This window comes from Emys orbicularis, chromosome 1, assembly GCF_028017835.1.
Source record: "Emys orbicularis isolate rEmyOrb1 chromosome 1, rEmyOrb1.hap1, whole genome shotgun sequence".
Classification (NCBI taxonomy): Eukaryota; Metazoa; Chordata; order Testudines; family Emydidae; genus Emys; species Emys orbicularis.
In genome coordinates this window covers 329,030,491-329,152,386 of record NC_088683.1, presented here as the reverse complement: position 1 = coordinate 329,152,386, position 121,896 = coordinate 329,030,491, and the positions used below count along the sequence as shown (strand labels likewise).

Sequence of the window (121,896 nt, the reverse complement as noted above, 5' to 3'; positions counted from 1 at the left end):
TCTACAGTACAATATAGAGACTATACCAGCACAGCTAGGTCATTGTAGCGATGCTGGCATAACCCCATAGTGTAGACATAGCCAACAGCGACAGAAGCGGGTTTTCCATTGGTGTAGGAACATCACCTCCCTGACTGATGGTAGATACATCAATGGAAGCATTAGTCCATCGACATAGTTGTGTCTACACTGGGGGTTATGTCGGCAGAGCTATGTCAGTCGGGATGGGCTTTTTTTCATACCTCTGACCAACATAGCTATGTCGACCTAACTTTTAAGTGTAGACCAAGCCTTAGTCCAGGTCCTGTCTCTTACATCCATGATTTTCTCCTACAGGACAATAGTTGCCTAATTCCAGTGTAAAGTGGTTGTGGGAAGTTCTGATCATGAGAAGAAAACTGCTCTCTCAGGTAGCTAGGGCTAAGCCCATGATGAACTTTGCACATCAGGACAGAGGCCTTGAATTAGACTCTGTTTGATGGAGAGCCAGTGCAGAAAGTGGCGCACTGGAGCTACGTGCTCACTGCAACCTGCATTATTTAGCTGACTGGCTGCTGCAGACTGCACCAGTTGGAGCGATTCCAGGCTCTCTGGTTTCATTCCTAGATGTTATGAGTTGCAGTAATTAAGGCTTGAGGTCATGAGTGCGTGAGTCACAAGTGTCAGGTTCAAGCCTGAAAAGCCAGGGCATAGTTTTCTGTCTGTCTATATGTGGAAGTGGGTGTTTTTGGCTGCTGTGGCTACTTGGCATCCAGTTGCAATGGAGAGTCCAATAGGACCCAACACTGTGAACAGACAGCAATCTGTGGGGTGTTATGAAGGGGGTGAGTTCCTCAAAGTATTTCATTTCCTACCAGCATCACTAGCCTTGCTTGGGTTCAGCTTCAGCCAGTTAGCTTTAATGAATCTGCTGATCTCAGCTAGGCATTGTATTGTTTGCCTGTGGTATTCGGGAGATGTAGAGCTGAGTTACATCCTTGTGTTGCTGGCACTTCAGCCCCACCAGCTCCCCTAATGGTAATATGGCAAAAGAGAAAAGTCTTGAATCCAACTTTCAGCGTTAGGTGATGATGCTGGTTGTAGCTTGCGAAAGTTCACCCAAGCTGCGGAATAAGGGGGTGGGGATTGTGGGTCAAGTACCTCTAGGTTTTGTAAGGTCTGAAAGGCTCTGTCTTCCCCACCTGCACCTTTGCATGTAGTTAGTTCAGGGCCTAGTTCCCTCCCTGAAATCTCTTCCTGCTTTTCCCAGGTGGAGGCCTTACTCCCTTGCATTACGCTCACTGTTTCCCCCCTGCACCCTGCCCCCGGCCTTAAAACTTACCAAGCATACAATATATTTACATCACTATTTCCTGTAATCTAGCCTGCTGTCTTGTATTGTCAAACCCTGTCACTCAGTTTTGGGCTACTGTCTCCATGGAAAACAAGGAAGAAAATAAAATGTTATTCTGTTACTTCATACATACCATTTGTGTAGCCACCATCAACCAGGCATAGTCATAAGAGAAAATGTAGTCATGTAAATCAGCAACCCGCACAATTTCAGTAAACTAAAGCAGATTGGGCACACAGCAGTGTTAAAAATTCCACAACTAAGTATCATATGAAATCAGAATTGCCAAGACATGGAGAGCAGATGAGGTGACTAAAGAGACCATCAGGTGATTGTTATCAATGGAATTACACTGGGGATGAATGTGATCTATTAGATTCAGTTACATTTCAGATATTATTCACGTCAGTTTGCTGTCTGCTGCTTCCATCATCATTAGAGCTGGTCAAAGCTCAGAATTTGTGTTTTGTGGGAAATTCTGACATTCAAAATTTCCTTTAGTCATCGATTGGAATGAAAAGTTGAAAAAAATCATTTTAGAAATATCAAAATGACCTTATCGAAGTGGTTCACTTCAACTATGATTTTGTTAAGAAATAAAATATATAAAATCGTATATAATTATATAATATAAAAGTTGAGATGACTGTCAAAGTGAAGAACTTTGCCCTTATCAAAACTAAAACATTTTGATATTTTTTTCAAGGAAAATTTTGACACAAATCAATGCATTCCCATGAAATGTTTCACTTTTGGCAAATCAACACTTTCTGATGGAAAACTATTCCATCAGGAAATTTCTGACCAGCTCCAACTATCATCTCTTCCTCAGTCCCACGACTCCCAACTGATGAAACCATGTCCCTCAGACCACTGGATTCAAGGTGCAGTCCAGCAGGAAAGGCCAAGCAAATCCCCTTACTCCCAGGGCAGCAGCATTCGGTTAAGGTGGGATGCAATTCAGATCAAAACAAACTGGATGCATCAGGGTTTTTTTCATTTGGGACATACACACACAACCTTCCCAATGGAAAATTAGTTTTTCAGCCAGGGGCCCGAAGGAGTGCATTTTGCTGGGAGATATTTGCTTTTATTCAATACATTATTTTAATAATAAGCACTTTAGGCAAAGCAATAAATCACATGAATGTAAGAGACTTGTTTAGCAGCCATGACAAGCCACACAGCAAGAAGTTGAATCTAGCAAAAAGCATTACTTGAACAGTAAAACACTATGAATAGGGTGCAAACACTGAAGCAGATTTTTCAGAGCTATTAGCATGCCATCAATTCAGTATTTTCCATCCATTTCATGCATTTAAAAGAATCTGTTCTTTGGCAATCACCCCAATTAAACAGATAGACCATTTATCTGGGATGATGTGAATTAAACTGCTGTTCTAAAAATAATCCTTTTTCCGCCTTTAGTTAATTTAAGAATCTGGGTTTTACATGGAGGACATCATGAATTACCAACACAATCCTCAATCTGTCCAACAAAAATGCTATGTTGGAAAATTGCCACACTATTAGAAGCATCAGAGATGGATCTCTGGGCTGATACCGCAGCAACTTCACATCTATCATGCAACAAAATATTCAGTATTTCTTTTTTCACAGCCCTCGGGGTAGGGGCTGTGTGTCTTCTTATGTATTTGTACAGTTCCTAGAACAATTCCTGATCTTGATTGAGACATTTGGGTGAGATCCCAATACAAATAAATAATAGCAGCACTGTCCACATAGCTAAACCTCTCATTCAGGCCCTCATAATGTCATGTCTTGATGATTGTCACTCCTTACTCTTCAGCTGACCCAACACACACGTCACTCCCTTCTGAAACAAAGGAAATGCAACAATCACCTTCCTGTCCATTGCTCTATCATGTCGTCAACTGCGCTCTTTGAACCTCCTCCATTGCCTCCCTGCTTTCTACTCCACTAACCTCAAACTTTACAAAAAATGTAGCTTTTTATTGCAGTCTTATCAATACATCAGATTAAAACCTTACTTTGTAAAGTTTTAGAATTATCATAATCAACAGACTTAAGAAAAATTTGACAGCCTAACATTTGTTCCTTAACCATACAATAGAGCTAAAACAAAAACATGTATATGAAACATTGAACCAAAAAGCAAATAATTGAAATAGTTGGCACACCAATACACCTAAAACTCATTATCTGCACACAAGTACCTTTTCACCTTTATTGAACTGATTTAAAAGCACCCTAAAAGATTAAGCATTTACAAGGCAGAGTATTAGTCCAGTTTCAAGTTAAATTGTCCATTTGTCCACTTTCTCTTTTGTTCTGCAGGGTTTGAGGCTATTGCTGCATAATTTAAGAAAGGAGACCAGACATTTTTTAAGTTCTTTGGTTTACCTTGATATGAACAAGTTCAGCTTTCCATTTTCACCACATGCCATACGCTGCTTAAAAGCCACTAGAGGAAGGCACTGCTTCCATGTTCTTACAATAGCACATTTCTTTTCCAGGAAAAACATTTTTACAAGTTTTTGTGTGTTAGCAGTTGCTATTCCTGCATTATCTATTCCTGAGATTATTTCCTGCAGGAAGAATTCAATACTTCTAATTCCAACAATATTTTTGGTAGCTGTTACTATTTTCTGCCAATATTTCTGTAGTTGGGACAGAACCAAATTATATGTTCTAAGCTCCCTTCTCCACTCGAGTTTCTCCAGCACTATATGAAGCAACTGTAGCATAGCCCAATCTGTAGGGAGTAAAACAGAATCTATGTAAAGTTATTACAGAGAGTTTCCATCAAATTACAGGCAATAGCACTACTTCTTGTGCAGTTAATTCTATTCTTCCTCAGTCATTTGAGAGTCAAATGCTTTTCTTCCTCATTTACCTTTAATGTTGTTCAAATTATATACACTTTTATAAATTCTACCTGTAATTCTTTTCCACTGAGAAACCAGGAATAAAATTGCCTCTAATAAATTATTGCTACTTCTTATTGCAAAACTCCACATCAGGCAATATAGGTACAAAGGGAGGTTATGAAGACCCCTTTTGTTCCTACAATACTGTTACCAGGGCCGGCTCTAGGTTTTTTGCCGCCCCAAGCAAAAAAAATGTTGGCTGCCCCCCGTCCCAGCCCTGGGCTCCTCGCCACACCCCCCGCCGCCTCAGCCCTGGGCTGTCCCCCACCACCCGCACCTCCCTGCTGCCCCAGCCCTGGGCTCTCCCCGCGCCCCCACCTGCACCCTCCTTCCGCCGCAGCCCTGGGTCACTGCTAACTCGCTCCCAGGGCAGGTCATTCAGCAGGAATTTTTGATGTGCACAGAACACAGACAGGATTGGTTCCCATATGGTTACAGAACTGCAGTAAAGTGGAACAATTTTCAGCTTGTGTGATTGGAGGATATCTGGACGCATATTATAAGACTGTCCTCCATAAATTAGGAAAAGTTGAGGTGCCTTTATTATTCTTTTGTTCCACTCTTTCTTTCTATGGGGAATTTGCCAATGCAATATCACTGTCTTCCTTTTAAACAAACAAACAAACAAACAAACAAACAAACAAACAAACAAACAAACAAACAAACAAAAAGCAACGGCTGTTGAAAATAGCAATTCCAGTCCTAATAACCACTGGGAAGCATTTCTTGCTCAATTTTATCCTACTTTTTCTATAGCAAGTTACAGTGGATCAGTATATTTGATTTGGGAGAAATGAAGTAACAGCCGCCCAAACTGAGCTTGAGCACTCCTGAATTTTGAGGTGTTCAAATCTGGAAGGCAGGTGCTGGGAGGGGTTGGGGGGACCTGTGGCTCCGCAGGGGAGCACGGCAGCATGTATGCAGCAGCGTGTCTGGCGCTGAGCGAAGCCAGACACGCCGGTCTGAGTGGCACGGTAAGGGGGCTGGGGGGTTGGAGAAGGGGTAAGGGGTTCCGGGGGGGCAGTCAAGGGACAGGGAGCAAGGGGGGTTGGATGGGGCGGAGGTTTGGGGGGGCGGTCGGGAGCAGGGAGAAGGGGGGGTTAGATGGGTCAGGGGTTTGGGGGGGCAGTCGGGGGACAGGCAGCAGTTGGATAGGCATGGGAGTCCCAGGGGTTTGTCAGGGGACAGATAGGGGGTGGGATCCTAGGGGGGAAGTTGGGGGGGGTCTCAGGAGGGGGCAGTTGGGGACAAGGAAAAGGGAGGCTTGGAGGGGGGTGGGATCTCAGGAGGGGGCAATCAGGGGACAAGGACCAGTGGGGCTTAGATAGGGGGTGGGGTCCTGGGGGGCAGTTGGGGCAGGGGTCCCAGGAGGGGGTGATCAGGGGACAGGGAGCAGGGGGTTGGATGGGTTGGGGTTTCTGTGGGGGGCAGTCGGAGGGAGTGGATGGTGGCAGGGTGGGGCTACCCTCCCTCCCCATGGAGTGTCCTATTTTTTGAATGTTAAAATATGGTATCCCTGCCCTTCCCTGTGCAGCTCTCCATTCACAGCAGGCTGCAACATGAGGTCTCAGCTTCCTCCCTCCCTCCCCCTCTTTCCTGTTGGTAGTGGCCAAGGGAATTCTGGGAAATGTAGTTCTTTCCCTGCTCCAGGGCTGGCTCTATAGGCAGGGAGCTAACCAAGGAACTACAGCTCCCAGGGCCCCCTGTTGGTTCTCAGCTCCCAGGCTGGATCCCTGCCGCCCCTGCAAATGGGCTGCCCCAAGCACGTGCTTGCTTTGCTGGTGCCTAGAGCCGCCCCTGACTGTTACTGCTGTGTTATAGATTTGCCACTCTGTAGTAACACACTATCACATACACTGTTCAGTGCTAGACTACCTTCCAAATTATTTAGGTCTTCCAGGACAAAGACTGGAAACTTAGTGACTATTTTACCTGATGTCAACCTGGTGTACTTTTTAAAAATTGAAATCCAAGGGTGACTTCTTGCCTGTGAGAGCAGGTCCAAGCGGAGTGGTAACAGCCATGGCAGAGCTACCGCCAGGCTCATGAGGGTCCCGTACCAGTACTGCCTGGGCCATGCCGGGGTGATCAGGAGGACCCGGGCCTTGTCCAACTTTATCTTTTCCAAGACCCTGCTGATTAGAGGGAATGGGGGAAAGGCATAGAGAAGCCTGCTTGACCAGGACAGGAGAAAGGCATCAGAGATAGCGCCCCCTCCCCAGGCACCCCCTGGAGCAGAACCGGGGGCATCGCCGGTTCTGTCAAGTCACTAACAGGTCCACCTGGGGAGTTCCCCACCTTCGGAAGAGCCGGTGGGCCACTTCCTGGTGGAGGGACCACTCGTATTGCGAGGAGAAGTCCCTGCTTAGGCGACCCACCTTCTCATTCCGGACGCCTGGTAAGTGGAAGGCCTTCAGGTGGATATTGTGGGCTACACAGAAGTCCCACAGCCCGAGGGCTTCTTGGCAGAGGATCGGGCCCTGCCTTGCCTGTTGATATAGAACATGGAGGCCGTGTTGTCCGTGAGGACCTTGACTACCTTGCCCGCCAGGAGGGAGCGGAGGGCCATACATGCCAGCTGCACCGCCCTGAGTTCTTTGACATTTATGTGTAGGGTCAGGTCTTGAGCCGACCACAGGCCTTGGGTCTGAATGCTCCCCACATGGGCACCCCAACCCAGGTCTGACGCATTGGACACCAGCTCCAATGATGGGGCCTCATCCCTGAATGGGACCCCTTGGAACATGCTGCTTGGGGTGGATCACCACCTCAGGGAGGTGATCACCGAGTGTGGCACTGTGAGGACCTTGTCCATCCATCCATGGCCTGGGAAAAATTTGAGGCCAGCCAGAGCTGGAGGGGTCTCATCCTGAGTCTGGCATGATGTACGTGCATGCCGACATATGACCCAAGAGCTGCAGGCAAACCCTGTTGTAACCGGGAACCTTGTGACCGAGTCGATGAGACACTTCAGGGTATCAAACCTGTCTGGCAGGAGTGAGGCCTTGGCCGACACTGCGTCCAGGAGCGCCCTGATAAACTCTATGCATTGGACCAGGACTAACGTGGACTTGGTGTTGTTTACCAGCATGCCCAAGGCGATGCACATGGACAGGAGGAGCGCCACGTGATTTCTCACCTGCAACCGGGAGGTGCCCTTGACTAGCCAATCGTCCAGACAGGGAAAGATCTGGACCCCTCGCCGTCTGAGGTAGGCCGCTACCACTGACATGCATTTTGTAAACACTCTGGGGGCAGTGAACAGTCCAAATGGGAGGACCGTAAATTGGTAATGATTGTGTCCCACCACAGAAGCACCTGTGCCCCTCGAATATGTGGATGTGGAAGTACGCATCCTGTAGATCGAAGGCAGCGTACCACTCCCCAGGATCCAGGGAGGGAATGATGGAGGCCTGGCCAGGGAGACCATGTGGAATTTGAACTTCACCATATGCTGGTTTAGGCCCCGTAGGTCCAGTATGGGTCTGAGCTCCCCTTTGGCCTTTGGGATAAGGAAGTAACGGGAGTAGTACCCCTTGCCCATGAACTCCTCAGGCACTGCCTCTATCGCTCCTAATTCTAGGAGCCGTCCCATCTCCTGCTCGAGCAGGGCTTCGTACAAGGGGTGCCTCAGGAGGGATGGGGGCGGGGGGTGGCTGGGTGGGGAGGAGGTAAACTGGAGGGAGTAACCCCGGGAGATGGTGCTGAGGACCCATTAGTCCGAGGATCCGCGACCGTTCTGGGAGGAAAGCACACAACCGGTTGGAGAAGGGAAGCTTTATTGGCGTTGGATTTTTGATGAGGACTGGTGGGATGCCCCTGAGCATCCCGTCAAAAACACCTTTTCCCTGCCTGTTTGTCCTTAGAGGGTCCAGGCTGGGGGGCAGGTCGAGACTGCCTATGAGGGCGTCTCTTATAGTCCCACTGCTTCTTATGGGTGGCCTCGTATTTCAGGAGGGCGGCCGGGGTAGAAGTCTGCTGCGGCTTAAATTTAGGTTTTGCCGGAGCCAGGACATATAGACCCAGCGTCTGGAGGGTCGTGCGGGAGTCCTTCATGCCATGCAGCCTTGTATCTGTTTCCTCTGCAAACAGGGCTTTCCGATCAAACGGGAGGTCCTGCAAGGAAGACTGGGCCTCGCTGGACAGCCCAGAGAGCAATAGCTTTGTCGTCCGTCTTATGGACACTGCTGAGGCCATCGATCGCACGGCCGTGTCCACAGCATCTGAGGCAGCCTGCAGGGAAGCTCGAGCTGCCGATGTCCCTTCCTCCATGAGCACCCTGAACTCCTTCTTATCACACTCCTGAAGGGAGTCCTCAAACTTGGGCAGGAAGCCCCACAGATTGAATTCGTACCGGCCCATGAGAGCCTGATGGTTCGCCACCCATAACTGGAAGCTCGAAGACAAATACATTTTCCTACCGAAAGAGTCCAGTCTCCAAGAGTCTTTGTTCTTTGGGGTCGGGGCTGGCTGACCTTGTCGTTCCCTGTGGTTGACCGACTCGACCACCAGGGAGTTGGGCGCTGGGTGGGTATATAGGTACTCATGCCCCTTAGCGGGTACGAAGTACTTTCGCTCCGCCTTCTTTGATATAGGGGCCAATGAGGCCGGTGTTTGCCACAGGGCATTCGAAATCTTAGTCACCCCTTCATGGAGTGGCAAGGCCACCCTACCCAGTGCCGATGGGGACAGCACGTTGAACAGGGAGTCCGCAGGCTCTTCCATCTCCTCTGCCTGGAGGTGGAGGTTTGCTGCCACCCTCTTTAAGAGGACTTGGTGGGCCCTGAAGTCCTCCTGCGGGATGGAGGGGGGGCGGGGCTGCAATCGCCTCAGCCAGGCGGGGCGAAGAGGCCGGCGCAGTGCTCAGGATGTCGGACGGCACCGGAGGATCCACCACCTGGTTGGACTCCGGGCACGGTGCCGAGGACGTGTGTCCCACCGACTCCTTCATCAGGGGCCTGGAGATGGAGACCGACGGAGCCTCCGAAGCTCCGGCCACCGAGCGAGCTCCCACCGGGGGCTGCGCTGGAAGCCACAGTGCCCACTGGTACCACTGGGCCGGCCACAATGCTCGGTGCCACTGCACTTGCTGTGGCACTGGTGGGGCCGCTGTCTGTGTTGGCCGGTCTGGCTCATTGAAGGGTGGCCACAAACGGAGACCTGGCTGGCATAGGATCCATTGCTGTCTCTCGACCGAGAGGAGTGGTGGTGCCGGGATCTGCGACAATCATGAGACCGCGATCTTGACGTAAAGGACCGGTACCAATGGTAATAGCTGCTCCGCGAACGGCCTCGACAGGCGGACCCGCGACAGCGAGATGCAGGTGATCGATGCCTGAGGCTGCGATGTCTTGGCAGAGACTCGGAGCGGGAGTCCGAGCGGGAATGGCGTCGATGACCGTGCCGTGACCGACTGCGGTACCCCCTCCGGGACGAGGACCAACAACGACGTCCGCCGCGGTCCCGTCGATATCCGCTCTCTGAGGAGGACCGGTGCCGCGAGTCCCAGCCGGATGGAACCCAGCCCGACAGTCTAGTTGGCGTCTGGGGCGATCCATGTGGACTCTGCCCTGAGCAGACGCTGAGCGGTGATTGGCGTCCGGAATGTTCCCTTGACCGAGACCGGTACCGAGCCGGAGGCAACTGCAGAGATCCCAACGGTGGCTTACCTCTGGAGTGAGGGGCCGACATCGGCGGAGCTCCGGGCACCGGCATGGACATGATGTCCTGGGCCTCCTAGAGGGCTTTGGGTTTGGAAGGCATCCGGACATCCAGAGAGGCCTGTTCCGAAGGGGCCGGGCTACTCCGCTCTACGTGAGTTGGAGGCCTAGGGCCTGATGGGGATTGAGGACTGCCCGACATGGGCCTAGCCTCTTTCCCAGACATCCCTCGGTGCTGTTGCGAGGGGAAGTCTTGGTCCTCTTGGCGTGTCCCATGGACGGGGAGCGGTGCCAACTGGTTGATGGCACCGGCTGATCGCCACGTACCGACACCGCGGTGCCCGGTACCGGCTCGGAGTGGCATGCCGGGTTCGGGGTCAGCGCTGACTCCATCAGAATGGCCTGGAGCCTAATGTCTCTTTCCCTTTTAGTCTGGGGCTTAAACGATTTGCAAATTTTGCACCTTTCGCTGATGTGGGTTTCTCCCAAACAGCACAAACAGTCTGTGTGCGGGTCACTTCTCGGCATAGAACGCTGACAAGAACCGCACAACTTAAATCCCAGGGCTCGAGGCATGCCCCAGCCTGGGCTCACTGACTAACTAAAACCAACTATTTAGCTAACTAACTACAGGTACTAAATGAACGAACAGTTCTGGGGACAAGCTACAGCGAAGCTGGAGCAGAGCAGTTCCGACGCACCTTCACTGGCAGCAAGAAGGAACTGAGGGTGGGGGGAGCACCCGGCTCCCCTTATACCACGCCAGGCAGGCGCCACTCCAGGAGTCGAGGGGGCGCTCCCCCGCATGGGTACTGCTAGGGGAAAAACTTCCAGCACCGGTGCACGTGGTGAGCACACACACCTACTGTGGAATAGACATGAGCAATCACTCGAAGAAGAATATAAAATTTGGCTGATAAAAGGTAATAGTGTTGATGTTTCTGCTAGATATTTGGCTTGGTTACCACACAACATATTAAGAAACTAGAATGATATAAAATTAACATAGCACATGTTAAATGGATTAAAAACTGGCTGACAAGCCTCAGTATAACTAAAACCAGGGTATCATTACTGAGCGAGTGTATTTCTAGTGGGGTCCCACAATGTTTGGTTCTTGGGCCTATACTATTTAACGTTTTTATCAAGAACCTGAAAAAAACAAAATCACCAATAAAATTCACAGATGACACAAGGATTGGTGGAATGTTAAATAATGAAGAGGACAGGCCACTGCCAGCGATCTGGAGCACTTGGTAAGCTGGGCAGAAGCAAACAGTATGCATGAATCAACCAAATGTAAAGCTCTACATATAGGAGCGAAGAATTTAGGCCACACTGTCAAGCTGGGGGGAGTCTATCCTGGAAACCAATGCCTTGAAAAAGACTTGGAAATTATGGTGGATAATCAGTGGAACATGAGCTCCCAGCACAAAGCTGTGGTCACAAGGGTTAATGCAGTCTTTAGATGTGTAAACGGAGATATCAACTAGGAATAAGGAGGTTATATTACCCCTGTATTTGGCACTGGTGCAACCGCTTCTGGAATACTGTATCCAGTTCTGATGTCCACAATTCAAGAAGGATGTGGATAAATTGGAGAGCGTTCAGAGAAGAGCCACAAGACTCATTAGAGGATTGTAAAACATGCCTTACAGTGATAGACTCAAGGAGTTCTATCTATTTAGCTTAACCAAAGGTGTTAAGGGGTAACTTGATCACAGTCGAGACGTGCCTCTGTGAGGAACAGAAATTTGATAATGGAGGGCACTTCAATCTAGCAGACAAAGGTAAAACAAAAATCAATGGCTGGAAGTTAAAGCTAGAAATTCAGACAGGAAATAAGGTGCAAATTTTTAACAGTGAGGGTAATTAACCATTGGAACATCTTACCAAGGGCTGTGGTGGATTCTCCATCCCTGGCAATTTTAAAACTCAAGATTGGATGTTTTTCTAAAAGATATGCTCTAGTTCAGTGTTTTTCAAAGTTTGGGTAGCGACCCAGTACTGGGTCGCGACATGTAAGTCACTGGGTCGCCTTGCTCAGCACCCAGGGACTCTAGTGGCTCTGGTCAGCACTGCTGACCTGGACGTTAAAAGTCCCGTCAGCGGTGCTGCCCAGCTAAGGCAGGCTAGTGCCTACCTGTTCCAACATCATGCTGCAGCCAGCAGTGGGTCCAGCTTCTAGGCGGGGGGCCACAGGGCTCTACGTGCTGCCTCCACCCTGAGCACCAGCTCCACACTCTCATTGGGTGGAAACCGGCCAATGGGAGCTGGGGGGTGCTGCCTGTGGGCGAGAGCCACGCAGAGCTGCTTGCATGCCTCCGCCTAGGAGCCGGACCTGCTACTGGCCACTTCCGGGGCACAGCGCAGTCTGCGGTGCCAGGACAGGTGGGAAGCCTGCCTCTGCACCCTGGCTGTGCTGCTAACTGGGAGCCACCGGAGGTAAGTCTGCGCCCCAACCCCGCACCCCAATCCTCTACCTCAGCCCTGAGCCCCCCAAAACTGGAACCCCTTCCTGCACCCCAAACCCCTCATCCTCAGCCCAGAGCCTGCACCCCCAGCCCAGAGCCCTGACCCCCTCCTGCACCCCAACTCCCTGCTCCAGCCCAGAGCCACCTCCCACACCCTGAACCCCTCATTCCTGGCGCCACCCCACAGCCCTCAACCCCAAACCCCAACCCTCTGCCCCAGCCATGAGCCCTTCCCACACCCCAAACCCCTCATCCCCAGCTGTGTTGGGTAACGGACAACAATTTTCTTCAACTGGGTCCCCAGAAAAAAAGTTTGAAAACCACTGCCCTATTTCAAACAGGAATTAATTCAGGGAACTCCTATGACCTGTGTTATACAGAAGATCAGATGAGATGATCACATAGATTATAAGGCCAAAAGGAACCAATGTAAGCTGCATTAATTTGAAGTAGCAGTACACAATAGTAGGAATAACAGGGATAGGTTTTAAGTACCTTGCGTTATTGCCATGAGGTGAGAAAGAAAAATTGTAAACAGTTCCAAAACAGAGGTATTCAATGGTGCTCATGAAAAATAGTCCTTTATTTGAAGGATTACCTGAGGTACATTTGCTACACATTGCGATGGCAAAGGTTTGAGAAGAGTCTGACCACAGTTCCTATAATCTTCTCTTTTCTATTCAATGCATTTTGAAGAGTTCATATTCCAAAGCAGTGTGCAAGAATGAATGTAATGTAGCAGCACAACAAGGAAGAGAATTTTAAGAGTGGAGCATCAGTATTTTAGAATGCGTCTATTGTAATAGCCTGGAGCGGTCACAATAGGATGGGGCTTTCAGGGATTCTGGTGATAATGAAGATCAAAGATCCAAAATATGTTACTACTAAAATTTTCCCTCAGTCATGTCCCTTCATTTCTATTTTTGATTCTTTCATTCCTACAGTTTCTGCAGACATCCTGCAGACAAACCAGGACATCCTACTTACCCTAGAGAGGCCAGATCAACAGCACACTCTGAAAGAAGGTAAGTGTTCATCCTGGGAGCCAAGGTAGTGACATCAGCTGCCTTCCCTCCTCCTCCTCCTCCCGAATAAAGGACTTTGGACCAAATTATCTCAACTGTGTCCAGCATCCACTGTGTGCAGCTAAAATGGTGACTGCAAAGAACAACTTGTGGCTTCCAATCCAGGGGCCAGTTTTCCATTGGCCTCCTCATCAGTGTCCTTCCTGGAGCTGCTCTACACAATGCCAACTGGCTACAACCTCAAGGGACCACCATGCCAGTGGGGTTCACCCTAGTGTAGTGGCACCATGCTCAAACTTTTGCCCCCTACACTGAGGATAGAGAAAGATGAAAGACGTGGTCATGGTGGTTTTATGCTAGCTAGTGACTCTCCCATGCCAGGGGACTCATCAGCTAGCAGCTGAAAGTCTACAGAATAAACTAGATGTGAGTGTAGAAAATAAACTGGCCAATGTATATAGAAGGATCTAAACCAAATGTTGGATCCAGGTTTGAAGAAAGCTGAGATTTGGATCTAAATTTTATGCCTCTACTCCACCACTAACACTACAAACCAGCCCTCACAGCACAAACACACATAAATGATCATTTCAAGAACACACAATGCAGTTTAGATTTTGATTCAATTTTTTTAATAATAAATTGTGCCAGTAGAAGCTTTCAAAGGCAATGATATATCAATAAATAACAGTTAAATTGAGTTCCTGAGAAAGAACCTACCACATGAAAGAATGTCAGATAGATGTAAATAACAAACAAACAAAAAAGCAGTAATACTGAATCTTACATGGACTGTCACAACACAAGCACTGCATACCTCATAGCACTCCTTTCATACAAATGTAAACAAATACACAATCATTTTTGTTTCGTCCAAACTGATTAATTTATATGTGTTGTTGCTTAGATATCTAAACAATGGATAGGATAGGATAGGATAGGATATGCTAAAAACATTAAGGAATAATATGTGGAGTAATATATGGAAAAATTCTGAAGCTCCAGATTTAAAATAAAATAATAATAATAATAAAGCAAAGACACACTGAAGGAGTGTTTTCCTCAATGTTATTATGTCAATCACTTAAATAGGACTATTACACTAATCTGAATTAAGATTTTTTTTATCTATTTAGTTATATATAATAAAAGTAAATATGTATGGCTTAATTATCTTTAGTATTCCAATATCACTTTGAATAATTCTCACATTATATATAGAAGAAAAATACATATTTTAACAAAGTTAAGATTTCATATTTCAAAGTGCCTATCATTTGATAGGAATGAGGGACTGTTGTGTTCCATCACAGCAATATTTCCATTGAAGAGACAACAGGACAGAATAACTTTCTAACAATGTTAACTTTTTCAAACCTTAGTGCCTAAAGTTAGATTCCCAAATCCTTAGTCAGACAACAAAATGTAAGTGGCCTGATTTTTTAGAAGTGCTGAGCACTGCCAAATCCCACTGATGTCAATGTGAGTTGTAGGTGCCCAGCACCTTTTATAAAAGTGAGTCCATTTTTATTTAGGACCCTAAATATGGATTTAGGCACCTAGCTTTAGGCATTAAGGTTTGAAAATGTGGACTGGATACTATGTGTTACGGATAGTGAGTGTTAAATGGTGAAGTTTTACCTACTGATCACTGTACTTTGTGTGCTACATGAATGAGCTAGATTTAGACTGTTGCCACAAGGAAACTGTAAATAATGGTTTGCAATTTACTCTTCTTAGGGAGCTGTGAGTGAAGATGATACATGTTTACTAAAATTGACCTCTTACATCAAGACCACAAAAATCACTAATCAGTTATAACTTTGCAATTTGTCCAAAATTAATATTGGATACAATCATAAAAGAGAAAAATCATCCACACAATACATTATCAACACAGGTTTAAAATGGTCTAATTTTAGACCCTCAGTAAAAATGGATTCACAGGACCTGCCTGTGAATGGCAAGAAACGGCCATTTCATATAGAAAAACACTGCTCATGCAACATTCTTCACACACCAGACACTGAAATCACACCCAAATTGTCACTTACTCACACTTTCTATTACACCCCAACAAGCGGAAAAAAATAAAGCAGCTTTAAGGTTATGTCACAACTTTGAAATGTGGAAAATACAAATTAAACAAAAATCACGGTGTGAATAAAATGGCATCTGTAAATTTAGAAAATTAGAGAGCAGTTTTTCTTTTAGTTTTTTAACATTATTGCACAGAGACCTTTCATCACATGTTCTTCAGCTTTATGCATTTTTCCTAAATGTGAAATAATAAGTGCCATGGATAAAATAAAAAACATAGAAAAGAAGAACAGCAGCATGATTTGTCAAAGTTAATCCCTATAATTTAGTAGGAAAAAAAACCTGCTATAAACAAAGTAAGTGCTCTTTACTCATTTAAAAAATAACATTGTGTAAGTCTGTAAATGCTGATCGGAGTAGGGGATGTTGACTTCAAACAAAAATAGGCCTGGCAAGGCTAGGCTGCTGGCCTTGCAGATTTTGGTAAAGACCGGGAATTCAAGTGTAATTATCAACATAGCTATTTACAATGAAACTAACCTGAACTTAGAATGCTCATTTAGGACCTGGTCCTGCAATCTTTTGACTCCCCAACTCACAATGGCCTCAACTGGAGCTACGCCTGAATAAGAACTGCAAGATCAGGTCCTAAATGGTCAGCTAAAGGCCCTCTTCTACTTGTAAATAAGATTATCTGGAGTACTCAGTACAATAATTTACACATATACAGGTTGACAGGCTCCAGTCTGATCCACCACATCTTTGTTTTCTGCATCAGACTTCTCAGACTGGCTAGATTCAATTCCAGAAGGCTTTGGGTAGCTAAATGGATATCCATTGTCATCAAAAAACCTTCGGAAAGTAAACTCATAAAAGGCATGCTCTGTGTGTTTACTGTTTGAAGAGGCTAGTGGGTCCCATGTCCTCGTACTGTCCCCACTAGTGTCATTCCAAGGACTTTCTTCTTCAACTGGGTCAAAATTTGAGGTGTCCATTGGATGGCTGATCTTTGGAATATAGGGAGCTGTCTGTCTGCGGATATCAGTGGAGAAGTCTATTGAGTTAAAGAAAGGATGGGCCTTAATATCATCTGCTCCACTTCTTCCAAGTCTCTCCTCAGCAGCACAGCAGAGTTTTGTGATAAGATCACTTGCCTCAGGGCTTAGCTTGATCTGCAAGGGAATGTGCAGTGTGCTCTCCCAGTTTATCACCTGAAGAGGAGAAAGATATTCAACATCATCTTTTAATCTTTTGAACAAAAGCTCTTCATTTGTCAATGCTGATTGAGCTAAAGGTCAGCTCACACCCACAATTTTTACTTTTGAAAGGCAAGAATCCAGTGGTCTGATGACTTTGCAAACATGCTGCTCAGTGTGAGCAGTACAGGAAAAATTGTGAGGAATGGACATGAAAACAACAATAAAGATTTGATCCCGTTTCCTATACAAATATTAGAGAACAGCTGCAAAGCTAAAAGGAAAACAGATTTTAGCTCTGAAATGTATATGCTGAATACTTCTCACAGGCCAGATTGTAGAGGGCATTCTAAGCAGAAAAAGAAGAGAAAGTGTAAATTTAACTTGTTTTTAAAAATGGTTATTCCTGTTCTGCCCCTCTTCCCACTCTGTGAGATTGTATTCTGGGAATATTTTAGTGAGCCAGAAACAACACGTGCAATCTATGGTATCACTGCAGTCATAGAACTGTGTCTTCTGGGATGTATTTAGTGAACAAGGAAATACCACTGCATTACAGACAGGAGAAAAAAGAAATTTAAACAGTGTCAGTTCAAATTTATTCCTAGCTAAATGCCCCCACAGCCAAGTTTGAATGGATACGCAGCACAGACATTTCTAGGCTAAATTCAATATTCATTTAGTTTTGCAATTTGCCTTTAAAGAGATGGAGGAAGAGATACCTCCTTCTAATAAAAAGAATTGCAACCACTGCTCAACTTTGGAATATTGAAATTGCAAACTGTGACGTTATAATTAACATATGATTTTCAATAGCAAAATCCATGGTGAACAATTTAAGAGAAGGTGCTTCTCTTTAGGTGTAGTACTTGAAAACAATGTTCCCATACAGATTACCAGGTTGCTGAATAAAAATCCAGACAGCATTCACCCAAGAGTTGTGCAGTCACAATGTCAAGGAAAGTAAATATTTGAATTAGGACCTGTCCCATCGAGAGAGAGGAATCCTCCTCCTTCCCCCACCCCATTTTAAAGCAGGGAAAATTTAAGCATTTTAGAAAGGAGTTGCTAAAATGGGATATTCAGCCCCTGGGAGGCTGGAAGGATGAACTTGTGGTTAAGGCACTGGAGTGGTATACAGGGGTTTCATTCCCAGCTCCACAAGTCAGTTACGGTTGATTTTTTTTTTTAAGCTGCCATTGACTTGGAGGAGATTTGTGATTGCTCAACATCTTTGAAAGTCAGGCCTTTAATCTCTCTTTGCCCTCTCTGTACAATGGGGATAACACTTCCCTATCCCACAGCAATAGGACGAGGATAAATGAACATCTGTGATGTGCTCAGATACAGGTGAGCAGATAAATAAAAATAAGGTCTATTTGGAATTCTGCTTTAACCTACCTTTAGTTGGGTTTCTGTGGGAGTGGGGGCCAGAAAGGGAGGCTGCCCCACTAACATCTCAAAGAGAATCACCCCAACGCTCCACCAGTCACAGAGCTGAGTGTATCCTGAAAAGCAGGCAAAAGACAGTGTCCCACGACCAATAAGAATTTGAGTACAGACATTGTTTCCTCTTCCAATTTAAATAATATTGAAAAACACAGCCTACGTTTTCATCTTCTCTCACACCTTTTCATTCTCAGTAGTGTGATTTGTGACCTAATAAGTTACTCAAAATCCATATTGCTGTGTGCCTTCTGCTGGCTGACCCAAATTCTACTCCTGAAAGCGGAGAAATCCTAATCCTGGCAGCTAGAGATCATGCTCCATATTTTTAAGCATGACACTGGTGACTGAGGAGCACGTAGCTGGACAGAGCAAGGATTTTGTCATGCATCGTTCTGGCCCTATCCTGCCATGGAGCACATACTGTTCCTCAGAGGAAAATAAAACACTTGATGACTGATCTACTACCAAGATTATATAGAAGTGATGCTGAATTTTAAAATACAGCTCAGGGACACACACAGCAGGGCTCAGGGGATAGGTGAAAGGACACAATCTTTTACTGGATTCCATGCAAACCGGAGCAATTTAAACCAGTCATTTCCTGAGACTACACAGTAAGGTACAAGTTTGAGATTTTAAAGCCAACTAGAGGAGTTAGTCATTGATTTCAATGGAAGTTTGTGTGGCTAAATCCTCTAGTGCGTGATGTAAAGTCTATTGAAGCTAATGGAAAGGCGCCCATGGACTCCAATGGACATACGATCAGGCCTCCAGTGAACTTGAAAATCTCAGTTCATAACTATACAATTTAGAGCTCACGTCAGCACTGTATGGGCATCCACAAAGCATTAGCTAAAGTCCCCAAGCCCTGACCTGATGTTCAGTGTAAAACATGAAAGGTTTTTCTTCTTTGGCTGCCCAAAATCCTGGCCAGGAAGAGATATCCCTAGGACATTATAATTTCCATGCCGCAGTCTGAATTAGTCAGTAGATATCCTCCATTGGCTGCTCATTGCCCTACGTGAATTAGCTAGTGCTTTCAGTCCCATTCCTAGTGCCCAGCTTGGTTATCTTAGCTGCCTCAGCAGAAAAGCCAAGGACTGAATGGCCATGGAGGCAGAAGTGCCATCTCAACCCTCAAGGTGAATAGTACTGAGGCACATCGGTATGGCGCATGAAGAAATTTGCACTGGTCAAACAGTTGACAATGTCCAGAGCTGTCAAACTGACACCCGTCCCCAAAATTATATTTACTAAAAAAAAAAAAAAAAAAAAAAAAAAAAAAAAAAAAAAATCAGCATTCATTTAACAGAAAGAAAACGAAATAGAGCTCATCTACCTTTGCGAAGCAGTACTTCAGGAGCTATGTAATTGGGGGTCCCAACTAATGAGTGGGCTAAACATCTCTGATGCTGCTTTTTGGCTCTTTGCTCCAAGGTTTTCAACCTATCGCCACATCTACAGTTGGACACATCATCCCAAAGATCACTGGGCTCCATGCTGTCTTGTCTGCTATGGCTCCCTTTCAAACGGAAAAAGGAGGAAATAAAAAAAATGTTTATTTTAATAGAATTATTTATAAAACAATTGTCAACTAGAGAGAAAAACAGATGACTAAATGGCTCGTTGTGCCATCTAGTATTTTCCCCTCTCTCTCGAGTAAAGAAGAATAGGTTTAATCTGAAAAATTCTCCATTTTTGGCTAATTTTCCATAATGAGCCCCACTTCTCAGTCCCTTACTAAACCTTTCAGAGACACATCTTCAAGAAAAGAGCAGAGGGGTGTAGTAAGTTTGGGATATCTGTACAGATTGCCCTATGACTACTGGTCAGGAATGAACAGTGCCTGAACAATGGCATGAATATGATCACTGGGGCCAGGAATACATCAAATGAGTTTATTTTATGATTAGTTCCTTTTGCCACCAGTAGGGATCCCCCCCCCCCCCCCCGAAGCCAGCGAGAACTGGATGTTTATTGCTATCGCAGCAGTTTAAGCTACTGATGGGGACTTAAACTAGCAGTAGTTGAAAGCAAAGGACTGAAACACCAAGGGTATGTCTTCTCACGGCAAAACAAAATAACTGTGGCAGCAAGTCTCAGAATCCTGGTCTACAGATTTGAGCTTGCAGGGCTTGCACTGCGGCACTAAAAATAGTAGTTTAGACACGCAGGCTTGGGCTGGAGCTTCGACCGTGAAGCCCACCCACTCCCCAGGCTCCAGAGCCTGAGCCTGAAGGACTACATGGCTACTTTTAGCACCGTAGTGTGAGCCCGAGCCTGAACATCAGGGTTCTGAAACTTGCTGCCATGGGATTGGTTGGTTGTTTTTTTGCTGTGTAGACATATCCTTAAATATAGCAAATTTAGCATGAGAATCACCAAGCCACTGGCTTAGGCCTCTTCACCTTGATCATGTATAAAATGTTCAGTATACTCTAAGCTAGCACATTTGCAGAGTGACCACTATTTATTTCAAGGTGAAAGAATACAACACGCATCACAAATAGTACATATAAGAACACTACCTTTCTGATAGTACTTTGAATTGTGAGTCCATCTGAATCCAGTACAGAGCCCAAAATCAGTCAGTTTGATATGCCCATCAAGGTCTATCAAAATGTTGTCAGGCTTGATATCTCTGTGGATAAATCCCATTTTGTGTACGCTCTCTATGGCCAAAGTGAGCTCTGCAATATAAAAACGAGCTAGATGTTCTGGAAAGACCTCCATCCGTATCAGCAGACTCATCATGTCCCCACCAGGGATGTAGTCCATCACAAAGTACAAATTTTCTTTATCTTGAAAAGAGTAATAGAGTTTCACCACCCATTCATTGTCTGCCTCAGCAAGTATATCCCTTTCTGCTTTGACGTGAGCCACCTGGTTACGATTCAGTACATCCTTCTTTCTCAGGGTTTTCATGGCATAGAGGGCATGGGTATCCACTTTGCAGGCAAGGCACACTTCCCCAAAAGCACCAATACCTAGGGTCTTGATTTTTACAAACATAGATTTATCCATTTTGGCCCTCTTCAGTCTGTTGTAGTTGGACTCCTTTTGGTAGAGAATTTTCCTCATTTGCTCCTGCTCTGCTTCACAAAGGCCAGCCTTTATAAGAAAAAACAAATCAGAACAGCCAGTATAATTACATTCACAGCCAGAGACTCATCACACTAGCATTCTGAAAGCATGTGGTTAGGAGCAATTAACCATGAGCTCCAAGAGACACACATGAATTTGTTTGCGCTCTGTCTGTAGATATATTTTTGAAACTCTTGCAATTTCACTGCATCCTGGCCTATCACCTCAATTTTCTGTAAATCTTTGACCACTGCACTGAATCCAGTGTCTCCAGAGCGATTGACAGGAGGAGTTTATTTTAACAAGACAAGTCTGACCAGGAAATTGTGATGGTTCCTTTCAGACGTGGACCTTGCTACTGTGATCCAGGCCTTTGTCATCTTGAGACTGTATTACTATTGTACACGCCACATGGAATTACACCTTAAATCTATCCAGAAACTTAAGCTGGTGCAAGATGCAGCAGTCTATTTATTAAGTGGTGCTTCTCGGTGGTAGCATATGTTATCAGTGCTCTGTTATCTGCAATGGATTTCTGTTAGTTTCTGGGTGGAGTTTAAGGTGTTGACTTCGACCTAGGACTCTAAATGGGCTGGGACCTGCCTGCTGAAGAGACTACCTTTCTCCCTATGCCATGTTGCCACAGATGAATCAAGCTCAAGGGCCTCTGCTGATCACCTTTATTATATAAGGGAGAGAGCTGCTGGCACAGCATTCTCTATAAAGGTCCCTTTCTTTTGGAATGCTCTGCCCCCAAGGTCCTGAATTCATTGGCTTTCTGGGCACTCTGCAAAACCCATCTGTTTAATCAGGCATTGGCTGAAGGCTGAGCCAACTGAGAGTGGGATTTCTGTCTGATGGGAAAGTGCAATGTGGGGGTGCTAAGCTGTAGTGTTCAGAGGACTGGAGGTCAAGTGTGCCATAGAGTGGGAGGAAAGGGTGTTGCTGCCGCTTTGGTTGATATTTATTTTTATTTTGCATCTTGCGTGCCCTGGTGCTTTTAAAACATATGTCAAAGGCTCACAAAGCTTTGATGTGGAGTCTGTATAAAAGTGAAATCTACAAATAAAAAGAAGAGAAGGGGAGATTAAGGGAAACCTGCAGGACAGGTAGGATGAATTGCCAGATTCAAGCCAAAAAAACCCCTAGTAATAACATTTTTAAAAGTGAGCAGAGGTACATACGTATGTGAAATAGAAAGGCAGCATCTACTATTTTCATGTGAAATGATTCTTGCAGTTTTAGAGATTCCTGGGAGTCTGCGCACTGCTGGTGGTTCAATCTAGGGGGAAAACTTTTGATATTCAGGATGGAGAATGTCACAATACATCACTGTATTAATGGGCAGTTGGTGAAGTTGGGTTGGCTGGTGGTGTGTTTGGTTTTTGTTTTGGTGCAAACTCCTTTTCAATAACAAAGTGAGGGGAGACAGGAGAGACTGAAAAAAAGAGAAACTAATGCAACCTGCTTCCTTAGGGGCCATTTTCTGAACAGATCCGTGGCAGGACACTGTACACTAAAACCCAAACAATGCAACATAAATTGCAGTTTGCAATGAGAATCCTACACCATTAATGTAGCCACTAAAATTCTAATCTTTCACAGAGATTTTAGAGGTACTGTTTGTTTAACTCCTGGCTGCAATGTTGAGATTTCCCAGTGCAATATTAGCACCTGATGCAATTGACTTCAATGGAAGCTGAGTACTTTACAAGACTGGGGCATTATTAATTATCTATTTAAAAAGGCCACACTTAGAATTTTTAAAACTAAATATAAAAAGATACTAGACATATCAGACCATAGCTTGGGGTGTGTATCAGTTTCTAGTCTCATCTCCTTTTCAGTTGCTGAAATTTTCAAAAGTTTCACTTGGCAGAAATATTTCATGCTTGATTTCTTCCTGAAAGTGATTTATTTTTTAAAAGTTTAAGTGAGCAGTTCATCTGTTCCTTAATGCAAGGAGAGTTTGTGTATGCATGTGTGTGTAGGGAGGGGAGGAACACTTCCACAGTTTTTTAATATATATATTACACACACACACCCCCCCCCCCCCCATGGGTTCCTAAAATAGGCTCCTAAATAAAAGTGGCCTGGACTTAAGAGGTGCTGGGGACCTGTAGCTCCCATGGGATCCTAACTTTAGGCACCTTGGTTTTACTTTATTCTTTTCAGTTGATTAATGTTACTCCTATACCAATCTGACCATGATTCGTTTGTATTAAAAAAAAAGAAAAAGAATTACTTTGGCCATTTCTTGCTCCAGCTGTAACCTTCTGTTGATTTTTTGCTGGTAGGTCTTTAGGACATTCTCCACATGTTGTTCCATGTAGAACTTGAAGGCAAATGGTGAGTAACTCTTAATTCGGGATTCTCTTTTTTCCTCATCTTTACTATTTTTTCGCACTGGCACAGGAGATGTCTGGATCTGCTTTTTATCCTTGCTTGTTTTTTCAACTTTAGCATTTTTGCTGCTTTTGTCATTTCTTTCACTATTTTCCTCAGCTTTATTGCACGTTGAATTGGGGACTCCCCGGAGGGTCTGTTCTACACCCATGCACAAACAGTTTATATCAAATTGCTCAGAGCTACCAGGAAGTAACAGATGCTTAGGATATGGTGGTGGAGGACACCTGGGCTCCTGATTACTGTAATCAACATCTAGTTGGTAGGCATTAGCTCCTCCAACAGGAAGTGGGTGCTGTTCAATGATCTCTAGGCTGTCCACAGGTGGGGCTTGTGCAGGTAGCCAGCCAGGGTGGGAAGGCCCCACAGCTGTTTGAGGCTCAGGTCTCATCACTCTCATGCTCTTCACTGGTTGGAGAATATGAGCAGATGTGACTGCTGTGATGGTATTTGGAGATGTAATTGAAGGATCAGGTTTTCCTGGAGGAACCTGTCTTATAGATACCGGCACTTGCTGCTGCTGGTGGTTGTTAAAGGAGTTAGTTCTGCTTGGCACTGAGGCATCTGGTCTGAAGGATACATGTTGCCGTGGGGATGTTTCTATTCCTGGGTTTTGTAAAGAATCACGGTGTGATGGTGCTGCCGTTTGCCACTGCTGAACTTGAGGATTATTCATGTCATACAGGTCCATGTTCAAGCTATTTCTAGATGGAGCTATTAGATTCTGTGGTGGGCTGTCTGAAAAGTCATTAGCAAATGCTGGACCTCTGGCTATCACATGCATCTGGTGAGGGGAAGGGCTTGTTTGTTTGTGATGAGTATGTATATACAGACTGGCTGGTGCCTGCTGAAATGCATGACCAGAGTTATTTTGAACGGTCCCTTTATTTGGAAGATTTGCATATCCTCCCTCCTGCTGCATTTTATTTTGGAAAGATGGACTTCGCTGAACACCATACCCCATAGGTTCCCCCTGCACCATCATATGCTGCCTGCTGTAATGCGGGCTGTTTGAGCCATGAGTGGCCTGCAGCTGTAAAGCTTGGCTATTGTGATTAGTCACTGGATAATTAATCACAGGAGAGTCCATATTTGCAGAATATGTTTTTTGTTGATGGCTCCCAGGTGTGCTGTGAGAGCCTACTCCCGAAGGTCTTTGTACTGCAGCATTCATGGCTGCAGACTGCGAAGCAGAGAGTAAATAGTCCATGTATGTCCTGGGAACGTCACTAAGCATATTTGCACCTTCTGTTCCAAAGCTTGTCCCTTCATAGGCTGTATTACTGATCTGATGATAGGACGGAAAAGACTCATTTGATCCTTCAAAGCTTGGCCTGCGGGCTACGTTATTTGGCACAATACCCTTTCCTTTATAAAAAGACAAAAGAATGTTAGGAAACAATTCATCTGAACAAATTATATTACATAATCCATTCATCTACACACAAACAAATATTTTTGTATTGCATCTGTGTTACCAAAATCAAACCAAACTAGATTAAGCTCTCTGACCATTTGAAGTACTAAGTATTATTATTATTATTAATAATAATCAACTGCAGTTCTATAGCACTTTTCACTATATGAATCACCAGTAGTTTTACCAAATCATGAAAATAGAAGCTCAAATATTTTAGTTATGATATCATCAGCTTGGATTTAAAAGCTGAAACAGTATCAGAGTCATGAATCACAAAGAGCTGGGAGCAGCAGATCTGAGGTCTGGAGAACTTGAAATGCTGCTGTCTAGGGGTGCTGCACCAATGGGAAAAGAGAAAACTAACAGGCTAGCAGAACATCAAACATTACTACCATTACTTATCTGTATTACAACATGGTCCAAATTGTGCTAGGTGCAACACATACAAATGTGCGTGTATAGATGTACATCGACATGCATACAACACATATGAAGAAGCAGCCCCTACCCCACAGCGCTTACACTCAAAACAGTGCACTACCTAATAAAACTGGCCAACATTTCATTATTTTATAAAATTAAGTCTCCTATTACATGCAGCTGGGTTGGGTTTTATTTTTTTTTTTTTTTTTTTTTTTTTGGTGATAAAACGCAGGGCCAAATTCATCAAGGATTTACTGTGGCTTATGTCAGTGCCAGTTATTACTCCTGAGGGCATTCTGTGCCAAAAAAATAAAAATTCTGCGAATAATATTTTAAAATTCTGCAAATTTTATTTGTCAAATAAATGTGGAGGCTCCAGCATGGCATTTGGGAGCCCAGGCCACTGGCTGCACAGAGATGGGAGATCACCCTGCAGCCTCCCCACCCTCCACCCCGGGACATAGACTCAGTGATGAGGCTGCACTCACCCTGACACAGTGCAAGGATAGGACCTGCCCCAGAAACACCCCAGGGCCCTGCCCCTCTGTGACAGGTGCATCAGGTGTGGACAGGCAGGCTCAACAAGGCAGGATTGAAGTGTGGAGGGGCTGAGTGTGGGGGGATCCAGGTGTGGGTTGAGAGGGTTCTGTGTGGGTTAATGTGGGTGCAGGGAGGATCTGGATGCACAGGGGCTTGGTGGGGGGTTCTGCGTGCAAGGGTAATGGGAATCTGCAGGGGGTCCAGGTGAAGGTGATTGGGGCTCAGCAGTCTCGGTGGGGGGGGATAGAGCTCGGCAGGGGGTCTTGGTGTGGGGGGGCTCAGCAGGGGGGTCCAGATGCTGGGGGAGTGGGGCTCAGTGGGGTGGGGATCCAGGTGCAGCTGGTCGGGGCTCAGTAGGGTGGGGATCCAGGTGTGGGTGGCTCATCAGGCTGGTCCAGGTGTAGAGGGAGTGGGACTCGTCAGGGAGGGTTCTGGGTGGGAGGCTCGGTGGGAGGGTCTGGGTATGTGGGGGTCTGGATGCACGGTGGTTGGGCGGATGGGAGAGCAGCCTCCTGTACAGTGATCTCTCCCCCTGCAGCTGAGGAGCGATGGTGCAGGAGCGGAGGGCAGAGTTTGCAGAACTTCCTACAGCCAGGGGAGAAATCTGGGGGTGGGTTTGACATGGCCCCGGATGCTGTGCAGGGGACGAGGAAGTCCGGTCCTTCCCAGCCCAGCTGGAACTAGCTGCTGAGCCCGGCGCAGGGTAGGAGCCACCAGCTGGGTCTTCCCCAGTCCCATCCCCTGCCCCACAGTGATTTACCTCTCTGCTGGCTGCCCTGGGCACCCGAAACATACTGCTGGGGAGGGCTGCATGACCGTTCTTGTGGCTTTCCCGTCAGAAAGTCATTTCTCTTAAGAGAAGCAAAGAAATCTGCGGGGGACATAAAATTCTGCACATGCGCAGTGGCACAGAATCCCCCCAGGAGTAAACAATTATCCCTTGGAGAAGGTCCACAGGGATACATATGGATGTGGAAGCAGAAATCTCCCATGTAGAAGTGGGGTCGTGCTGGGGCAGCACAGCCAGAAGAGTGGCTGGCACTGGTTTGGAAGGGGATGTGGTTTGCGGAGGCATTGATGCAATATATCCACTCAGCATCTCTGCTGGCACGGCACATAGGGAGCATTGGCTGCAAACTGAAGCTGCTTCCCCATCAGGAACCCTGAAGAAAAGCAACAGTGTGAACATTACTGTCCTCCTTTGGAGTTGTGCATGGGGACTTGCTGGTACAGAGATGTAATTTACATTACCTGGGACAGTGAATCTGATCAGACTGAGAAGTGTTTGGGTCTGTGGAGGTACATGACTCATCAGAAATGATTTTTGCCCACATCCTCCTATCTAGCAAGGCAAAATTTGAGGCTGCATATCTTTCATCTGGAAGGGTTTACGTCTTAGTGTATTTTGTAGTGTCCACTAACTACGGCCATAGAGAACACTGATTCTTTCAGTCTCATCCACAGCTGATGTCAGATAGGCTCCATTTGGCTCTCAGTTGAATGCTAAAAATGTGCTATCAATTTTAATATTAAAAAAGTTAAAGCCAGATGAAGAAAGGAAAAGGATTTGAAAATGTAGATGCCATAGACCGTAACTGGAAATCTCTGAAGCAAGGGTTTAAACGCTCACACCCGGAATCTAAACGCTTCCAGCAAAGCTTGTATGCCATCTAATCAATTGCAGGAGGCCTACACAACCTAGCATAAGCACTCTAATACCAAACAAATCAAAATGTTTTTCTGGCATGTCAAACAGACACACGCCAATCACAAGCCGCCTGAGTTTAGCTTTTTTGAGGATAATGAAGTGAAGGCTTAAACAGAACTTAAAAGAAAAGGGCTTTAAATAGTTGCAGTAGTGATTTGATCCTGAACTCTCCATAGTCTGGCATTCTGTTTAAATGAGACCACGATGTGATCAGGAAGTAAAAGCAAAAGAAAATGAAAAACAGCTGGATAACTAGAACCTTTAGGCAGGAAAGATTGCAAGAACTGGGTTTCAAAAATGTGAACTGACCTACCAAAGGGAATATGTGCATTCAGGGGATAAGGATTTTAATATATTTGAAAGAAAAAAACCCACTCTATACATAAGGCAAAACATAGTTATTAAATAATTCTGTCAATATTATTTTAAATTCTTCCTAATGCTTATCTGAGGCCCTGTCTACACATGCCTTACGCGCAAGTCCAAAAAAGGAGAGAGGAACCCTGGCAATTACCATTCTGTTTGCCAGATTATCATCTCCCATACAAAACACCTGGAAGGGGGCCTGGGCTACGAAATCTCGGCAAGTACTCTACTTCCCCCTCACTCCCCTACACTGTCCCACTGAAAGTGCAGGATTTGTAGAAAAGGCAGCAGGGCCCATCCCCACACATGGCAGAACCCAGAGCCATATGTCACCACACAAGCAGCTTCTCCTTACCCCACTCCCTCATAGTGGCTACCAGGGACTGCACTCTGTCACCCCCAACAGGAGAAATGGCTTTGTCCCCAGCTTTTCCAAGTAACCTCCATGGGCTTTTCCCTTCCTCCAGCTTTCTCTCTTCCCAGCCACTCATTAGACTTGCCCAGTCTTAACTCCCTCCCCAGCACAGACCCTGGACCAGCAGAGTGCCCTTATTGGGATCTGGAGCGGGGAGAGATGGTGAGGGAAGTTACTGCATTAAGCTAAATCAGTTTAAGTGCATCTACATTCGGGGGTTGTGCCACTGTAACTAAACTGATTTTAAGTTGATTTTGTTAATTAGTTAGGTACAAGTTTTCCAATACAGACGAGACCTTAGAACGTTACCAGTTACCCGTAACATATAAAAACCCACCTCTGGCCAGAGGAGTGGCCATCCCAAGGTTGCTGTTAAGCCCATCCCACTTCTCTTCCCCCATCCTGGTAATGACAATGCTATCCGATCCCATAGGTCGAGCTACTTAAATCAGTGGTTCTCAATCTTTCCAGACTCCTGTACCCCTGTCGGAAGTCGGATTTGTCTTGCATACCTCCAAGTTTCACCTCACTTAAAAACTACTTGCTTACAAAATCGAACATAAAAATACAAAGTGTCACAGCCACACAATTACTGAACAATTGCTTACTTTTCATTTTGTCTGTATGAAATGTTAGTTTGTACTGACTTTGCTAGTGCTTTTTATGTAGCCTGTTATAAAACTAGACAACTATCTATCTCAGTTGATATACTCCCTGGAAGACCTCTGTGTACCCCCAGGGCTACACGTACCCCTGGTTGAGAACCAATGACTTGGAGGATGGCTATTCATTTTCTACCAGCCTATTGGTTACTCTGGGGTGGGTGAGTCTCTCTCTCTCTGACTAGAAATTCCATCCCGGACCTGAGAAATCCTCCCAATCAAAGTTTTGTTGAAACTAGCACATTCCTGCAAAAAAGTTTGTTTCAATGAATTGGAATCTTCCAACAAAAAAATATTTTGTCAAAAAAATTCCCAACCAGCTCCAGCAGAGAGGAAATGGATTTCTTGGTAGTTGGGCCCATTCAAATAAAATGCACTTTAATAAAGCCATCTGCAGCGTTATACGTCTAGGAACAAGGAACGCAGGCCATACCCGCAAAACGGGGGACTGTGTCCTGGAAAGCAGGGGTTCTGAAAAGAATGTAGGGATCATAGTGGAGAAGCAACTCAAAATGAGCTCCCAATGTGATGCTGTGGCAAAAAGGGCTAATGCAGTCCTTGGAAATGTAAACAGGAGTGAGTAGCCTTGTGGACACTACAGAGTCTTTGCTGGTATAGCTATGCTGGCAGAGCCCGCCAGTGGAAATGAAGTGTAAGCCCACAGGAGTTCTGCTGGCATAGCTACCCTACCTCCCTGAATGACATTAGCTATGCCTACCAAAGCACTCTTCTGGTGGCACAGGTGTTGCTACACCAGGGTTTGCCAACATAACTACATGTCTGCTGCAGGGGTGATTTTTTTCACACTGCTAGCCAACATAGCTATGCCGGCAAAACTCTGTCGAGAAGAGTAGGCCTAGGAGTAGGAGGTGATTTTACCTCTGTAAATTAGGCATAGATTTTTAACAGTGAGAGTGATTAATTACTGGAATAAACTACCAAGAGAGGTGATTCTATATCTCTTGATGTCTTCAAATTAAGACTGGAAGTCTTTCTGGAAGATATGCTTTAGCCAAACACAAGTTATAATTTAGTCAAACAAGTTACTGTGCTCAATATAGGGGCATCTGGGTGAAAGTTAATGGCCTGTGATATACAGGAGGTCTGAGCAGATGATCTAACGGTCCCTTCATGGATTCAATAGAATTGAAGGCCAGAAGTTGCTGGGCATTTCCAGTCTGCGAGATCAGACTCTTGTTGAATCTAGGGACCTTGCCACAGAAAGTATGTCCAGTTTGCTGTGGCGCACGCAGGGCCTTGCCCTCTTTCTCCCTAAAGTGGACTACATAGAACAGGGTTGAGGCGCACTGGCAGCACTGAGTGGAGAAGCTGGTGATGCTGTTCCTGTGAACAGAAAACTCCTGCCCACTACTGTCAATTCAGCTCTTTTCACCAGCAACACATCCACTTTAAAAATAAATATATTGCAAGAAAGAGGGGTATAATTTAAAGGAAATTATGCTTACCTGGCGAGGTCTGTTTAATCACACGTACTATCTGTTCATTTCTAGGATCCAGATAGCCCATCTTACTAATGTACTCCAAAGCTGCTTCAATGCTTCTGCTGCCTGTCTGCTTCAGAGCTCGTACAGCCATCTCCTAAATAAAATTAAAAGCAGAATAAGAGGTAAAGCATACAGTCAGACAGAAATCAAGAATGATCTCTTAGTCTAGGGATCAACAGGATTTTTTATATTTAAAACATTATACTATACAAATCAGGGCTGATTACGACCAATTGGACTTGTAAGTTTTCAAAATATTTGTGTGAGTTAAGTGACTTTTGTTTTTTTAAATACTCAAATTCTGGCAAGGTATTTGATACTCCACTCCCAAAATGGACTGCATTGTTCTGTGGTATGCCAAATGACAGCTAAAAATTCTGGTAGCTACAGTTCTTTAATATTATTTTCTCATTTACTATAGTTCTACATTAGTATCAATTTTAAAAAAGCAATTCAAATGTTGCTGCTATAAACAAACTCATATAAACAACATAGACTAAGAAAACAAGAATCATACACATATCTTAGGAAAATTCAAGTAAAACTCATCATACATGTTGGCACAGGTATTGTTTCAATGGCAAACCCTGCTAAAAAGCCAGGAGGTTCATTTAGTATAAACACTGTCCAGCCACCATATCCTGTAAGCTTCCCCCCCATGTCTCTTCTCCCCCCTGCAAGACAACAACAAGTTAGGTCTCTTTAGAACAGGGGTTCTCAGGACAAATTTTTTGGTGGCCTCAGAGTGCGGCCACCAACTCTTGCTGGTGGCCACTCACACTTTGTCCTAAAATACTTAATTAGCTTTAGGAAAAACAAATAAATATGCACATTTACACATCCAAATCATAGTAATTTATTGACTGCTAGCTAATAAGTCTGCTGTGAAAAGTGATACTTGTATGTTTGTTAGTATCACTTTTCACAGCAGACTTACTCAGTCCTGGCAAGCCTGGGGACAAATTAAGACCTGGATGGGGGGGCTGGGGTAGGCAGCAGGAGCCAGGGGCGATGCGGCTCGGAGGTTGTGGGGGGGGAACTGAAGGAGACAGTGGGGGGCCAGAGCCTGAAGCTCCATGACTGGGGGATGGGGACGGAGCCCAAAGCTGCGCAGCCAGAGCCTGAAGCCCTGCGTCTGGAACCTGCCACCCCAGGGGTGAAGCCCAAAGCCTGAGCGCAACCTCCTCTGGGAAGGTGGGGAACTCACCGGCTGCCTGCTCCTCCAGCACTGTGCCCCAGCTGTCTCCAGAGCGGGGACAGGGCCCAACCCTTGCTTGCAGCCCCAGCAGCCAACACCAAGGCGGTGCATCCAGGAACAATAGGAAAGGGGAGGGGCTGCTGCTTTGCACACCCTACCCCATCACAGCCCAGGAGGCTGTGGCCGCAAGAAAAGCTGCTTACCTAGGAGGACGGCTGTACATTTGCTGTAGCCAAGAGAGCTAGTGTTTGAAGCAAGCAACTGGGAGTTGGAGTTTAATACTATACGTACTTTGACAAACTCAGGATTCCTGGGTTCTAATCTCAACTCTGCACTTAAATTGGGGCAAATCTACACTTAAAGGGGGGAGGGATAGCTCAGTGGTTTGAGCATTGGCCTGCTAAACCCAGGGTTGTGAGTTCAATCCTTGAGGGGGCCACTTAGGAATCTGGGGCAAAATCAGTACTTGGTCCTGCTAGTGAAGGCAGGGGGCTGGACTCGATGACCTTTCAAGGTCCCTTCCAGTTCTAGGAGATGGGATATCTCCATTAATTTAAATTTAAAATGCTGCATCAGCGCAGCTGCACGGATGCAGTTGTGCTGCTGTAGCACTAAAGAAGCGCTAAGACGACAGGAGAGAACTCTCCTGTTGGCACAGTTAATCCACCTCCTCAAGAGGCGGTAGCTATGTCAGTGAGAGAAGCTCTCCCACCAACAAACCACTGTCTACATGGGAGGTGGGGGGGGTGTCAATATAACAAATTGGTTCTCGGCCAATGGGAGCTGCAGAGCCGGCGCTAGGGGCGGGGGCAGCGTGCGGAGCCCCCTGGCTGCCCCTATATATAGGAGGAGGGGGAGGAGGGACATGCTGCTGCTTCTGGGAACCGCACGGAGTCATGGCATACGCAGAGCGGGGCAAACCCCGGACCCCACTCCCCAGCGGTAGTTTGAGGGTCGGATTGAAAGGTTGGGTGGGCCGGACGTGGCTTGCGGGCTGTAGTTTGCCCACCCCTCATCTATCATGTTGATTCATGAAAGCATAGCATGTCTATGCAAATGGAGGCCACATCTCAGGGACTTGCAGCAAGATAATAAAGCTCAATTCTTTTTTGTGGGAGTGATAGATTACATGCTACCATAGAGTAGAGAGGTTCTCGGAAAATAATAGAACAGTTCTTGGAGCTAAACTGATTTACAACTCCTGAGGATCTACTCCCTCTTTTAAAATCAAAATAACCACTGAGTTATATGGTCCTCAGGCAAGTATTTTTATAAACAGAAAAGGCAGAAATGAGGCAAAAAAATCTGCTTGGTGCAGTAACCAATGGTAATTTCAGGGCCAAAACATTCTTTTAGACAGAGGAATCAATCCAGCTCCCACTGAGGCCAACAAAAAGATTCCCACTGAGTGCAATGGGAGTTGGATCAGGCCCTTAGCTGCTGATTATTTTCTTTTCACTGAGCCAAATACTTTAAGTTGCATTATGGTTTGAGAAATCTAGCTGATGATTGTGTTTTAAGCTAACATTACAGCCAGCGGCCAGACTTTAATAAGAAACACAAGCTCGAGGTAGTGTGCACAGAAGTCACAAGGGAACAGATCAGTCCCAGCTGCACGTCATTCTTTACATTCTGTGTATTCTCTTTTGAGAATTCAAACACTCTCAGTGCAGTGCACCTTTTCTTTAGCATTGGCTGTGGCTGAAAAAAGAAAACAAGGGGAAAAACCTGCTTTTAAAAATACTGTTACCTGTTAAAACATTGAGCAAGGAGATTTAAGTGGTCAGCTACATACCTGTGACATTCAATGTTTCTAATGTAAAAACTAAGGCAGTTAAGCAGCCACCAGGTCAGCATCTTATGTAAAGTATGAACTCAATAAGAGCGGGTGGGGAAGTTGTCTTCCATGTTTGGTGGTGTACAGAGAGGAATAGGTGTTTGTGTGCTTTCCAGCCTCCACAGCTACAAGCAGTGACAGTGGATTGCATAACCAGACAATGGTAATCATCAGATCTATTTCTCACTCCCACTATCCAGGGTTGCTGGAACAATTTATATAGTGCGAGTGCTTAGAGCCATTGAACCAAACTGTAAACCCTATATATAATGGAAACCACTTCAAGCCAGGGAGTGTGACAGCACCCCTAGTTCCATCCCTATGCCACTACCACAAGCCCTGAGCTGGTAGATAGCTGCTCTACAATAAGCAACAAGACTTTGCCACAAGGAAAGCTACCTCTAAGCTCTGATGCCCAACAGGGAATATCTGTATTTCTTTATCTTAGTGTATGCAGTGAAGGCTTTCCCCATTTTAGCCTCCTGCCTGGCTGGAGGCCATCATCATTGGCAGAGCCTAGCATTCTTGCTGTACTACGGGGTTGTCCAGCAACATTTTTCATTCAAAAAGCTACGAGTCACCAAAACATATTTATTATTGAATTGAAGATTGCTCAAGAGGTAAGTAGTACTTTTTCTGAGAACATTGCGTCTGAAGGAGACAATAGGTTCTCCAAGATTTGACAAGGATAATTAATTGCTAACAACAACAACAACAAAATTAATTACTTGATTCTCCATTCACAAATAAGGATGGGTGACAGATGCAGGAAATGGGTACAAATTCCCCAAGAAAAGGAGATCAAGATTGTGCCAGAACAGATGATCAAGACATGAGAATTAGCCTTTCAAGCCTAGCCCATATTTTATAAAGGCTAATTCTCATGTCTTGATCATCTGTTCTGGCACAATCTTGATCTCCTTTTCTTGGGGAATTTGTATCCATTTCCTGCATCTGTCAATAAATAAATAAAAATAAATAAGCCTGAGGACTAATAAGCTTTAAAGAATGAACAAAAACAGGCTATTGCCAAGAGACAACTAGAATTTAGAACACTTTTCAAGGCACTAGTAAATACCTAATCAAGAAGATAAAAGTCGTGGAACCAACATGATGTTTGCTGCCATCATATTGTTCGCTCTGCTTGTGTGTTATAGACCATCCCTCACCCTGTGCCTGTCTTGTCTATTTAGATGGTAAGTTCTTTGGGATGGGAGAGTCTACTACTACCCTGTGTTTGTAGACTGCTTAGCACAATGGGCCCCATTCTTGGATGGTCATTAGGCACTACTGTAATAAACATGATTAAGATCAGTATGTCAGGTACAGTGACAGGGGGTCAAGCTGTTTGAGTGGATGAAGCACTGGTTTAGATAGCAAAAACAACAGACATTGCACATTTCATAATAAGATGATCAGTGCTCAGAAATTCATGTCAGAAATGGCTTTACTCAATATTCAAATTAATGTCCCGAAAAAGAAATAATTTTCTTTTGTCTGGAACATTGAGAGGATTAAAATTGAGGTGGGAAGGAGAAGATGGGGTGGGGAGGGATGGGACAGGACAGACAGACAGACACTTAAGTCACTAAAGGATTTCCTCCCTTGTTTCTTACAGCAAAGTTGCAATAGCATCATTCAGGATGAACAGTACTACCCGTGGAGTGCTCAACGTGAGGAAGTGTATAACCATCTGGCCCTTGGATAGTAACCTGTCTGCAGGAAGAGTTGGTCATCTTTGAATGTCTGTACATTCCCCAGCACAGTACTAAACTAATACACCTCTACCTCGATATAACGCTGTCCTCGGGAGCCAAAAAAAATCTTACCATGTTATAGGTGAAACCGCGTTATATCGAACTTGCTTTGATCCACCGGAGTGCGCAACCCCCCCCTCCCGGAGCACTGCTTTACCGCGTTATATCCGAATTTGTGTTATATCGGGTCACATTATATCGGGGTAGAGGTGTAAATAAAAACCTGGTATGGAGGCAATGTTATGCAGTACTAAAGTGCAAACCAAGGTTCATAACCCTATTCTTTTTGTCTTATGACCCAAGCAGGTGGAAGCAGGGAGGACTTGTAGCTGCAATGCTTTCAGCTCCCAGGCCAGAAAGGGGACTACTACTAGCACCATTAACTGAAGTCTAAAGGAAGCTTATTTTAGTCCTCCCAGACAGAGAATAGCCATGGTTACATGCGTATCAGGAGAGAATAGAGTAATGCAAAGTAAAACTAAGACAGAGGCTTGATTTCCATTTCAAATGCCCAGAATTAGAGTTGCCAAAAAATTTTAAATGTCAATTTTTTGGCAAAAATTTTCATTCAAAAATTGCTTTTGATAATAAAATAATTTTCAAACTATTTATCAGGTTTTTATAAACTATCTAGCTGGTCAAACTTCTCTGATTTTCAAAAAATTTGATCAATTTAAAAAAGATTGGCATGAAGTTTATTTTCTGATTCTCTCAACCAGCTCTACCCAGGACCAGGAATTCATACACCAGCTAAATTTCCCCAGCAGGGAGAAGCTCCAGCCTCTGGAGTTGGGAGGCAGGTATATTTATACCTACTCAGAGTGAGCATCATGCCAGCTGCATGGAACCGACATAGAAAGGGGCTGATGAAAATAAGAATCAGAAAATGACAAAATTACCTAGAAAACTTCACAACTGATACAAAACGTTTTAAAATACACCTCTACCCCGATACAACGCTGTCCTAGGGAGCCAAAAAATCTTACCGCGTTATAGGTGAAACCGCATGATATCAAACTTGCTTTGATCCGCCGGAGTGCGCAGCCCTGCCTCCCCCGGAGCACTGCTTTACCGTGTTATATCCAAATTCGTGTTATGTCGGGTCGCATTATATCGGGGAAGAGGTGTACTTTAATGCAACACATTTGTATTAAAGTAATAAACTGCACATAATGGTTTGTTCTCTTAACTGAGCTCATACAGTACATCCCAAAATGGTAGATTCTTGTAACATGGGTGGCATTTGATCACCAGTGTCTCAAGAAGGAAACCTGCCAGGTATAAGATTTAGATTTAGATCCAAGGTCCTGAAGTTAAGCCATTCTGAAATATTCCAAGTGTGGCTGCTCATCATTTCCAAACAAATGCTTGTAAGATGCAGTGATGACTTATAACAAGGCATTTCTAGACAGAGATTGTAGATGTAAACATTTCATTCAAGAGATGTTATATGTTTAAACAAAAAAAATTACACAAGACTTTCAAACCCAGGAAGAGTTAATTACATAACTCCTGTTAAAGTCAATATGTGTGTGTGTGTATGTATGTATACATACACTTTTGTTGAAATGGGTTTAATTGTAATAGGTCTAGAAATCCCTTGAAGGCAACACATGAAAAAAGCCCCATGCATTCTCTCTCTTGGAAAAAAAAAAAATACTATTCCTATATGTATTTTAGGCCAAACATGAAGATGCACTCTCTTGTTAAGATATGTAAATTTGTAATGCAGACATGCCCTAAGTTGACCTATGGTCAAAGGCGACGTGTAGGGAGGACATGGAGTGGGGGATCAAGTGCCCCCCCCCATTGGCCTGCCAGCATGGGGAGGGAGAGGGTCTCTGTCCTCCTTTCCCTGTGCCTCTCCCCTACCCCCTCCGCACGTTTGGCAGCTCTCCCTGTTAGCAGGGTGGGGAGCAGGACGGAGCCGCTTCTGCTTGAGAGCGCCTGGCTGGGAGGCAGCGGCTGCCCGCTCCCTACCCAAGCCTGGCTGCCGGGGCCAGGGGCTGAGCATTCCGGGGAGGACGGGGGTTCCGACTCGTTCAGCCTCTATCCCCGGCAGCAGGGCCCAGGCGGCAGCCGCTCAGTTGCTGGGGACAGGAGCTGAGCGAGCCAGAAAGATGGCAGGAGGGAGAGGGGGTTCCCACTTGCTCGGCCCCTGTCCCTGGCAGCTAAGCCCAGGCCGGGAGCAGGACACCACTGTCTCTCAGCCAGGCAGAAACCGCTCCGTCCTGCTTCCCGCCCAGCTGCCAGAGAGAGCGGCCAAAAGTACTGGAGGGAGGTGCAGGGAGAGAAGGACAGAGCTCCTGCAGGTAATGTGTGGCAGGGAGAGCGCAGGGGCTCAGGGTGGGGGTCACTGGGCAGAGGACACATGGGACAAATCACATGTTCTCCCCTTTAGATTGTGCTCCCCCCGCCCCCTGTATAGGGAGGCACCGGTCGTCTACATATGGTGGTTCATGTCCACACTACCCTCCTTCTGGTGGTAGTGTGTGTCTTTACCAGGAGCGCTTCCCCTGACTTGAGAGGGGCAGTGTGGGGGGCAGAGAGCCCATTCTGAGCTCCACACACAGCTCCCCACTGAGAGCCTGGCTGCCCCCCCAGGCTCTTGGCTCAGCGCTCCCCACTGTCCGCTGAGAGCCCGGGCGGCTGCCAGACTCCCAGTGAGGAGTGGGGAACCTTGGTGCAGCTTGGCTCCAAGCAGGGCAGGCACAGCCCGGCTGGGAGAAGGGAGCCTGGGGGAGCCGGGCTCTAGCTGGAGCTCCCCACCCATCCCAGGGTGACAGCCCAAGTTGTGAGCAGCTTTCTTGTTAATGTCACAGCTCCAGCCATGAAATTGACAAGAATGACAGCCAACAGCCATGTAAGTAACCTGCAGTGTCTACATGGACACTGCATCACCCTAACTACACTGACATAAGCCCGACGCCTCTCATGGAGATGAAGTTATTATGTAGGTGCAGTAGGGCACTTACATCGGTGGGAGCAAGGTTGTAGTTTGTATGCTGACGTAAGCTGTCTTACGTCGACCTAACTCTGTAGCATAGACTAGGGCTTAATTAACTGTTGTACTACAATAGTTCCTGGATGCATATTAAGTATTTATCTCAGAGTAAAATGAACTGCACAAGGCCCTTCCCCGAAGAGTTTACACTCCAAGTTAACAAATGGTGCAATGAAAGGACAATAAATATAACGCAACAAGGAAAACAGTGGCCAGCACATTCAGAGATGAGGGTGTTGATAACCAAAATGGGAATGGGACTTCCCAACTTGCGTGATGAAAAGAAAGAAGAGAGAGAATGGAAAACTCCTCAGTTCAAGCAAGCAGCCAGCTGGGTTCATTGACAGACAGAAGCTCCCACTCCTCTTACAAGCCAGAAAAACAGAAAGCAGTAGGAGACAAAAGCAGCAGTGATAGAGCCTATTGCTTCTGGATCAGATGATCCTCGATTCAGGTCCCAAGAAGAAAAGAACCATCCTTGACTTACTGCCCTCAATAATGCTTGTATGTTATCTATTTCCCCTTCCCTGGCAGATGCTAATCCAGAGGTTAACAAGTTTTCTTTGAATAGCTATGAATCAATGGATTCTCTCTCTCTCTCCATAAACATGTAAAACTTCTTTTTCCAAATGACAACAAAACAAAATAATAACCCAAAAACCACAGCACCTAATAGGAGCATGTACAGGATTCCGTTAGTTTAAGCAATGCAATTAGTAGGCCTTTCAAGGTAGTGTAAATATTGCCATGCCAGAACAGTAATGGTTCTGATCTAGTCCAGTGTCCCTACTGTGCCAGTGGCATACTTATTGTTGACGTAGTTTAAAAATAAATACAAGCTATACAAATATCAATGGTTCGCTGTCAAAACTGGGAGGATGTATCTAGTGGGGTCACTCCTGGATCCAGTACTATTCATTATTTTCATTTATGACTTGGATAATGGAGTGGAGAGCATGCTTATAAAATCTGCAGATGACAACAAACTGGGAGGGCTTGCAAGCACCTTGGAGGACAGGTTTAGAATTCAAAATGATCTTGACAAATTGGAGAGTTGGTCTGAAATTCAACAAGATGAAACTCAGTAAAGATACATGCAAAGTACTTCACTTAGGAAGGGAAAAATCAAATGCACCACTACAAAATGGGGAATAACTGGCTAAGGTGGTAGTAGTGCTGAAAAGGATCTGGGGTTATAGTGGATCACAAACTGAATACGAGTCAACAATGTACTGCAGTTGCCAAAAAGGCTAATATTCAGGAGGGTATTAACAGGAGTGTCGTATGTAAGACACAGAAGGTAACTGTCCCACTCTACTAAGCACTGGTGAGGCCTCAGCTGGAGTACTGTGTCTCAATTCTGCGTGCCATGCTTTAGGAAACATGGTGACAAATTGGAGAGTCCAGAGGAGAGGAACAAAAATGATCACAGGTTTGGAAAACATAACCTATGAGCAAAGGTTAAAAAAAAAAAAAACTGGGTAAATTTAGTCTTGAGAAAAGAAGACTGAGGGTGGACCTACTAACAGTCTTTGAATAAGTTAAGGGCTGTTATAAAGAGGACTGTGATCAATTGTTCTCCATGTCCACTGAACATAGGACAAGAAGTAATGGAATTAATCTGCAGCAAGGGAGAGTTAGATATTAGGATAAACTTTCTAGCTATAAGGGTAATTGGCTTCCAAGGGAGATTGTGGAACCCCCTCACTGGAGGTTTTAAAACCAGGTTGGACAAACTCTTGTCAGGGAGGTTTACATGGTCCTTCATCAGTGCAGGGGGCTGGACTTGAGGACTTCTCGAGGTCCCTTCCAGCCCTACATTTCAATGATTCTTTATTAGGAGAACATTAAAGTTGCACACCTAAGCACTCAACATTGACACTTTGTGGCTTTTGAAGATTGTCCATGCAACTTTAACACTACCCCTTAAGCGTACACATTATGATTAAGGCTACAGTTTTGTCATGCAAATTTTTAGTCAGTCAGTCTCACAGCAGATGTGTGGGGGGAAAACCATAGTCATGGAAATGTCGGAGCCTACAGGGGGTGGAATGGTGGAGAGCGAGCCCACCCCAGTGAGGAGGAGGGAAGGCCCGGGGGGACAGGGGGCTGGAAACCGAGCCCACCCCGCACTAACCCCACAGTGGTGGTTCCTGTCTTGTGGGGCTAGACTTGGCTCCACTCTCTAACAGTTGTTACCCCTGGCATTAGGTCACATCATCAGTCAAAACTGGTCAGTCTGCCCTTCCGTATCCATCTATATATGGGGTGGATGCACCAAACATGAATGGTGCTGCGACCACGTGGGCCAGGTCACAATGCCCGGCACAGGGAGCTGAGGCCACAGAAGCTGCCACTGACACGATTACCGTGAAAGCTGTGACCGCCGCACCAAAAGCATAGCCTTAATTATGATACAGTCTTTAATTACACTAATACATTCTATTTTTCATATTTTTCCTTCAACCTTAGGCGCACAGGTGCAGAATTTTGTAATCTCCCCTCCCCCCAGATCTTGTATACTTACATTATTTTCATTCTCATAACAGTCCATTATATTTATTGATTTATGTCCTGATTTTCCAGAAATGCTGAAGATCATCTTGGCCCAGGGGAACAAAACATGCTCAGCACCTCTGAAAACCAGGCCACAGTTAGGCTTTTTAAAACAAGTTCTTTTCTCTCTATGAAATGTTCTCTAATAATGTTGCAATCCATGTACTATACATTTTCTTCTCAACCAGCAGCAAACCTGCTTTACATGCAGTTCAGCAATAAGGCAGTTACCTACAAAGCTAGCTTAGCCGCAGATTTAAAGTGGCTAACATATTTGCCAGAGGCATGCACGAGGGGGGGGGGAGCAATAATCGTGGGGGCACACCGGGGTGGGGGAAGAGGAAGCTTCTGCCAGGGCAAGGAAAGAGCGAGCTCCATGCGTCTATACTTAAATCTGTCTGCTGCTGACATCAGTGCCCCATTACAGTGACGCAGTGCAGCACCTCCCCAAGGGGCAGCGAGCCACGGTTGATGTACTGAGATTGATGCAACATGAGCGTAGACACTGCATTACTTGTGTGGACCTTAACAGTCCTCCAGCAGCTGTCCCATAATGCCCAACACTTATCACTCTGGTCACAATTGTGAACTCCACTGCCCAGGGATCACGGAGACAGGAAGGCCCCCCTTTCCCTTTAAAGCCCTGCAAATTTTTGAAAGGCCCTTTTCTGATTGCCCACCTAGCAGTCCTCTGTTGTTGTGTGCAAAAGCCCAGCTGACCATGCCAGCTTATGTGCCGGTCCAGCTTGGAGTAGACAGGGGATATTGAATCTCCTGGGCCTGTGGAGAGAAGAGGCTGTGCAAGCACAGCTACGGACCAGCTGTAGAAATGTCGACATCTACAAGCAGATTGCTTGGGGGATGCAGGAGAAGGGGTACAACAGGGACCAGCAGCAATGCCACATAAAAGCGAATGAACTGCATCAGGCATATCAGAAAGCCAGGAAGGCCAATAGTCGATCCAGTGCTGAGCTGCAGACCTGCTGCTTTTACAAAGAGCCGCATGCCATCCTTGGTGGAGACTATCACCACCCTAGAACTCTCTGAGGAGCCTGAGCCACAGGCTCCTGGCGTGAACAGCGAGGACAAGGAGGCAGCAAAGGAGGGAGCAGAGGACGATAGGGGACAGGCAACGCGGGAGGGGGGGGGGGGGGAGAGTCCAGCTATGCCATGAGCCAGGACTTGTTTGAGACTCCCCCACAGTCCAGTCAATCCAAACAACTACAGGACAGAGGATTTTTCCCCTCTGGTTTAATGAAATTGGCAAATGTGTTCTTCAGGGAGGCACAGGGCCGGCGCTTCCATTTAGGCGACCTAGGCGGTTGCCTAGGGCGCCAGGATTTGGGGGGGGGGGCGCATTTTGCCGCCCTCGGCGGCAATTCTGCGGCGGGTCCCTCACTCGCTCCGGGACCCGCCGCTGAAGGACCCCCCCGCCGCAGAATTGCCGACGACGACCGGGAGCACGGAAGGACCCCTGCCTAGGGCGCCAAAAACCCTGGCGCCGCTCCTGGGGAGGCATTACTGATATCTAGCCTTAGCTGTACACATCTCAACTGGATGATACATTACAGCAAGGTGGCAACTCCCGGCAAGAGCACTGCCTTTACCTACACAGGTACACAACTGTGTAAAAAGCACTGCATGTATGTTTTTGTTAGCTTTGTAATTTAATGGGAATTGCTGGTGCCCAGCCCCTCTTGGATCAGGTCCTAACACTTTATTTTTTATTTAAAAAAAAAAATCATTTTCTGGGGCCTTACTATTTTATATTTTTAACCAGCCATGTACAGTCCATATAGGCAGAGAAAGCCATAGTCATTGTAGGCCATACTAGCTGCCCTCCAGAGCAGCAGAATAGTCAGTAGCCCATTGGAAAAATAACCCCCCTTCCAATTCCCACATCTTGCTATTGATATTGAAGTACCAATTTCTTGACCTGACTATGAGAGCAAGTAATTAGTTCACTGAAGGTTCCATGAGGAGATTATTCCTCTTCATCAGCCGTAAGTAATGTATTTGCTAATTTTATTACTCAAGTGCTAGCCAAAAATGCTTTTGGCTAACATTACGCATGAGAGTGCTAACGCAGTACTCCAAGGATTTCTTTACTGCAGACACAGACATTAGAAGTGACTGGCTTCTATTCCTCCCCCCTCTACTACTACAAAACAGAGTATATATTAAAAATAGTCGTGTTGTTTACAAATGTTCACAGGATTCAAGAATAATGTTTCTGCCAAGCTGGGTGTACGTGAATCATTAACTGGGCATCCAGATTCAATATGGTGCATCACTGGGCTCACTGTCCAGAAATAAAAGCATCAGGATACAAAAAATATATATACATCAAAGACACAAAGGCCTTCCTTGAGCTGCCAACCTCAAACTTTAACTAATCTGCTTCAGATAAATACATATAGTCTTGAAGTTCATGGGTACGGTTTGTTTCACACATCTCCATGCTTAATTAATTGTGAATCTACCCAAGGTCATGATGCTCCACTCAGGTTTCTTAATGCTATTTACATAATGCATTACAATTTGTATTCATTTTCCAGGACTTTAGCATACGAGAGCAATAATGCCACTTTCTTTTACCGTGTAATGTTATACATCTTTATTCAGTTTTAAAGCACTTCGTTTTCAAATGCGTTCTTACAACCTCTCCCCCAAGAGAGGAAAAATTCTTAACAACTTCCCAGTAATGACAGTTGGTAAGAGCAAGTCACCTAATCAAATTCTAGGTCAGATGCTAACATAATTCTTCAAACAAGGTTAATGTACCTGTTCAAAAAGTGTTTCTGACATGGATTTTAGTACTTTAGGAGGGCTCCCTCCCCCTTAATTTTCCCTTTGGGAATACTTTAATAGAACTGTAAAATCTCCAGGATCTCTGTTTGGAATGCATTATAACTGAAGTGTTCTTCTTTGGGGATTTACACTACCATGGGATCCTAACTAATGTCAAGTAGTAATTCACATTCCAATTAAACTTGAGTTCTATTGCGAGACAAATGAAGGGTACTTCTCTGTAAACCTAAGAAGACTGAATAAGCATCTGGATTTTAACTTGCGTATCCTCGTGTTTTCTCAATATTAAAAAAAAAAAATAAAAATCAGGAGAGACTTCTTGGCCTCTTTACTGTTCAAAGACTGGGAAATTCACTAGCGTTATCTTTGTACCTATTTTTTAAGACAGGATTATTTCAACTTAAATTCATTAGCACTTCATATGAATTCTACTTCTGTATTTCTCTTTCCAAACTCTGAAAACAAAAGCATGAAAGATAGCATTCAACTGATGTCTCTACAAAAACCTGGATGATCAAATTTTGCACACTAGGGATCATATTAGAAACTTGCCAGGCAGCACTTAATGTACATTAGCTCTATAAAACACACATGTATCCTGTGAAATGCTGAGCACCATGGACTCCCACTGAGTGGCTCTCAGAGAACACTTCGGAAAAATCTCAAAATACCCTTCTATAGAAAGTCCTATATAGTTAGTACAGCTTTCCACAACTGCATGATAAGACTTCAAGTCACACAGTGCTGGAAGCAAAAAAAAAACCAGCTGGATAAAATATCCTAAGGTCAGGCTTTTTACATTTAAAGCAGTCGCAGCAAAATTATTCAAATTCTTAGTGCATAACTGACCAGGAGGAGAGTCCACAGAGAGGCAAACAACTCCTCAAGAGAACAGCTGCAGTCTCCGAATCTCAGGAATCATTGTAACAACAAAAATATTGTGTCCTCTCCATGTTAATCTGGAGCATAAGTGTCTCCATGTTAATCTGGAGCATAAGTGTAAGAAATTAAAGATAGCCAAACATCAACTAACAATTTAATTGGTGATATAGAAAAACCTTGTAATCGGACACCTGACTTCAGTTACACCAAAAAGTAAAGTGAAGTAAATGATAGAGAATTCTTGTCAGTCATTCTATTCAATATTATGTACATCTACCATTAGGCTCGCACTTCAAAGCGCTGCCTACCTATCTCATAGAACTGGAAGGGACCTCAAAAGGTCATTGAGTCCAGCCCCCTGCCTTCACTAGCAGGACCAAGTACTGATTTTTGCCCCAGAGCCCTAAGTGGCCCCCTCAAGGACTGAACTCACAACCCTGGGTTTAACAGGCCAATGCTCAAACCACTGAGCTATCCCTCCCAAGAGCACTTTGAAGTTTCCAGTGTAGACATACCCCATGTTTGTTCTTTGTTGCCCTATATTTTCTTAGCTATAGCTTTCTTCAGCTCACTCCAAAATTACTTCTTCTGGATAGAAATAAAGTAACTAAAGGCCAAGGCAATAAACACTAGATCAGTGCCCTTCCTGGCCCCCATCCAAAGAATACATGCGTGTTAGGAATGTGTGCTTTGAATTGTTGTGGAAAAGTAAATCCTCTTCTAAGCTTATCCTCAGTGGCATACCTTTTTAGCGCTACTCTCTTACCCCTCCACAAACTGCACTATATTATGCCATCAGTGAAACACAGCTCAAAAACTAGATAAGCAAAATAGCAATCTTCCAGCAATCTTAACAGTGGTAACTAAACTGTCTTTGAGAGTCTCCCATTCCCTCCTCCATGTAAATATATAACCTTTATAGCAGAATGGAACACGTACGTTTGTGCTTCATCAGACCATAAAGTTTTGGTCCAAAACTTTTCAGTCTTTTTCTCATGTTGCCTTGGGAAGTTGTTTTAATTGCACTGTCTTGAGTTTTAGTGTCATGGCTAATTTTCCTTCACTAGTAAATTTACCACCTAATATTACAAAGCAACTTTTTTTTAAACACACTTATAATCTGAAAAATACAGACAAGGGAAAACTGTTACATAATAGGCCATAATCAACAGATTAGACGAGTATAAAATTTAAACCAGAGGGAAAACCCTCATATATCACAATATTATGCTAATCAAAACCCAGTAACAGCATCAGTAATAAGTATTACACCCATCCACAGCAAGTATATTCCCGATGAGAACATACTTTTGGTTATGAAAAATTCTAAATCAGGTTTGTCTTGATTTAAAAAAAAAAAAAAAAAAAAATCAGGATGACACGATTTTAAATTTTTTTCCTCCACAGCTGGCATTTGAGAAGGAAGCTTAAAGTAGCTCAAGCAGATAAAGACAAGTAGCTTTGTATAGAAAGCTTACTGTCAATATTTTATCTTAGTAGTTTCTCAAATAATCCTGGCAATGAAATAAGGGGACTGTCTTCCTCAGTTTCCTCTTCCATGCCTATTACTCAAAATTTTGAGGCACGCTTTTGTTTCCTAAGACTATCAGTCTGTGTCACTATACAGGACACCAACCACATCATTTTATTTATTGTATGTCATCAGATATTTATATTACAAGTTATGGTTCTTTGCATGATTACTGCTTGACAAGCATATTTTTAATATGGTCAAATGCTTCTTACTAGCCCCTTACTGGATGCAGAACATTAGGTACCAAGAGACAACAGAATGGGTAATCATCTTTCTTAGAGTGACTGAAATGATTCCTAGAACTTGTGCCTATGTTAGCATTTTACTACTTAAAACTTTTTCACATGTTGGGCTAAAGTCTTCTCAAATATGACAGGCCAAGCAGAGTGAGACCTGATCAGTTCTTTGATAGGAGAACACCAAGCGTAACAAGTGGGCATTGCATGAAGTGGTGGCGGAATTTCATTACATGGCACTCAACAAACTAATGCCCAGCAGGGTATTAGGTAGTAATGTATTCGTGATGATCTCTTTTGGAAGAGACATAAAAATCTAGGTCCTGCCTACTTATGGGTCAGTAGAGGTTCCGAGAGTAAAGATAAGAATATGAGCTCTGGTTGGGCAATTAGAAGAATTTAGGAATTTGGAGTATTTCTCCTATTGTTTGGAGACCATCTTACTTCCTTTTCTGAACTAGTGTGTCGTGTTGCTAAGCCCTGCCAAACAGCTGCCATTCCACTACACTGCACTGCAGCAGCGTGTGAAGCGATTCCTGTCGATTCAAGGGGAAATCCCAACACTAGCCCTCACTTACATGGGAGTATGCCAGGACCAAGTTCCAGACCTACTCTCTTTCTTCACTTTTGTGGGTGGGTGGGTGGGTGTGCGGTTTATTGCCCATCTTGATAGGGCTCCCGTCTCTGTGTACGTTGCCCATGCTGTTGTATTGTATGTGCCCCAAGCTGTAGGGAGTCTTACAGACACATTCTTTTGAATTGAAGACAGTCTGCTTCTGAGGCCAGAGTTCAGTTCAGCTTTTCCTCCTCAGTACTGAATATGCCCCAAAGTGGGGATTAATTAGTTATCTGCTTGCCTCTCTAAGCAGCTGAAAAAGATCTAAATTGCAATTTACTCACATCCCCCCAGCCCCCACAAATTTTTCACTATGTGTTTGCAAATATTTAGCGATGACTAAGGCTGTGATTTTGGTGTGAAGGTCACAGTGTTTACCGGAATCATGAACTTTAATGAAGTCAGTGACTCTGCAGCAGCAGTTCCTGTGGGCTGGGTTCCCAGTTCCGGGCATTGAGAACTGGCCTATGTGGTCACAGTGCCACTCATGTTTGGCTCATCCACCCTCCAGAGATGGTGACAAAGGGGCAAATGGGCCAAATTTAATTGGCGATGTGATTAGCACACAGGGTCGCAATGTTTGGAGTGGGGAGCGAGGCCCAGCCCCTGTGGGACAGGAGCCGCAGCAGCGTGGTGAGTGTGGCCTGGGCTCTTTCTCCAGCAGCCCCCTACCCTTACGCCCATGGGCCTTCTCTCCTCGCTGCAGGGGCTCTCTCCAACACCCCCCCATACACAGACCTTTCTAGGACTATGGGTTTTATCCCCATACCTCTGCTATGAAATTGACTAAAAAATCTGTGTGATGAAATTGTAGCCACATTGATAACTATCATCAGATTTCCCATATACATTGGAGTTTAGAGTCTGCAGCAATAAGCACAATTTAAAACCTAAAACTAGAAAAAAAATTCATTATGTACTTGAGAAAGCAAAATCACCAAGTCTAATTGCTATTCTCAAACACCAGATGGACGACAGAGTCATTCCAAAGGATCTCCTGTATGGAGTACTTTCAGTAGATGCCCCAAGGCCAGTGAGCTGACCTAGGCGCAGGTTCAAGGACGTCGGCAAGAGGAATTTGAAAACTTTCAGCATCAACACAGCAAGCTGGGAAAATGCGGCTACCAACAGGCTACCCTGGAGGGCTGTGCTGCACCAGAGAGTCTAAAAGGCTGAAGAGAAGTGCAAAGAGAGTGAAGAGGAAAGGGCAGCAGGTCTCAAGCACTAGCAACATGCCAGCTCCATTTTCTGGCCCTCTGCCTTAGGTTTGCATTATTTGTGGCAAGGACTATCGCTCCAGAATTGGACTTTTTAGCCACCTGCAGCACAACATACAGTAACTGAACTGCTTTGGGGCTTACACAGTCATCTTTCAAGACAGACAGTTGCCATTCACTCATTTAAATGAAGTAATGGATTTATGTTGTGCGTCAATACTTGTAATCTTAGTACAAGTAAGGCCATGTCTATACTACCACTTTTGTTGGTATATGTCACTCAGGGGTGTGAAAAAAAACCCACACACCCCTGAGCGACATAAGTTACACCAACAGAAGCACCAATGTGAACAACGCTATGTCAGTGCGAGAGCTTCTTCCACTGACGTAGCTACCGCCACTGGCGGAAGTGGTTTTATTCTGTCAATGGGAGTGCTCTCTCCCGTTGGCATAGAGTGGCTACACGAGCAATCTTACACCAGCGCAGCTGCATCTGTGGGGCGGTAAGCTCACCATAGAATCATAGAATCATAGAATATCAGGGTTGGAAGGGACCTCAGGAGGTCATCTAGTCCAACCCCCTGCTCAAAGCAGGACCAATTCCCAACTAAATCATCCCAGCCAGGGCTTTGTCAAGCCGGGCCTTAAAAACCTCCAAGGAAGGAGACTCCATCACCTCCCTAGGTAACGCATTCCAGTGCTTCACCACCCTCCTAGTGAAATAGAGTTTCCTAATATCCAACCTAGACCTCCCCCACTGCAACTTGAGACCATTGCTCCTTGTTCTGTCATCTGCCACCATTGAGAACAGCCGAGTTCCATCCTCTTTGGAACCCCCCCCTTCAGGTAGTTGTAGGCTGCTATCAAATCCCCCCTCATTCTTCTCTTCTGGAGACTAAACAATCCCAGTTCCCTCAGCCTCTCCTCATAAGTCATGCACTCCAGACCCCTAATCATTTTTGTTGCCCTCCGCTGGACTCTTTCCAATTTTTCCACATCCTTCTTGTGGTGTGGGGCCCAAAACTGGACACAATACTCCAGATGAGGCCTCACCAATGTCGAATAAAGGGGAACGATCACGTCCCTCGATCTGCTGGCAATGCCCCTACTTATACAGCCCAAAATGCCGTTAGCCTTCTTGGCAACAAGAGCACACTGTTGACTCATATCCAGCTTCTCGTCCACTGTGACCCCTAGGTCCTTTTCTGCAGAACTGCTACCTAGCCATTCGGTCCCTAGTCTGTAGCTGTGCATGGGATTCTTCCGTCCTAAGTGCAGGACTCTGCACTTGTCCTTGTTGAACCTCATCAGGTTTCTTTTGGCTCAATCCTCTAATTTGTCTAGGTCCCTCTGTATCCGATCCCTACCCTCTAGTGTATCTACCACGCCTCCTAGTTTAGTGTCATAGGCAAACTTGCTCAGAGTGCAGTCCACTCCATCCTCCAGATCATTAATAAAGATATTAAACAAAACCGGCCCCAGGACCGACCCTTAAGGCACTCCGCTTGAAACTGGCTGCCAACTAGACATGGAGCCATTGATCACTACCCGTTGAGCCCGACGATCTAGCCAGCTTTCTATCCACCTTACAGTCCATTCATCCAGCCCATACTTCTTTAACTTGGCAGCAAGAATACTGTGGGAGACCGTATCAAAAGCTTTGCTAAAGTCAAGGAATAACACATCCACTGCTTTCCCCTCATCCACAGAGCCAGTTATCTCATCATAGAAGGCAATTAGGTTAGTCAGGCACGACTTCCCCTTGGTGAATCCATGCTGACTGTTCCTGATCACTTTCCTCTCCTCTAAGTGTTTCATAATTGATTCCTTGAGGACCTGCTCCATGATTTTTCCAGGGACTGAGGTGAGGCTGACTGGCCTGTAGTTCCCCGGATCCTCCTTCTTCCCTTTTTTAAAGATGGGCACTACATTAGCCTTTTTCCAGTCATCCGGGACCTCCCCCGATCGCCATGAGTTTTCAAAAATAATGGCTAATGGCTCTGGAATCTCATCCGCCAACCAGTGTAGACATGACCTAAACAACATACACAACAACATGGTAAACAGCCATAATGTAGATGTAATGCTTTCATTTTCACGTCACCCTCTGTGAAAGTATCTGTATGCTATTACTGACTCAGTCTTGAGTGACAAGGTGGGTGAGGTAATATCTTTTATTGGACCAACTTTTGTTGGTGAGAAACAAGCTTTCGAGCTTACACAGAGCTGAAGAAGAGCTCTGGTGTAAGCTCGAAAGCTTGTCTCTGACCAACAAAAGTTGGTCCAATAAAAGATATTACCTCACCCATATGTTTTCTCTAATATTCTGGGACTGACACAGCTACAACACTCAGTCTTGAGTGGTCAGTTTTCAGTTCTCTGCCTGGCTCTGCACAGTTTGTTCTTGTTCACTCACACTCGGACACAAAGATTTAGCAGTCTCTTATTCTAGACTCCTATATGCTTGAAATCCTTAGTCTTCAAACTGGTTCTGTACCCTAACTGTCAAATGAGCCTGCAACCTATACTCGAAACCCTATTAGATTTAAATGATCCTAACCCCCACTTTCATCTTTGCATCCCCTATGTGGAAACTCCCAGCTTGGTCTGGTCGATCATGTAACTATTCGCTTTCTCCTCCAAGTCTCTCTGGGAAAGGCACCCACAATTCTTCAATGAGACCTCTTGTCCTTCCCTTCAAGGAAGCACTAACTAAACAGAGGATGATTAAAGAAACAAACATACATTGTGGAACCAAAAAGATAACATACTAAACTTCACTGCCCCTTTGTATTCTTTATGTTGCATCCCTTCTCCCATTGCTAGACTCTAAATTGTCTAGTTAAATTGTAAACTCTTTAGGTCAGGGTCTCATCCTCACTTTTTGCCCACTCGTTGACTAGCACATATTTGGTGCTATACAATTGTCGGAGAATAACAGAGTCTCTGCTTCCACACAAATAAATATGATAATAATGAAGTTGCATTTTATGAGAAGTTCTGCAGAGTCCTCTCTTTACCCTTCTAACTCAACAATGCAAATGTGCTGCTGCTAGTTGAAATAGTGAGGCGATTTGTTGGTTGTACCTGTGCTGTTAACACAACTTACGACCAACCCAAGTTTTTCCTGTTTCTAACAAACAAGGCATATTACTGGCCTGAGTTTTTGTACCCATGTGAAAGGTACCACTACAGTTTATCTTGCACTGCAGAGATTATGCTTGCCAGATAACCTTAAAATAAAGTTTTTAATAGTTTTTGCAGAATATTACACACAACATTCAAATTTTAAAAGGACCCTGTGCAACAAAGCTGTCAAGACTGATTCTCCACTCTGGCACTTCGAGTACAGAAGGTGGGGGCCGCAAGGATTCTAAAAATTAATACTTGCCACTCCAAGCTTGTATTAAACCCAAGCTTACAGCTTTTCTCTGACCTTGGCTTGGTAAACGCTGCCACCACCCAAATGCCAAAAAAAAAAAAAAAAAAAAAAACCCACGACCCTTGAACCCAGGAAGGAGCACTTGGGAATTCCTTCCTGTGGGGAACCCTCAAGCCCTTTCAACCCCCTCCGAAGACCTGGACGTGCCGCCCCTTCCCATTGGCCGCCCCAAGCACCTGCTTCCTGTGCTGGTGCCTGGAGCTGGCCCGAACATGCACAAACCTGTTAGGACACCAAAAATCCAATCCTGTTCTTAAAAACAAAAAGAAAATAAATACATTTGGAACTTAGGCTTTTTCTGGATTTTAAGAGAGCAATTCCAAAAATTAAGCACCCAAAATAGCTTATTGGGGTTCAGCTTAAAGGTTACAAGCAAACAAAAGCATCTGGGGTTAGCACAGAAGAGATCCACTAGCCAAAATAAAGAAATAACCAGATCGTGTCTACCTAAACATTCCCTATCCCAATGAGTCCTGCTAGGTATGGAAAATAATTTTTCATACCTGGTTCAAACCTTACACAGAATTTCTGCTTACAGCATTGCTGCTCTGTGTCCCTGCAGCCCAGAGAGACCAACAGTCAAAGGGAAAGTTTCTTTCCCCATTTTAAAAAGTTCTAACCTTCCCATTGGCTCTTTTGGTCAGGTGCCCCCTTTTTTTCTTTACCTGGGGGACTTTTTAACACTTTACAGGTAAAACAAGTAAAGAACAGCTATCAAGAGGGATTTTACAGCTAACTGGCTGGCTGGGTGTCCATCAAAGGGAGCTACCTTTATTTATTACAAAAGCAAAGTGGTCTTCCTACACTTTAAGATATGGGAAGCTCTTAATCAATTATTGTATATAGTTGTGTTCAGTGTTGTCCATTCATTTTGAAATGCAAACCACCAGTGCTAAATGGATCTGTAGAGGCTAGAGATAAGAGATGAAATCCTGGTCCTATTGAAGTCAATGGGAATTTTGCTATTGGCTTCAATGAGGCCAGGATTTCATCTCTCCAGGCCTCAGCCATCAATACAGCCCCACTGCTCTTGCACCCCAGCTTGGTGGGGGTGGGGACATTGTCCAGGTGTATCTATACAGCAGTAAACGCATCAGCCAAACCCCATTGCTTCCCTCACCTGCCCCCATATCACACCCCAAATCCTCTGAGCGATGATGCACAACTCACTTCTGTGGAGCTGGATGCCACAGTGCGCAGAAGATACAGCTGTGTGGGCTCCTCAAATCCTGCCCCCAATCCAGCATATATGGGGCCATCTGTTGTTGCAGATGGGTGTGAAGGCAGGACTGATCCCTTATTGTATGGCTATTTGTTAGTTAATGAACTGGAAAAGCCTGGAAAGAACCACCCTCCTCCCCACCCCCACACCGAAAAACACACTTCCTGCAATACCCCATATACTACTCTAAAGTAATTTATCACTACAAACTGGCACAGAGCTCAGTACATTCCATTGTACTTTGTCATGCTTCCCTGACCTATACGATGCCAGAAATGACTAGTTTAACAGTTCTCTGGTGAATAAAAGCTTTTGGAACTCTAAAACAGAGCTGAGTTTTTAAATTCATATTAAGTCTGTATCTGTTCAGTAAGAATGTCTATTTAATAGTATTTGTGGTCACACAGTCACCCCATTCCATATTTTACCTTTAAAAGGGGGCAATGCAGGAGGAAGAAAGAGGGGAAATTAATGTAGAAGGTTTTTGTAAACTAAATTTAAAAAATACTTCTAATAACGAAACAGAAGGAGGAAGTTACACTATTGACTACTACAAATACAAGACCAAAAAAGCCCAAACAAACCAAAACACCTTCATATAAATTATACAGTAAATAGCACTGAACCAGAAGACAGTTACAAACAGCTACTACAGGGAATAAAATCCAAAAGTACATCCAAATAAGTATAGAGCAATATCGTCCAAAATGTGCCCATATACAGACACTTGTGCACAGGCATGCTTTGTTTTTGTGATTCTACTGGTACTATACTTTAATAAGGACCTAATCCTGCAAATCTTGAACAGGATTAGTCAAACTACTCATGATAGTAAGTGCTATGCTCACCAGTGTTTGCTGGTTTAGCTCTTCACAAAAAACAATTTTTACAATTAAAAAATCCACCAAAATAAAACCATGAGAAATCTGTACCACTACAATTAAGCACTAAAACAGCAAAGCATTAATTTCGTCACAACCTGTCCCATAACTCTGATGTGGGCTAACCCAACTGCTGGATCCCATGTGCTTCTAAATCAGGGGTTCTCGAACTGGGGGTTGAGACCCCTCAGGGTGGTGAGCTGTCAGCCTCCACCCCAAAGCCCACTTTGCCTCCAGCATTTATAATGGTGTTAAATATATTTAAAAAGTGTTTTTAATTTATAAGGGGGGTCTCACTCAGAGGCTTGCTATGTGAAAGGGGTCACCAGGACAAAAGTTTGAGAACTACTGTTCTAAATCAACCGGGCCTGGGTCATTTTTCTTAGCCCTGAGTCTGCAAGGCACAGTGGTACAATCCCAGGCTTGGACAAGAGGTCTGAGTCTTTCCTTGGGACATGGGCCTCCACAATCCAGGCACCCTAGACCAGGAGTGGGCAAACTACAACCCGCGGGCTGCATCCGGCCCGCCAGTCATTTTAATCCGGCCCTTGAGCTCCTGCTGGGGAGCGGGGTTGGGGGCCACTCTGTGCGGCTCCTGGAAGCAGCGGCTTGTGTCCCCACCTACTCCTATGCATAGGGCAGTCAGGGAGCTCCACTCCACACGCTGCCCCCGCAGCTCCCATTGGCCGGCATCCAAAGCCGCCTGGCCACATCTCCGCGTAGGAGCCGGGGGGGGGGGGGGGAACATGCCGCTGCTTCCAGGAGCTGCTTGAGGTATGCGCCACCTGCACCCGCTCCCCAATCCCCTGCCCCAGCCCTGAACCCCTCAGTCCCAGCCCCAGCCTGGAGCCCCTTCCTGCACCCTAAACTCCTCATCCCCAGCCCCACACCAGAGCCTGCACCACCAGACAGAGCCCTCACACACACACCCTGTGCCCCAACCCCCTCGGTCCCAGCCCAGAGCCCCCTCCCACCCTCTGAACCCCTCTGCCCCCTCCCACACCCTGGTCTCCTCATTTCTGGCCCCACCCCGGAGCCCACACCCCCAGCCAGAGCCCTCACCCTCTCCCGCACCCCAACCCCAATTTTGTGCACATTCATGGCCCGCCATATAATTTCTATACCCAGATGTGGCCCTCGAGCCAAAAAGTTTGCCCACCCGTGCCCTAGACCCTGGTACCAGTGCCTCAGCCCTCCTCAGCTCCCTAGTTGGTTACATACTCCCTCAGAGTTCCACCTAGGCTGTGGTTACTCTGGGCTTCTAGTTTAACCCCTTCAGGGACAACATGGCAGGAAGGCAAGGAACACAGGCTTGGCAGAGGAATTTCTTAGCCACAGTCACGGTACTCTTTAATAAGCACTAGACTAGAGAGCTATAGATCTTTTAAAGGTAACAGAAATCCTAGATGCTCCCCTTACTGGGAGTCCAAAGTATTATCAGCATTTTAGGCTAGGCCAAGTCCCTCCCACCTTCTCTCTCTCAACCCAGATCTTCTTGCATGTGGCAGTGTACGGCCCCGCTTCTGAGAGAGGACCCCCCCGCCTTTAAATGCAGTCGTTCTCCCTTTAGTTATGTGCCAAACTGAGAAACCCCAGCGCTGCTCCCGTCAGGTTCCTATGTAGAGTTCATTGCTCCATGGGGTTGGGCCAGCAGCCAAGAGACAATCAAAGCTGATGGTCTTAAAAAGTTCTGTGATTGCTGCTAAGTCATGGTCATTCAACTTGGTGTCCAATACCTTTCCTGGGCTGGGCACCTGTCCGGAATGCAACACAATAGACTGACCTTGTCAAGGTCATGCTGGTCTTTCAAACACAGAATACAAAATGTTAGTCAGCACACAAAATGGAAGACTGTACAAAAATGGAAGTCATAATTGATAGAGACATGTCCCACTCTGTCAAAAATCATACCTACAGTTCTTTACAATGTTACACCACACAGCAAGGAGCAAAAAGAACGTGTTTGAAGAGAGAATATTTTCCAAGAGTTTAAAATTAACAAAAGTTTCATTAAATTGTGAGCTATTCAGATGAGCGTGGAAGAAAGCAGAGAGACATTTGTGAAAGTGGGAAAATGGGCATTTAAGGCAGGCGTCATTGGCAAAGCAGAGGGCTGTGCAAAACAGCAGGTAAAGAGGGAGGTGCAGAGTTATAAAGAGCCTTGAAGGAAAGTACAGGAAGTACAAGAAACAAAATTTGATGCAGTGGAAAACAGGGAGCCAGTGGTAGGATTTAAAGGAGTTGATAAGGATGACACGGTCAGAGCAACGGACAAGGAGGGTGATCTTACAATTACATTATTTTTTCCTTATTATATACAGATTTGAAATAATTAATACATGGATTAAATGATACAAAAGTAGGCCCTGATCCTACCAACAGTTACACATAAGTACACCTCTACCCCGATATAACGCGACCCAATATAAACACAAATTCGGATATAACGTGGTAAAGCAGCGCTCCAGGGGGGCGGGGCTGCGCGCTCCGGCGGATCAAAGCAAGTTCGATATAATGAGGTTTCACCTATAAAGCAGTAAGATTTTTTGGCTCCCGAGGACAGCGTTATATCGGGGTAGAGTTGTAACTACACAGAGTAGTCTCACTTAATGGGACTGTGCACACACAAGTATTTGCAAGATAGAAGCCTAGATACCCATCATCACCTGAAATAAGTAATCTATTGCTTTCTGGCACTCTATGTATGTGGGAGCTAAAGTATTCCAACTTAAGCATGAAAACATGCAACTTTTAAGGTCCAAAGCATCTGTCACAGGAATGCAATGATACAAAACCCAAACACAAAAAACCACTTAAGTCATTTAAACACTGGAGTTGTAAATGTCTACATTTTCCCATTCATGGAGGGACAGGGGGGTTATTGCAGACACCCCTTGTTCTATAAATATCGTGACACATATTAGGTAGCACATAAAAAAATACCACCCCAACCCTTCCTCCGCCCCTCACACACACACACAGAGCAGTTAAACGCAAAGTGTCATAAAAGCACCCAAGGCATAGCAACTGAGAGAACGTTTATTTTTTATTGGCTCTGTTCTTCAGTAGCATAGGCAGCATGGTTGTTATTCTCTCCGCTGGAACTAAAAGTACACCGTAACTAGGCACTCCTTGACTTCAGCCTTCTCAAAAGTAACCCACTTGAAAAGGCTATTTAGAGTGCTTTTATATTCCATCCCCACTCCCTATATTTACCTTGTATTTTCTTCACAAGGAATATTTGAGTTACTTGGACTCTATTCAAAATGAGGCTCACAGATCTCTCATCTAGGAAGATCCAACTCTTACACTGACTGGAGGGAAGCAAGAGGACCAATAAGTCTTCCTTTTCTGTCTCCCCACTATGGAGCTGGGAGAGGATCACAGTCAGAACAAAAAAATGTTCTCCCTGTCTCTGACCATTGAGACTGGAATAGAATCTGGTCTAAAAAGGCACTTCCTTCCCCATTTTTTTTTTTTTTCAATGGAGATATCCCATCTCCTAGAACTGGAAGGGACCTTGAAAGGTCATCGAGTCCAGCCCCCTGCCTTCACTAGCAGGACCAAGTACTGATTTTGCCCCAGATCCCCAAGTGGCCCCCTCAAGGATTGAACTCACAACCCTGGGTTTAGCAGGCCAATGCGCAAACCACTGAGCTATCCCTCCCCCCCGATAGTTCTCTGCAGTTTGGGAGGAAGGGAGTACCACCACAGTGATAGGTCAAGAGTACCCTCTCACTTTTACTGATGCACTAGTGTATTATTTTTCAGACAATATATATGTTTGCTTGAGATATGAGCAGGGAGAAAGGGAGGGGGGGAAGAGAAAAACCAAGATATCCCCTTCTGAGCTATCTAGATAGCCAGTAGAAACATACATATACACACACACTATCTATATATAAATAAAAAAATATGGCCAATGCTTTTTTTTTTTTTTAAACAAAAAGTGTACTAGATAAACACAATGCTTGCCCACAACTCACATTCCACATGTTAACTGTTCTAGTATGATGAGGGTTTATTCAGTTTAGGAGTTCAATGAGTTCCAAATATACATGTAATACATTTTATTAAAGAGTTCTTTCTAATCTGCAAAATCTTTGCATCTGGTCCTTCTAATAAAACCTGTCTCAAAGTTAATAAACTTCACTTACCTCTTCACATATGCAATTTTTTTCTGACTTAACATAAAACTATTTTGGCTCCTATCAAATACAAGCTGTCAAGAAGAGTGGAGATTTAAGCTGAGAACCATAAAACATGCAAAAGGAACTGCTACACCCCAATATCATTGTGATACAACTTCCTGTTACATTAGTGGCATTCTCAAACTTTTGGTTACAAGTGCGATTTTTTTAAAAGCTTGATGTTAACACTTCTACAGAATTTCCAATGACCTGATGAAGCCATTTGTTCTTTTACTGAAGAAAGACATAGCAAACCTTATGCTGGCCATTAATTTGTATTTATTACTACACAAGAATCTTTAATGTAGACAAGCACAGAGAAGAAAAACATAATAATATCTTGTTCCTGAAATATATGGTTATAGTGCTTTATATAAGCTCCACATTGAATAATTGGACATAGACTATCTCCCCTTACTATACATGCAAAACTCTCATTAACATCCGTGACAAGTTGTGTGCATGTGCTCACGGAGAAGAGTGGTCTCCATTGGTTCGTTAGAACTGACCATTTTGTATATATTTAACGGTTGACATTTGGCATGGAATTCCCATCCTGTTATTTCAAAGGTGACATTACAAGGAATTCCCACTCCTGTCCAGTGTCGCCCAAGAGGGAGGGTGGAAAGGAGGACTGATAAGGACAGCAGCAGAAGTTTAAAACTAATGCAATCCTGGTTAGTTTCATTCTGGTGCTCTACAGAGAAGTGTGCTACGCAAAAGCAGCATAGGCACCATCCACCACTGCTGGACACACTTGTACAGGGAGAGGGTGGAGAGAAAGGAACGAGAAATTCTCTTTGCTCCCTGCCCCAGATTTCCCAGCACAAGAACACTCCTGGGCAGCTCTTGTGCAAAGCATATCCCAGAATGGATGGACCCCTCGATGTCGCACAGCAGCAGCATAGCAACGCCTACTAGAATCTGGTCATTTTCACTAGCAATGACGCTGCCCCTCTTGCCAGCAATAACATGGGAGACTGGAGACAAGAACGGGAAGTGGAGTAGGAATAGACACAGGGAGAAATGTCAACACATAAGAGTTCAGGAGTAGGCTTGGCCTCTTCCCTTCAGCCCCCAGGGAAAGCTGTGACTCACTTCATTCTCTAGCAGCCAAATTGAAACAACTGAAGGCATTCTCTTCAACCATGTGGGGTGAGAAAGTGTAATATGTGGCCTTGTGGGAGGGCGCGGCGGACAGAGGGGGGAGAAATGGGTGATCCTGGAATGTCCTCAAAAAAAGAGAAGAGATTGTAACAAAAGGAAAGGGTAGAAACAAGCACACAATATCAATATCCAAAGGAAGGGAAAGAGAAAGGCTTAATTCCAAACTGGGATGGGAGGTGGGAGCACAGACATGACATTGGTAGCTGAAATCTTCAGATATAGGTTTTATTTTACCTGCTGGTGTGTGTATCATTCAGCAACACAATCATTTGATAATATATTTGTGATTCCCCCCCCCCCCAAATGAAATGAGATCTAGTCCTTGCCAAATTGCAACACTAATAGTGATGGCCCACATGCCATTGTTTAGGTATTTCCCACAGAGCAATCCAGGCTGGTTTAACAGGTCTCTTTTCAGCTACTCTTCTTTTTTCACTCTTCTTTTCTACTTCTAGGGGAAAAACTAATGTCCTTCCATCCTCACCACATTGTACTACTCATGTGCTCAGACCCCAAAATTCTGCACCCACTGCCAGAAGGATGTTTTCAGTGACCACTTAATTCTGTGTGCCCGTCCCAACAAAAAAGATTTCTGCATAAATTACATTTAGTGTAACAGAATCAGTCTCAGTTAAGGAAAAAACGGTTACTCACCTTCTCGTAACTCTTGTTCTTCGAATTGTGTTGCTCATATCCATTCCAATCAGGTGTGTGCACACCACATGCACAGTCAGAAAGTTTTTCCCCTAGCAGCCCCCTGGAGTGGTGCCTTCATGGCGCTCAATATATGACCCCGCCGACCCGGCGCCTCCTCAGTTCCTTCTTGCTGGTTACTCCGGCAGAGGGGAAGGCGGGTGGGTTTGGAATGGATATGAGCAACTCATCTCGAAGAACAGTTACGAGAAGGTGAGTAACCGTTTTTTCTTCTTCGAGTGATTGCTCATATCGATTCCAATCCGGTGACTCCCAAGCCTTACCTAGCAGTGGGGTCGGAGTTATGGAATTGCAGATTGGAGTACCGCTCTGCCGAAAGCTGCATCATCTCTGCCATGCTGGACGATGTCGTAATGAGGTGAACGTATGTACCAAGGACCAAGTTGCTGCCCTGCAGATTTCTTGTATCAGGACCTGGGCCAGGAACGCTGCCGATGAGGCCTGTGCCCTCGTGGAGTGTGCCGTAAGTGCCAGGGCTGGTGTCTTGGCCAGCTCGTAGCACGCGTGGATGCAGGATGTGATCCAGGAAGACATTATTTGGGATGAGACCGGTAGGCCTTTCATGTGGTCAGCCACCGCTATGACCAACTGGTTCGATTTCCTGAACGGCTTGGTGTATTCAATATAGAAGGCTAACGCTCGCCGAACATCCAAGGAGTGCAGCCTCTGCTCACGGCTACTGGCATGAGGCTTCAGATAAAACACAGGCAGGAATAGGTCTTGGCTGGTATGGAAATGTGATACCACCTCGGGCAGAAAAGCCGGGTGAGGTCTGAGCTGCACCTTGTCCTTGTGGAAAACTGTAGAAGGTGGGTTGGAGGTAAGGGCCTTTAACTCAGACACCCTTCTTGCTGATGTGATGGCAATTAGGAAGGCTGCCTTCCACGATAGGTAGAGAAGGGAGCAAGTCGCCAGCGGCTCAAATGGGGGCCCCATTAATTCAGAGAGGACCAAATTAAGGTCCCACGCAGGAACAGGCTGTCTAATCTGGAAAATTAGCTGATCCAGACCATGGGGAACCATCCAACGATGGGGTTGGCGAAGATGGAGCATCCATAGACTTTGGGGTAGAAAGCTGAGATAGCCGCTAGGTGTACCTTTACAGATGACACTGCCAGGCCTTGCTGTTTCAGGTGCAGAAGGTACTCCAGAATAAGAGGTAACGGTGCCTGAAGTGGGGGTGTATGACGCTGATCACACCAGCAAGTGAACCTCTTCCACTTCGCCAAGTATGTGGCCCTTGTGGAGGGCTTTCTGCTGCCGAGTAAGACCTCCCTTACCTGCTCCAAGCACAGGAGCTCCATAGGGTTCAGCCATGAAGCTTCCAGGCCATGAGGTGGAGGAACCAGAGGTCTGGGTGATGAAGATGACCATGGTCCTGAGTGATCAAGTTGGGGAGGAGCAGCAACGTGATCGGAGTGTCGACCGACAGATCCAGAAGCATGGTGTACCAGTGTTGTCGAGGCCACGCTGGGTCCACCAGAATTATCTCTGCCCCGTCTCTGTGGACCTTGAATATGACTTTGTGCACGAAAGGGATCAGGGGAAAGGTGTAGAGCAGATGGCCTCCCCAGGGTAGCAGGAATGTGTCCGCAATTGAGCCCAAGCTGCTTTTCTGGAAGGAGCAAAACACTGGGCACTTCCTGTTGCTCCGAGTGGCGAACAGGTCGACCTGGGGAAACCCCCACCTCTGGAAGAAGAGTGAATGACGTCTGGCTGGACGGACCACTCGTGGCTGTGGAAGGATCTGCTGAGGTGGTCCGCCAGTACATTCTGGGCTCCTGGCAGATATGATGCTTCCAGGTGACTGGAGTGGGCTACACAGAATTCCCAGAGCCTCCTGACAGAGGGGCAAGGACCGGGTTCCACACTGTTAGTTGATGTAAAACATTGCAGTGGTGTTATCCATCAGGACTGCCACATGCTGGCCTTGCAGACGAGACTGAAAGGTCTGGCATGCGAGTCGCACCACTCTGAGCTCCTTTAAATGGATATGGAGCGAGAGCTCGTCCTGTGGCCAGAGGCCCTGCATTCACAGATCTCCCAGATGTGCGCCCCAATCTAGAGCTGATGCATCTGTAACTAGAGACAAGGACAGCTGAGGGGGACTCCGCAGACTATTCGAGCATCGAGCCACCATTGGAGTGACTCTAGCACCTGAATTAGCACCATGACCACTAGTCCCAGGCTGTCACGCCCCGACTGGTATGTCGAAGCGAGCCACATCTGTAGAGGCCTGAGTCTCAGCCTGGCATGTCAGACCACATACATGCAGAGTGCCATGAGACCGAGGAGACTGAGGCAATTCTTTGCTGTAGTGGTCGGGTACTCTCTCATGTACCGAATACTGCTTGCCATGGCTTGGTATCGGGACTCTGGCAGGCTTGCTCTTGCCTGGACCGATAAACTCTATCCTCTGGGCCGAAGACAATGTGGACTTGTTCATGTTGAGGAGGAGACCCAGTCTCTCGAACGTGGATGTGGTCAGACGGACCTGCGACTCCACCTGTTCTCTGGTGTGCCCCCTGAGCAGCCAATCATTGAGGTAAGGGTATACCTGTACTTGCCTCCTTTGGAGGAAGGCTGCTACCACCGACATGCACTTGATGAACACTCGTGGGGCTGAGGACAGGCCGAAGGGAAGGACCCGTGAACTAATAATGTTTTTGGTCTATCATGAACCTTAAAAAGCGTTTGTGTGCAGGGTGAATTGCTATGTGAAAGTATGTGCCTTCCATGTCAAGGGCGGCGAACCAGTCTCCCGGATCCAGAGAAGGGGTAATTGTATTGAGGGAAAGAAGTAGAGGAGGTGGTGTGAGCTGGCAGTGACCCAGGGTTCTAGGACGCAGGGAGCCAGGTCCAGGCGTGAGAGGTGTGAATCCCTTCGGGGGGGGGCAGAAGTCCCATCCAGTCCCAGTCATTCTGGTTTGGGGAGGCGAATGGAGGAGGAGAAGAGCTCCCATCCTGTCTTGGTCTCTCCAAGTGGGTGGCTGGGGAGGGAGGGAAGAGGACGGCAGGCAGAGGTCCCGGTCTCTCTGGTGGGATATGCGCTGGCCAGTCTCTCTCACCTGGGTCCAGTTCTTGAAGGAGGACAAGAACCAGCGACTGAACTGCCAGAAACTGGCTGGAGCTGGGGCTCTGGCCCCCGAGATCCACCAAGCCTGGCTCCCCACTTCCCAGAACCCCAGGCTGCCGTCTCCTCATTGTCTCCTCCCTCTTTTCCACTTCCAGGCCTGCTCTGGAAGGGGAGATTGCGGCTCAAGTGTGGAGGGGGTGGCCTGGGCCCCCTAAACACCACTCCCCTCCACCTCCCCTCCATTGCACTGCTGACTTAGTGATTCCTCCCCCCCCCCCCCAAACAAAACCAAAAAAAAGCAGCCTCTGCCAAGGGGGAGAGAGAGTGGAGAAATATTACTTTCTTCAAAAAAAATGTAATCCATGACAGAAAGATCAAAGGATCCTGGAATGCAATTAAAAAAAAAAAAAAAAAACTTTGTAACTGAATTCCAAGACCTCAGCGTAATAAAGATGACAAGATGGTCAGCTTGATACTCTTAGATATATTAGAGTTCCCACAAACATCTTTTATCTTTCCAATTCCTTGAAAGACACCATAATTAGAGTTTGAAGGGGAGAGCCGCCCGTAAGGAATGTTCAGGTATTGGCAAAGCGTAGGAGGTGTGTGTTTTATTTCAGAGGCATTTGTAAAGGTAAAGTGAGCTGTCAGATTCCTTACGTCATGAATCATACTGCTCACCGTAGACCATTGCACTGCGTCATTTTTTAAGTGCACAGCATAAGAAAAATTCTGAATTACTGTTGTTAAGAATAAACTACATACACAAACTATAGCCAGGCATCTTCACCAAGTGAATCCCAGCCACCACTGAAGTAAAATAGAAGAGTTATTTAACAGTGTGTATTTACATAATTTAGAACAAGAAACAACATTCTTATGTCAGGGTTTTTTTAATTCTGAAGTATGGCAAGAAAAAACCTAGCCCCTTCAGGCTGATGGAATGCATCTGATCATATGCTCAATTGCATCTACTTGCTACAACTGCAAAACAATAATTGCCTCGGGTGATTCCAAGTGGCTTACTGATCTGCAAGAAGTCTCTCCACAACCTTTCTCCAGCGTTTCTCAGTGATTGGAAGCTACATTTTCAAGCCCAGCAAGTTTTGGGAATAGTATACAGAATAGCAGTGTTTTTGACTACATGCTTTCACACTGAGTAAGGTCATGCCTTTTGCTGTCAAGTTTTACAAGTTTTGAAACTATTTGATCTGAAATATTTGTGATTCCAACTCATATGCTATTTGTTTAAGTAATGTCTGCAACAGTCATTATTTAGCAAGAGTGACTCCGTTTAGCTGCCAGGATTGTAATTTGTTAAAAGGGTTATGGTTAATATAAAATAAAGTTAAGATCCAGGGTGAAATTCTAGATCCACTGAATTAAATAGCAAAGCTTCCACTGAGTTCAGTGGGACCAGGGTCTCACTCCCAATATCTTAAGCACCACCAACTCTGGGAAATGGGCATATGATGCCATTCAGAATCTGGGAATCTAAACTTCAATTTACAGTCATAGTGATGCACCCAACATCAGTTATTAATCAACTTTAATACTAACTCCATCTGAAAATCTCTTACCAGCTGTTTTTACAAGAAACACCTAAAATTACAGAAACATACAGACATTTTTTTTTTAATTTTGCATTTACTTCATTAATTTGATAGCACTTTATATATAGTTATTTTACTAATTCTCCAGCAGTCAATTTTCCCTTTTTGTTATTCTTTCACACAGCAAGAGCAAAAATAAAGAAAACAAAATGTGATTGTGATCTGAAACTACTTTTAATTTTTTTTAATTGAACAAATGTCAACTTGATGGTACCCTTTTAAAAATGCATCATTTTGATTACCATCTTGTTTCCTTCCCCCACACATGCTTGAATTCCAATACGATTTTAGCAGTGAGCCTCTCAAGAGCTGAGAGCTAAAAACCCTTGCTTTATGCTATCTGATGGCTTGAAAGCTCAACTTTCAAACGGTATTAAGCATTTCTCTCCATCTCCATAGGTGCTGGAACTAGGCATACTGGGGGTGCTGCTGCACCTCCTGGCTTGAAGTGGTTTCCATCATATACAGGATTTTAGGGTTACCATTCGTCCGGATTCCCCCGGACATGTCCGGCTTTTTGAGCTAAAAATAGCGTCCGGGGGGAATTTGTAAATGTCCGGACTTCCCCCCCCATGCAGAGCGCGCGCGGCTAACAGGGCAGCCGGCCGGATGGTGCCACTTACATGGGGCTCCAACAGCCAGAGAGAGCCCCTCCTCCGCTTCCCCTGCAGCAGAGATCACTCCCTCCCTCCCTGCATTCACAGATCGCCTCCGGCAGCCTGGAGCTCCTCCCCCGCTCCTCCTCCCCTGCTGCCCAGCGTGCCGGGACGAGCGGCAGGGTAAGGGGGCCAGGGGGTCGGAGAAGGGGCAGAGAGGTTCTGGAGGGGGCAGTCAAGAGACGGGGGGGCTTTATGGGGGGTGTGGATAAGGTTTTGGGCAGTCAGGGTACAGGTAGGGGGTAGGGTCCTGGGGGGCAGTTAGGGTGGGGGGGTCTTAGGAGGGGGCAGTTAGGGGACAAGGAACAGGGAGCCCCGCTGTTGGCTTTGATGCCCCGGCTGACAGTGTTAAATATATTAGGGGTGTGATTAGGGTCGCTGGACCAATGGATAAAATGGTGTGGACTATAATGAAGTCTCATGAGCATGAGAGTGAGAATCAAGTCCTCCCAGTGGAGCATGGAGAGGAGGTAGAGGAGACCGTTTGTGATGATCATGGTGAGGAGATTTTATCTATCTTACCGATGGTTTTTACAAGGGACACTTTTAATGATTTAACTATGGAAAGTTTTAATCCAGATTTTAAGTATTTAAGTACATTTGATGATCCATATGTTAGCGAATCGGGATATCTTAATGCTCATTTAGTTAATGGGTCTAGTTTATTAAATAGTCTTAGACCAAGTACTGATTTTAATAGGGATCGTAATAAGGATCTTAACAGTACTGGTAGTAATATAAATATATTAGAAAGTAGTTCGTGGAAGGATGGGGTTTTTTATTTAGAGTATCCCGTTGATAGTTTTAATTGTCCAATATGTCCCCAGATATTACCAACATTTGGTAAATGGGCCAAACACATTAATGTGGTTCATAAAAGTAAAGCCATACGAGTTGTATGTAGTAAATGTGGAAAATCTTCTCAATATCATAATATAGCTTGCCACTACCCCAAGTGCATACCCAAGAAGGCGGATACCCCAATGAAGAGCCATACGTGCTCGGTCTGTGGGCTTGGTTTTCATACTAGATCTGGATTGAGCCAACACTGTAGACATAGACACCCTGCTGTGAGGAATGAGCAAAGAAAAGAAGATATGGCTGCTAAAAGTAAGATCAAAGAGGGATCGACTAGATCTCGTATATGGACCAAAGATGAGGTTGCGCAGCTTATACAGTTGGAAAGGAAATATATTGGGAAAAGGAATATAAATAAATGTATTGAGAGCGAGATGAGGACCAAAACGAATAAACAAATATCAGATAAAAGACGAGAATTAGCAAAGAAGAAGTTAGTGGTAACAGGAGATAGGGAGGAAGTGACTGAGGTAGAGGACATTAGAGTAAATATATTAGAAATTCCGCCCCCAAGAGAGAGGATTTTCCCACTAAAAGGACATCCAGAAGTGGATTTAGTGGAGAAAATATGTAAACGGGGAAAACAAAGTAGGGAGGGAAGAGAAATAATAAATAGTTTAGGGGAAATTGAAGGATTATTAAAGGAGGATTTAACAAAAGCTCTCGGATGGGCAATGTTGGAAAAATTATGTTATTCATTAGTAGAGGGAAAGGACCCTAGAAATGAAAGTCAAATAGAGTTGAGGAATAAAGGAAAAGGGAAGATGAGAAAGGAGGGGAGAAGGAAGCAATTTAATGCAATTAGGAGATATGCTACAAAGAAAGCTAAGTATAAATTCTATCAACAATTATTTGATAAGGATAGAAGAAGATTGACTCGCATTATAATGGGAGAGCCAGATAAGGCTAAGTGTGCTATCCCTATGAAAGAAATTGAGGAATACTATGTGAATATTTTGGGAACAATTGGACATGGTAATATGATAGGGTGGCCATCATCCACAGAGAATGCGGATAATGATATATTAATGAGTCCGATCTCTGTGGATGAGATTAGAATAGCTTTAAGAGAAATAAGAAAAGATAGTGCTCCTGGCCCAGATAAAGTAAAAGTGAGCAATTTGTGGGATATTTTTAATTTAGACTCCTTAATACTTACAAAAATTTTTAATATATGGTTTCTAAATAGACAGGTACCAGATGAATTTAAAAAAAATAGAACGATTTTAATACCAAAGACACAAGATGAGGAGGAAATGAAGAAGTTAACATCTTGGAGACCATTGACAATTGGGTCAGTTTGGATTAGAATCTATACCAAAATATTAGCAAAAAGACTGGTGGAAACAGTTAAGATATGTAGTAGACAAAAAGGGTTTATATCCGCCCCTGGGTGTGAGGAAAATATTGCTATATTAGATAATTTGATTAAAGGGGCTAAACGAAATGGGAATGAAATTGCAATAGTGTTCGTAGATCTGGCTAAAGCTTTTGATTCTGTGGGACACGGACATATAATAGCCGGGTTGAGAAGATTTGGTATAGATGAACATTTTATAGATATTATTAGGGACCTTTATGATAATTGCACAACTAGGGTATGGGTGGGTGATGAAGTTACTGAGTCTATTTTAATTAGGAGGGGGGTCAAGCAGGGTGACCCGTTGTCCCCAATTTTGTTTAATATTGCTATGGATCCCCTTTTAACTAGATTAGAAGTAGAAGGAAGTGGTTTTTATGTTAAGGGTAATGGTGTCACGTCATTGGCTTTTGCCGATGATGTGGCAATTTTAAGTAGCTCATATAAAGGAATGATTAAAAATTTGGGTATCTTAGAGGAGTTTTGTAAAAATACTAATCTCTCTGTTAATGTGAAGAAAACGAAAGGCTTTCATATTTTAACTAAACATAAAACCTATGTAGTTAATCCTAAGGATAATTGGCAGATAGGGTCAGAGGAGATTGAATATGTTCAACCAGGGGATTTTGAAAAATATTTAGGAGCTAGAATAGATCCCTGGATAGGTGTAGGGGGACCGGTACTTAAAGAAAAATTGAAAGATTGGAGTGAGAATTTAATTAAGGCCCCATTAAAACCGGCCCAAAAAATATTAATTTTACAGACATATATTTTACCGAAGCTATTTTATAATCTTCTTTTAATAGAACCCCCTTTTAATCTTTTAGACGATCTTGATGTGTTAGTTAGAAAAATAGTTAAAGAGATTTTACATTTACCTCAGTGTACCACAGATGGGATATTTTATTCTAGAGGTAGGGATGGTGGTTTAGCTCTCACTAAGTTTAGTGTGCAAATCCCAAATATGTTAATTCGTAAATGGAGGAGACATATTGTCTCGAGAGATGATTGGATGGACCTATCTTATCTATATGCAGGAGAAAATCTTGTGGATAAAATATTGTCATTTAGTGCAGTAACATCTCATCCCAAGAAATGGAGGGAAGAGGAATTTTTAAGATGGTCGGAACTGAGATGTCAGGGAATAGGGATAAAATATTTTAAAAATGATTTAATTAGTAATTCGATTTTTAGAAACTCTAGTAAAGTTAAATCGTCAGCGTATATCGCAGCATTGCAGCTTAGGGCAAATATTTATCCTACTAGGGAGACATTAGCAAGAGGAAGAGGAGGTGTGAATGCTCTTTGTAGATGGTGCGGTAAAGTGCGGGAGACTGTTCCCCATATCTCAGGACAGTGTTATAAGACTACGAATGCTAGGATAAAAAGGCATAATAGAGTAGTGTCTGCAGTTGTAGATAAGGTTGGTAAATTAGGGTGGAAGGCAATGATAGAGCCCCATTTGAGAAATAGTAAGGGTGAGTTAAGAAAGCCGGATATTATATTTATAAAAGGAGATACAGCAGTGGTGGTTGATGTTACAGTGTGATGGGAGGATAATGCCGGAAGTTTGGAACAAGCCCACAGTGAGAAGGTGGCTTATTATCTTGAGTTAGAGGAAGAAATTAAAAACTTAACGGGAGGTAAAAATATTCACTTCTTTGGTTTTGTGCTTGGGGCGCGTGGCAAGTGGAGTGAAGGTAATAATGATTTGTTACAATTATTGGGAATGGACAGAAGTAAAAAATTTAAGGAGAGTATATGTAGACTTGTTTTATATTCCACTATTGGTATGATGGCTATATTCAGTGACAGGTAAAGATCCCGGAGTTTCCATTCCGTGTATCTTGCCAAAACTAAATTTTAGCTATTTTGGTTTCCATGCTCTAAATTTTCAAATTTTTAATATTGTTTTGAATATTAATTTATTTAGTGTTATTTAATATCTGTCCTTCAATAGAATGGTTTTAATTATATAATAAATACTTATTAATGGATGAAATTCCAATTTAAATTATTAGTTTATTTAATTACTAGATGTGGATGCGGACTGGCCGTGTATAATAACCAGGAAAGGGCAGGTAGTCACGCCTGTACATAAATAGGGGGTGGGGTTCTTGAGGGCAGTTAGGAGCAGGGGTCCCAGGAGGGGGCAGTCAGGGGACAAGGAGCGGGGAGGGGGGTTGGGAGTTCTGGGGGCGGGGCTGTCAGGGTGCAGGGGTGGGGAGAGGGATCGGAGCAGTCAGGGGACAGGGAGCAGAGGGGTTTAGATGGGTAGGGAGTGGTTGGATGGGGCGTGGGAGTCCCAGGGGGTCTGTCTGGGGGTGGGGAGGTGGATAAGGGTTGGGGCAGTCAGGGTACAGGTGGGGGTAGGGAGTGGAAGGGGCAGGGGCGGGGCTAGGGCAGGACGGGGGCGGGGCTAGGGCGGGGCTCCTCCCGTCCTCTTTTTTGCTTGCTGAAATATGGTAACCCTACAGGATTTACAGTTTGCTTCAATGGCTCTCAGCACCCCCACCATACACATTGTTCCAGCACCCCAGTCCATTCGATAGGGGTGTTAATAACTGTTGCTAAACTGAAAACATACTACAGAGGTACCTAGTAGTGGACCTTAAAAAATTCCTTTTAGTATTGGAAGATTTTTTTCTAACACTGGTCCTGGCCCAGTGACCAGAAAGAATGAAAATGTAGATCTTTGCACCCTCAAGTATAGTCCAATGGAAGTAGGGTTCCTCTGGAACACAACACCAAACCAAATCAGCCCAGATCTATTGTGAGAATGAAGTTCTTCAGACCATTATGATGAACATCACACAGCATTTAGGTGTTTTCAAAAACCACGTGGACACCTTAGATTAGATTTACTGATGGGAAATCACTGATTTCAGTTAAAGATCATTAAGTAGCTGGTTAGTATTTTATACAGTGAGCAGGAGTAGGCTTGCTGTATGGGAAAGTTAAGAGGGACCCTCCTACCCCCCATTGGGCCATTTAAGGCCCAGTGTTTTTCTATTTTTATAAAATCGTTTTCTAAATCCTTGTTTCGTGTGTATCTATAATATTAGCTCCATCAATGGTTTGTTTAATTTTTTAACACTCACTCCTGGCATGGATTGGGAAAGTGGCATGGAACATCCTCCTGACTGGGCAAAGGCAGGAGAAACCACAACCTTTCTTTTCAGATGAGAAAAAACCACTGCAAAATATGCATTCACCACCTCCAGATTAGACTCCATCTGGGCTGAACATGACTGCCACCAAGGAGCTATTTTCATGCCATGCACTTAAAGGCAGGAGTAAAAACACAAGCTTCACTGGCTATTTATTTGGTTGAATTTAGGGTCCTCGTTTAAAGCAGTTAGTAGAGTCCAAGCTACTTCAAGGAACTCCCATCCATTCACAACCTTCCAAGACATCTATGCTTCATCTAGATTGGACCGGGTAAGATTATGGGATGCAGGGACAGAGCATTTTCAGAAACAGGACACCAGTTGTGGAATCCCTATCAGGAGATTATGTCAAATCCGACCCTGATGATGTTCAGCTCAAACTGCCATACTAATTTGATATGGCTGCCGCTAGTAATGGCACCTTCACAGGACCAAGCCACAACTGGGGAAACTGAATGGAAAGAAGTGAAACACAAGGAAGGAATCAGGGAAAGGAGGAAAAACCACAAACATGCACTCCAGGATCTAGGGAGCCTATGAGAAGGTGAGCATTTAGAGCACAGTCAGAGCTGACTTTAATTGTTGTACAGCACTTCAGATACCTCGTGCCAATATCTGAGACCTGGTATATAAAAATAGTTATAAAAAATTATATATACACAGTACACTACACTGAACTTCATGAAACATTTTTAGCTATAAGTCCCAAAGCATTCTGAAAGATAGGCAAGCATCCCTGTTTATAGATGAGTGAAGTGTGGTTAAAGCAGAACGTTTTAGAAGTCTGCACTCAAAAGCATGTGTGCATGATGTGTCTTTGTAATACACCCAATTTGTACGTGCAAATCAGGGATCCCATTGTGCTCACTTAACCTTCACTCATTTATGTGCATCAAGTATTTGCATTCAGAAGTGCAATAGGAACTTCTGAGTTCAGACTTTTAAAAATGTAGGCCTTCGTGACACATAAGCTCACACTGGCAAGTCAGTGTCACATTCAGGAAGAGAACTCAATTCAGCATCTGATTCACTGGACCAGGTAACATCTAGTTGCTCCCCCTCAATCCTCCCATTATCATCTGGGTCTGCATCCTGTCTTCTCTCTACCCAACTTGTAGAACATAAGCTCACTGGTGCAGAGACTGTCTAAATCTCTCTGTCCTGTGCAGCTCCAAGTAAATGTCAATGGTTGTTATTATGAATTATTTGTCAAGCAACCTCCCCTCCCCCCCCCCCCCCCCCTTCAGGGAAAGTTTTAAGAAGTTGATAGTCTTTGAAAGGTGCCTTGAAGGTCAGTAAATACAAGCGTTGATAGACAAGTAAGTGGAAATAAGGTTTGGAATCAAGGAACCATGGCTGAGAACACCTTGCCATTTAAATCAGGGGACTATAAAAACACAAGTGTTTCTCCTTGACGCACAAATGCCATTTGAGCATAAATCATAAAAGATGGTTTCTCATGCAGCCAGGACCTGAACCAGAAACAGAGCTTTATAAGTCAAAACCAACACCTCAAATTGTACCCACACACAAATGGGAAGATGATGCCAACTCCAGAGCACATATGTAAAATACTTCCAATGAAAGATACTGTTTAACACAGAAATAGCTACACTGTGTACCCTCCACCCCCACACAACCCCTCCGTAAACCTGGCTATGCAACAGTGGGCATATTTCAGTTAAGGAGCCAGACATAGTCCCTTTCTTCTGGTTGCTTCTGAAAGTTACTTGGGGTGTAAGTCACTAAGGGTAAAATTTTCAAAAGCACCTAAGTCTCTGACAGCTAACTCCTAGCCAAGTCACAGTATGGCCAAACACTGAGCTAAAGCATTGAAGTGCACTGCCCAGTTCTGATGAAACAGATGAACAGCTGAGTGTCATATATGTCTTTCAGGCACCCCAGCACACATCCTATTATTACTCCTACTGTGCCCATAGACACACCAACAAGATAAATGACAGAAGTGACAGAACAGAAACCTATGGGATCCCATGACAGCCCATGGGACAGATTAACGGCCATCCAATGCTACCCACTGAAACTACTCAAAGGAAGGAACAGATCCACTCAACAATAAGTCATCTACCCTACTAAAGCCTCCAGCAGCAACCATACTTAATGGCCAACAGCAGCAAAGGCAGTTGACACAGCTAGAAGAATCAACATTTCCTTGGGTCAACCACCAGCTGATATAATTTCCGTAGATTTACATATACGTGCTGTAAACCCAGTGTAACATTCCTTCCCCCCAAATTCATACGTACCTGATCACAGCCTACATTCACCAATTCCTGCAGCATCTGCCTATTTACTTCTGTAGATGCTGAGGTGCCTGACTCATTAGCAAAAGGCAACAAAGAATATCTGATTTCTCGTAGTGCTTTCTGATAAGGTCCAAACTTGGCTGTTGGTCTCATTTGCTGCTGCCTGGCAGCATCTTTCCCTATTAAAATTTTAGGGTCCAGAGAAGTTTCACTGCCTGGTCCAACAGGTAATCCCTGACCTGACGATTTGGAAGGCTGCTTTAAACCTTCACGAATCTCTTGTAATCTTTGCCTGCTGTTTCCAGAATAAGTTGTAGCAGGAAAAGTCTTTGGCCTCATTGTTAATCCAGTTTTTTTTCAGCATAAATACAATCTTCTTTCTTTTTAGAATAAAGTAGTTTTAAAATAAGTGTTCCTCTCTTGATGATCCTTAAACAAATAGTTTCCACTCAATGTTTTTAGTTCAGTTCACAATCTTCATGGCTCCTACAGAGAATGAAAAACCCTGGAATCATCATTGTGCAGACCGTTTGTACCTGAAACAGAAAAGAAAATATGAACTTAGTCTCACACATTTTTCTGCCTGTTTTAAATGGTTTGCCACTTAAGGGACTTCAACATGACGACAATGACGGTTTAACCAGTGAAAGCAGTAGAACCAGAAAGCAGTAGAACCTGACTATACCAGTCCTCAAAGCTGAACATCATTTAATAAATTTCACTTATCTGTTTTCCATTCAAGGATCTCAAAGTTGACGAGAACTGGTCAACATTTTTCAGGTAAAAATTTTTTTAATGTAAAATGAACTTTTTTAGAAATTAAATTTTCACAGAAAAGAGTTATTTCTCTGGAAATTTTTGGTTTTCAAAAACCAAAAATATTTTCAGTTTTCAAAAACTGACAACCAACAACCTAAAACTTTAAAAATCTCACTGTATTTAAAAAGCTTGGTGGCAAGTTTCCTGTACAGCTGCATAACTAAAAACAGGCCAAATCTATCTTTTATTTCATAGTTAGTGAAGGGTATATTCATGCTGAGGCTTTGTATGTCAAGATCTTGCCTGAAGAAAAGTTCTTGTTTGTCTTACAATAGCTGAGTTATAAATCCCAGAAAAGGAGATTTATAATGGCAATACTGACAACTCTAACTATAGCATTTCCTACTATTTCAAAACCAAGGTCAGCAGCAACAAGACATTCTGACATTCCACTTTAACATCTAAATAAATCTTGAAGATGAAGAACTTTACTCTCCTTGAGTAATACCTTTCTCTACTGAGTCAGGTACAACTTAGTGTGAGTAACTAATCTGATTCTTGCAGCGTAGGGTTTTTGCATACTAATCTTGAGCAAAGGTGGCCGAATCTAAATTAAGATGAGTAGTGACAAAGAATAAAAATCCTAATCTGGAAACAAGGAAAGACTGCTAGCTTGTCAATCACAAGTATGCTTACTCTGACACAGGGAAGCACACTCAATTCAGTTTCTGAGCTCTTTGATGGGGTGTTTGTATTATCATATGTCTTTATATAATGCTTAGCACAATGAGGCTCTGACCCTGATGGGGGTCTCCTGCCATTACCATAATAATAAATATTAAATAGAATATTCAAAAGAAGATTAAAAGATCCACCACACTACTGAAACTGCTTCCACACCTCTGCAGCTGCTACTGTTTGGCTGAAAGTTTTAGCCCCAAAAGGAGAGTTCTTCCATAAAGATTATAATCCATCATTTTCACATGTTTAGATCAAAGTGCCAACGGACCCTTAACTCTAGCTTCTGCTATTGTGAAAACTATAGTATTTCTCATCTTGAGCTGGCTGCCAAAAGAGTACTGCCAGAGCTTTAAATCAAATGTGTCCTTTAACTTTGCTCACTGTTCCCCAATTTAGGGGCCAATGGAACCATCACAGAGCTTGGAGAACATTTCCAGATTTACACCATACATCCTCATTGCCCATCGTGCTGGGCCACTATCCTGAAGGTCAAAGGGGTCTGGACAAGTCTATCTTTGAAGCCCAACATCACTCCCTAATTGGCAGAGGGTTCATTGCTGAGTGACATAAACTAGGAGGACTCAGCACGGAACAGAACACAGTGGCGCCACACCATACACCAAGCCACAGCTCACTTTGAGGAGAACAGACGTGCTCATGAGACAGAAAAGCGACAAAGGAGGAAAGAAAGGACACAACAGTCAACTATGTCTCCTCCAAGATCACACCTGTCACTTCTGTGGGAAAATCTGCAGGGCACGAATTGGGCTCCTCAACCACCTAAAAACCCACCAATGAACCCCCGTGGCAGACATCATCCTCGCATCGAGGGATAGTGAAGATAACATAAAGCCTTTCCTCTTAACCAGGGGCTGAACCCTTTTAAAATGGGAAAACAGGATACTGGAATCAAATCCAAGTCTCCAGTACGACTGTGCATCTCTTTAAACAGTGGCAGCACTAACTAATATGTTAGATTATCATACAGGAGTAACATCTTTACATAATGTGTCACATGCCCCTCTGGCGGCTAATACACACAGAAGATAGCCTATTACGCTTATTGTCTAGAATTACACATTAGTTCAAATGGTAGACTTTGGTGCTAAAGGTCCTAGGTTTGAACCCTGATAATGATCCATGGTAGGTCATCACTATCTAAACATTTTTTTGTTAAAATTTAAATAAAAAAAAAAAAAGTGCCTTAGTGGTTAGCCAGATGACCTAGTACCAGACTCAGGGATACACTATACGAGAGCTGGATTCAACCTGAGATCTCAAACTCTTTGTTCCCCAATTCTTGGTGGTGTCCTGCAATCCTTAATAATAAGTTGTTTGTGTCTAAGTCTGCAATTAATGGTGGGAGGAAGTTTGTGATGAGAAAAAGGGTTAAAGCTACTCATCCATACTGTGACATTTCCTCCTAAACAACAATTCAATCATCAGTTAGCAACAAATCCTGCTCAGACACACACAGTGTGGCTGCCAACGCAGTCAGGGGCGTGGGGAAGTGCATGCAGGTTTCTGAGGGTAAGATTTGGTCCCCCTAACGTGATAATAGCAGCTAAAATGGACTTTAATAAATAAAAGGCACTTAAACAATATTATTGAAGCCATTTTAGGAATACACCATAACTAAATAGCATTTCATAGATGAAAATTACACTTACAGTTCAATTTATTACCCGGTGTTTCCTTTCCCTTTCCTGACAGCAGCAGACACCGTATGGCTGGGTTTAGGAGAAAGAACAAACAAGGACTTCTCTCAGACCTGGTGCCAATGTTCAGGCATGGGATGTGATAGAGAGGAATGCAATTCCTCCAACTCCTTGCAACCCAAGAATTGGCCTCTTGCTTACACAACATGTCTCACTGAAAGAAGCTTTGTGGCCCATGATCCAAAGCATGATTCTAATAATGCTGGGTCAAGTCAGCTGGCAACTTCTTGAGCTTTCTTTCTGTTTTAGCAGCATTAACTAACTGAGTGATCAGCATTACATTTACAGCATGAATGAGAATAGCAACAACAGCCACCAGATAACTGTAAATGTGTTTTATATTTTCCAGCAGAAAGAAAAGTTAACTTAGTAGGCAAGATATGCCGAGTATTGGAATAGCATTTAAATATTACAGATCTGCAAAGGAAACCAAATTGTCTGTGACCTTCATAAATGGTGGACTTAGTTGTATTTTTAGGGGGGAAATAGCTGTGCTGTACTTTTTTTAAAACCACAGAATTAAATATCAAAAATATCAATTTATATTTATAAGCATGTCTGTACAGTTTGTACTATCCCAATTTTGAAAATTCATTATCCTTCTAACGTTCAACCTGTCTTTGAAATGAGTGTCCACCTCACGCCCCTACAATCATGAGTAATCATTTTGCAAAATTATTTGTGTTTTAAATCATTCTGATTAAACACCATTAAGCTTTTCAAATAATTTCTGCCCATTACTAAATTACAATACCCCAAATAAAAAAGTTAGGGTTACCTTCATTACAGCAAGTTAGAACAATTTTTGTAGAGTTGAATTTTTTTTTTTTAAGTTGACAAATACTGACAGAGGTTGTGGTAGCAGACAAACAAACAGATACATTGAATTTAAACTATATTCCCCAGGCAGGTGTTCCGGACAATGCATGGCATAACAAATTAAAATACAATGAAAAGCTACCATCATTAATATGCAAAATAAAAAAGTAATGATGGTGTCTTAACACGAAAAGGAGGAGAGGAAAAAAGTCACCAAAAACCTTTTAAATGGAAAAATAATGAGGTGTTTTATAGAAGAAATGAACCGAAATAATTTTCAGGGGATAGAAAGTTCCATTCTCCAAAGACCCAACTACCAAAGATACAATCCCCTAACAATTTAAGGTGAGAAGGCAGAATCCCTAAAAGACACAGGTGTGGTCAGAGCACAAGGAGAATAAGCCTCAAGGAGGAGGGCTCACAATACTTTAAAATAATAAGTTATTATTAAGCAATAAAAGCCACTTTAAAAATCATCTGTTCCATCTTTAAATTAGTCTGACTGTTGACACGTCAAAGGTGGCAAATGTAGAGAGTGCAGGACAGGTATAATAGGATTGTGGTTGTTCACGCCAATGAGAAAAAACAACAGACCACACTGCTGCATTCTGAGCAAGCTGCAAATGACAGGAATGCCCTTCTGTGAGCCCTCTAAAAAGGTAGCAATAATAACACCTTGCCATCCCAAGGGCACAGAATACTACTGTCATAAACTAAGTCAGATGCAAGCATCACAACTGAAAAATACCTCTTTGTGCCACATGGCTTTTCTGGAAAGGGTGTGATAAAAAGCAACACCAAGATTCTTAACCTCACTCATCACCTTTCAGTCAATCCCCTCAACCAGCAGGAATAAAAACAGGGAGCAAGAGTAACCAATGACAAGACTTCTGTTTGACCAGGGCTAAATAGAAGCTAGTTCTGACATATACAGCTGACAATATTGTTCAAGTATTCCTCCAGAGCAGAGACCAAATCTGCATTGTCAACAAATGAGGCAGAGCTGTGTATCATCCACTGAATTAATTAATCCCCAGAGCCATATAGAAATAGGGGGCTCTAGTGTTGACAAGGTATTGTTGAATAGCCCCACATCGAAAACACACAAGCTGATGGGTTATCACTTTTGCTGGCCTATCTATCCAAGAAGGGCATGTCCACACTACCCTCCTGTCAGTGCTGCGTGTTCTCACCAGGAGTGCTTCCACCAACTTAAGAGGGGCACTGCTGGAGGCTCCCAACGCACAGCTCCCCACTGCCGGCTGCCCCCCCCCCCCCAGGCTCTTGGCTCCCTACTGCAGTTGGGCTCCCAGTTCTGAGCTCAGCATCGGGCAGATCCCGGGAGCAGGAAGCTAAGAGCCCAGCAGGGAGGGGGCAGCAGGGCTTCCAGTGGCAGTGAGCGGGGAACCAAGAGCCAGGGAGCAGCTGGTCTCCTGGTGCCAGGGAGTGAGGAATCAAGAGCCGGGGTGAAGAGAGGAAGCCGGGCTCTGAGGAACCGAGGGGGCGGGAGCTGGGGTCCAGGCAGTGGGGAGCCAAGAGCCAGGGGAAGGGGGACATCTGATCTCCTGGCAGTGGGGAGCTGAGAGTTCGGGGGGGGGAGGGGGGAGACCTGTGCTTCCGGCAGCAGGGAGCCCAGGAAGCATCTGGGCTAGGAGCTGGGGAAGCTGGGCCCCAAGCAGGGCAGATGCAGCCTGGCTGGGAGAGGGGAGCCCGGGGGGCAGCCTGGCTATAGCTGGAGCACCCACCTGCCCCAGTGACAGCCTAGTTTTCTTGTAAATTTCACAGCTCCATCATGGAGCCCTGAAATTGACAAGAATGACAGCCAGCAGCTAATGTAAGTAACAGTGTCTACACAAACACTGTGTCGCCTTAACTACACAGACATGAGCCCTATGCATCTCGTGGAGATGGAGTTATTATGTTGATGTAACAGGGCACTTACATCGGCAGGAGCAAGACTAGTGTGTACACTGACATAATTAGGTCACCTAATGCTGTAGTGTAGACCAAGCCCAGGTATCTAAACCAGCTCCCTTGGAACTTTTACTCCACCTTCTAAGTAAAATCCAATAAAAAAAGCCAGATGCTGGTTCATCTGAGCTGGATCCGTATGCACATTGATACAAACTCCTGCCAAGCACAGTGGCTCATGACTTCTTTTTTTGGAGATGAATCCTGGGGGGAGGGAGGGGTCATCACCCATATACCAAAATCCCCATGTGTCATGCCCTAGGTACAGGTGCCCTGCCTACTTTCTTATGCCCATTCTCTCTTTCACTCCTTTGTCTTCATTTTCCCCCCTTCTCTTCTTGTTTTTTCTTGCTATTCTTATTCATTGTTGCTCTGGGGTTTTTTGCCCAAAAGTCCCCAGATACATGCTTCAAAGAGCTCACTTATTTACCCTAACAAAGAGACAGTTAAGGGGTGACTGGATTAGTCTTGGAGTACAAATATTTAATAATGACCTCTTCAATCTAGCAAAGAAAGGTGTATCACAATCCAATGGTTGTAAATTTAAACTTGATTGAAAATAAAGTATACTTTTTTTAACAGTGAGAATATTAACCATTGGAAAAATTTATCAAGGGACATGGTGGAATCTCCATCACTGACTATTTTAAAATCAAGATTGGATGTTTTTCTAAAAGTTCTGTTCTAGGAATTATTTTGGGGAAATTCTATGGCCTGTGTTATACAGGATGTCAGCCTAGATGATCACAATGGTCCCTTCTGGGCTTGGAATCTATGGATCTAACTTTGCCTCCCTGTTCCTCTACTGACACAGGCTAAATGCTACTAAGGGGGAAAGGAGAATCTACTGGTGACTATATGGGGCTGGGACACATGCTCTTGCAGATCAGCTGTATGTTTCAAGAGCAGACACATCTGCTTGTCTATCTGGTCTCGTCTACTTAGACTGTAAGCTCTTTGAGGAAGGAACGGTCTATTAGTAAATATATGTACAGCTTCTAGAACAAGAGGGCATAATCTCAGCATCTCTGGATGCTACCATAATACAAATAATAATACTATGTTACCCATAGCAGCATATTTGAAGTGAGGAGTAGGAATGAAGGCAGGGTCATGTCACTTCTCCCACTCTCAGTCTCCTCTATCCCACTAACAGTACCATACAAAATTAGTGTGAAGTCCCCGTGGACAGGGGATTTGCACCTTGCCAAAACCATAAACATAGGTCCCAAAATAGCCAGAAGTTTAAAGAAGTTAATTCCCATACTTACCCATCTGACATGTTATAAGCTAGTGATTATATCTTGCAAAGAGTTTATGCAAGACTTTACATTTTCAAAGTGCTGGTCATATAAGATCTCAACGTACTTTTCAAATATGTTATTTTTCATTACACCCATTGTACAGATGAGATACAGAGAGGTTCAATCAGGACTTTTTAAAAGTGGCCTCTTATTTTGGGTGCCTGACTTGAAATAGTTAAGACCTGAATTTCAGAGGGACCCAACCTCTTGATTCAGTTGAAGTTCTGGGTGCTCTGAGCTTCTGAAAACTCAAATTCAAGGTGTCTCAAGTTGGGCACTGAAAAACTGAGGTAATAAAAATGTTGGCCTAAGTGACCTGCTAAAAGTCACAAAACAAACAAGTCTGTGGAAAACGGGAAGCAGAACCCAGGAGTTCTGATTCCAAAGTCCCTTGCTCAATCTAAATCATCAAACTACACTTTCTCTCAGCAGACAGGAACCCTTTGAACAACACTCTCGGGCATTGCACCAGCCCACCCTAAACAGAAAGTTCTCTAAACTGTTGGGTGGATAAACAGCAGAGGTGACTAAAGTGACCCAATATCCACAGTTAATTTGTACAGAGACCACAACCTCTTTAGGCAAAGTGCTGTGGTGAGAGCCCACCCCAAAGTATCATCAAACCTACCACACATTTCTACTCCACTTTCCTTAGCTGTCAAGCAGGAAATGGAGGGCGCCCAGAGGCCACGGGGACGGGCTCAGTGAAAGCTGGGAGAGCTCCGGGATGTAAGAGTTACACTCCGAGCAGGTGGGACGTGGAAAGAGTCTGTTTGGAAACGCAGCCCCCCCACCCCCGGGAAAAGAGCCAGGCACGTCCTCCCCAGAGCGACAAGCCACCAGGCTGCTGCTATTTGGGGTAGGGGAGAGTCAGCTGGGGGCACTGAGGCCTAAGTGCGTGTCCGAAGCGGCCGGCAGGGGCCTCTCCCGGGCCGGGCTGTCACGTTCATGTCCGCTCCAGAGGCAGCGCTCGGGAAAATGTCGGAAAGCAACTGCGGAGCGCGGCTGCCAAAGGGGGCCACGTTCCCCGGCTGCCCTCGGGCCCGGGACAGAGCGAGCCCCCGGGCCCAGCGCTGCAGCTCACACCAAGGGACCCCGGCTCCCCGCTCCGCTCAGACGCTCGCCCCGGCCGGCGCCCAACTTGCTCCAAAGTTTTCTCGTCCCTTTTCTTCGGCGCGGACCGGAGCGCGGGGACTGGCCCGAGTCCGGCTCAGCCCCGGCCACCGGGGGACGGCGCCCGGCGTTCCCCGCAAGCAGAGCGCGCACTCAGCGGCGGCTGAGCCACCCGCCGGGCCCCGGAGCCCCTTCCCTGGTTACCCCAGGGAGCTGCAAGCCCCCGACCCCTAGAGCCGCCGCCTCCACCCAGGCACTGGCCGCGGCTCTTCCCTTCCGCCTGCCGTGAAAAACCGACTCCCCCCAAGCCACCTCCGCCGAGAACTTCTGCTCCCCGCCCCTGGATCCGGTTCTTCGCCACCCTCCCGGGGTGGGGTCGGGAGCCCCCAGCTGCCCCTGCTCACCTCGAAGACACTTGCACTTAGGGTGACCAGATGTCCCGATTATTGGGTCCTTTTCTTATATAGGCTCCTATTACCCCCCACCCCCTGTCCCAATTGTTCACATTTGCTGTCTGGTCAGTGGTCACCCTACTTGCACTCAGTCCTGCTTGTCGCCCAGCAAGGGCTGGCTGGGTCCTGCTCTTCCTCGCCAATCCCCCAGGTGACTCCTACCCCCACCCCAGCACAGGCGCGCGCGCCCTCTCTGGGTCCTGCCTTTGCCTTGCTCCAGGGAGCACCAACTCCCCCAGCCTCGCCCCGCAGCCCGTGCAGCTCCGGGGCGCGCTCTGCTGCTGCTGCCGGGACCCCCGGGGCAAGCGCCCCCGCCCCGGAGCCCGCGCCTTGCGCGCTGCCCTGAGCGAACCTGAGTAGCCTCTGAGCAGGGGCGAGCTGCGGGCCCGTCCCCGGGGAGTCCCCGCCCCGTCCTCACCTCCAGTCCGGGGGGAGCCGGGGGACAAAGTGCCGAGCCCCCGCGTCGCCCGTCTCGCTGTGCAGTCGGGGTCAGGGAGCAGCGCCCGGGCCCTCCCCGGCGCGTCTCTGCCGGCGGTGCCGCTCGCTCCCCATCTTCTCCGTCCCCGTCCCGGGCTCCGAGTGCGGCAGCGGCAGGACACAGTTGGGACATTCGCTACATTGTTAGCATTCCATTCGCGTCACGTGACCCGGGCTCGCGTCATTCCAGCCCCCCTCCCTTCACATACCAGCGGGGGGAGGGGCTTCTGCCGCCCGATCAGCAAGCGCGGGGCGGAGCCCTGGCGCCGCCTGGCTGAGGCTGGAGCCCGCTGCTGTGTCGCGGAGAGACGAGAATTCCCCTGGGCACTGAGGGTGTAGGGGGAGCCAGGGGCTGGTGCCTGTGACATCCCGATTTCCTTTGTCCTCTTCCATACACGGACCATCCCTCCCGGAAACTGTGTGTGCGGCCACCTTAGCAAGTTCTTCTCAACCTAGCTGACTTTCAGTTACAGATAGGGCCCAGCTGCAAAGTTCGGGTCTAGAGCTGAACTTCCCCAAAGTTCCTAGCTGTTAGGATTATGGTTTCTGAGTCTGCCATCACAGAGAGAGCAGCTGGCACACTCTGTCTGCCTGCTTGGCCCTGGCCTTTGTGCTTGAGACTCCGGTTTGATTGGGAATCTTGGGGCCCTTCAGTGCCAGGCAGGGCCGCCCAGAGGATTCAGGGGGCCTGGGGCAAAGCAATTTTGCGGGTCCCTTCCATAAAAAAAAGTTGCAATACTATAGAATACTATATTCTCGTGGGGGCCCCTGCGGGGCCTGGGGCAAATTGCCCCACTTGCCCCCCCACCTGGGCAGCCCAGCCCTGTCCAAAATGGCATTGGACAGAAGAGGGGTAGAAAAAAGGGATAGGTCCAGTTTAAGATGGCTGTGAAGAAGAATGAGGGCCTGGCCCACCCCTGGAACGCTGCCTATTGGGAACTTGCTGGAAAACAGTCTAATGTGAACTGGAGACCTATTCTTGTCTGGGGTCACATAGTAGACAATATATAATTCTCCCAGTTCAATAAATAGCAACTTATGTTAAGGTTTAGTTTATTCTCTTGTCATGGCACAGAGAAGTCTTGGAAACAGGTGTTGGGAGGAGACAAAGCAATCTTAGGCTTTTCAGTTTTCACTTTAGGTAGATATGGATCAAACGTTCACAGTTTGAATTCAACCCCATTACAGAGCTAACGGTCAGCCATGAAGTGTGTATCTGAGCATGCCTCCTACAAGTGTTAGAGTTTTTGCATTTGGGATTCCTGTTTAGTTTAGCCCATTATAGAGACCTGACACCAAGTTCTGATGGAGATCCAAATTCTCCTAAAACACTGAGGTGTTTCACTTTGGAGATTTGGTTCAGGCCCATCAAAACTGTCTTTTTATGGCATTGTGGCAAATATGGACATTAATAATAATAAAAATAGTAATAAAAATAGAATTAAACAAATCCTGCAGTCCTGTTGCAAAGTCCAAGGGAGACTTCTTGATACTGGATTCACTTTAAAGGCAGTGTTTTAAAGTCTCTTCTGGGGAGGAAGGATTTTGCTCTGCATGTGTATGTTTAAGGGCCAGTCCTGCAAATACTTAAGCACATGGGTAACGTTACTAATGTCAGTGGTTCCACTGATTTGAATGGAATTATTTGCATACATAAAGTTAAGTTTGTGCATAACTGTTTGCAGGCTGGGAGCTATGTAGTCAAGGAAGTAAATATGTGAGTAAAGTCACATTACGTGTTTGCAGGATCAGGCCCTATCTGAGAACATTTTTAAAATCTCACATTTGTCTTCTGTATTTTCAATTTCTCTCATCCAAATTGTCACCACAGCTTGCAAACCCCTATTTCTGAGGAGAAGAGAATTAACTTAAAGTGACTGCCATGTCTCATAGGAAAAAGGTGAACAGAAATCGTTCACCTGATGCATCCGAAGAAGTGAGGTTTTTACCCACGAAAGCTTATGCCCAAATAAATCTGTTAGTCTTTAAGGTGCCACCAGACTCCTTGTTGTTTTTGTAGATACAGACTAACACGGCTACCCCCTGATACTAGAAATCGTTCAGTGTTTCATCTGAAGGGCTGCCAGTTACTTTATATGAATTCATATAAGACTTTTAATAGTGTATTGAAATATAGACTGAAATATATTGAGAGAGAAGGGGGGAGAGGAACCCCTAACCTCAAGGGAGATAGAGAAACCCATTAGGATGGTTCATAGCAGATTGCAATATCGACAGCACAGCACGCTGAAGTGGTTCATTTTGCAATCTTCAAATACCTACAAAACTAAAGCAAACTTTAAATAATATGAGAAATGCAGCATGGCTTCATTTTCTGAATTACTGCTGTGCTTAACCAATGAAGCATAGCAATGTGATTGCCTAAACTAGGGTATTGCTCAATTGCTGGAGACCTTTTCCTGACAAAGTTCAGGCTGGCTTAAAGGGGCACTGTCACAATAAAAATCACATACTATACATTAAAATTTCCTTTACCTGAGACACTAATGTCATCTACATTTGTCATTTGAAAAAAACTAATTTATTTTTCACCATTTGCTTTCTTTTTGCATTTCAATCAATTTGGACAGTGAAACTAGACTGGACTATTTCACTTTCTATTTTTAAGCAGTTTCACTTTCTGGGTCTCATGTACTAGAGCACAAAGCTGTTGTGTTTTGGTTTCCAACAGCAGAGCTGCATATGTGAGAGAGATGGGAATGGGGGTCGGGAGAGAGAAAGGTCACATCTACCTTGTAGAAAATGTCAGGACAACCTGTTACAAACTCATAATCTCCACACACAATTCACTTTTGCAATGACAATGAGACCAAACTATGTGTTAACCACATGCCTCAATAATGCTAGTCTTGGAGTTCAGAACACGGCTAGAACATGTTTTCATCCCAACTATACAGTTACGGAATGTATAAAGACCAAACCATATTTTAACGGAGGACTACTGCGTATTACCTAGGTTCCCCCTCCCACTAGTGTTTTCCATAGTAGGACAGTAGAGTTATAGAGTAAAAACAGTATCATTGCACATATGAGAAAATTCATTTAAGGGCTAGAGCATAAGATAGTGATCTGCCCTGAGCAAGGGGTAATATGGTTCTCTGCTGCTCTGGGTAGGATGTAAATTGTGTCAGATCTATAATCAGCACAGCATGCTCCAGTTCCCACTTGATACACCTGTGCAGCTATGCTGCCAAGCGCATGGGTGGAGGGGGATGGCCAACGTGCCACCCATTTCACATTCTGTTTCCTCCCACTCACCTGAACAGGTTTGGGAAGTAGTGGCCCTATGGAACTCTTCTGTTCCTGTAGGCCTGTCCATGATGAAGGGAGCTTTGTGCCCCTTATGTTACAGTGCCACCATGCTAGTTGAGTCACAAATTGGGACTTTTTAAACAACTGTATTGTATTTAAATTTCAAATCTTACTGCCAAAAACACACCTAACAGCCAAAGAATTTCAAAGGAGGTAGATTAAATTAAAACAAACAAACAAAACAAAACCCCCACACAGTAGTGGTGGCCAGGGGGAATTGGATCACATTCAAACAAACAAAAACGATGAAACAGGAATATGAACTGCAACTGCTAATTCATTTCTGCACATTTTCCCCCAAAGAGGATTCTAAGTACATATGAAATGGTTTTTGTGATGCAGAAACATTATCAGACTTTATGAAGAATTAACAGACTTTTCAGTGTATTGATTGTACATGGAAAATAGAAAGACAAAAATAATGAAGTGAAACAGGATGTTTGCAAGAAAGAGACGTAGGTTAACATGGTTAAACTGTTTTTAAACCATGGAGCTTGTGTTTAGTGATCTGGACAAGATATATGCATTTCCTCTTCCATAGATGTTACCAATCATTTCAATATTAAGCTTGCTTTAACCATTTTACCATATTTTGTTCACTGATTTTTGAGGAAAAACCCCAACTCCTTGAGGTAAAATCAGTAGGCTTGATTCTGAATTCTCTGGCAGTGTAAAGGAGCACTAGTGTGGGTGTAAATATAATATCATAACCCTGTAGCAGGGTCAACAGCCTAGAACAAGAGCGGTTTGGCATCCATTGTGGTTCTCTTTTGTTTTACAGAATATGTAAAGAAATTGCAGTGGAAGCAGTATGATCTAATGGACAAGGCACTGGACTCAGGAGATAAGGGTGCTAGTCCTGGGTTTGCCACTGACTTGCTATATGACAGTGGGCAAGTCACATCAGCTGTCTGTGCTTCTGTTTCCCCTCCCATCTTTTGTCTATCTTGTCTGTTTAGATTGTATGGTCTTCAGGGTAGAGACTGTCTCTTACTATGTGTTTTGTACAGTGTCTAGGATAATGGGATGATCTTGATTGAGGCCTTTAAGTGTTCCTGTAACACACATTACTAGTAATTAATAATTGATTCCATCTGGTTCTAGAATTTTCTCATTCTTCAGTTGTTCTGTGTTTTTCATCACCCAGTGTGAGTCTGATTCCTGTAATATTTCTTATTTGGTTATTTCTTAAAAATTATGTTCACTTCTGGCACCTGTCTCCATCCTTCTTTGTGGACACAGAGATGGAAGTGGATTTTTAGCAAAGAATAACTTTTCTGTCAATACATAACCCTTATCTCTGACAGTTTCCAGGGGCCTCTTGTTCATTGTGCTTGGAGAATAAACAAACATTTATTTCAGTTTAGTTTACAGTTTTGCTTTCATTCTCCATTTTTGCTTATACCTTTTTATTTTGCATTACTAATGTGAATCGTTGATCAGTCTAGTTTTTTTCCTCTACACTTCTATAATACTTTGTATGTACTTCTTCTTCTTGTTATTCCTGATAGCACTTCCTTATCCATGAACATTGGCTATTGTTTATTGCTATTGACCATATATTAATATACATGTAAATACTTTTCATTCCTCATATGGTTCTCTTCCATACATTGTTTCATTCTTTTCCATTTCACTTACTGCATCCAGTTTTCTTCCACAATTGAATCTGTTGAGATTCTCTGCCTTTATTTTCCCTTTTGAACTCGTTTAGTCAGAAATACACATGGGGACAGATCCAAATCCCACTGAAATCAAAGCTTTGGATCAGACCCATTTATTAAGTATCATTGTAGTGCCTACGGCCCCTAGTCATGAACGAGGACTCCACTGTACGAGGTGCTGTACAATCACAGAACAGAAAGACCATCACATGGTCACTACTATGCTGATGCTCCCCCATCCATAGCTCGAATAATTTCCAACTGTGTGTTATGACAGACTAAATCAAGATTTACCTCCATTCTAGTTTCCTCTTATATGAGTCCTATATCTAGTCCAAAAATGTATATAGTCTGGATATAATTGGAACACACTAAGGAGAACTAACAATCTGCCACCTGTGTGTAGCTTGTTCTTTTAAAAAACCTTTTGATTTTACCTTTTCTTTCTGTTACTTTCTGGTCAGGCAGTCTATTGAAAATGCTCCCTTTATTTATTTACATAATAATGGTTCTAGTTTATCTTTTTCATTTTTCAAAGGTGCTGGATTATCAATCAGTCTTAGCTACAGAAAACCTTTGTTAACATAACAGGCAGCAACAGTACAAGTTCCTTCAAGTTTCAGAGAGGATAGGTCCATCAATGTCTATTAACCAAGATGGGCAGGGTTGCAAAATCATGCTCTGAAGTGTCCCTAGCCTCTGTTTGCCAGAAGCTGGGAATGGGCAACAGGGGATGGATCACTTAATGATTACCTGTTCTATTCGTTCCCTCTGAAGCACCTGGCATTGGTCACGGTCAGCAGACAGGATGCTGGGCTAGATGGACCATTGGTCTGACCCAGTATGGCCGTTCTTATGTTCTTCTCCCCTGCAATGGCCCTCAACCTTGTCCTGGGGCAAGGTATTTTCTGTCTCTATGGCTTTAATCTACACTGAGGTTTTTCTGAAAGTCTTGAATTCTTGCTTTGAGCAGGATTAGACAACTCAGACCAGTGATAAAATGCCTGTGGCTGGACTATAGTTTGTGCTCCCACTGGTGCTGTGACTGGTGGAGCTGCACCTGGGTTATAGTGATGGTAGGAGATTTTCAGAAAATCCTCAATGTAGCCTATGACAACTCTATCCTGGACCTCTTTGTTGAGACTGCTAATAAGTGCAATTATGATGGTTTTTTTTTTTTTTAATGTGAACACTTCATTTTAGGAACTGGACTGAGATCATAGGCAGGTAATACAGAATAACAATTTTCCAGAAATGTTTGGGTCACTACTACTTTGGGCTTCATTCAAACACGACAGTCCCTGTACCATATTACACCTCTACCCCGATATAACACGACCCAATATAATACGAATTCGGATATAACGCGGTAAAGCAGCGTTCCGGGGGGGCGGGGCTGCGCACTCCGGTGGATCAAAGCAAGTTCAATATAACGCGGTTTCACCTATAACGTGGTAACATTTTTTAGCTCCTGAGGACAGCGTTATATCGGGGTAGAGGTGTACCAGTCACCTGAGCCATTCAGTCTGTCTCACCAAGGTCTTGTTATCTCAAATGATTCTCAAGATTTCCTCTGCATACAATAGTGATGTGAGTTACGCAGTGGTTACCTTGTGACAGATTATACTGATGTTCTGAGCTCTTGGGAGGTAACTCAGAACTAAGTTAAACTCATGTCACCATTATACAAATTAGACTGACTAGACTGTATAATAATAATGCATAGCATTTTACACTGTCACTGTCAGAGCAGTTTACACACAAACTGGGTAAGCCAAACACCACCACTGGGAGTGAAGTAAAACCGAAAAATAGGAGGGTAAGTGGTGTGTCCAAGGCCATACAATGAGTTAGTGGTAGAGCCAATATTAGAATTCAGGAGTCTAGGTTCCCAAACCAGTTCATTCTTGCTGCCTCTGCTTAAACTGAGACACTCTTTCCCCCCTACCCCTGCCCACTTACCTGATCTGAGACATCCCAGATACCTATTAGATCACTGGAAGTGGGAGACTTCTTATCCTGAAGACCATTGCCAGTAATGAGACACAACCTAACTGCTGGAGCCAATGGGTTAATAATTAGAAACATGTTAAAAATTTCCTCAAACGAAAGCCCAAGTTAGAACTTTGTTGTTGAGTCCTTAGTGTAGTTTAAATGCATTAGATGCACAGAGTGTTAAATTGAGAGATCAGTGTAATGTGGAATGTTTGCAGATTTACCAAAACTAAATTTAGTTCTTAGATGTGCAGGGCTACATGGCACTTAGATACCCAAGTGCGAGGTGCCTTAGACATACCTAAATAGATTGCTGTAGATGTCTACACAACTTTCTTCAAAATAGACTGTGCTATTGGGCTTGAAAGCATTAACCTCCTTTTATAATAATCATACTTGTCACTTACATAGTGCTCTTCACCCTGTGATTTCATAGAGCTTCACAAAGATGGGTTTCATGATCCCTTCTTCACAGATAGGGAAACTGAGGGTCAGGGAAGTTAAATGACTTGCATAAGCTCCTACAGTGAAAGGGGAAAGGCTCAGTTCCAAAATATTTAGATCAACAGTGCAGGCCACACAAAAAGAAGTCAGCAGTGTGAAGTCTTTTAGCAGAATGTCACTGTACCCTACCAACTCAAAGCCATCTCTTCTCTAAGAAACTTCCAGGAGTGACTTCTGTAATTCACTGTTGTGTCCTCCTCAGAAAAGCAGAACTGAAAACATCGGCTGACTATGGATGAACTGAAGTCCTAGTACTGAGGAACATTCCATTCACACATTCTCACAGCACCATGTCTCTGAGTAGTTGCAAAATTATTTGAAATTTTTAAGAAGGCTAAAGACTAAGGTGTGGTAGAATTCATAACTTCTGCAGGCTGATCTCCTTCCTCCATTCCCCCACACAAGCTCCCTCCTATCCCCCTGCAGTTTCAAGGATTCCCTGCTCACCTCATGCCAAGGACTCTGTGTGCCCCTCCTTTTCTCTTTCCTGCAAACTTCCCCATTCTCAATTTCCTCCCCATGCAAGGTACCATTTGTCTACCCCTCCCCACATACTGGTTGTCCCCCATTATCCCCTATGTGAGGGTCTTTGTGTGCCCCCCCCCATTTCTCCCTCCACCACACGCTGTGTGTGTTCCGTCATTCCCTCTTCTCCACATACTTCTTCATTCCCCCCTCCACCACGTCAGGGACTCTGTTCCTCCATTTCCACCTCCCCCATACCAGGGTTCCCCATTCTCCCCCCTCCACAATAAGGGGCTGTGTGTGCACACTCATTCCTTCCCCCCATCCCATTATTATTTATTTTCTTTCTGTCAGGGAGATAAATCATTCAGGGCATCAACACATTAAACTCTACTGAGAGGATAGGCAGAGCTATAGTGGGTGGGGCTTGTTGTCAACTGGATCTTTGCTCAATAGACAATTACAGAGAAATGCCATCAAGTTAATTAAAAAACTGGATAGCCAGCATAGAATACAAATACCTAGCGTTAGTGAAATTCCACACAAAGTCATGACATTCTTTCAGTCCTAGCCACATAGGCTCTGATCTTGCTCCTATTGAAGTCACAGATGTATGTGGGTGGGGGATTGAGTCCCTGGATAACTACATATCTCCTTATGAAGTTCAAGATTGTGTGGACCTCACAAACTATTTCTGAAGTTTGCAAAAATAGTCTGAGTTTGTGTTACTTTCTTTATTTATTTGCAAAAATAGTCTGTGTTATTTTCCAGTAATATAAACCCATGTTGATGTTTTCATAATGGGGAGTCAGTTTAAAAATAATATCTATCTGTTCCATCCTCTTTGTGCTGAAATCTAAGGTATTTTTGATAGAAAGTATCTGGGCACTAATCAGCCATTACCTGCACCAAGATTTTCCCCCAAAATGTGATAAGATGGTGATAGATACTACTGTATTAGGTGTGATAGACTAATATAATGTAGGTATGCTTTTTATATTTATTTCGGTTTTGACTATACCATTCCAGAAATGTTGGTCCTGATTTTCATTTACACTGAGGCCACTTTACACCACTGTGGTGAGACCTTAGCTCCTCTTCTGGACAATTTGTCTAATTTCAGATTCCCACCAGCTAACCTCGCTTTGCTGCTCAGTAATAGCCCAGTTGCACTGTAAAGTCTAATTCCTTTACTGTAATTCCTAAGTACAACATTTTAAAACCCAGGCTTTTTTTTTTGGTCAATATGCCAGTTGATATGACCTATTGGGTTAAGAGAAGTAGTTCCCACCTGAAGTGATTATAAAAGGTAAGAAGGAACTGAGTAGAAACCAAATGTAAGTCAGTCTGCTTCTCCTAGGTACAATCAACAACAGCATAATTGCAAATCCGCACACACATGTACAAAGTATCATTCTAATACAGCATGGTCTCTCTGGACAAGAGTGTGTACCACCCACAGGCACTGGCTTCTAATTTTCCCTGGGGGTACTCAACTCCTGCTCAGACCCAGCCCCCACCCCAACTCCACCCCTTCCCCCAAACCCAATCCCCCACCCCTGCCCCGCCTCTTCCCACCCCTGAGCACACCCTGTCTCTGCTCTTCCCCCTCCCTCCCAGCGCCTCCACAGCTGTTCCACGGTGTGTAGGCGGCACTGGGAGGGAGGGGGGAGTTGATCAACAAGACCGCCGGGAGGCGCTGAGGGGAGGGAGGGAGTTTGGCTGCCGGTGGGTGCCGGTTTGGCTGCCACGGAGTCGGCGCCTATGGTACCACCTTGCATTTAGCTTGGAAACCCTGGTTACCTTCTCCAGACCTGAAGAAGAGCTCTGTTAAGCTCAAAAGACTTGTCCCTTTCACCAACAGAAGTTGGGCCAATAAAATATATTACTTCACCTACCTTATCTCTCTCAATGTACAATCTGTCATACAGAACATTGCCTCACAGTGTCTCATAACAGCATCTGAAACTCTAGCAAACATATCTCAGACCTCATTTGGAAGGAGGAAAGGTACTGAGTGGGGAAAAAAGCTTCAGTAAAACCTCTTGTTTACTAAGTGAGCTAACCAAGATCCTCAAAGCTACACATTTGTTTACTTACCTCTATTAGCAAAGAAGACACTAGAAAGACTAATTAGCTACAGAAAATATATACTATTGTCTATAGAGTGAGTAACTTGAATTAATACAAAACTTGGCTTGGATACTGAAAATCAATTTGGTACATGTAAATTCAAGATGGAGGGTTGTGACTGGGTGGAGCACTAGCTAGATCTCTCCAATCAAAACTGAGCATTGCGTGGTGGGATTTGCCATCCCACCAGGCCACACTTTCCTCATAAAATTGAGATTTTATGGAAATTAGGTTCAGCCTTAGAATTCTCAGAAAGTTGCCAGTGAAGCCCATGAGCAAAAGTTGACTGTCCCAGCCCTAGGAGAGTGAAAAGTCCTGAACTGCTTACCACACTCTACTTGAATATAATCACAGAACAATATAAATATGCAAACAGTACCCCAACTGTGAGATTTTTCCGTCTAAAAATGTTTCACAACCATTTGTTCCCAATCCAATGACTTGATTATTATCGCTGCTTGTCTCCTAGTCTTCCACACAATCTTCCAACCTACATCTGTTCTGAACTTTCTTCCCATGCTAGTCACTGTTTTTAGCTCACTTTAGGAATACTTGCTTGCTTATCTGAAAAGCTCTGCAGCAGTCCCAGCAATGTTTTCAATGTTTAGCCTTTTCCTTTCAGTCTCCACTGTATGTTACCATCACATACCGTGCAGGATCTCAGGGAATTTAAAATCCAGGATTAAAGAAAATAGACTTTGAATGTCACAGGTGGCATTTATTCATCGTCAGTCACTAAAACTGCAGGGAGGATAATAAGTGGTTTGCAAAATAACAAATAAAAGACAGAATGAGGCTATAATAAGGATTGCCAATTATCTGATTCAGAGACTAAATGAGGAAGGCTTATTATAAATCTTAGAATATCATAAGCACATAAGGAGCAATATTAATATATTATAAATCAAAATGAATACAGAAAAACACACACACAACATTATTTTAAAGCAAACAGCACATGACAGCATGAAAACACAGGACTGTGTTGCCTAACTGGTCTCTCTATATTTCCCCCTCTCCAAAATGTGTACACACATTTTTGGGTGACCCAAGTTTATTGTGTTTCCAACATTCACATCTATATGAGCAAGAAGGGCAGGTAGCACTCAGAAATGTGAATGTCAAATTTTGAAAAAAGCATGTGAAATGCTATTTTCCCCAAGCAAAGTGTGCATGTTTGTGTTTGTAATGTATACCTCCTTCACCACTAGAACCTCACATTTATCACCATGCTGTGCTTCAAGCCCATTAGAAACATCATTATAAAGCCTCATTCTACAGGTCCCTAGTAGAAGCATGTATGGAATGAATGACACACTAACGTAGCTTATATTGAGCCTGTCTGAGTCATTTATCTGTTTAATGGTTACTGAACCCTTTATTGCTAATAGCTCTGTAATCTCTCCCATTAATAATATATGGAGATATACCTATCTCATAGAACTGGAAGGGACCTTGAAAGTCATTGAGTCCAGTCCCCTGCTTTCACTAGCAGGACCAAGTACTGTCCTTAACAGTTTTTTTTTTTTGTGTCCCAGATCCCTAAATGGCCCCCTCAAGGATTGAACTCACAACCCTGGGTTTAGCAGGCCAATGCTCAAACCACTGAGCTATCCCTCCCTTGCTGTTGGCCCGCTCTTAGCCTGGACTTGGCCACCATCTCTTTATGTCTGTTGTCCCAGGGTTCCCAGGCTCTGGAACACCCACTCCTGATTAAAATCACATCCTCCACAGCAGTTGAGCTCATTCCCAGGGTCCTTTCTGAGTCCTATTACCTCCAGTCCTGGAACTGCTCCTCAGATCCAGCTGCAAGGAACTGATGGTGAGCAGATGCCCAGAGCCCTCTCAGTGTTGCAGTGTCTGTCTGCCCTAGACAAGGGGGCTGGGGAAAGAGGCGGCTAGTCACTGCCTCAGGTTGAGCTCCCTGGCTACTGGGCTCCCTAGCAGCCTGCTCTGTGGCCAGCTTCACCTTTTTAATATCCCCTTCTCCAGGTAGAGCATGCTCTACAGGTGTTCCTAATTGGCACTGTCTGAGTGTAGGGACACTCATTAGGCTTCGTGTCAGTGGGATGGGGGCATGTGCCATCACAGAGCACATCAATTCTACCACCACCTCTGTGGCGCTAACCTCCAAAACTACTTTTCTATCCTAATCTCCATCAATGTCCAGTTTCATATCCCCATCTCTCAGACATATAGCTGTCTGTCGTAGCTGATGATGATGTCATGGCATCTTGTGTGTGGTCTTGTGGCTGTATAGTCTGAGCTGCAAGGAGCAAGGTCACAAACCGTTGTCATATAGGAAAGTGTAGGCTCCCACTGAAGACTTGGCATGATACCTGTGGCTCTTTTTTCGATCAGTTTCTTGGATTTGTCTTGTTCAAAGTGTTTACAACCTCTGTTGATAGCTGCTCTCCATTCAGGTCTGTCTTTGGCTGTGTCTTCGAACTACTTTTCTACTCTAACCGCATCACTAAATGTACATATCCCCATCTCTGAGATATCTGCTCCCGGAATCCCTGCTACCATCGCAACCTCATTCAGCCCCAAACTAAAATTCTCATTATAAAGCATCATTCCTCTCCCAATCCCTCTCCACAGCCTTGATTTATATCCTCTAATGATTGCACTGTTCTCCTATTCTCACCATCTTGGTGTCATCTGTGACTCCTCTCTCTCTCTTCTTCTCCCTCATATATTCAGTCTCTCACTAAAGACCTATTGTAGCCCATTTAAGTCAATGAGAGTCTTTCCATTGACTCCAATGCAATTTGGATTTGGCCCCAAATCCTGTCTCTTCATCTCCATATCTCTAAAATCTGTGCAGGCCTCTCTGTCTCCACAACTAAAACTCTTGTCCAGGCCCTGATCATTTCTCACTTTGAGTATTGTCACTCCTTTCGAACTAGCTGCCAGCTAGTCTCTAACCTCTCTCACCACTTCACCCACATTGCCCCCTTTCTTGCATCCTTTTTCTGGCTTCCTGTCTTTGGCTGCTTCAAATTCAAATTCCTTATTCTCACTCATAAGCAACTCACTTGTTTGCACCTACATATTTGCTCTAATTTTCTCCTACTTCCCCACTTGCTTCCAATGTTCCCAATTCTCTTTTAACTGCTCTTTCTGTCTCCTCCCATCCTGTTTTGCAGCTTAACAATGTTTCTATAGGTATTTATACAGACCCTAGCACATAGATTTTAAGAGCTCACTGTGATCTAGTCTGACCTCCTCCATACAGGCCATAGATCTTCATGCAGTAATTCCTGCCTCATGTCCACTAATTTGTGGTTGAACAACTAGACCATCTCATTTAGACAAGCATCCAATCTTGATTTGATGATTTCAAGTGATGGGAGAATCTGTATCTTAATAGATGAGCACCTCCCAAGAATTTATAGCTTTTGTCCTCATAACACTCCAACTGTGTTGTGAAGTACATTTTACAGATGGGCAACTCAGGCACAGAGTGATTAAATGATTTGCACAAGGTCAAACAGCAAGTCTGTAGCAGAGCTGGAAATTGCTTCCAGAACTCTGGAGTCCCAGCCCAGTGCTTTAAACAGTTTCACAATTCTCTCTCTCCTTCAAATTCCCCCTTAGCCCCCCCTCCCCTTTTTTTTCTTGAATCTTTTTTTCACAGGTCTCCTTGGGAATCATTTCTTTGAATCCTCTCTAACCTGAACTGTTGCCCCATGTTTTGTCTTGTCTACATTTGAGTATAAAGTCTTCAGGGACGAGATTAAATCTTTTCATTTGTAAAGCAAATTTACAGCACCATATAAATGCTTAACACTATAATAATGATAATAGCTATGATTTAACTGTACTGCACTCATGGGGGAAGCAGATAGGTTTCTGTGCGTCACAGAGAGGAAAGTGACAGACTGTGTTTGCACTCTAATTAAAACATTTCAATGACTTTAGCTTGAGCAATGTAAAAACTGCCTTGGATAACTTAAATGCAGCTCAGTTAAGATATCAGATAAGATCTCTTGCCAGAACACCAAAGATGTCCTGGTATCAATGACGATCCGGGAACACTGCTGGCTCACAAATACGAGAGCAGAATGCCAGTGCCCAGGCCCCCACTGATTCTCTTAAACTTGGTGCGACAAATCCTCCAGTGAAATTCTTTGTGGTTTGAACTGAGAAACCTTCAAGGTCTTACTAGGTTTATTGCTGTGGGAGGTACAAAGGACTTTTGTGCACCACCCCTTTTACCCAACACAGAACAGCACTGAGATCTATAGGGCCAAACTTGCACCTGGTTTAGGTCAGTGGAGTTATAGCAGGGAGGAATTAGGCCCAGTATTTTTTGTGATCAATACACCAGCTGACCCTCTCGTTGCCTAACTTTCTCCTCACATGTAGGCACTTGCACACATTCCCCTACCCAGTGTGCAACGTCCTGTATCTGAAACAAAATATTATTATATAATAAAAGTTCAGTTAGAGAATTGTTCTTACTAACCTAATTTTCCTATTCACATTTCTGACTCACTAATGCTTGGGAACCAAGAGTACAAGAAGCTGAATTTATTCATAATTCAAGCATTATGAAAGCAACCTCTGAGCCAGTTTCCGTTCTCACTGCCACACCATTGAACACAACCCTGACCTACAGGGACCACCCTCTCCAGGAATGGAGGGTTATTCAGCCTGCATCCTGTTTCAGAGTCACAGGCCTCTTGGGCAGCAGGCACTCTATTGTGGCGGAACCTTGACAATTTGTTTCAGAGAATTTCTCCTGTGGATCATGATCAGTCACTAGGAACTCAGCTGTGTGAGTCTAAGCAAATATGTCTAATGCTGGTCTTGAACGGGGCTCTATGTGTGTAACAAGTCAAAGCAATATTAATTTGATGGAACACAAGGCAGTGGTGTTTAGCAACATGGCATCAGTGAATCCTTCATATATAGATTTGCATGTTATTTAACTTCATCTGACTATCTGTAGGAAGTGCTAAACCCCACTGAAGTCAAAGGGCGCTCCAAGCAGAGCCAGACCTGGCATTTTTTGTCAAGTCAAACATTGTAACACCATTCCATTTACTGTCCCACTCCCTACAAAATGACTGATTCTTGTTCCACCCCCATGAAAAACCATGATTCTGCCTTAATGTGAAGGAACAGCACCACCTCATTATTATAGACAAATACAACGGGTAACCACATTTCTCTGAAAACTGGGAATGCCCCGGCCCTGTCAGTTTCACAAAAATGTGTCCTGGTTTTTGCCCTGGCCCCAGGAGAGGGGCCATCCCAAGGAAGGAGCTACCAGCCAGCTGAGCTGGTGAAACTGGCAACATGCTGCTGTGGCGCCTGGACAACCCCCAGATCTGTCACACAACAATACTGCCATCTTCTAATTGAGGGAAGCCTTTACTGAGCATCCCCCTCAAACCACCAATCCCTCAAACAGAAACAGACCCACAGTCAACTCAGCTGCACTGATTCCATATACAGACAGCTAATGATTAGGGACTGGCACCCACATTTCCACCCACTTCCCTTGCACCAGGAGTGAGAATCAATTATGGCAGAGTATTGGAGTGGGACGGGGCAAAAGATAGCAATGGGGTTGACAAGAGATGGGGGGGGGGAATTGAATCACTGTAGTGATTTTCTTCATGCCTAATTAACACATTCTTACATTTTGATTCTTTCCGTGTAAGAATTCTTGACATAAATCTTTCATTTCGAGGGGGGCTCTTTTCATTTTATTTTATTTGAAACATCACATAATTTTTGTAGAGAATAATCTGTTATAATTTTATTAAACTAATTTTGGACACAATGTCCCACATTTCTGTTAATTCTGGATTCTTCTCCGCTGGCTCTTTCCCCTCTTGTTTTTCTCCTTGCAGGATTATTCTCTTAATTTAGTCTAGCCACTCTTTTAACAGTAAGTTAGTCACTTGCTTTGGGCAAAACAATTTGTACACTAGATTTATTGTCTTCCTGCTTGGATATCCATCTTGTAATGTCTTCTGCATAGAGGCGCATCCAAATTTCTCTCTCTTTTTTTCCTCTTTACTTTGAGTTTAGTATTCTGAAGGAAGTTGATCAAACTGAACATTCTTGTGAATTTAAGCTGGACTGCCAAGAATGCAAGTGATTCATCCCCCTGTAAGGAAAAGGGCTGGCAATAAAGCATTCCCCATTCCCCTTTTAAACATGCAAAATACTGTTACTGCTCAAAACAAGTAAATCTTTTTACTCAGAACAAAGTGTGCTATTAATTGCATGACAAATAGAATTCTTAAAATACTATCTTCTATTATTAGAACAAGGAAATGTTATCACCAGAGGCCTTGTAGTTGATTTGATGTAAATTGTGAGCACTAGTAAAGCACACTGAAATAGTAAGGTTGTCTCCTATCTCTGACATTGTTACCTTGTCAGCAGCAGGTCCAAATTATAGCACTTTCCCCTTTAGTCTATATGTAATGGAGAGATACAGCATAATTTCATGGAGAAAACATACTGTAATTAGGATAGAGCAAGCGCTAAAGAGTTTGTTTAGTGCAACAATTTCTAACCAACAACTAAGTTGGCATTGTAAACATTCATATTAGTATGGCAGTACTTAAGTATGCTTTAGCGCCATCTAGCTAACTCCCAAGGGAACTCACATCTCCACAAAGTGTTTTCTTCCTCACTATTTCAGTAATAAATTATGAACCAACAATGTAACAATCTTGCAAAAAAAGCAAACATCATTCTGGGTTGTATTAGCAGGAGAGTGGTAAGCAAGACACGAGAAGTAATTCTTCCGCTCTACTCCGTGCTGAGTAGGCCTCAAGTGGAGTATTGTGTCCAGTTCTGGGTGCCACATTTCAGGAAAGATGTGGACAAACTGGAGAAAATCCAGAGAAGAGCAGCAAAAATGATTAAAGGGTCTAGAAAACATGACCTATGAGGGAAGATTGAAAAAATTGGGTTTGTTTAGTCTGGAGAAGAGAAGACAGAGGGGACATGATAACAATTTTTAAGTACATAAAAGGTTGTTACAAGGAGGAGGGAGAAAAATTGTTCTTTTTAACCTCTGAGGATAGGACAAGAAGCAATGGGCTTAAATTGCAGCAAGGGCGGTTTAGGTTGGACATTTGGAAAAACTTCCTGTTAAGGTAGTTAAGCACTAGAATAAACTGCCTAGGGAGGTTATGGAATCTCCATCACTGGAGATTTTTAAGAGCAGGTTGGACAAACACCTGTCAGGGATGGTCTAGATAACACTTAATCCTGCTACGAGTGCAGAGGACTGGACTAAATGACCTCTTGAGGTCCCTTCCAGTCCTACGATTCTATGATTCTAATATATTCAGTCTGTCCAGCATACTGAACTGCTTGTCATGTCAATGTCCAGTAATATATATCTGGTATTTCTAATATCCCGGTCCCATAGGTGCCAACTTTCCCCGGAGCCGGTGGGTGCTCACGCCCCCCTGCCCCTGGCCCCGCCCCGACTCTACCCTTTCCCTGCCCTACCCCCATTCCAACCCCTTCCCCAAAGTCCCCGCCCCAACTCCGTCCCCTCCCTGCCCCTATTGGACCCCTTCCCCAAATCCCCGCCCCGGCCCCGCCTCTTCCCCGAGCGCGCCGCATTCCCCCTCCTCCCCCCTCCCTCCCAGCGCTTGCCGCATGAATCAGCTGTTTCACGGCGCAAGCGCTGGGAGCCAGGGGGAAAAAGCGGGCACGCGGTGCGCCCAGGGGAGGAGGCGGAGGCAGAGCGGAGGCGAGCTGGGACGGGGGGGGTGGAACGGGGAGCTGCCGGTGGGTGCTAAGCACCCACCAATTTTTCCCCGTGGGTGCTCCAGCCCCGAAGCACCCACGGAGTTGGCGCCTATGCCCGGTCCTTTGAATTAAAAGTTTTTAGGTGTCTATCAGTCAGACATGTTTGCATTCGGATACCTAGTTCCTGCAAAACCGGAGAAATTGTCCACTGTTTGACGGATCCCACTACCCAAAGCAGTTCGGTACTAAATCCACATTTCTGGTGGTTGTGCAGACAGGACCTGTTTATGATGATCATATTTTATAAGTTAAGATATTAGACAAAACCCATCATTATGTATTACAGCCTTGCCTCTAATGAAAACGCATTCTTCTGATCTGTTCCCTGCAAATTACCTACACATTAGTTGGACTTCAACAAAATCACTAGGGCAGACATTCTGGCTCATGGATGCAAATATCCATTTCACATCCCTGTGGAGCCATTGGGGGGATTGTTAAACAGCATGAACTAAAATGTCAGTCCCTACACAGCAGCACCACTACCCTCCGCACCCCCCACCTGCACTCCCACAGTCCACAACACTCAGCAGCACGTAACCCCAACCAGGGCCATTACTACCCCAACCCAGTAGCACCAACCCCCTCAGACATGTCAGCATCCCCCCAATGAAACCATTCCTATTGTGGCACACCCCAGCACCCTGCCTCCAGCATCAGAGCTAGCCCCATCTAGCAATATCCACCTCACTCCACCAGCATGTCCCTGCACTAGCCCCTACCCAGAAGAACTCAGCATCAGAACTCACCATCATTCATTTCCACCCACCCTAGTCTTCCCTTCCTAAAACCAGCCACAGTTCCTTGCCATGAACCCAAAGGAGTATGGAATCTGATCAAAGAATTATGGGACTGAGGTCCCAAGAAGAAACAATGACTAATTTGGGAATCCTGCCTGGAGAAAATTTGAGCCCCTCTGGTGAAACTGTCAACTTCAATTGTGATACTTGTGTGTACAGGAAAAACATTTCTCAGTAACTGGCCCATGACTGTGGCACTCATATCCAAAAGAGACCATAAAGACTACAAATTTCACTATCTTCACTTATTTCTTAGACTTAACTTTCCATCCTTTAACCCGGGGTGAACAAACTATGGCCCAGGAATCGCATCTGGCCCTTCAGACATTTTAATCTGGCCCTCAAGCTCCCACCAGGGAGCAGGGTCCGGGGCTTGCCCTCCTCTGTTGCTCCAGCTGTGGAGCAGGGTTCGGGCTTGCCCCGCTCTGTGCGTGCTGTGGCTCCATGCAGCTCCCAGAAGCAGCGGCATGTCCCCCCTCTGGCTCCTACGCATAGAGATAGCCAGGGGGCTCCCCATGCTGCCCCTACCCCAAGCGCTGCCCCCGCAGCTGCCATTGGCCAGGAACTGCGGCCAATAGGAGCTGCAGGGGCAATGCCTGCAGATGGGGCAGCGCGCAGAGCTGCCTGGCCATGTCACCGTGTAAGAGCTGCTTGAGGTAAGCGCTGCCAGGAGCCTGCACCCCTGACCCCCTGCCGTACCCCAATCCCCTGCTCCAGCCCAGATCTCCCTCCTGCCTTCTGAATCCCTCGGTCCCAGCCCAGAGTACCCTCCTGAACCCCCAACCCCTCATCCCCAACCCCACTCCAGAGCCCACACCCCCAGTCGGAGCCCTCACGCCACCTGCATCTCAACCCCTTACCCCAGCCCGGAGCCCCCTCCCGCACCCTGAACTCCTCATTTCTGGCCCCATTCCACAGCCTGCACCCCCAGCCGGAGCCCACACCCCAACCCCCAATTTCATGAGCATTCGTGGCCCACCATACAATTTCCATACCCAGATGTGGCCCTCGGGCCAAAAAGTTTGCCCACCCGTTTTAACCCCACCAAAAATCACATAGTTAAGAAAAAGTCCCGACAGAATGTGGGAAAGATAGAAAAAGACACAGACTTCTGTAGATCTTCTTGTGTTCACTCTAATGAACTTGCAAGGCACAGTATAAGAATCTGGGTCGATGGCGATTAGATAGAAACTTATGCATCTGAAGCAGCATCAATGTATGCATAGATTTTGGCTTACAACACTGCAGATATTTCCAAGTGTTCAAGGTGCAGTGGGAACTTCTCCACAAATTAACAAAGGACCACATTCATCATTTCCACATGAAACTGTGCAGAAGATGAGGGAATGTCATATCCTTGTTACCCTAATCACTTGTATCCTACTGGACCAATAATGATCAAAGATGAATTGTAAAGGGTGTTGCTGTAAGTGCACACGTAGCCCCTGTCTATTTTATTCCATTTCCAAAGTGGAATAACTCAGAACAGGTACTGGGCATGTAAGACTACATGGTTTGTTAGGCAGAGGTTGGGTAATAGTTGCTACAGTGCCACCCGCAGCTTGGCTTTGACCACACCCCTTTTTGAACCTATTTCTAGTCATTCATTGAAGGCTTGTGGATCAGTATCTCCATATGTTTTTGTACAAAGCCAGTATTGGGGCTCAAATATTTCATTGTCAGCAGGCAACTACTGCATTTTTTACTGGGGTTTTAACATGTGCATGCAAGTCAGAATTTGGGCCTAATCGTTTAGCACTTAATAGTAATAATCCTGTGCACTGTGTATGGCACTTTAATATTTTCAAAACATTGCGCAAACATTGACTAACTGATCATCATTACCAAACAATTTATCAGTACTTTAACTCTTGTGCCTTTGTATGTAAAGCCCTTGTGGGGGGTTTAGCTGCTTTAATACACTATATCTATTTCCAGTATTCGTTTTAATTAAAATTCTGAAATATCCTTTACTCTGAAGGATCACAAGACTACACTGGGTGATAATGGTCTTGTTGAAATCCTCACGAACACATCCCCTTTCAAGTTGTGGAGATGTGAATTTTAGTTTTAAACTCAAGTAAAACATCCAAGCAGATTTTAGCTTGTGTTGGCAAATTTAAAATAAAAGTTAGAGATGAGCCATGTGTCTTGCTTCCCTGCAGCCTGAAACTTTTGAGGGTTTGCATAACGAGATCTAAATTACCCCTAATTTTGGAATTGGGGGGGGGGGGGATTGCAAAATCTACACCTCACCCAATCAATTTTTATAAGGCCAAACCATCCCCATTAGAAAAATCTGTAATAAAAAAGTTTTCTTTTTAATTTGTTTACAACTATTCCTCTCAGATACTTCTGTGACCTGTGTATTTATTTTTGAGGTGTGTTGTCTATTACTTACTGACATCATGTGAAAGAAAGAGAACAGTACACTCTTAAGGCAAACTGAAATGTCTTTATTAGGTGTAATGTCATCATGGCTACTGCAGTGCAGGGAAAATGTGCATCCATGTTCAGACTTTCCATATGGGATTTATATTTGGGTGCTATTCCCCTGGAGGATCCACATGAGCAACAGGTCAATTGTTTTAGAGAGAAAGAACTTGCCTTAGATTTTTTTGTTTGAGAGTTTTATATTTGTTCATGAATGACCTATATAATATTTATACTGCACATAAAGGGGACACTGGGTGAAGTACTGGGCCCACTGAAGTCAATGGCAAAACTCCTTTTGATTTCGACAGGACCAGGATTTCACCATGAGCCTTTGCTGTACGTAAAACCCAGTTTCATATGTCTAATGAGACTAGTTAACAGTATGGAAAATAAAAAGTTCCTTTTCAGGGAACATTTCCTAAAAGAAGATGCACATTACATACTCTACTAAAGTCTCTTTCCAAGAAATTGACACTCTGGTTCCTAACCTATCCTGCATTATATACCTACAGGACATTGTATTATCTTAGAACAGTGGTTTTCAACCTTTTTGCATTTGTGGACCCCTACAACATTTCAAACGGGGGTCTTTGGAAATCTTAGACATAGTCTGCAGCCCCCCAGGGGTCTGTGGACCACAGGTTGAAAACCAATGTCTTACAGGGATGTGCACAAGGGGAGGCAAGCAGGGGCATAGGCCTCCCAATAATCATTGGGGGCACAGAACTCCACCTGGCCCCAGGGCCACAGTGGCGGCAGGGCGCGGAAGGGAGCTCCTCCTAGTCTCAGGGCCACGGTGGGAGCTCGCAGCTGGGACACAGAACATGCCCCTCCAAAAGGTGTCAAATTAAATTCTTGCACATGCCCCTTCTGTCTTAGAACCATTCCTGTCACTATATTAAGGTTATGTCAACATTTCAACTATAGTAGAACCTCTGTGTTACGAACACCAGAGTTATGAACTGATCCGTTAACCACACACCTCATTTGGATCCAGAAGTACACCATCAAGCAGCAGCAGAGACCCCCCCAAAAAACAAAAAAACCCAAAACACAAATACAGTACTGTGTTAAACAAACTACTAAAAAACTAAAAGGGAAAGTTAAAAAAAAAAAAAAAAAGATTTCACAAGTTTCTGTGCTTGTTTCATTTAAATTAAGATGATTAAAAGCAGCATTTTTCTTCAAGTTTCAAATCTCTATTAAGTTGATGTTCAGTTGTAAACTTTTGAAAGAACAATCATAATGTTTTGTTCAGAGTTACGAACATTTCACAGTTATGAACAACTTCCATTTCCATGGTGTTTGTAATTCTGAGGTTCTACTATATATACTCTATCTCAGGGAGGTGGGTGGGTATTATTATAACACAGCTATCAGAATTCATTTTGGGTTCAAACTTTACATACTAAAAAATTTTCAGCAAAGGACATTTTTTTTCTTTAAAAAAAAACAAAAACAAGTAATTTGGTATTGCAACATAGATAATGGATAGAATTTGGTTTTACACAGTACTTTTCACAGTACAGGTCTGTCGCATCTTAGGCGCATTTAACATGTGTGATTTCAGCTTTACGCGGTCGGCAAAAACAAAACAAAACAAAAAAATAAGAGAGAAATAACAATTTAAATACTGTTTCTGTAGTGCGGGCGATTCCGCCCGCTATTACACTCAATGTAATTTTGACTATATGCGATTTTCGCTTTAGGCGCTGACTGCAGAACGTAACCCCAGCATAAGATGAGACAGACCTGTATCCAGATATTTTACAATAGCGAGTTCACTGTGGTCCTGTAACATCTCTGCAGGCAAAGTATGGTTATAGAACCACAAAGGTTATTTATGTAGCATAGGCAGGGCTTTACAGGACTCCAGAAGCTTTGCCTTGTTGTATGCCCTACAGTGCTTGCCATATGAAACTACTTCATTTTAGGAACAGAGTTTGCAGGTTCCTTGTTACGTTTTAGAAGCAGGACATGTCATGTGAGCCATTACACATCAGCCTTTGTTAGGCATAACCATTCTATCAGATTTTGTGACTAACAGTATCAAAGTGTAATACTAAATAAAGCTGTGTATAGCTCTATTATTATGACTGAAGCTTGACAGGAGGGGATATTTTTATCAGCAATGTTTGTTGTAATAAAAAAAAAATCAATGTGAAAATGCCATAAATATGAGTAGATTAATTCTTTGTCTAAAACCCTGCTGTCCTAGGACAGCAAGGAAAACAAAGGAGAACTGTGTGTTGTGTGGGATGAACCATGAATCATTCATTATTTTCAATAGGAATTGCTGAAAATGTCTAGTAATATATTTGAAGTTGATGCACAGCATGTCCTGGAAGGTGGCTGAGAGTGTTATTATGAGCAGGAGCATATTCAGTCCAATCCCTTGGAATCTGTCTGGTAAGGTGTTGGGAGAAAGGGCCTCCTCTTTCTTAGAATATCCTGGTGAGGGGGGGGGGGGGGGCGTGAAGCCAAGGGCGGGGGGAAGCAAGGGAGAACAGACATTTTCAGGGAGATGTTGGAGTAACCAAACACCTGATCCTGTAACTTTATTAATGTAAGCAGTCCCACTGCAGCGTGAATAAGGACTTGTGTGAATAAAGCTGTGTTTACCCAGGAGGTAAGATCTTTACCTCTGCTCAGACCCCTTCATGCCAGGTAAAAGGGCAGAGGAGTAGAGTAAACGGGCTCTAAAAATCCAGGCCAGGATCCATCCAGGGAGGATTTGCCAGTGAAGCACGGACAGACAGCCTTAAGGTTGCCTTCTGAGAACCCCTTGCAAACCTTGGCATAGTGGTGCGAGTAGGAACAGGAGAGACATCTCAAGGGTGGCGCCTCAGCATGGAGCACTCTGGAGCCAACACTGCAGCTCATAAGACACCAGGGTAGGTTTCCTTAAATTATACAGAGTCCCTCTCCCCCTCCAGGGTTCTCCAGGGCCTTGTTTACATGGAGACATTCTGGAAAATTAATCCAATTTAAGTGCATTAGTTAAACTGCATTAAACCCCTGCAGTAATGTTCTTATTCAAAATTAATGTGACCTTAATAGGATTTATCTTAATTCAAAGTGAATTAGGATAAACCAAATTAAGGGCACTTTAATTCTGAATCTGAGCGTCCACACAGGGGTTTCATGAAGTTTAAAACTAATCCTATTTAAATTCACACCTTTAGTTAATTTGGATTAATTTTCCTGAATGTACCCATATAGACAAGCCCTAAATTATACCAGGGGCTCCAGAACAGCCCAGGATCTGGTCAGGGGTTCAGGAATAATTTGTATAGTGGGGGTGTTGAAAGCCATTGAACCAAACTGTAAACCCTGTATATGATGGAAATCTCTTCAGGACAGGGGGTTCAGCAGCACCCCTAAATCCAGCACCTATGGATCTGGTTAACTTCACAGGCAGCAACAACTCTAGGCATGTTAGTGTAGATAAAGATCCCTTAATTACTAGCAATTTTCACACAATGGGTGAAATCCTGGCCCTCTTGAAGTCAATGTGAGTTTTCTATTTTCAACTGGCCAGGATTTCACCCTGCCTGTGGTGGGTTAGCGGCAGTCCCTCCCCCTCTGGGTCAGTGGGAGGCCACTCCCCGCCTCACTACAGTCCTTGCCTACAGTCAGGGAATTAGCAGGACATGGCGCAGATGACGGCTCCGCCTGTAATTAGGCAGAGTTGCAAATAGTTAGAGACTCTGGGCCCAGGCCCTCAATCGGGGCGGGACAACAAATAGTTTAAACCCAAGGCATATAGTCAGGGCAGGGCTGCCACGGTCCATGGGCTCAGGCCCCGGCTCCCGGTCAGGGCAGGGCTGCAAACAGTTTTAAGGCTCTGGCCGACAGTCAGGCCAGAGCAGCACAGAGGTCGGGCATCCTAGCTCGGGCGGAGAGCCGACAAATGCAGGTGTCTTGACCTGGAGAGGGGAAGCTGCCACCGCAGGGCCCTAACAGTAGTGGAGTATTCTGCCACTGGGTCACCAACACGCAACACGCTGACCGGGTCTCCTGCAGCAATGCAGCCAGACTAGGGTTGGTTGCCCCTGGGACACTTCCTCCCCTCCCCTTGGGGTATACGCCTCCATTTCCTCAGGGTAGAAGGCAAGTGGCAGTCCCAGAAACTCCTCCGTGGCTTAGTCAGCGAGTGGCTCCAGTGGCTCTGGCCAGTCCTCAGCTCCGCAGGGGTCCTGTGCAGTCTCCCAGCTCAGGAGTGGGCAGGAGGCATCTGGCTCCTTCGGCAGCTGCAGCCCAACTGAGCTCTAGGACCCACCCTTTATACTTGTTCCGCCCCCTGACTTCCAGTGGGAGAGGTCAGCACGGCCTGGCTCCGCCCACCAGGGTTCAGAGAGTGGTTCCTCCCCCTCTGCCTCATACACCACCCCTCAACCCTTAAATCCAGCTCCTGGTCTTCAGGGCTGGCATCTTGACTCTCCCCTGGTGAGACAAGTCCGCGTTAGCATTACACTTACCTGCCCTGGTGTTGGATGGTAAAGGCATATTGCTGGAAGGTGAGATACCATCTCATCAATCTGGCGTTGGTATTTTTCATGGTATTTAGCCAATTTAAGGGTGCATGGTCGGTGATCAGTACGAAAGGAGCCCCAAGAAGATAATATCTGAGGGCGTTGATAACCTATTTAACAGCGAGTGCCTCCTTCCTGATAACCGAATAGTTACATTCTGGAGGGGAAGAGCTTCCGACTGATATAGAGAATGGGATGCTCTACTCCATCCAGCTCCTGGGAGAGGACTGCCTCAAGCCCCACATCTGAAGCATCCGTTTGGACCAGGAACTCACGGTTGACGTCAGGGCTGAAGAGTATGGGTTACCGGCACAGGCTTTCATTGAGGACTTGGAACATGTCTTCATGCTCCGGCGACCAGCGTACCCAGTGTGGGCTGTCCTTGGTGCCTAAAAGTGCCATGAGGGGTGCTGCAATGGACGAAAACTGGGGCGCAAAGCATCAGTAATACCCAGCTAAGCCTAGAAACTGTCATACCTGTCACTTCGTAGTAGGTGCCAGGCAGGCCTGCAAAGACTGGACCTTCCCTACGAGGGGGCGCATGAGGTCTCATCCCAGAGTCTATCCCAGGTACGTAGTCTCCTACCATCCAATCTGGCATTTTTTTGGATTGGCAGTGAACCCAGCATCCTGCAGGGTCCGAAGGATGGCAGCCACCTGGTTTAAATGATCTTCCCACAGGTGGCTGTAGATCACTACATCATCTAAGTAGGCCACAGAATACTCCATATGGGGACTTAGACGGCGGTCTGTCACGCAGTGAAAGGTTGCCAGGGCTCCATGGAGGCCGAAGGGCATCCTTGTGAAGTGATATAACTTGGTTGGAGTGGTGAATGCTGTCTTCTCCCTGGAACTCGGATCCAAGGGGATTTGCCAGTACCCTTTCATGAGGTTGAGCGTCATGATGTACCTGGCTATTCCGAGGTGGTCAAGAAGCACATCGATCCAGGGCATTGGGTAAGCGTCGAACTTTGAGATTGCATTTATCTTCCGGAAGTCTATACAGAATCGGAGGGTCCCACTGGGCTCTGCAACCAACATGATGGGACTGCGCCACTGACTCTGTGACTGCTCTTCAACCCCCAACTCCACCATCGGACCTCTTTCTCAATGACCTCCCGCATCTGTCGTGGGAGTGGGCACGTGGTCTCCCAGACTACCTGCCCGGGGGTCTTCTGGATAGTGTGCCACACAACTGAGGTGTGGCCTGGAACGTGGTGAAAGCTGTGTGGAAGGCAGTCAGCAGGCACCGAGCTTGTTTCTGTTGCTCGGCCAATAGAGTGTCACCCAGTTGTAGCTCCTCAGTCTCAACCATATCAGGAACCTGGGAATCTAGGGCCGGCTCAGGAGGATATAGGGCAATCAACAGTCCCTCATGTGTACACCAAGGCTTCATGAGGTTTACATGGTAGATCTATTTCTTCTTTTTCCAGTCCAGCCGGTGGACCTCATATGTGACTGGTCCCACCCGGCGGACTACTTCTTAAGGGTGTTACCAACGGGTGAGGAGCTTCAACTCTTCTGAGGGAAGAAGCAGGAGCACCCTGTCTCTGGGCTCAAATGTGTGGGCTCAGGCCCCCTAATTGTAGTTTCGTTCCTGGGATCCTTGGGATGCCTGCCGATTCTCTTTCGCAAGGGCACCTGCACGAGCAAGGTGTCCCTGAAATTGCAGGCCACACTGCAAGAGTTCCTGCGCGGCCGATGGCCTGGCTCCCAGGCCTTTCTCATTAGATCCTGCAGCCCATGGGGCTGCTGGCCGTACAGAAGCTCAAAGGTGGAGAATTTGGTGGATGATTGGGGCATTTCCTTGATAACGAGCAATAGCGGTAGGATCAGCTGGTCCCACTGGCATAATTCTTGCAGGGGAAACTTTTGCAGCGTGTCCTTTAGGGTACTGTTAAAATGCTCAACCAGCCAATCAGTCTGGGGGTGATACACCAAGGTCTGTAATTTCTGAATGCCCAATATTGTGCACACCTGGCAGAGCAGCCGGGAAGTAAAGTAGGTTCCCTGATCAGTGAGGATCTCCCAGGGCAGTTCAACTCGGGCAAATATCTTTACAGCTCCACCGCAATGGTGCGGGTGGTGGTGTTCCATAGTGGGATGGCCTCGGGGTAGCAGGTAGTATAGTCCATCAGGACAAGGATATAATAAAGCCCAGCATTACTCTTCAGGAGGGGCCCCACCAGGTTCAGCGTGACCCGCTCAAAGACCACCCCCCACTATCACCAATGGGACCAAGGGAGCTTGATACCCCCTGTGGGGCGGCAAGCTGGCACTCGGGGCATGAACTACAATAACCTCTAACCTCACGATGGACCCCCAGCCAGAAGAAGTGAGATAGGATTCGGGCCAGTGTCTTCTCTTGTACCAAATAGCCAGCCGTGGGAACATTGTGGGCAAGCTTCAAGACGGCCTTCCTATGAGAGTGAGGATAGCCAACTGGGTCCGAATTTCCTGAATTCGAGGGTCCCAATCAATGCGGTAGAGGCAATCACTTGTCCGCTCGAATTGGGGCCACTGTGCAGCCCTCAGAGGATCAATCAGGTCTCCCTCAACCTGGGCTACCTGTTGGTAGGCCCAGCTGAGGGTGGGGTAGTCCTTCTGGTCTCAACAAAAATCTGAAAAGGGGGGGTCATTGCAGGATCCTCCTCCAGGAGATCTGGAGGTGGCGTTGGGACCATGGGTTCATCGGGGGTCCCCGTTGGGGTTCCTCAGCCTCATCTCCTTCCACCATGGGGTCTCCCCAGGTTTGCCCACAGCCTGAGTCTATGAGCGCCGTGACTCATTTTTGCCCAACTTCCACGGTGGTTGTTAGCTTCGGGGTGGACTGTCTGTGGACATGAGACTTTCCGGTATAGACTCGGCCAAAGCTGCAGTCCATCTCAGGGCATTCTCATTGTAAGTGCCTAAACTGGCCGCAAGAGAAGCAGGGTCCCACCTCCAGTTGGCCTGGTCCCTCCACGGGGGACCACCTCCATGGAGAGACTTGGTTTGTGGTCTCGACTCTTCTTATCAGAGCCATCGGAACGTCTGTGCCATGCAGGCTCAGGTCACCAAGGGGCGTTGCTAGCCCCAGCATCATGGGTTTGGACTCCAGGGTGTCGTTCGGCCTTGGGCCTGGGCTACCTTGCTGTGCCGGGGAGCATTGAACCAGGCACTGAGGATGGGGCTCAGGCTCCTGGCCCAATAGTGGTCTCAGCAGCCAAGAAGTCCTCCATTAAGGTGACAGCCGCACTAAGTGTTGTGGGTCAGTGCTGGAGTACCCAAGCCCTCCCCAGGGTGGGAGGACATGGACGAACTGTTCTATGGCACTCTCGCTGGCCATCAGGGTAAAGCCATCACCACCAGCAGAGGTCTTTTATCTCCTGGGCTACGACCCGCGGCCGGGACCCCGGTGGGTAGGTCTTAGCCGGAAATTGCTGGCAGAAGGTCTCCAGAGTGATGTCCAAGGCATCTAAAATGGCCACCTTCACACATCCATAATCCCACTGCAGGGGTCAGGTCGCTGCTCACATTTTCCATCTAGTGTAGTGGGTTAACAGCAGTCCCTACCACCTTGAGTCAGTGGGAGGCTGCTCCACCTCACTACACCTGTAATCTAGGCAGAGTTGCAAACAGATAAGAGTCTCTGGGCCCAGAGCCTCAATTGGGATAGGGCAACAAATAGTTTAAAGCCCAGGCATATAGTAAGGGCAGGGCTGCCACGGTCCATGGGCCCAGGCCCTCTGTCAGGGCAGGGCCACAAACAGTTTCAAGGCTCTGATCTACAGTCAGGGCAGAGCAGCACAGAGGTTGGGCGTCCTAGCTCTGGCAGACAGCCAACAAACGCAGGCCTCATGAGTTGGAGAGGGGAGGCTGCCACTGCAGGGGTTGGTTGGCTCCTTGGGGGGCCTGGGCCCACCCGACTCCACCGGGCCCTGACACTAGTGTAGTATTCCACCACTGGGTTAGCAGGGAATCCAGCTGCAACACATTGACTGGGTCTCCAGCAGCAGCACAGCCAAACTAGGGTCGGTTGCCCCGGACCACTTCCTCCCCTCCCCTGAGGGTGTACCTGGATCCAGGGGGGTCCTCTGTTTCCTCAGGGTAGAAGGCACGGGGCAGTCCCAGCAACTCTTCTGTGGTTTGGTCAGCGGGTGGCTCCAGCGGCTCTGGCCAGTCCTCAGCTCAGCAGGGTGCAGTCTCCCAGCTTGGAAGTGGGCAGGAGGCATCTGTTTCCTTCAGCAGCTACAGCCCAACTGAGCTTCAGGACCTGCCCTTTATACTTCCTATTTTGCCCCTTAACTTCTGGTGTGAGGGGTGATCACAGCCTGGCTCCCCCCACCAGGATTCAGAGGGTGGTCCCACCCCCCGGGGCTCAGTGGGAGGCCACTCTGCCTCACTACAATGTCATTAGACCTCTTTGGAGGAGGGTTGGATGACAGTTTAAAAATATCAGGAGTATTTGTGGCACCTTAAAGACTAACACATTTATTTGAGCATAAGCTTTCATGGGCTACAGCCCACTTCATCGGATGCATAGAATGGAACACACAGAAAGAAGATATTTATACATACAGAGAACATGAAAAGGTGGAAGTAGCCATACCAACTATAAGAGGCCAATCAATTGAGATGAGCTAAAATATGCCAATGACAAAAGACAACTTCTTTACACTAGGGTTCCCATTACTGCTGCCACTAGTGGAGCTGGACTGGTGGGCAGAAAAATGCAGACAAAGACATAGGATAGTACAAAAAAAAGTTCAAAGTGACAACCTTACTAGCTATACTAAATTTTGGTGAGATATTCTTAGGATTCTGGATGCCCTCTCTACAACATATGATCTCATATGCTGCTTTTAAATTTTCCATTTACTGCAGTGACAACCCTGTTTATTCCTTACCTACAGTATATCACAATTTCACTACCTAGTTGATTCAATACAAGCAGTGAGGGAAATAAGATTCTATTGGTAGAGTATTACCCAAGTTATAAAATCACTTTATTACTCTATTGTGTGCCTAAAATTTCTGGAGCACTGAAACAGATGTATTTTTATAGTGAAATGACAGCATATATTAATGAAATCCAGGTTCAGATTCTGGCAAAAATTTTCTTCCTTAATTTTATATTTTTGTAGCTTTAAATCTACTGCCCCACTGGGAAAAAATCAACTGAATATTTAGTATGCCTGTCCATCAGAACTTAATGTATAGCACTATGACTACATTTTATTCAATATACATAGGAGGAGGTTATCGTATGTGACACTGGAGATTGAAAATTAAATTTAACAAAGTAAGTTTTAACAAATTCCATCTACTCTTTCTAGAATGCATTTTAGAACCAGGTCTTTATGGCAGATGGTTAGAAGACTAGGGCCCAGATTCATCATTGCATTACTCCAGTTTTATGGAAGCGTAACTCCACTGAGTTACTCCAGTGGAGTTACAATGATGTAAAACTGAATAGCATCGTGAAAAGACTCCATCTTTTTACCTATAAACTTAGCAAATTTGATATGGAGTCACTGAGACACAACAAACACGGAGCACGTTAATACCATTTTACAGTGTCTTTTTAGAATATAATCACACATTTAAATACAAGCACGCAACTAAGATCATACCTATCATCCTCATGAAGTTTTCATGGCAAGAAACTAGGGTAGATAAAAATCAATGATTTTAAAAAAATAAGACTTTTTTTTATTTAAATCGGATTTTTTTGATAAAATGCTTTTTGAGGGGAAAAAAAACCTATCTAAAGATAGTTTTAATTAAGATACATTATAGCTCAAAGATATCTCATCATGGAATAGGGATTATAAATTCTAATTCTATAGTATGAGACAATATATTCATGTAATGTTTAAGAAAAGTTTTGTAAATGAGTTCCAATAGTTCATGGATTAGGGACCCAATCTTATGGGGTCCCAGGGGCTTCTGTATAGATTATTTAGGTTAATCTTTCTATCTACCCAATGGGATTCAGTGCTCAGTCTAGAAAAGATACAATCAGAGATGCTCAGTTTTCCACAGTTTGAGAACTGCATTTGTGTCTCCAGAGATAACATGCGTGTTAACAGCAAAAATGTTCTTAAATAAATAAATATATAGAGGTGAGAAACAACAGACCTCAACCCTATTGTCCCTCTGCAAATTTGTGTATACAGACTCAATCCCTTACCTCTCTCGAAAAGTGCAAAGCTTCAAAAAGTTCAATGAATAGAAGATGGTTGGGGGCAGAATAGATCTGGACAAGGAGAAGTCTGGAGATAAATGTGAAAAGGGAGGGACAGGCAGTAGAAACAAAAGTTAAACTGTTGGAGCAGCATATTCCGGAAGTCTTGAGGTCTTTCTGAGTGTAGCCTTCATTGATTTGAGATCTACTATACCATTCTCTCACTAGAAGGGAAAACCTATAATGGCAGCAGGCTATAAAAGAGACCCAGTTTGGGAATATTTTAATGAAGTTCCTCTACCTGTGGGTAAGACAGGCATGCATGCAAAATGCAAACAGTGCAACAAAGAAATGAAAGGCCTGGTTGCCTGAATGAAAACAACATCATGAGAAGTGTTCCTTCTCAGGAGGAAGCTGCGTTGAAGATGATGAAAGGAACATGTCTGAACATGCAGGATCTTCAGGTTGGTAAACTTTTTTATTTCATACTTCTTTCTTAAGGACTGCCTGTCTTCCTTCTGGACTATTCTTGAATTCTCATGTTTGAGCAAAAAAGATAGTACCATAGAGTAACAACTATCATTTTAGATGCAGTTGTGAAAAAATAAATAGCTGAAATAGGCAGATCTCCCTTTTACAATTTCACCTTTAAAGTAGTACTGAGTGTCAGTGAATGCAAGGAGTAATACTAAATGAGCAGTATGGTAATAATAATTAAATAATTGCATTGACTTATTTTGTTTAGGAGAATCCATCCTCAACAGGATTCTGAAGACTATCCACTTCAAGATCACCTTCGTTTTCTATAGTTTCAGAGTTATCTGCCAATGATAGTGTTTCAGTCACATCATATATGTCACATAGCCACAGTATATCACCTGTAGCAAAAAGAAAACAAAACTCCATCATCCAGAAATAACCATAGATAAGTTTGTGATAAGAACCAGCAGATTACAAAAAAGAGGTAATTAATGAAAAGATTGCTCAGTTTGTTTATACAACAAACTCTCCTTTCCATATGATTGAGAACCCACTCTTCATTAACATGGTTCAGTCATTACAAACAGGTTACAGTCCACCCAACAGAGCAGATGTCGCAGGCAAATTGCTGGATAAAGTGTATGAAAGAGAAATTGAACAGTGTGCAAAAGGTCTAGAGGGTAAAATTGTTAACCTGAGTCTTGATGGGTGGAGCAATGTCCACACTGATCCTGTTGTATGTGCTTGTGTGACAATAGAAGAAGGGAATGTCTCCCTTACAGAAACAACTGATACATCAGGAAATGCACACACAGCAGAATACTTACAAGAAGTAGCAGTAAAAGCTATAACAAACTCTGAAAAAAAATTCAAATGTCTAGTACGCAGGTTGGTCACAGACAATGCTGCAAATGTATCCAAGGTGAGAAAATTTTTAGAAGAGAGTCCCAAGCTAGTAACATACAGTTGCAGTGCTCATTTGATGTACCTCCTAGCCAAATGGCATGGCTACACTTGCAGATGTAGAGCGCTTTAAGTTAAACCAGCCTTCGTAGAGCGCAGTAGGGAAAGCGTTGCAACCTGTCCACACTGACAGCTTCAAGCGCACTGGTGTGGCCACATTTGCAGCACTTGCAGCGGCATTGGGAGCGGTGCATTATGGGCAGCTATCCCAGCATGCAAGTGACTGCAACGTGCTTTTAAAATGGGAGGGGTGGGGTGGAGTGTGACAGGAAGTGTGTTGTGTGTATGTGGGGGGAGAGAGAGTGGGTTGTGGGGGGGCTGAGAGCATGTCAGCATGCTGTCTTGTAAGTTCAGACAGCCGCAGACCCCTTCTTTCCCCCCCGCCTCTCTCTCTCTCTCACACACACACAGCATTCCACAGTAACGGCTTGCATGCCGGCAGTCAGAAACGGAGCTTTGAAACGGCATTTCCGCATTCCTACAGGAGTTCAAAACATTGACAAGAGTGGCCACTTGACTTAAGGGGATTATGGGACGTTTCTGGAGGCGGATCAGAGCACAGTAATGCAACACCTCGTTCACACTGACGCCTGGGCGTTGTAGCCAAGGCCGAGGTGGAGTACCAGCAGCACTGTAGCTGCGGAGTCAGAGCGCTCTACGTGCCTTGCCAGTGTGGACGGGTAGTGAGCTAGTGCGCCCGGGGCTCCTTTATTGCGCTGTAACTCACAAGTGTAGCCAAACCCAAAAACTTCCGTGTTCCAGAAATAAAGGCTAATGTTATTGAAATTGCAAAATACTTCCGTAACAACCACTTTGCAGCAGCTGCTCTGAAAAAAGTGTGAGTAACCAGGCTAACTCTCCCACAAGATGCGCGATGGAACTCAGTAGTGGACTGTTTTAAGCACTATATCAAGAACTGGCCTAGTCTGATGACAGTTTGTGAACAAAATCATGAAAAAAAATAGACGGCACTGTCACAGCCAAAGTTCTCAACATTGGGCTTAAGAGAAATGTTGAACACATGCCGAGTACCCTGAAGCCTATTTCTGTAGCCTTGAACAAAATGCAGAGAAATAGCTGTTTTATTACTGATGCTGTTGAAATTTGGAAGGAACTGAGTGAGATCTTATAAAGAGAAATATGCAATGACGGAGTTAAATTACAAGCATTAAAAGAAACGAATGGGACAAGCACTATCTCCAGCTCATTTTCTTGCCAATATTCTCAATACTCGATACCAGGATCAAACCTTAACTGCTGAAGAAGAGGAGATGGCTATGACATGGACATCCAGCAATCATCACTCCATAATGCCAACTATAATAAACTTCAGAGCTAAGGGTGAACCATTCAAGAAATATATGTTTGCTGATGATGTTTTAAAGAAAGGTCACACCAGTGAACTGGTGGAAGTCACTTAAGCACTTGGATTCAGAGACTGTAGAAGTGATAATCTCACTTTTAACAGCAGTAGCTTCTTCTGCCAGTGTAGAAAGAATATTTTCTTCCTTTGGACTAATTCATTCCAAATTGAGAAATCATTTGGGACCTGAAAAAGCAGGAAAGCTTGTTTTTCTTTTCCAGATTATGAACAAACAGGAAAATGAAGGTGAAGACGACTGAGTTAGCTGCAGAACCCAATATTTGAAGTTTCTCATGTTGACCTGGCTGACACAATCAATTAAATTTTTTTTTAAATATTTCATTTAACTATTTTTGTTAAAATTGTTTTTAACTAAAACAAACCTGATTTTAAAAAACTTGAATGTTTAACTAAATTCAAAAATTCATGCGCTTGTTTTGTTAAAATAGTATATGTTTGCTGTTGAATACACAATGTTGTTGTTTTAGTTAAATAAAACAATTTAAATGTCTGTCCGGTGATGTTCTCCTAATACAGCATGGCAAGAAAATCCTCCAAATATTAATGATTAACCTGTTGAATTGGAGATAGTTCACCTCCCAATGACTTCATAAATATCTGCTTCAATTACCTTTGGTAAATTAAATAACCAAACAGTCATTCATTTTCTGATATAGCTGTAAAACTAATCTGAAAAGTTTTCAAAATAAATCACTTTAAAAATGTATAGTATGTACCTTCTAAAAATGAAACCTACATCTATCTGAGTTGTGAAGAATATGTATTAAGGTTATAACAACCAACAAGAATGCACTTTTATGTAGAAATCCATGATTAAATCTAGTCTTCCTGACTAGTGATTTAAATCATGATTTAAACCAAATCCACCCTGCAAGAAACTGGTCTTTTCCGACAAAAGGCTTTTAACACTAACAATTTCCCTCCATGGTCTAAACATAGAGGCCTTTGTAATTAGAGCAAACAAACATTACTTCGAAAACACTAATATTTTGCACTTAAATAGTGGAAGGAATGGTTATTATTGGTGCTTCTTTGTGTGTCTGCACTAGAGAACTGAGCCTTTTGCCTTTCATCTGATTTCTCTCCTCCATTGGTAGAGCCCTGCAAATCTACGGATATCTGCTTTATATCTACTCTGGGGACCATTTTTGCAGATCACAGACGGATGAAGATCCAAATTTTATATGTAAAGCCCTGCAAATCTGTGGATATCCGTGGATCATTTTTGAAGATCACGGAATCGGATGCGGATACAAATTTTGTATCTGCGCAGGGCTCTAATTCATTGGGATTGGGGCCTGGTTAACTAAAACTGGCAGAACTGCCTCGTGATCAGTGCACGAGATGGATGGGGCTTATTGAATGAGCAGCTGTTCAGTATTTTGTTTTTATCTTAATTGCTCAATGAGTGGCCCCATGCCTTATTTACTGCACACTATTAAAACCTTGTTCTGAAGACAGAATTATTAATTTCCTCCTGGTCTTTTCCATGGTGCTCATCACTATAGTTATGGATTATAGAAATTAATTTAATTTCACAACGCTGTGAAGTGGAATTAAACAGAGATTAATCAGAAGTGTACACTAATTTTAAGCACCCACGTTGAGATGCCTATGGGCTGATTCTTCAGAGTACTTTATATAGCACTTCATATGTTCAAATCCCTGTGTATTTTTAAAAAGTAATTTGTGATCACACACCACTGAAGAGTAGCATCTAATTAACTGTACATGGCAACGCAGAGCAGTGTCTATTCTATACTATTGTGCTGCAGCTTATCGCCATAGTATCTGAGCATCGTCCAGTAGTCCATTAAATAACATGACTACTATCTGTCAGATGTTTGTTCTCTCACCCTCTTCCCAAGGAGAAAATGTGTGCAATGGGGTATCTCATTAAAAATTTAAAAAAAACCAAAAAACCAATACACACACAGAGCTCTCTCATTTTAAAGAAGGTGCGGTAAAGAAATGGGGCTTCCACTTAGAGCAAAAGATGGTGAGGTTTGTGATGGTCTCTACTTTCTGTGGGAGTTCATTCCACACCCTCATGCACAGACAAGCTTTACCCTTATTGGAGCGAGTTCCATTGTTCCAGGGGAGCAAAGTTGTTGATTGCAGTCTTCATCCTGGAGGTTTAGTTGATCTTTTAGATATCTTCAATGCCCTCCATCACCTGGCCCCAGGATGAGGACTGAGATCTTGAACTTGACTTGATATTCTATGGAAAGCCAATTTAGGGAACAGAGGATAGGTCTGATGTGTTTGCAGTAGCCTGATGTGTTACTGAGATGTGCTGTAGCATTCTGTACCATTTGGTGTTTCCTAAGGACCAAAGGCTTCATGCCTAGGTATATCACATTTCGGTAGTCCAGCCAAGGGGTGATGAAGGCATGAATTACTGAGGCTAACTCATTGTTCATCAGAATGGGATGGAATCTCCTAATCAACCAGAGATGGTAGACAGCATTGCTCATGGATGGTGCTGTGCAAAAGCTTGGTGTCAGTGAGGAATCCAGGAGCACTCCAAAGTTACAGACTAAATTGTCCAATTGTGGGTGTGTCCCTGCAACCAGTGAGGACTGCATCATGGCTGCATACTCTACCAAACGCTTTCCTCTGCCCACCAACATCTTCTCTCTCTTGCTCGGGTTCAGCTTCAACCAGCTGGTCACCATCCACGAACTGATCGCATCTGAGCACTGGACCATCTTGGCGATAATAGTGTGATCGATGTGGTGAGGGATAGGTAGAGCTGAAGGTCATGTGTGTATTGTTGGCACTTGAGTCCTTGTCATCTGACCAGTTCACTAGTGGCTGCACGTAGATGTTGAATAGGACAGAGGAGAGAATTGATATTTGTGGTACTCCACAAATGAGAGGTCTAGTAGTGGAGGTACAGTTTCCAATCACTAATCATTGGGCGCATTCCTCCAGGAAAGACTAAAACCATTTTAGGTCACGGTAGGATAGGAAGTGAAGAATACTATATATCAATCAGACAAGAGCCAAGAGAATGATGAAAGGATTGGAAAATATGCCTTATAATGACGGACTCATGGAGCTCAATTTATTTATCTTAACAAAAAGGGGTGACTTGATCACAGTTTTAAATATCTAACAGGTAACACAAAATGGTAATGGGTTCTTCAGTCTAGCAGACAATGTATAACAAGATCCAATGGCTGGAAGTAAAAGCTATACAAATTTAGACCAGAAAAAAGGTGTACATTTTTAACAATGAGGGTAATTAACCACTGGAACAACTTACCAAGAACTGTGGAGGATTCTCCATCACTGACAATTTTTGAATCAAGTTTTCTTAAAAGATATGTTCTAATTCAAATAGGAATTAATTCAGGGAAGTCCCATGAGCTGTATTATACAAGAGGTCAGACCAGATGATCCCTTCTGGCCTTTTAATTTATTAATCTATTTATTTAAACTACAGGGGAATGTAGTTTTAATACTGTACTTTCGCAGCAGTGCAAACACTGTATATGTTTCACTGTAATTTGCACTGAATTTGTTGCAATAAATTAAGAAAAAGAAATGTAATAAAATGTTGCACTTATATAGCACTTTTCAGCCCACAATGGTGTGTCAGTAAATGTTACCATTATTTTACAAATGGGGAAAAGTAGGGGTCAAATTGAAAATAAAAGGTAGTGGTACTCTTCCAAGCTCCTCCCACAAATCAATTCCTGTCCACAGAATAAGCTCCACACACTTGAAACAGAAAAATATGTTGTCCGGAAGTAGATTGTGGAGATATTTAAAATATGATCATGCTAGGCTGGCTCCCTTGGATTACCTGAGCTTGTTTCCTTCTTGGGGAAAAAATAAATGGTGGAACTCTCCCAAGTTCCATCCACTCACAACACTAAAATGAGATATCGCTCACACACTCCTTTGTTACATGCTTTGATCAGTAGTGAAATTGTTAAATTAGTTGATGTTTAAATAATACATTGCTGAGACCCTGAGTTAACACCACTGAGGATCAACTCAGACTCCTCAGACTTATTTTTTTACGTTCTCGCAAACTCAAACAGACCTTGCTGCATCAGATACATTCAATTCACATTCTAAAGGTTTCCTGCGCAACACTGTAGGCTAGAGATTTACTTTTTTTAAAACAAAAGCTTCTATTCTAGAGCACAAGGTTGCAACTTGGGAGAGTAACACAGTACCACTGCACACCTTCAAATCTGAACACTGAGGAAAACTGTAAATGGAAGTTAACTGGCTGGCTTAAGACCACATAGCAAGTTGTGGGACAGGACAGAACAGAGAACTCCTGAGTCCCACCCCTCTATTCTGTTTACTAGATTACAATATTTCTATTTATATTTTCATGCTTAAACCCATGTTAAAAGTTGCATGGTTATATTTTAATTCAAAATATTCCTAACTTTATTTTGCAAATATGAGAATATATGCATTTTAAAAGAATGTAAAATTTCAGATTCAAAATCAATTAATTTTGATTGTGAGTGTATTTCATGAACAATTAAAAAAACCATACTTGAGTTTTCTTAAAAAACAGACATGTGGTTCATTTTTCACATAAGTAAAGTGTTCAAAATCTAATAGCAGGAACTACTTAGATTCATAAAGCAGTGCTTTATTTGGTACAGCTGTTCTTTTATGATATCTGAACCCAGACATAAATTTCTTAGTTTTGCACCAGGGTCTGGCATAACAGGCAGATATAATTAATTTTAGCAATATGAAAAACTGCATCATCTTGGAATTCATTCTTACAAATGGTGGTGATGCTGAGTCACTTCCTTTGATAATTTAGGCAATTATAATTATAATTTAATTTATTATGATTTTTCCTAAATATTATCTACCCCAAAAGAAAGGAGATGGAGGTGCACAAAGATAGGTTGTGTTGGTTCTTGTCTCATTTTAAATGTACTACAAATCAAAATTTTTAAAAAATCAGTTTACATTAGTTTCATGAAATGTGACCTACAAAGGTTTTTGTTTGTTC

General features: G+C 44.5%; 1 protein-coding gene across 1 annotated transcript; it reads right to left on the bottom strand.

Annotated features, from left to right (window-relative positions):
• Positions 1 to 16,160: 16,160 nt before the first annotated feature.
• LATS2 (large tumor suppressor kinase 2) lies at positions 16,161 to 73,221 on the bottom strand. Its single transcript, XM_065414419.1, has 8 exons — positions 72,883 to 73,221; positions 30,580 to 30,712; positions 24,643 to 24,947; positions 23,419 to 24,612; positions 20,618 to 21,200; positions 19,429 to 19,611; positions 18,042 to 18,148; positions 16,161 to 16,655 (listed from the first exon to the last, which is right to left on the bottom strand). Exons 1-8 carry the CDS (start codon positions 73,219 to 73,221, stop codon positions 16,161 to 16,163), a joined length of 3,339 nt encoding a protein of 1,112 aa, XP_065270491.1.
• Positions 73,222 to 121,896: the final 48,675 nt, after the last annotated feature.

Bases quoted from the DNA above. Each gene is read 5' to 3' on its own strand.
- LATS2 (XM_065414419.1), bottom strand. From the start codon at position 73,221: ATGAGGCCAAAGACTTTTCCTGCTACAACTTATTCTGGAAACAGCAGG. The intron at 24,948-30,579 runs GTAAGCATAATT...CTTTTTATAAAG, and splicing joins GATTAAACAGACCTCGCCAG to GAAAGGGTATTGTGCCAAAT. The intron at 24,613-24,642 runs GTGACTAATCAC...CAAGCTTTACAG, and splicing joins CTCCTGTGATTAATTATCCA to CTGCAGGCCACTCATGGCTC.